This window comes from Lemur catta, chromosome 1 (assembly GCF_020740605.2).
Source record: "Lemur catta isolate mLemCat1 chromosome 1, mLemCat1.pri, whole genome shotgun sequence".
NCBI lineage: Eukaryota > Metazoa > Chordata > Mammalia > Primates > Lemuridae > Lemur > Lemur catta.
Genome location: NC_059128.1, coordinates 205,354,427 through 205,476,911, shown reverse-complemented (window position 1 = coordinate 205,476,911; position 122,485 = coordinate 205,354,427). Strand labels below are relative to the sequence as shown.

Here is a 122,485-nt window from a genome sequence, read left to right as displayed (position 1 = left end):
AACTTTGTGGCTTCAAAGTCTTTTCAGGAATCTTTCAAAATGGGATTTGGGAATCAGAATTGCTTCAAATCAAATGGAATCCAATTTGTATTACTGGCTAAAAGGTCCTTTTATTGACTCTCACTACATATGATTTTGCATGAGTCATCTGGAAATCAGGAATGCATTTTTAGATATACAACAAAACTTTAAAATATTCCTCCTTTGTTAATTTTTTGAAGACTAGGATATTATTTAACCTGAAATTGAATTTTGTGATTGTTTAGAATAAAAGTATTAAAATATAATTCAGTTTTAGGGTCTTTTTTGGTCAGCCAGTCAATAAATATTTGAGCCCCAACAATGTGCTGGCACTGTTCTCAGTGTGGGAAACAGTGGCAAGTGCATAAAATCAAACTTGCTCTTGAAGAACTCAGATGTCTGTGAGAGGAGACCTACAGATACTTCAACAAATAAGAAAGCCATGTGCTGTGAAGTGCTAGAACAAGGCATACAAGGCATTATGAGAGGGAGTGGGGGCTCCCTTAACTATAAGTAGTCAAGAAAGTTTTCTCTTATGTGACATTTGGACTGAGATTTAAACGACAAGTCAGCCAAGTGGAGTTGGGGACAAGATTCCTGGCAGAGCCAACAGCTAGTGCAAGGTGCCAAGACAGGAATAAACTTAGAGTGTGTGCAAGAAGAAAGGAGGCCAGGGTGGTGAGGACCGGGAGCAGGCCTTAGAAGACACCCTGGCAGGAGGAAGATCGTAGGAGGCCTTCCCAGTTCAGGGTCAAGGGCAGATTTCCTGCTAAGCAAAGAGGATCCAAGTTTCCATGCTTCCAAAATGTTTACAAAGTCCTTAAGTCAGTTTTGTGCTAAAAGGAACAGCAGGCTTTAAGGAGAGCTAGAGAGAGAGAGAGACTTGAGCATTCCTTTCTTGCTCTTTTGATCTGAAGCAGCACTTAGCCTCGGTGGAATTCCATTTTTTCCTTTATAAAATCAAACTGTACATAATTCTTTCCTACTTCACTGCTGTGCTATATAAGGTACAAATCCATCTATCTAGTGGTGAATTGAGCCTCTCTCCCCGCCTCCACTCCTTGGGTAACTCAAGCCTCTTTTACATGTTCTACCTCCACTTTTTAAACATAAATTATGTTAATTTCCTGAAATAGCTGCTTTTTTCCCCATGTGTACGTAAAACCAGCCCAAGGTTTGAAGAGTTCTTTATATTGCTTTACAAGACTCCTTAAAGTAACACCTTAATTACCCAGCACTTCAGGGCTCACAAAGAACTTACATTTTTGTTCTTACTTACATCTCGTAATAAATCATGCTGCCTGGTAATCGTCAATGTGCATCAGTTTTGAGAACTGATGGTTAATTTTAGTATTTTGCCCTGTGGAGCTAAAGTACTGGCCCTCAGTACTGCCCATGCTTGAGTTTCTGTACCTGAGTTAAGATGGGTAGAGACCAGGCAGTCCGGCCTTCTCAGCCCAAGTTCTTCGAAAGGGAAGTGGAAAGGAAGCTAACATTTACTGAAACCTACCACGTGCCAGATTCCCTAGGCTACACGTTTCTACTCCGCCATTTAACCCCAGTGGGCACTCTTGTCCCATACTTTTGCCCTGCTAATAATTTTATCCAGTCCATAATTAATATTACTGCAAATAATGAACATAAGAGCAAAAACCGTGCAAGGTGAAAAAAAAATCTCTTCTAAATTAAAAACTGACTAAAGATCGCATCTAATATTATTTATAAAAACTGCAAAAACTGATCCAGGAAAAAGTAGGCTTGAGGTAAATAACCAAGATGATAGCTAACATTGCTCACGGTAAAAACTTGCTATTGATTAAAAATTGACAAAAGAATAAACTCTTGTGTACAAAATTTAGATTTGCAAGACTGGACTCAGTGGAAATAATGGCTCTAAAAGGGAACTTGCAATAGGAAAAGTTTCAGTAGGGAAAATTTGATAAAAGCCAAAACTCACTGATGACTCAGACTGTCCTTATAAAATTTACAGAATTGATACCAATTAAACTAAAATAGAAAAAAATGTGAAAGCTTGGAAATGGTTGCAATGGATAACTATTTCACACCTTCTCTCTTCTCAAATCCTCAAACTCCCTCATCCTCGCTCCCAGCTGACGATCTTGCTTCCTACTTCACTGAGAAAATTAAAGCAGGCGGGAGAGAAGCCCCAGCCCACAGCTGCACTCCTGGTCTCGGCCTCCCGTTGCCATAGACGGTCTTTCCATGCCCCTGCCCAAATCAGCGCCTCACACTGGCACCAGATCCCATCCCCTCTTGCCTGCTCAACGACATCAGATCAGCAATTCTTCCATCTCTCTCCTACATCCTTAATATTTCATTTTCTATTTGACCATCTTATTTTAAATGTTATTCTAACATTTAAAACCCACGCTTTTAAAACTCTTTGCACAGAGATCACCCATGACCTCCTTAATCTCATGGCCAATTCTCAATCTTCACCTTACAACATAGCAAGATCCTGTCTCTAAGAAAAAATAGAAAAATTAGCCAGGCATGGTGGTCCTAGCTACTTGGGAGGCTGTAGGTAGAAGGGTCATCACTTGAGCCCAGGAGTTCTCAAGGCTACAGTGAGCAATGGTCGCACCACTGCATTCCAGCCTGGGCAACAGAGCAAAAGTCTTGTCTCTAAAAAAATAATAAATAAATAATTTGAAAAATCTTTTAGACTGAAACAAAGGGTCAAAACTTCCATAGGATCAAAATGCTATACGGGTTAAAATGACGATGTAAAAATGTATTCACCAAATTGTCAGATGCTTTACATAATTCATCTCAAGTATTATTATGCCCACTATACAGGTGAGAAGACTGAGTGTCAGGATATCAAGTGTGTACCAAAGCCACATAGCTAGTCTGTGTTGAAAACAGGATTTGACTTCAAGTCTATATGCCTCCACTGTGGTAATGATACCACCCTCCCTCCCTACCACACTGAAAAACTTTTCCTTGTTGATTTTTAAATGATCAATGCCATGAGGGATAAGAATAGCTCACTATTTCCAATTAAATTTTCCCACTACAACTGAAGTTTGTCACTGACTACATTTGAAAAACAGGACCAAAATTTCAACAGCACTGGTAAACTCCCCCATCAGGCACGATGGGACATAGCAAGTGAATGTGAGTAGGAGCTGGTTTGCATTGTCCTAAAAATTTACAATTTTCTGAATCATAAGTAATCCTTTACTATCCCAATCAGTTTCCTCCTCCTCTTCACCAAAACATATGGGAAAACACTGAAGTCAGTCATTTACTTGAATTTTTAAAAATATATAGGTTCATTCTTTTATAAACTTTGAGCATTAAATACATTTATTTTTTAGATGAAACTTACATTTATTGATTGAATTATTATTTGTTATCTGCTACATATCAGGCAAAAGGGACAGAAACAAATTGTCCAGAGATACTTTTAGCTCCTTCAGCAATGCCCTAGTCCTCATCATAAAAATCCATTCTGCTGAGTTATCATCCATTCATTCTTTGGTTAAACTTCATATATAGTTTTCTCAAATGTCCTTTCAAACACTGCATAATCCAGAGAAACCACCTGTTGTTCCAAAAAACTCCACTCTATATAATGTCATTTCTTTTCTAAGATATTCAAATTTTTTGCTGATTTCAATGACCATTGGTCTTCTGAGTTTTTAATCTCCTAGAAAAGTACTGGACTGATCATGCGTATATGCTGCTGTCTTGATGGCTGAGATACTGAGTTTTTGTTTCCTTACAGTTTTTCTCTCTCCTCATTCCGAAAACATTAAGGCTCTTTGTAGTTCTCCTTGGCCTAGCTCTTTAGGTGGGGAGGTGGAAAGAGTAGCTGCTTGTTGACAATTACTAACATCTCTGTCCTCCGCCTCTCATGAAAGCCTGAGCTCATTTTGGAGACTGTGTTGAGTGTCTGTGGGCGCTTCCCACCTCCCACCAGCACCACACCTGCATCCCCCAGGTCAGCCCTGGCCTCATGTCTGAGCACCACCATTTTGGCAGCTACAAATTGATATATCTTTAAGCAGCAATTAACATACCCTACGTGGTAGGCAAAATAATGCCCCCCACAAAGATGTCCACGTTTTACTCCCCAAAACCTGTGAATATGTTCCCTTATCTGGCAAAAGGGACTTTGCAGATGTGATTAAGTTAAGGATCTTGAGATGGGAAGTGCATTCTGGATTATCTGGGTGGGCCTAATGTAATCACAAGGGTCCTCCCATGAGGGTGGGGAGAGCCAGGCTGGGGAGATTGAGCTGGGAGCAGAGGCTGGAGTGAGGCCAGTGGAGGTCAGAGGCCATGAGCCCGGGAATGTGAGCAGCCTCTGGAAGATGGAAAAGGCAGGAAGGGATTTTCCCCTATAGCTGCCCTGCCGACACCTTGATTTTAGCCCTGCAAGACCCATTTTCAGACTTCTGACCTAATAAATGTATTGCTTTAAGCCACTGACTTTGTGGTAATTTGTCACAGCAGCAATAGGAAATTCATGCCCTAGAAACACAGTGTCATAGAAACATTGGAATCTCTTGATTTAACACCTCTCCATTTTGCTTTTGCCGTGTTAAGGGGGGCCACCAGCAAATGTAGAGCCTGGGAACCACAGAAAGTTCTCGATTAATTCCACTCTGTGACGTGACATCCAGCAGAGATGTCTAAGGCAGCAGACTCCTCCCTGCCCTGACCCCTCCCACCTACTCAGAGGTAGCAACGTGCCACCGCTGATGTCCCACTAGCGATGGGGATCATACAGCCACCAAGGCTGCCTGGCTACACCAAGAAACCCTAAAAAGAAATAAAATTAGTCACTGTCTAAAGTTACCTGTTCCACTGGTGGATAGGAACCATCAGAATCACTTTACTTGGCATTTTTTAAAAAAGGAGGGAAAAAGAGCCATAAAGGAACCTCAGATTGTGAGAATAGCTTTTAATTTAAAACAATTGAAGCAATAAATCATTCATCTCTCTTTTCATCACAGGCAAATACTCTCCCAAAACATTTGATATAGTTTAAACAACAACTGTGACTAGTGCAAAATAAAATAAATACAAACTCTTTCAGGAGCCAGCATCAAAACCTGCCAGGCAGGTGGGCACAGGCAACAGGCTCGGCCTCTGCCCAGGCCGAGAGAAGTGGCACATCGAGGGCAGGATTTGCACAGTATTTCAACACAGCCAGCTTTGAACAGACTTAAAAATACCCGGGGAGGGGAAACCACAAGAGAATGTTGCCTACAATGAAACAAATATGCCCAACACCCTCCTGTGGCTAATACCCTTGGCACCTGGAAGATGCTAGAAAAAGAGGAGCAAAGATAGCAGCTCCCAGGCAAAGCTGAAGGCAGACAGTTTGGGGCTCATGTGCTTTTGTTTTTTTAATTAGGATCATACATATGTATCTTGGTTTTTAGGCAGAAAAACCTGCTTCCTGGGAGGTGTTCTGTGCCTCACAGTGCTCCTGACTCCAGCAAAAACGTCTGTGCTGCGTCTCTTCGGATGCCTCTCAGAAGGACCTTTCCTACCTGTGAGATTTCACTGCCTACCCCACACCATGGAGGTCTAGGGCAGCACCGTCCAACACAAGTGCAACGTTCGCCACACATCTAATTTTAAATTCTTTAGTGGCCACATTAAAAAAAAAAAAAGATAAAAATAAGTGAAAACAACTTTAATAATATTTATTAAATTATTAATATTTTATTTAATATCCAAAATATTGTCATTTCGGCATGTCATCAATATAAAATATTGGCGAAATATTTTAAGTTCTTTTTTGGTACCACGCCTTCAAGATCTGGTGTGTATTTTATGTGTACGGCACAATCTCAACTTAGACCAACCAATTTTCAGGTGGTCATTTGCCACATGTGGCTGTTGACTATCACACCGAATAGCGCAGACCTAGAGCATCTGAGGCGAACTCTTTCAGGGTGATTTACTGAGCGGGAAATCTCCACGACACTGTGGAGGTGATCTTATACACCAATTTAAGAGTACAGAACCTTGTTCCGCAACCTGGGATTTTTAAGCAAAGGACAGGGGAGGATAGAATCCTTTAAAATAAAGGACAGAATCACATTTTTGTCTAACCCCACCCCCTGGTCCTGATGGGATTTAGCAACAGTGATGCCTACAAGATGAAACAGACATCCTGTCTGTGACAGACAACTTTGTCAGACTTATTTGGAGATCATAGCTATAACTGAATTAGAACTTTTTTCCCTGCCCTCCCCTAGAATTTTAAAATATTCTATAAATGTGACAGATTTAGCTGAATGCGTTTTGAGCCTTTTCTAGGAAGGTGTTTTAAATGGATTTTTTTTGTTGTTTTTGAGGGGGATGGAGGCAAAATACCTCATGGACTGGAAAGTTGTGAGTTTCAAGAGTGGAAAAAAAAATGGGATGAAGACCAAAGAAAATAAAGATAAGTAGAGCACGAATAGAAATGGGATTGGGACACTAAAAATGACACAGGCCCCCAACTGGGTGTAGAAGCTGTAACAATTCAAAAATATAAGGTCTAAACCTCTAGGTGATCCCTGCTTTAAAAATAGAAGAGCCTTTTAGAGGAGGAAGGGACTTCTGAGCTCATCTAGTCTGACCCACTCATTTTAAAGAAAAAAGCCCAGAGAGGTAAAGCGAGTTGGCCCCACACACTGACAGGTGGAGCCTCATACAGACCAGGCGTTCTCGCTATGAACTGTGGGTCAGGCTCTGGTTCAGGTCAAAGGAATAAACAATTCAGGGAGTGAAAGGTTCAAGCTATTCCCATTGGACTTCTGCAGCTCAAAGTGAGCAACTGGGAAATGGCAGGCACATTCTCTTGTAGGTGAGAGAGAGCAGCTTCATCAATTCCAAAATGTTGAAGCAACGTTGATATAAAATGTCATTAAAATATGATTCTTCCAAGAGTCATTTCTGCATACATTTTTTCCTTTAAAAGACAATCCCAATCTGAACCAAACTGGATTGCTGATTAGTTACATGGGCATTTAGACCAACTGACAAAACAAAAACTTTGATACATTACATTTTCCAAAGACACATTCATTGGGATCCTACACAAATATATATCAAAAGATATTTACAGAAAGAGAGCGCTGTCTTTCACACAGACACCCACATACAGTGAGAATTTCACAATGATGCCAACATGCCTCACACAGAGGAGTCTTAACAGGCTGATAATCAGTTGACACAATCCACATATTATTCCAGTTTTCAGTCACAAATAATCTTGTCTACACACATGTAAAATTAAGTGGTACATTCAGGACTTTCATAGAGAAACCTGCTTTGTATATATTAAGATGCACATATAAACACATTTTTAAGCAAGAAAGAAACCCATCATTTGCTCCAGTTTTTCCCAACTCTCAATCTGAAATGAAGAATAACACACATACAAAACTTTGCCTTGGAGAAATAGCCCTTTGCGTTGTGAGGCAGAAAAAAAAGGCAGCCATAGTATGCTTTCTTACAGTATGTTAGGCATCAAAAGGGCTAAATTTCTTTTTTGTTTAATGAAATTAAATAATTTATAGATTATAATCTCAAATACTGATTTTACACCATTAATTTTGCAAAGTTTTACTATAAAATTTTTATTTTGTTCAAAATACACATGCTGTCTTTGTCCACTTTTCAATCCAAACCCCCAATTCCCCCCCACTCCAAAAAAAAAGGCCTTTGCTAGGTAACATCGATGGAAACAAGCCATTTTTGATGCATGTTTGGAATCATTATTCTGTGACACTCAGCCCTAAGGGCACTGGAGTTTGTAAGGCAGCTTAGCATGGGGGTTTCCACAGGGGTCAGCGACTCGAGGAACAGAGCGGGACTGCTTTAGGATATCCAAGTCCACACTGGAAGGTAACACCAGCGGGCACACTTGAGTAGAGAATTACTGCACCATGAGCTCCCACCTTCTGCCAATCTCATCTATTCCCAAATTGAGGAAAACATCAGATGAGCGAAGGCAGGGAGCAAACTCTACTAGGACCCAGCACAGCACCCCGCCTTCTATTCTGTACAAGTTCATTGTGTCATATCCTCAAAGCATGACTGGAAAGAGATGGCAGGTGTCATTGCAACGCACCATTGTGCAGATGAGGACAGTGAGGCACAGGAAGGATAAGGGACTTGCCCACGGTCCACAGCCAGGTGGGGGCTGCACCCAGGTCTCCAGGCCCCAGGCCTCAGACACGGCCACCCTCGCTCACACAGGTGATCTGTGAGACAGACGCCCCTGTTGTAACCACAGTCCTGACTCACCACGTCCTAATCCAATGTCTGTGCTTGATTTCACCCAGTTGGTTCTGCTTTATTATCCTACAGTTTCTAAAAGATCCTTTCAGCCAAACAAATACATGTTAAGCAGACAGCAATAAATCCTTTTCCCTTTGACTGAATAATCAGAAATAGAAACTCCAGAGACTCTGGGATTTGGTGCAGAGCAGTAGGAAAATTACAGAACGCTATCACTCCACCTTTTATCCCATTCGAAACTCTAATCCCAGGTTGCAACTAAAATACCGAAAATAACCAATGTGAGAAGCATAGTCTTTCATAACGTCATAGAAACATTCTTTGCATCTAAAATCCCTAAAGTGTACAAGATCACACTGTGGGTCACATCAGATAAGCAATGAAGGCAAGTTAGGAGGTAACAAAACAAAACAGAGCAGAGACAAGACTCTGACCCCAGAAAACGTGGACATGGGGGCAGGGAAAGAGCTCAGAGACGGGAAAACTACAGACAAATCGGGAGCACCTTACACGATTCCAGGGAGCTACCATGTGGTATGGGAAAAAGAGATTACCTGTTTTAACTAAAAATAAACACTATGCCTTTGGGGGAAAGGGCTGCTGAGAAACTGAGAATTCACCTACCTTTGGCAAAGTACAATATTATGCTGCTGTGCGCATCTGGCATTACCCCACCACCGTCACAAACCCAAGTGAATTCTTGACAGCACTTAGAGGGATAACTCAGCCCTTTTTTACTCCTTCAAATCTAAGTGGAGAACTAATCTTTTTAAATGTTCCTGAGTTGTAATTTCACTAAATATTTACTTGCTTTTTTCAGTTATGCTTAATACCAAGTGTTCAGCCTTTAAAAACCAACTCATCACAGATTTCTAGTGGACTCACTTTTCTAGCAAAGGTCTCACACTCTCACTCACTCTTACACACACTCGCATAATCATCTTACGAATTTTGATATGATAAATTAAAAATATCTGTCACTGCAGATGCTATATTATACATGGATGGATAGGTCAGAAATTATTGTATGTAATGAAAAAAATTATGTCACAAATAAAGCTCCACCCGGTTGCTGATTTTCTATATGAAACAAAAGTGGGCTTTTCACTTATTGTGGGTAAGGCCACGCCACTGGCCACAATCGGTTTCTCTGGAGGCCACTACCACGGACCCCCAAAGCAAAACAGAGGGCTGGGGCACATCCCCATTCTTGACGTGCTGATGGTAGATCCCCCACCAGCAATATGAATACTTTTTTTTTAAATATCATCCTCTCCTTGAACATTTATAAAAACTATCTACAATAGTGTATCATCCCTAATAGAAATTTCTCCCCAGTTCTATTTCAGAAGGCGTCAAATGATCGTGCTCTTTAAATAAAACTATAAATACCCCATGTATTCCTCCATGTCTAGATGTCTCAACTTTTTTTTTTTTTTTTTTTTTTTTTTTGGCAAATTAAAAACATGTATGGCTTCTTTTCGCCGACTTGCAGGTTTGAGGTCTAGCTTGGTATCCTGCGGTAAAAGTACATGTATCCCAGATCTTTAGGGGGCCTTTCTGAGGCACAAACTTTGTGGTCATTGTAGATCACCCATCTGAAAACAAAAGACAGAAGCAGTTGATGGATTTAAGTCAGTTCCAGGAAACTGCACAAAGAAGTTACTGCATCACATGGAACACAGTATTTAAAATAACTATAAGATGTTTTAAGACAACCAAACTCAAGTTTGTTATATAAAAAAGGAACAGAATGCTGATGAGGAATCACAACAGCTTTTTGATTCTTGAGCTCAATCAAAAAGTTGTTACTAAAACATATCAAGAGCCTCCAAATATGTTAAACCTTTGACCCCACAGCTCCCTCTGTAGAAATCCATAGATAGCCTCAGAAATTGACTCAAAGTATTACATACAACATTTATTTCAGCCTTAGGTATAAAGCTAGCTAAAATTCAGAATTAAACATCCATGCAGTGAGCTATTACAGGATTATTAACATTTCAAAGGATATTTGGTGAAGTGAGAAAATAATCACAATATAATATGAAGTAGGTAAAAGCAAGTTACAAAATTGTATGTACTCTGCACCTACTTTAAGCTTTTAGAAAAGCTGTAAATACATATTTAACTTATATGTAATGTATGTGTATATAGATATATACACCTTCCTCCAATGAGATCAATAAAAGAACAATATATCATAACGTAGACAATTATGTTATCTTTAGGCTTCCAGGGTACATATTCTTTGTATGTTTCTATTTTATAAATTCTTTACAATGACTTTTAGTGCTTTTTAAATTATAAATAACCTATTTTTCTTTAAAAAAGTATTTTTAAAAGAGCTATCATGCTTGGTAATAAGAATTCCCTATAAATACAAGTCCTTACGCTCAACTATCTTTTTTTTTTTTTTTTTTTTTTTGAGACAGAGTCTCACTCTGTTGCCTGGGCTAGAGTGCCATGGCGTCAGCCTAGCTCGCAGCAACCTCAAACTCCTGGGCTCAAGCAATCCTTCTGCCTCAACCTCCCGAGTAGCTGGGACTACAGGCATGCGCCACCATGCCTGGCTAATTTTTTCTATATATATTTTTTTAGCTATCCATATAGTTTCTTTCTATTTTTAGTAGAGACGGGGGTCTCACTCTTGCTCAGGCTGGTCTCGAACTCCTGAGCTCAAACAATCCGCCCGCCTTGGCCTCCCAAGTGCTAGGATTACAGGCTTGAGCCACTGCGCCCGGCCTCAACTATCTTATTAATCAAGTTGAGAAGACAAAACCAGAGATATACCAAAAAAAGAACACAATCAAGCCCACGTGGGAAATGGCTACTCCTGAAGTGGGAGGCATGGAGCACGAGGCCAAGCTTACACATTTCCCCGGTGACCATGTGGCCTGAGCACTGCCCTCAAGCAGGAGCGCTAACCCACGAGCTGCTCAGTTCAGAGCTACACAGGAAGGGCACCATGCACACTGATCCCCCTGGTGGGTGGGGAGGATCCGGCTCAGGAAGAAGGTTGTAAAGAGAACAACAGTCTTCCACTCCTTAACTGTCTCGTTCCTGGTTTACCACACACCTAACAATTCTACTTAATAAGCCAAGAAGCCAACTGCAAGGCTGTAATTAGGCAAAGCAATGATGGTTTAGAGATGCCAGATAAAACACAATTCCCAGTTAAATTTGAGTATCAGGTAAGGAACAAATAATTTTAGCATAAGTATGTTGCATTTGTCCCATGCAATATTTGAGACATGCAATACTTGAAACACGTTTGTGCTAAAAAATTATTTGTTATTTATCTAAAATTCAAATTTAATAGGATATCCTGGTTTTCTTGTTTTGTTGACTAAATATGGTAATCCTATGGAGGTTCCAAATATGGCATACATTTTGCTGCAGCATGCATCTTTATTTTGGGAAGTCACCTTGGTATGATGGTTGAATGTGACTTTGAATACCAGATCTGATACAGCCATGAAGTACTTACTAACAAAGGTCAAGCTATTCAGCCTCCCTGAGCCTTACTGTATTGATGTGTAGAATGGCATTAAGAGCATATATTCCTCACAAGACCAATGTGAGAAGAGAACCAAACAAGATAATATGTGGTGCACCTAGTGGAGTGCCTGGCACATAGTAGGTGCTCAATAAATCACAGCTGTCATATACCTTCTTAAAAAGACTCACCTTCCTTCCTTTTTGATATGGCAAACGTAATGGCCACTCATTGTAGATGTTCCCATGTGACTGATGAATGCAAATAATTCATACACTGTGAAAGAGGAAACAACTCAGTTAGAAAGCAGCATTTCTAGAATCCAGAGCACTTCTGATCAGAATTTGAAACCAAAAATAGTATAATCCAGCAACTGCTTAGATTATAAAAGCAAAGTCTATTTATCTTGCTATGTTCACACACACACACACACACACACACACACACACACACAGACACACATCCCAGAGTGACACTAAATTCAACCTGCAAATGCATAACAAAAGCAGGACCTAAACTATCAAAGCACAGCTGATGTTAAATTCAAATCTAGAAGGGGATTAAAAATCCCACAGCCCAGTCTGGTGGCAAGCTCGTGGGTCTAAAACGCTAATCCTGGCTCTATCACTTCCACACAGCACGAGGGTGGACAAGTTGTTTCCTCTCCCTGAGCCTGTTCCTTCATGGAGATTAAAAAAAAAAATCCACCCACTTTACAGGGTGGTATGAGACTTAAATGAGCAATTCAGACTAAAATACCACACAAATGTCAGAATTACAAGGAAGGGAGCAGATAGCTGTTATCATTTATAGAAAGGGATAATGCTTCACACAAGATTTTTGACTTGCTCTTCGTTATAACCTATGTGGGACCAAACTCCAGGCTTGAAGCATTCTCAACGAGGAGATACATAGCCTTTTAGAGGACAAAATCAATCTTGATTCTCTAACAAGTATCTCCTGCCATCAAGCCCAGAACTCTGTATCAAATACATGTTGAATCAATCTCAGTTCATGTTCGTTTGGCTAATCCCAGACCCACACAACACAAAGTGGGTTCCATGAACTAGTACCAGTCCACTCAGCAAACTGTTACAGACTACAGTGACATAGTACAGACATTGAGCGCATTTACAAGCTTTTGTATTAATCAAGAGTAGTATTATGTCCTTTGAATTTAACAGAAAAAACTTTTTACTACATTTTCCAAAAAAGTATTAGTTCTGGACAGACCCTATCTTTCAACTCTCTTTCTCCCATTCTTTCTCTCTCTTGCTTTTCACGTATGCTCATTCACTGAGCTGTCAATCCCTGGTCCTCATCTTACTCACTCTTCCCAGCATCACACACTGTTGATCACCTTCTTCTTCCTCAAATACTTGCCCCCAGCACATGGCTCTCTTGGTGGTCCAGCTGCCTCACTGCTTGCTCCACATCTGTTTCCTTTGCAGGTTCCTCCTTGTCTCCCTGACCTCTGCATGTTGGTGACCTGGGACTCAGACCCACCCCCACCCCCATCTAGACTCTCTCTCTGAGTGTTCTCATCTAGTCTCATGGAAGTAAGTAATATTGTCTTCTTAATTTCATTTGCTGAATGTTCATTGCTAGTGTATAACAGTACAATTGAATTTTGTACATTGATCTTGTTTCCTGCAACCTTGCTGAACTCATTTATTAGTTTTAAGTTTTTTAGTGGATTCCTTAGGATTTTTTAAATACAAGATCATGTAACCTGCAAATAGAGCAATTTTTCTTCTTCCTTGATAATCTAGATGCCTTTTACTTCTTTTTCTTGACAAATTGCAATGGTAAGGACCACCCATACAAGGTTAAATAGAAGCGGGGGACATCCTTGTCTTCTTCCTGATCTTAGGAAGAAAGCATTTAGTTTTTCACATCACGTATGATATGAGCTGTGGGTTTTGTGTAGATACTCATTATCAAGTTGAGGAAGTTCCCTTCCATTTCTAGTTTGTTAGATGTTCTCCCCTCAGCCTTATCCATCTCAGTCAATGACAATTCTATTCTTCCAGTAACTCAGGGAAAAAATATCAACTTCTCTCTCACACTCTTTATACCCACTCAATCTACCAGCAAGTCTTGTCAGTATTTTCTTCAAAATATATCCAGAATCTAAACACTTCTTATCACCTCCACTAGTAACCCCTGATCCAAGTCACCATCTCTCTTGTCTGAATCATTACAATAGCCTCTTCACTGGGCTCCCTGCTTTTTCCCTTGCCCCCTACCTGCTATTCTTAGCATGGCTGCCAGAGCAGTCTTTTTTAAATGGAAGTCTACTGCGATCTGCCCAAAAGCCCTTGGCTTCCCCCACACCTCCTCTCCTTCTTCCTCTTACTCCACACTGTTCCTTCTCTCTGAAATTCTCTTTTTTCAGATGTTACATGACTCACCCCTCACTTCACTGAGGTCTTGGGTCAAATGTCACCTCATCAGAGAGGCCTTCCTGAGCCACCCTTAAAAATAACAACCCTCCCCTCCACATCCACCCTCAGTCCTGTTGCTCCAATTGTCCTTACCCTGCTTTCCTGTCCATAGAGCAGGATGGAACAACCACCAGGTCACATACTTACTTGGGCATTTATTTATCATCTATCTCCTTTTACCCCAGGCTAGAATACAGCTCCAAAGGGCCAGGGGATTTGTTTGTTTACTGGAAATATTCCAGGCACAGAAAACAATGCTTTGCATGTGGGAGGCACTTAATAAGTATTTGTTAGATGTGTAAATAAATGAGTGAGTGAAAGAATGACTCTTCACTCCATTTTCTCACTTGTTTTTATATCTTGTTATATTGTATATATCTTTATATACAAAGGGGTATCAACTAGTGAAATAATTACTTAATCAGAAACAAATCAGAGAAGATGGCCTTTCCCATCATTAACTAAGTTTCTGTTGCTAGCTATCAAATCCATTGACAAAAAAAAAATTCCAAATCTGAAATCAGAAGCCAGGCAAAAACTGTTGTGAATGACAATCACTTTGCCTGGTTCTTATTTTTTGAAACAGTGACCTTGCCCTTGCCCTTGTCTGCCCTCCTGTTGGCCTCCCACACTAAGAAGCCACCCCTACCTCACTCAGTAAGCAAGAAAGGATATGAGCTGAGACTTTTTCATGTTTCTTGGGCTCTGTTGGTGTTCAAGCCCTCCTGGAAGAATGCTATTAATATATCAAACTCCAAACCTTCAATTTAAGAGACACAGTGCTGCTCTGCCAAAATGCAGCTGCCCTCTGAGAATTTTCATAAAATATAGAAAGGACACTGTACCCCAATCAAAGCTTTTCTCCCAAGGAACTGTCCCCTCAAACAATGACTTCAGCAATTCAACAGAATATTTAACAAGCACTTCCTACCACAAGTCAGGGTCACATCAGTGAAACACTGCAGACAACAACACAGCCGATGGGTTGACGAGAACATTTAGACATAGAGAAAGGACAAATCCATACATCCCAATACTCCCAAACATAATATTAAGAACCCAAAAGTATTTTCTGCTCTTTGGTTCCAGGGGTGAGGAAGCTACGGCCTTCTGACTTCAAGATTGTTCTTTTTTAAGCACCAAAGGAATCAAGAAGGGTTTCATCTTTCTCTGCTGCACTCCTTTTAATAAAAGGATTTGTTCTGCAAACTTTGGATTCAGTCAAAGGCCGCACTTAAGGACCTGGAAGGCCACATTTCAAGACCACAGGTTTCCTAGAGGTTAGCATAAATTTTAGTCCTATAATTAAAAGTAATCATGTTTATCAATATAAGCAACTATTTCATGTATTATTCACCACCTCCTGCTAGGAATCAACAGCAAAGGAAACAATGCCTTTCAACACATTTGTAAAAACTAAACAGGTAATAAATTTCAATTTATATTTGTTTCCAAATAGAAAGTCAAGATGAATAAACCAGACAGAGAAGCTGCTACTGATTCTTCTCCAAGTTCCCAGAGACCTCCTTCCAAAGGAAAAAAGAATTTTGTACATATATATATATATATATATATGTATCACTCCAAAACAGTCCAAAATAACATTTACTCAAAAAAAAAAAAAATAGAAAGCCCTTCTTATGTAAATAGAAAAAGTAATTTGAAATAAGGTAAGCATTTCAAAATGTTGACTTTCAAAGTACCTAGAAGAGCTAGACAAAACTGACGAAATCACTATACCACTGTGTCCTACACCTTCTGGACAGTGTCCCTCTAAATGGCCAGAATTAAACAGTGTCTGCAACTAGCATTCTTCCTCCCTATAAAAATTGTCCTTTTTGAACTCTAGGAAAATCTTTCCAATCTTTCCAATGAAGATTTTTAATATTAAATTTTATCACTACTATCCCCACCCAACATTAATACCAATTGTACTCTTTTGATTTTTTTCTTTGAGGAAGCACTATCACAGAAATTATATGAAACGTGGAAGGTAGAAGAGGTAGCCAATGTGCACTTTCAATGTCATCCGGAAGAAAGGCCACCCAAAGATTGTATAGGAGAGGCATTGGCAAATACCCACTGGTGAAATCTGGCCCACAGTCTGTTTTTGTAACACCCAGGAGAAGAAACGGGAGAATATGACATAGCCATGTTTATGGCCCTAAAGCATTTACTATCTGCCCCTTTAGAGAAAAGGTTTGCTGGCTCCTGGTCTGTGGGGGATGAACTTAGTTCATCTCACCGCTTACCGCTTATTAAAGGCCCCATACTTAGTGAAGCTGCATGTTAACTTGTAGATTTTTGTCTGCTAAAGACAGAAAAAATTTGTCTAGTGCAACACATAACCTCAAGGATTTATGCTCCTGATAGATACAGACTAATTTTTAATCTAACCCACCAATCTCATCCTGACATTTCTTTGTTAACTTGTCTTTATATATCCTAGCTTTATAGATGTTTTAAACCAGTAATAACATCTGGCTGGTTCTCTCATTAATTAATGAGTTAAAGAAAATCTGTGATATGTGTTCATTTTATATTTACCTGAAAGTTAGGATTTTGCCTTTTGAAAATTATGCTTCAACAACACGTAATCACCAAAAGCAACCCTCTTAGATTCAGGAGTGCCTTTAAATGACTTTATTTTCATAAGCTATTATAGTATCTACATATATTTACAAAGCAGTGGTAAGTCATCAGGGCATGACACATTATTTAGTCAGTCTACAGAGAGTGCTTCACAGAGACATCAAAACATCCTTCAAATAACCATCAAGATCCCAGAGACTCCAGTCTGTTGGTTAAATAAACTGGGTTCTTATCTTCCTAACTTGAATAATTTGTATCATTATCTGCCCCTAACTCCTTCTGCACAAAGAGGTGGGGGGAGGGGAAAATGTCCCCAATTTACTTGTAAGCATCCTACATCTGCAAACAATTTCTACCGCCAACAGCCTGCCTTCCCTCATCCCTGCTCTGAGCAAAAACTCGGAGAGGGAAGGAGGGAAAACGACCTGAGCAAATAAATAACATCTTAAGCCAGCTGACAACATGGCATCTTAAAGGTTCTACAAACTGCCCCTCCCATCCCAGCCAGCTCAAAATTACCAGTCTCTCTGTAATAACGCCTAACACTCCAAATATAAAACGCTTCCCTCCCGGTTGAATAGTTCTCAATCATTCATACTTCAGTGTAAATTAGCTTACTCCACAGAGTGGCTTTCTCTAAACTTTCAATAGCACCACGGAAAAAACAGGAATTGCAACAAGCGCTAAGTGGGATGGGAATTGGAGCCCAGCGGCACCGCAGGAAGTAAGTTTATGTCACTTTCAAGCAGACCACTGGGGGTTAGCTCCCCAGAGGAGCTGTACCAACTATTCTCCAGACCCTCTTTTGGGCGACATTCCTTAGGGAGCCCAGCACATTAGGAGCCCCACCATTATGCAAATGAATGTCTCTCTGCTCCCTTGCTGGAAAATCTCAGCTGCTGCAGCAGATCTCTAAGCCATTACAGCCATGTGGCTGAAGGAGCCAGAGCAGGTTTTGAGCAATCACAGCCTAATCGCAAGTTAATTACATTGGCAATCAGTGAGGTTTTTTTAAAAAAAAAAATTAAACACTCTTTAAGTGCAACACAAAAACAGAAACGATTTTGCAAATAGCAGAATCCCAGACAGGTCAGAGTGAAGGCCTGATTTCCCACTGTTTGGAAATTTTTAAAAACTCAACAGAAAGTTAGGCGCTAGCCCTAAAATGTGCAGAATGTGGCAATAAAAAGAGCCTTTTGAAAAATAGACTCCCGCCTCCCCATTCCAATACAAAATGTGAAGGGAGATGATTCAATACAGGGTAAAGGAGAAAGTGCATGGGCTTCAAAATCGGATGGCCTTGAACTCCACCCAGTGCTCCTACCTCTAGCAAATCCCTTGTCACCATTTCCTCATCTGAACACCTACCTATAAATAGTGATGGAAAAGCAGTAGAGGAGGTGCCTGGCGCACAGTCAGCATTCTATAAATAAGTGACAGCCACTACTTCATCAAGTTGATAGCATTAACCTTTTTAAGCCAATCAGATCCATTTAAATAAAACAGTTTCATGCGGTAACATTACTTCCTCATTCAGAAAGATGGAAATAGTGATTTTTAATTAACATATTTCCTAAAGGAAGAATTTGATACAAGTGCTTCTTTAATCCCTGTCCTTGTAATAATCACTTTTGTCCAATTCAAACACCTACCTTATTATTTTCAGTGTTAACGAGGTGCGATGAGGTCCCAGTAGCCACTCCCCTCCTTACAGTAATAAGAACCCAATACTGCTTTTCAGGTGGTAGTTCTCAAACTTAAGCTTCATCTGAAACACCTGAAGGGCCTGTTAAGACAGCTTACTGGGCCTCCCCAGAGAGTTGCTAATTCAGCAGGCCTGGGGTGAGGCCCAATAAGGTGCAGGTCTAGCAAGTTCTCAGGCGAAGCTGATTCTGCTGGTCCAGCCACACCTGAACCAGTGCTTGGAGGAGGAGACCAGCCCTTCCCTTCCCGGCTCACGTGCTAGGGAAGACGTCTCCACTCTCAGGCTCCTCTGGGAGTAGGGCCATGACCCAGGCCTGAGTCAGTCTGCCTCAGTGACTGGTATAGGACTGGACACATACAAAGTCTCAAGTTCTCAGGACCTTTGCTGAGACTGTTTCTGCTAGATATTAACCTGGAAAGATGCAGTTGTGGGAGGCACTGGCAGCCGTCTTGTGGCCATTAGGAAGAGCCTGCCCAGGACTGGAACCAACTCCCAGGGGGCCCATCTGGATAAAAGGGTTGTTTTTTTTTTTTTTTTAATTTCAGCTTATTATGGGGGTACAAAAGTTCAGGTTATGTATATTGCCCATGCCCCCCCAATCCCCCTGAGTCAGAGCTTCAAACGTGTCCATTCCCCAGACAGTGCGCATCTCACTCACCATGTAGGTATACATCCATCCCCTCCCCCCACCCCCCACATCTGTCTGACACCCAATTACTGTTATTCCCAAATGTGCACTTAGGTGATGATCAGGGAAACCAATTTGCTGGTGAGTACATGTGGTGCTTATTTTTCCATCTTGGGATACTTCACTTAGTAGAATGGGTTCCAACCCTATCCAGGAGAACATAAGAGATTCTATATCACCGTTATTTCTTATAGCTGAGTAATACTCCATGGTATACATATACCATATTTTACTAATCCACTCATGGATAAAAGGGTTTGAGTCCTGAATCGAGGCCTGCCTGGAGTCAGGTCCCTCTGGGATCTGCCAGCTTTCATGAGACAATACTTCCCTTTTTGCTTAGAGAAGTTTGTCTCAGAGCTCCTGCCACTTATAACGGAACCCCCAAAACTGAGGTTGTTTTTGTTTGTTTGAGCTCCTAAATAGCAATTACTCTTACCATTTAAGTGTATTCAATACCCCCAAGTCAAATATCTCAACCAATTTACTAACCAAAAGAAGGTAAAAAGAAATAACTTGGGAATTTAAACAACCTACCTAAACAGAACACATATCTCCCCAGGTTAACCTACAAATTTAATGTACTTGCAATCAAACCCCTACAGAATGGCCAATTACAAGATCTGCAACTTTACAAAATTCAGCAGTAATAATTTAGAATATCCAATAGGGAAATTTTTTATTTATAAGTAACACAGAAAATGTGATTCTGAGGCATAACTAAACCAGAAAGGCACAGCATCATTATGAAGCAAACCATGTAGGTTTGCAGGGAGTGGGAGGGATGAAGCAAAGAGGCAGCAAAATATGTTTCTGGCTAGAAAAACTCAATTTTGTAAAACTACTGGGTATTCCCAGACTAATCTACAGTGTATAAAACGCTCATACAAATCAATAAAAAACAGCTGACAAGCTCAATAAAAATGGGAAAATGGCCAAAGGAAATGAGGAAGCCGTTAACAGAAGAAAAACAAGTAGATAATAAAAATACTAAAAATATGAAATGTGCTCAACCCGACAGCACAGCTGGGGAGGGCTGGGGAAATCGGAGGTACCAGTGTGGCCAGCATGTGCCCAGGAGGGTCAGGTGATGGTAATCTGCATTAAAAGCTTTAAAATATGCATTTTTCACTCAAAAACTTCACTTCCAGAAACTTACCCGACTAGGGCTCAAGACTGTTCATTACATTATTTCTAATAAAGCAAGGAAGGAAGGAAGGAGGGAATGATGGAGGGAGGGAGGGAAGAAAAGAAGGAGGGAAGATGTTTAAGTATTTATTATTGGGATAGGGATTAGAAATCAGGCATTTATTATACTTCTGTGAACTGAATTCATTCTTTAGGAAACAAATTATTTAAAAATCATTGCTGTCATCTTCTGAATGTGAAAATACCTTCGTTATTTGAAACTCTTCTTGTAATATTATAGTCATTTATTTAGAAGACACCTAACTGGCCTAAAATTAGGTATAAATTAGGTATACACATTTTGGAAATGTTTCTAATAGAATATGATTATATGATTAACATATGTTCAATGACATGCATTTACGTATAAGTACATCCAAAGGGGAAAAGCAGGTTACAAAATAGTATGTATAGAATAGAATGTTATAGTTCATAAATATATGTATTTATATTCATTTTTACATATTTATATTAAAAGGTCTAAAGAATATAAACAAAACTTTTTTGTGTTATTACTGGGTAGTAAGATTATAATTTCTAATTTCCTCTTTTCATTTATATTTTCTTAAGTTACTAAAATTAATATATATCCTTTTAATTATAAGAAAGATAAACAATATAAATGTTATTTTTTTACAAAGGAAAAAGTCAGCAATGACTGACTATGAGTTGAGGAGCTAATACAGCAAAGTACAGTGGGTCATCTTCTTCGTTTCCTTTGACTCATGCAATGCAACACGACCATGTACAGCCAATCCCTCTGTATGGCACTTAGTGGAAGCAGCAAAAACACGACCCCTGAGACTGCTACCTCCTGGCATTCATTTAATTCTTCATTCAATCAAGTTATCTGCTGATCCCCCACCATGGGCCAAGCACGGTGCTGGGGATGCTATATAAAAAAACATCTGTTCTTCAGACTATAAAACGAGACTCAAGATGCATTTGGTGAGTTAGAGTGGTTTCTGCTTTTGTTTTTTCATAATTAGATTTTTCACCTACGACTGCCTTCACACCCTGCATATCCTGTATGTGATTTCTGGTCGTGTGTCTCACAATGCTGCTTCCCCATCCTCACTCATAATCCCCGGAGTCTGACCCACAGTGCCATAGAGGGTGCTGGAAAGCATCATTATGGCGTCCTGGACACACCTCAAAACCCAGCAGTGCCAGGAATATCTGCAGATCGCCCTGGTGCGGTAAGCCCTGAGGAGATGACGTAGCTGCTCCTTATCTTTATTGACCATCTGCGAGAGAGTGGCTGGTGCCTTCAAGCTCCATCAGAAGGAAGGAAACCCTAAAGATCAGACCCTCCCTCCCGCCACAGCCAAATACCTCGGCAGCGTTTCAACAGCCCCATTTTGTGGTTTATTCCTTCTGCGAGAAGAACTCATCATCTCCAAAGAAAGGTCTATTACAGAAAATCAATGAAGAGTGAACCGACAGACATGTAACATGTAATAAATCCTGCTCATCAATTATTGAGTAACTTGTCCATTACAGCTTTTAATACTTTAGGCAAGCTAGTGATTTCTGAAAAGTAATATAAGACTCTTTAAGTGGATATGGAAGTTGGGAGAACTACATCTCATCCTTTTCTTATCCAGTTGAGATTAAAACAATTTCACTGATAAAATTCCTATTTTATATTTAAAAGAATAAGAAAGTCTCCCTCCCAGCCTCTCTCTCTAGTTCTGGATCAATACATATTTGTTGGGTCTGGTAAGAACATTAATGAGTAGATCTGCAACTATATGATTACAGGGATAAATGCTGCTAATGTAAATTTAGTTAAACCCAATTATTACATACTCAGTATTTTCTAAATACTAGACACCATGAACTTTATAAAAGTAAAATGGCCTCTGCCCTCCACTACCTCCCAGTCCAATGGTAAATATAGAAAATCTACATAAATAATTTTATTGCAAGATCAATTTGATGCCTCTAACAAAAGAATGATAACAATGCATTATAGTGGCTACAGGCACAGCTCTGGGGGCAGACTGCCTGCACTGGAATTCTGGCTCTACCCCTCACTAGCTATGTAACCTTGACAAGCTACTTAATCTTTCAGTTTCTTCACCTGTAAAATGAGGATAATAATGGTATCTACCTCATAAGGTTACTGTGAGGACTAAATAGGGCACAAATTATTAATAGTGGTAGAGTTACTACTGGCATATCAGGTAAGCATGGGCTGATTATGACAAGGATCTAGGAGTGCAGTCTAGAGAAATGGAATCAGTGGCCAAGTTTAAATAATGATAAGAATTTTAGTGTGCAGCGATGAGAAAGAAAGGCATTTCACAAATAGGGATTAACCTGAGCAGAGGCCTGCAGGAAAGCGAGAAGGGAGTTGGCAATGGCTGAGTAGGCTGGGGTGGCTACAGCACCAGGCATCCCAACTGTAGGTGTAGGGGGAGCAGAATAAGTAGCATGAGGTAGGCTGGGACCCGACTGCAGGAGGTGGTGAATGCCAGGCTGAAGAATCTGACATCATTCTACGGGTAATGACAGCCCAAGAAGAAGGGGACCACAGTGGTTACAAGCATGGATTCTGGATTTGAACACTGGCTCCACCTCTTAAGCACTGTGTGACCTTGGGCAAGGTACTTAATCTCTTTGTTCCTCTATATTCTCACCTGTAAAATCGGTCATGGGGAGGATCAAGTGAGTGTTGATGATCAAAGTGCTTAGAACAGTGCCTGACATGCAGTGACATACATAAGTGTTTGCTATTCAAAGGCAGAACAATGGCCTATGGTACCTCTTTCTGTCATCCTGAAACAGCCCTTCAGAAAGTTATTAGCAGGTGGTATTGGTAATAGCATGGTCAAGGACTTAAGGACATGAGACTGTTTTTCTGCTACTCAAAAAATACCACCATGAAAATGAATGCTCTCTTTTTGACAAAAGCTCCTATGGTTCACAAAGAATTTTACCTCCGAGGAATAGATGATGTCAAAGCTGACACTAAACCAAAGCACACATACTACGAAGCCCAAGACTTCAACAGATCACCGTGGCCTATGCAAAGTGGCAAAAGACACCATTTATGAGGAGATGGCATCGTGCTAACTTTTTGAATGATGGTTAAACTCTGGATATGTAGTGGTAGGAGGGAAAGACATGCGCTGAATGTATAGTTGTGACTGCTCAGACAACCTCCACGGCAAGAACTTACTTCCAGATCCATCCTTGACTCTAGGTCCTTCAGGCTTGGCCTCAGAAATAATGTTTGCGTTGGCGTTATTCTCCATCTCAATCACAAAGTCACTGTCCTCTTCAAACTCAGGGTGGCTAAAGATCCAATCCAGTGCTCTTTCCAGGTTATGATTCTAATAAAATAAAACATTTTTACAATGCATGTGGCCCTCAGGCCTCACTATATCCTGAACCAGATGTCAAGCAGATAGGGCAGGAGGCCTGAATTCATTAGTCCCAAGTGCCTCTGAGTAAGGAGCTCTGACTCTGCATATGAAATGCACATTCAGTTGGCATTCTGCAAGTCTCCCTGACTGAGGTCTGTAATTGGATACGCTGGAAAACAGTTCTGAGCAGCAGGTCAGCATTCCAAAGCCCACATCAGTCTTAGCTCAGCATTTCTGTAGGCGGATGCTGATAACGATGGGTGCAGAATGCCAAAGGGTATGAAGTGCAGCCCTTTCTAAAGTCACACCAATTGCACACACCACTACTTTCTCTACCAACCATATTTTCTGCAGCTAACTCTGCAAGATAGAGGGGTGCCAATGCGAGTATTATGTTAGAGCCTTTTCTCCCTGAATGTTGGTAGAATGGTTGGACTGCAGTAGAGACACGATTAATGCCTTGATTAATGATGACAACACTGGTTAGTTAAGCACAATTGTTTTAAACTGAACTCCACACAGTTCAAACTAATTGACCATAAATATATTTCCATCTTCCCCTGTTTGTGATAGCACTGGCAGGTTAAAGAATTTGTTTAGACATAGAAGCTCTAAGGAAACAGGAAAATAAAATAAGCAGGGCACAAAAAAGTACCCCAAGTAAAATAAATTCTGGCTGAGATATTTTGAACATTTTAAACGGAAACAGATCTTTCCAGCCACATTCCTGTGAGATAGGAGCCACTGTGACCTCAGCAACAGCTCCTAGCAGCACCCAGTCAGTTTGGCAAGAAGTAATCAGTTGCAGACACTCATTCAAAGATGGATTGTGGTGTGGCAAGGAAGAATAGGGTTTTTTAATTAAAAAAAAAAAAAGTACTTTCCCTCAGTATTAAACAAGTATCTGTACTGCAGGAGGAAGACTTCTATCTACCCTGTAGTTTCATGGTCCCTTCGCTCCTGATAATATCAGGAAGTTCACGACTACTATAAGAACCTTCTCTTTCTGCAGAGAGGAACAGCAGCAGAGAATTCCAAGGAGCCCTTCAGTCTTCTATGAGGACTTTCGAGAAACATTTCTCCAGGGTCTTGGTATCAGAAAAGCATTGTCTCTCTCAAAGAACTTTCTTACCGAACGTGGAATCTCATGCATCCCTCCTTGCTCTAAGGCCACAAGCAAGCTCCAAGGCAAATCTGTGACCCTCTGTTAACAAACATTCAAGATGTTACAAAGCTTCTTTCAGTTTGGACCTCTTACTTCAGCTTTATTATCTCCTTATTCTTAAATTCTCTGTATGATTTCCTTAATCATTTATTTTAGCTTTATATATACTATATGCAAATAAATCTTTATGGGCCACAGTGGGGTATAGAGTCAGACAAACATGATTCAAAATGATCAAAGGACACTGGAAAGTCTCAATTGCTATGAACAGAAATACAAACCTCCTCCAATAAGAGAAGGGCCTTCACACACAGCCTCTCATGCTTACCGTTGCTCGTAGTGCCTGAATGGCCTGATTTCGCTGGAATCCCATGGAGGTGATGATAGCTACAATTTCCTCTGGAGGCTGGTTATCCAATCCTGTAGCACCAAAAACAGAGGCTCCAGCAGAAGCCGCTCCTCCATAACCAGGCATGGTCAGTGGTTCAGCAAAATCTGAAAAAAATAATCACACTCAAGATTTTTTCTTTTCTTTGGTCTTGAAATAAACAACACTATGAAGGAAAATACCTGTAAAGTCACAATAATCAAGACAGTCCAGTACTGGCATAAGGAAAGACATGTAAATCAATTAAATAGAATTGAGATTCTAGAAATAAACTCATATATCTAAGGTTAATTGACTTTCAAAAAAACCATCAGTGAGGAAAGGATAGTCTTTTCAACAAAAGGTGCTGGGACAACTAGATAGCCACATACAAAAGAAATGAAGTCAGACCCCTACCTCACATCATAAACAAAATTAACTCAAAATGGATCACTGACCAAAATGTAAGAAATAAAACTATAATACTCTTAGAAGAAAAGATAGGAGTAAATCTTTGTGACGCTGGGTTCGGCAATGAATTTTTAGATACAATTCAAGAAGCATACGTGATAAAAGATTTTTAAAAAACAGATAAATTGAAGAAAGATGGTGGAGCAAGAGGAAAGGAAAAAAATCCCTTTGGTTCCAGAAAATCTACTGAAAAAGAGGAAGGCTTACCAAGCCCTCAAAGCCACCCAAGCAAAGCAAGCACTTTTGGCAAAGAAAGAGCAGAGGAAAGGAAAAGGACCCAGGTTTAAGCTACTGGAATCATTTCTACATGATTCCTGGCAGCAGCAACGTGACAGGGTGCATCTTAGGCGAGTAGAAGTGAAACCTCATGCCTTGGAATTGCCAGATAAACATTCCTTGGCCTTTGTTGTACGCATCCAAAGGATTAATGGGGTGAGTTCACTGGTGCAAAAGACCATCACAAGACTTCGCCTAAAGAAAATTTTCAGTGGCGTCTTTGTTAAAGTCACCCCGCAGAGCCTAAAATTGCTGCGTATGGTGGAACCTTATGTGACCTGGGGATTTCCAAATCTGAAGTCCGTCGGTGAACTCATCTTGAAACGTGGACAAGCCAAGGTCAAGAATAAGACCATCCCTCTGACAGATAACATAGTGATCGAAGAGCACCTGGGGAAGTTTGGTGTCATTTGCTTGGAAGACCTCATTCATGAAATTGCCTTCCCGGGGAAGCATTTCCAGGAGATCTCATGGTTCTTGCGTCCTTTCCAACTATCAGTGGCCCATCATGCTACCAAGAATAAAGTGGGCTTCCTCAAGGAGATGGGCTCACCTGGCTATCGAGGTGAACGCATCAATCAGCTCATCCGCCAGCTGAACTAGACCCAGAATATCTGAAAGCACAGTGCATTGGAGCATGTGTTTTTAGGTTTTGGAATTATCAAGTATCTTCAGAGAAGATTATTTTCTGCTCTATCTTCAAAAGCGAAGGGAAGGGTCAGGGAAAAGACAGTCGGTTATGCTCATGGCAGGAACATCTCATCACAGTCCAGTTCCAAGGAAAAATTCCAGTGTTTTCCACTTTGGCTGCTGCCACCTCTGAAATCACATGGCATGGAGAAAGGAGTCCTGCTTTGTCAGATCTTTTATCTTGAGGTTAAACGTTGGTGAATGAATGACTCAAACAAGTGTATGAGGATCCCTAAGACTCCTGCAACAGTGGACCAAGCCCAAGGGCATACTTGAATCTGGATATTCCCAGGGCTTTGTTTTGAAAAGACTTGAAATACAATTAGAAAGGAGAATGCAAAAACAAGTGCTCAGTTGTCTCTTTGAATCCATGTTCCAAGTTTTCAGTGATGGGTTTGAGAACTCTCAGACTTGGCTGGCTCTAAGTGCATCTGGTGGCTTTTGTATCCTAGTCTGCAACTGGTTTAGTCCCTTTCTCTAGTTCAGGATTTGAGGATGAAGGACCACTTTGACCAGTACATGCATATACTCAAAATTTTGCTTACAATTTTAGGATGTTCATAGACTCCTCCCCATGGACCTTTGCACTTCATGTGAGGAAGTCCTGCTTTTCCCAGGATTGGTCCCCCAAGCCCTGATCTTGCTAGTCTCTGGTTCCATTGTCTTGTGGAAGACCAAAGCTGACCAACATAGCTTTTCCCCTTCACAGTGGCAGACTGTGTTGCCCCTGCACCTTGAAGTCTGGGAAATGCCCACCGTTCCTCCCCCTCCCCCTAGGGTTTAGGATGGAATTTCCTGGTTTCTGTGATGATCTCTTAAAACCAAGATCAGGAAGGAATGAACCATTTTCTTGGTTTGGCATGGATGAGCTTAGAGCTATTTGGCTTTTTGGGCATCTGGCAGGTAGCTTAATTGACTTTTATCTTGCATATTTGGGACTCCAGAAGTATTGCCCTTTGTCCTGCTGGTAATGTAGACACCAGCAACAGGCTTTCTGAGGATGTTAACCTTAAAGAAGTCAGTCTGATACTCCTTGTGTTTTTTCATCTGTGTCCACTTCTAAGCGGGCCTTCACTTGATTACCTCAATTGGTGAGGATGTGCCAGGCCTAGGTTAAATTTGGAAATAGGCTTGACCATTGTGTTCCTGGTCCTTTCAGGTCAGCTTTGCTGCAATTTTGGCTCATGGGGCCCTCAAATATAGCTGTGAAATTGAGTTAGAGGTATAACAGTGCCTGAAATGTGCCAGGTTATGAGGTAATTAGGTTGGTGGCTCCAGAGTTAACCTGCCAGCAATAGATGTTATAGATGTTACTCTTATGTTTTAAAGCATTGTGAAATCAGATTACTTTAAAATGATGTATCACAAAGTCATGAGAAAAAAGCTGTTCTGAGAACGGAAACTCAGGGCTTAAATCCCAGCTGTCTTATATAAATATGGGAATGGTATTTCCATTCTTGCCTGTGAAATGGAGCTAATACCCTCTAGCGTGTGCCTCATGTGGTGGTTAAAAGGTTTGAGCAAAATAATAGTTTGTAATTTATAATTGTATATAAATAAAAGGTTATCACACACAAAAAAACAGATAAATTGAATTTCATCAAAATTAAAAACTTTTGTGCTCCAAAGGACACCATCAAGAAAGTGAAAACATGACAGAATGGAAGATAATATTTGCAAATCATGTATCTAAGAAATTTGTATCCACAATATAAAAAGAACACTTAGAACTCAACAATAAAAAGACAACCTCATTAGAATGAGCAAAGAATTTGAACAGACATTTCTCCAAAGAAGATATACGAATGGCCAATAAATATATAGAAAGATGCTCAACATCATTATTCATTAGGAAAATGCAAATCAAAACCACAAGATACCAATTCACACACCCTAGAATGGCTATGATAATAAAGAAAACGAAGTTTAGTGAGGATGTGTAGAAATTAGGACTCTCATTCATCACTGGTGGAAATGTAAAATGGTTGCCACTGTGTAAAACAGTTTGGTAGTTCCTCAAAAAGTTAAACATGGAGTTACCATATGACACAGTATTTCCACTCAAGAGGAATGAAAATAAATGTCTACAAAAAACCTTGTATACAAATGTTTGTAGTGGCATTATTCATAAAAGCCAAAAAGTGGAAACAACCCAAATGTCCATCAACTGATGAAAGAATAAAATGTAGTGTGTGCATACAATGGAATATTATTCAGCCATAAAAAGAAATGAAGTACTGATATATGCTACACATACACAAACCTTGAAAACATTATGCTAAGTGAGAGAAACCAGACACAAAAGACCTCATATGATTTCACTTACATAAAATGTCCAAAATAGGCAAATCCATACATCCAGAAAGCAGATTAGTGGTTGCCAGGAGCTGGGGTGAGCAAGGGAATGAGGAGTGCCAGCTAATGTGTATAGGATTTCTCTTGTGAGGTACAAAAGTGTTCTAAAATTACGTAGTGGTAACAGTTGCACACACCTGTGAATTTACTAAAAGCCACTGAAATGCACACTTTAAAAGGGTGACTATATGAATTATATGTTAATAAAGTAGATCTTTTTAAAAAGCCAACTAAATGGCCTCTATTTCTTCAAGCTCACGTTTCCTTTTTAAGTCCTCATCATCTCTTAGCTAAATTATATCCCACATCTTTCGAATGGTCTTTTTGCCATTGAATTACACACTTTAAAGGGGTGAATTATATCTTAATAAAGTTATTATTTAAAAAAAGAATAAGAAAGATGAATGTCATGATTTTGTCCCCCACTGCAGCACATGATGAGCTGAAAAGCCATTTCCCGGGAGCACGTCCACAGGGGAAATGGAGGGACCAAGGCTTAGCGCCACTGAGGACCACGTGGGATGCCAAAGCCACTGTATTTTCCCACCACCGACCTGGCTCTTCCATGTGAACAATGATCCAGTTGAAGGCCACCTCGGCACCCATATTTCCAGTGAAGTACACAGCCTTCCGACATGCCTCGAGGGGGAAGCCCATCTCGGCCAGCTGCATCACCGACGACTCGTCAATGTCGGACGCTGCGGAGCACACAGGAGAGTCCGGGATGAAAAAGTAAACTATTTCTTCTTGCCTCAGCTGCTCTTCACCCTCTCATCCACATTACCCAAAGAAAGTACTATTTGGTTGGGTGTGTAGACGTTTTTACTCTGTTTTGTTTTAAGCCATCCAAATATTAAGCTATGTGGGCTGAGTTTATATCTTTGACCTAAATAGGAACTATATTAATTACCTGGACAATCCAAGCACTGAAAAACAATTCTCTAATTTCATATGGGGGAGATTTAGTGTACTCCCAGAGCCATTTCAGCCTCTCAGATCATTCACAAGACCTCTACAGCAGCCTCTCCTATGACTGAAATTTGAAGAGAAAAGTATTATCTATAGGCCAAAAAGCCTGTTCCTTAATTCTCACAGAAAGTTACAGCAGGCCTTTAGATACATCCAGGAACCACAGGAAGTAATCAGCTCTGGGAAATTGAGAGCCCAAGTTAAGTATAGAAGAAAAGAATGCCTTTTTAAATTGTATATGTTTAAAATATTAAAAGAGAGGGCTTTACAAACCTAACTGGGGCTCAAACACAGAGAGTTTTATTTTCTTTTGTTAATAATATATAGATATAGGTAGGTGTGTGTGTGTACGTCTGTGTGGGCATATATGTATACATGTTTGTATGTTTATACATGTGTGTATATACATACATGTGTGTGTTAATACATAGCTATATCATATTATATACATATATGTATATGTGTGTGCATGCACACACATACACAGTATTCTCAAATTATACCAAAATGGGAGAAAAAACAGCAATGCAAAATACATCCCTTGTGTTTTCCATGTCCTGAGGACTCTATTGAAAATTCTGCCAATTTTCTGGCAATCAGTAGAAGAACTGAGGAATGGAGACATCTGTTCTACAAACATTATATTTAAAATGCATTTATCGTAGTTCCCTCTTACAAGGAAGATACACAGAACCCCCATCAAGGTCAAAGGTTAAAAACAAATGATGTGGGACAACAGTAGTTCCCAAATTGTGTTCTATGGCATCCTAGTTTTCTAAGAGAGATACAGTTGTTGACTCAAAAACAGGGGGTTTCTATGGTCAAAGAAGTTTTTAAAACCTACATATTCTATTCTGCCCTTAGAAATTCATAATGTGCCTTAGCATAGTGAAAATTCAAAAGTTCTGTAATAAAGAATCCTACTACAGTAAAGAAACTATGAAACTCTTTGTGTAGACCACCTTTCAACATCTTATAAGACTCTAGTGTTCCTCAGAGTGCAGTTTAATAAGGAGTATATATATACATATAACATTCGAGTGGACATGTATAATTCCATTTTTGTGAAAAATAAAGTGAGCCAGGCACAAGTAGAGAACAGCAGAGGGCTATAGCCCAAATGTTAATAGTGGTGATGGAACCATGAATGATTCTTCTTGCTAATCCATAGTTTCTAAATGTCTTTTTACTTTCATAATAAGAAAATTACCAAAGTTATTCTTTTTAAAAATCTGAGAAAGGTAGGATGCAAATGTCAATTAATCCCAGATAGTTCTAAGTTCTCGTGTTGATTATAAGCAATTGTTGATAAGACAGCATGCTTAGATCCAGGAGGAGCTACATGGCCAAACCAGTAATACTGGGAAATGGCCGTGTGCTCACGGTCAGAAGCAGACTCCTCTGGCACAGTCAGTTTCAACCACCCATCAGTTCCCTGGGGGTGAGATCCTGCAGGCCGGCTCTCTGCAGGATTAGGGGCAACCAGCAAACCTCTCACATCCTGGGAAAGTCTAGTGGCGGGAAAAGCACACTCACTTCTAGCCCTGGTTCTGGTCCCAGCCCTTGGGTCTCTGAACCTTCTCAGATCTCAGCTTTGTCATCTGTAAAAAAGTTACTTGCCTGCCAATCTTACTGTGATAATCAAATGAGATCTGAGACCTTGTATAAAGAGTAAAGTTACAGACTGTGGAAAGAATTTATGGAATAATAAATGCAATATGGCCGTGGTAAGCATTCAAAATTTTTATCAGCCATTATTACAATTAGATTATTCACAGTGGTGACGGTTTGTCCCAGACTCCCCTTGACCTTACTAGACCACATGTTAGGTCATAGCAGACTGTCCAACAGCCAGGACCCTTGCTGACTTTAACAGCTCTTCTGACAATCAGCAAATCATAACTGACCCAAGAAAGGAAACATGAAGGCCTAAGTAAGCTACATGATCAATCATTGCAATGTGTGACATTCAAACTCCTAAATTAACAACAGTGAGTCTCTTGAAAGATTTTGTAGACAAAAAGATTCCATTCAGAGTATTTAGTGTTAAACACTCCCTCTTCTTCCTATTTAATGCCTAAATATTCATTATAAGCAGGTTTTTTAAAATGTTCCTTTTGGAAAAGCAAGAGTATCAACTCCCATAGGATTAAGTAACAAAAAGGCTATAAAATTAACAAACAATCAAATCAAACTAATATCCTCAAGAGTATTAATTAATGCTACCGTGTCCTGTTCAGTTGTGTGTCTTCATTATGTGTCTGGCATCAGCGACTGCCCACTTTTCTAATGAGTGCACCTCACTGCAGAAACAGGCCTGCTCTGGTGGCCAAAGAGGGGAGGAATGGTGTCATCATCCCCCACTCACACATGAGGAAGCTCGAGGCTCGGGCAAGGTAAGTAAATTAATTATCCTAGTCACATGGTCATAAATGGCAGAGCCAAGATTCCAACCCAAGGCCGGTTGGCTCTCAGGCTAATGGTCACTGTCCTGAACCACACGGCCCACCTAATCAGCATGTCACTGGTTTACATTTGCCGCTTACTTGACTTGCAGACAAAGAATCGTTGCCACCCAGGGAAGGCGGCACAAACACACGTACAGGACAGTGCCTCTTTACTGCACTCTCACAGACAAATGTCAGACTAATAACAATGGTAGGACACTGAGAAACATTTTAAAAGATACATACGGTCTATCAACTGGTTCATCAGGCGATCTGGAAATTAAGGAAGAGGACAGAAAATGAGACCAAACCACGTCAGAGAGTTTTAGAGAAAGAAAAACGGTTGATCCAGGACATTTCCAACCCACCCTCCCCACAGCCCACAGAGGACCCCACACAGTCGTCAGCCCCTCAACCCACACACAGACCACCCAGCCCGCATAACATAAAGTCATTACAGCAACAAGAGCTAATAACACGTGTTAGACATTTAGATCAGATAAAACATGATGTTCTGATTATTATTTTAATGAACGAAAAATTTCTCTCCCTGTATCTCTAAGAACTCCATATAATTGCAAACTAAGGATTCTAATATGAACATCAGAGAGAGCCAGAGCAGTACTATTAAACCATCTTGTATTTCTCTGATGCTCATACTGTTCTCTTCCTTCTTTAACCCCTTTAATGAACTGCCTATACTACGGGGCCCAGCATATCCCTTCTCTACTCTCCATTTCTACAATTTAGCACTTGACTTCGCCAGAGAGCAACATAACACACATGCCTATCTGAATCCTATCTTGCTCCTCCCAGACTCACCTTACTCTTCTTTTGCACCTGGCCATGGTCACTAGCAACATATACTGCTCAACTGAAGGAAAACCTTTGATAGAGGGCCCTGGGTGCTGTATCGTTATGAGTTAATTTACCTAATGAACCCATTAGGAACATGAACAGTAAACAGGTGCACAAACAAAGCCAGAATAAAACAGATCTCATCAGAATAACTGAGCTAATAATTAAACCAAAATTTTTCTGACACTGTTTCTGAACACACAAAAGTGAGGTGATTATTTTTTGCACATCCTTTTCCTTTAAAAAGTTATGCATTGTCAACAAAGACCAATTTAGGGGTCACGGAGTAAAAGAGAAACTCAAACCTCTCCCTTGCTATGAAGCAGTGATCAGTTGCAGAGGTGAGATGTGGTCAAGATTTTTAAAAGCAACACGCACTGTTGAATTTTCCCTACTGGTTGTCCAAAGATACTCCCAAGAATGACTCAACTCCCCCAGACTAAGAACCTACTGAAAACACACTCCTTCTCTTCCCAACGGGGGTAAACACATTCCTTTTCTTCCCATTTGGGGAAAGTAGAGGATGGGAGGGAAGGAGTCAAAACCAGAGGCACCATAATCTAAAAACTGTCTATTTCAACTATTCGTAATGGGTCTGTGCCTCTTACAATGTCTATTTTAAGTTTGCAGTTGCAGCCATGCCTCCCTTCTGTGCGTCTGTGGTGGATTATAGCACAGGAAGGCAGCCAAGGGACCCCCTGATGGGTGGTGGTGGCAGCAATAGAGTGGTGGGAAAAAGTGACTCTTCCTATTGAGGAGGGTGGGCAGGTAGAGAACATCGTCCTGGCAGGAGATGGTACCTTTTGAGTCATCAGGAATGACTATGGGAGGGCTGATGTCTGGAAGTTCCTCCTCTCCTGGCTGTAACCCCCTGGCTCGGAGATGGTTGATATCAAGTAGGTCTGGCATATCAATAGAAACATCTGCAAAATGAGAGAGATTATATTCACTGGACACTCCTAAAACCCATAATCACCTTATTATAAAACCAGCACTACTAACTCTACATACTTGTGTCTAGGAAGAGCTAAAGGATGCTTTTCAGTTCCCTGTAATACAACAGTGAACCAGCAAATTCATCAAGACTGATTATATGTTAATTGAGAACTTGGGAAACATACAGCAGGTAGCAGGATTTCACACGGAACAAGAACAAATCAGTTAAGCCAGAAGAGGTCACAAACTGGCAGACCATAGGCCATTTGTGACCCAGACACATTCTGTTGGATGTTTCAAAAATGTTGGCAATAAGGCCGGGCACGGTGGCTCGTGCCTGTAATCCTAGCACTCTGGGAGGCCAAGGCAGGAGGATCACTTGAGCTTAGGAGTTCAAGACCAGCCTGAGCAACAGTTAGACTCTGTCTCTACAAAAAATAGAAAAACTAGCCAGGGATGGTGGCGTGTGCCTGTAGTCCAAGCTACTCTGGAGGCTGAGGCAGGAGGATTGCTTGAGCCCAGGAGTTTGAGGTTGCAGTGAGCTACGATGATGAGGCCCCTGCACTCTAGCCAGCGGGATGCGCGAGACATCGTCTCAAAAAAAAAAAAAAAATGTTGGCAACAAGTTCCAATTTTTAAATCAGAAGATTTCATTTAAAAATCTAGATGTCCATCTTATTTTGAACAACATAAAGCTATAGCATATTCTCTTACGGTAACAACCCTAGAGCTGGTCTTCAGCTTCTACTCTGGACAGTGGTGCCCTCTATAACGGTGTGACACAGATCCCACTGCTCCCTTTCACATCCATGACCTGAGCGTCACGTTTGTGCTATTCTGATCTCATAGTAACGTTTTTCTAATCCATGTCTTTATCCAAAGCGGGAATACCCAAGCAGGACCCAGATAGCTAGCTACATGTTTCTTACGCCCAGCCCACGCCTTTCATTTAGGTTGTTACCCTGTCCTTGTGAGGCATTTGAGTGTGCAACCCCTAGCTTACACTTCTTCTCAGGTCATGACAGGCACTGTGGATATTCTAACTAAGGTATTAAATAGAGAATGAAGTCTTAAAGAAATTAATTGAATCTCAAGTGTATTAGTCTTCGGAGTACATTTTTTAACTTCTTGGCTCAGTTGTTATTGTGTTGATTTACTCAAATACAAAATTTATCAGTCTTATAATAGCCTGTCAAGATTTAGTACTACACACATATTCAGATGAAACAATAAAAAATGGGTTCAAATGTTGGTACAGGATATGTCATTTGGGCTAGCAAACAAAACCTGAAAATACTGTCCCCAAAATCAGTTATGATGTCAGGTATGTATATCCTATCTTAAAACAACCACCTAAAGAACAAAGCTTAGTTTAAAAAAATTAAATTTCAGGGGGGCCAGCAAAACCAAAGAAAAAATCTGACCAACAAAATCAATACTATTGTTCCTCAAGAGAAAAATTCAGGTTCATTAAAGAAAACTTTGAGGCTCCTTTAAATTCAGCAAATCAATGACACCCGATTCAATTTTTGGTCTTTTACAGAAATTCCAAGGGCAAAAAAAAATAAGAAAACTGTTTCCAAAGCAGTTCAAAGCCTTTAAGAACAAGTCAGTTTTCTCTCTCAGGTACATTCCAGGTCCATGGAAGAAAAGCCAGTGATCAACATCCTGACCTCTGCCTCCCCTCTGCTCACAAAACTATTCTACAAGGAAACGCAAGGGTCTCCCACAGAGTCAGTGACAGCCCAGCACAACTTCACATGGCAAGCAGGTGCCATGGAACTATTAGTGCTGGGGCTTTCTAGGGTCTTCTGTACATTCTTCCACACCCCTGAGGACAACCTAATAACATCCTTCATATTAGATCATAGTAGTAGAGAAAGGGTTTTTATGCATTGTCTGGAAAATTAGCTTCTAACAATGGTCAAGGGCCTTTAAAATTAGCGAGAAGAAAGGCCAAATAAGACAAAAATCACACTCCTTTTTTGACTGTTTAATGCAACTGACTACTTCTATTTTATCACTGATAAAATTTATATGATTTAAGTGCATGTCATTAGCCACACCTGCCTGCCTCGGAGGCAGAGGAGAGATGCTCAGAGAAGAGTATGTCTTCAACTACCTGCTACTCAAAGTTTGCCTTTGGACCAGCGGCACCAGCATCACCACACGGGAGCTTGTTAGAAACACAGAACCTCAGGCCCATCTCAGACCTGCTGAATCAGCATCTGCATTTTACCAAGATCCCAGGTAATTTAGATGCACGTTAAAGTCTGAGAGAGTGCTGTTTATTTGACAATGTAAGGATTCTGTTGTAACTCTCAGAATCCAGTCATTTCAGAACCCATTACTGAAGGGGTGGGTTAGCAGGTGGCAGTTTTTATTGTTGGTGCTTATCATATACTCTGATTCAAAAGAGTATATGATGGGAAAGGTGAGAATGGTGGGAAAAAGAGTGAAATGGAACTGTTTGTGGCAGCCAACTACATGGGGTCTTTCACATGCCATGTTTTTTAAATGGCTAGTTTGATGTTTTAAGCAAAAGCATGCAAAAGATACCTACCAAATTTTTTGGGAACCCAGTCAAGACCAAAAGTGAACTTCTTTATCTGCACTACCAAGTATTCAGGGAATGAGGCAAAGCGAGATGTTCTGGGAAACACAAGGGGATATATCAATGAAACAAGCAATAAGAATTGTGAATACAGTTCATGAAGCATCAAAAGCTTTGTCTGAGGCACACCTGGCTGTTCCGGTGACTGAACTGAGGAGGAACACTCGAACACACACATATACGTGGACACACACTCACTCACTCCTGCCCATTTGTCCTGGCTTCTTCACAAGAAGAAAATGTTTAACGTAGGAGAACGTTGTGCCTTGAGAATGATTTGGGAGCCATTTCAAAATTAGTACTTGTACTTTGCTGTGACATTTTACATTTCTGAAAGTGCTTTTCAACCATTTATGTTTCCAAAATCCTTGCTAGAATTTAGTATATATATTTGTAAGTGTTTATGGGCATGCATGCATTATGCGTCCATATGTGGGGTTTGGAAAAGCTCCCCAAGTGATCCTGAAACACCCCCACCTCCTCTCCCACACAGAACCTCTACCATGAAAATACTACTGTACCTACATCCATGGTCACCTGGATCCTAGCGGAAGACACTAGATATTTTGGATGCTTACCGCATAATCTACGGAGAGTGTGTGTGTGTGTGTGTGTGTGTGTGTGTGTGTGTGTGTGTGTATGTATGTGTATATATAGTAAGTATATAAAATATCTAAATCTGGGCCTTAAAGTTTAAAATTAATACTTATGAGCGATATCTTGAGTTCTCTTAAAACTTACAGAAAGGCTTAATTGCCTGGACTTGGATTTGACAATTTTATGAACAGACTGTTCAACTTGTACACCAAATTCATGCCTCCATTCCAGCTCATTCACTCGGCATTTATCATTTTATTTTTAACAACCATTTCTATTTGATTGTCAATGTGGGTATGGTAGATACACATAAAAAAGAAAGCAAGCTGTTGACAAGTATCACAGGTATCTTTTAAAATAAAGGATTCTAGAACACCCTCCCCTAGACCCCACTTTTCAAATCTAAGTCACTGCCTTCTATTTGGCATCGCAGCGTCTCAGAATTCAGAAAACAAATGCAAGTGCATTGCTGCCCCCTAGTGTAGAAGAGAAGCCATTGTACGGAGCACTGGACCAAAAAAAGAGTCAAAGGGTCTCGGCTATGTCGCTTCATTCACTCCAAATCTGGGCAAATCACTGACCCTCTCAGAGGCTCCGTTTTCACATGTACAATATGGATTTACCAATAATATCTACTTCCAGGGATGTGTAATGCTCATGAAATGATGTGAAACCATTTGGCACACTAGAAAGTAGTGCATTACATATACCTAAGGAATTAGGAACACTATTTCATCAGGAAAGAGCTAGAATCCATGGACCCTTGGACACTGAACTGGTCTGTCACTGACCTGTATTCTTCCCTCAGGCAAGTTATTTAAACTCTCTGTATCTTAAATTCTTCGGCACAAGGTTGGTAGAAAGGTAAAGTCAGTAACTTAAAGGAGCTGTTCCGAAAACAGGAGCTTTATCATTCTATCAAATAGCAGCCTCATCAGCCTATTACTGTCCTGCCTCACTCTCCAGAAATTATATTTTATCCCTAATTAGGTTTTCCTATCTTCTGAGAAGCAGTAATAAACATCATTCTTATCTAAATGTCGCCAAGTCCTCAACTGCACCAAAAATCAACAAACTCCATCTGGTATTATGATATTTTCAACTAATGTAAAATGTTACCTTTCTACCCTCCTCTTCTTAGCACATTAACTTAAAGTCTGGAAAACACATAACAGTGAAATCAACCAAAAGTCATCAGTAAATCAATAATTTCCAAAATATGATTCGGGAGCCCTGAGACTCCCGAGACTCCCCTGAGACTCTCGGAGCTGCTCCGTGGTCAGTACCTGGGCGAGATTCCAGCTAGTGATACCACGGGAGGGGCAGTGGAGGAACTCAAGGCTGGGTCAGGGATAACAACACATCACTCTGTTAGGGGTAGCTACCCACCTAAGAGTACTAGAAAGCAGGTTTAGATGGTGTCAACATTCTTTATTCATCTTTGTAACCTCTATAGAGTCTCAAGTAGAATCACACATGTAGTAACTGCTCAATATATATCTGTTCAAATCAATCTCAAAAGTAATACTCTTCATTTATTGCAGTTTGGGAACATCAAGTTTGTTACTTAAATCCAGCAAAGTTATAAATTATGGTCTGCTTACTCTTTCATTCCTAAAAATTAACCCCAGAATTAAAATTTTTCTTGGAAAGCTATACATTTTTAATAAAGACCATTAGAATGTTAATCATTCAAAAAGGTCTAGATAGGCTCATAGCAAATTTACTTCAAAGAGTTGTTGTGGGAATTAAATGAGTTAAGACATACAAAGTGCTTAGAATAGGTCTTGACAGAATTACTGTGTTGTCTGTGACAATCTATTAACATTATTTAAAATATATCAATTGTTCACTAACTATAATTAAGGCAAAAGAACCCTGAAGACTTAAGAAAAAATACATAAACTATACCTCTCCCTGACATTAATATTGTCTATTGTATTGAAAATTTGGCAAATAAAAAAAGACAATTTTACCCTTTCCACTAAATATGTCAAAAATATGATATAATAATTAATCAACCACACTCAAGGCCAAAGAAAGGAGGAAAGATAAAGATAATAGTAATAACAATTGCATCATCTTATATATACCCTGTGCCAGGCACTGTGCGAAGCACTTTACGTGGCTTATCTTGCTTAATCCTTACCTCAACCCTATAAAGGAAGTAGTATTATTATTCCCCATCTACAGATAAGGAAACGGGGGCTTATAGAGGTAAGATCACTTGGGCAAGGTCACATACCAGTAAGCTCTACACTGGGTGTTCAAACACTGCCCACCTACCTAGAGTCTGTGCTCTGGAACCACACACCATGCTTCTCTCTTAATAAATAACAGTTCAGTAAAAATCTCCCCCCGCAACCCTTAATCTGTGAGCTGAGCGAGGGCAGGAATTAGGTCCTGTTCCACCCATTGCCTACAATATGCTGGGTGAGCAGTAACATTTGCTGGGTGAATGAACTTTTGAAACACTAATATTCTTCCCAGACACAGTCTGCTCAGGATCATTTAGGGCATGGGCCTTTATGTCTGGCCCATACACACCTAAGATCCACCAAGATCTTTAGGGCACCTTTTGCCTCCTCCTGGTCTATCAGGCTCCAGTTCTAACAAAAGAAAAGTTCAAGGCCCCAAATTAACAAAATGTAGGCTGAGTCATGGCCTACATTACGGGAAATAAAAATGAGAGATCTTTTAGAAATTCACTGAACTGGTTTCTGCAAAGGTGATATTTGAAACGTGATAAAGCTTAATAAGGAATGAGCCAAGCTCCCGGGTGCAAGGATGAGCAAGCACGGCAGGAGTGTCGGCTCCCATACAACCGGCACTAGGAGTTCACACTTGGAACCCAATCAGACCTGAACGAATCCCACGTCTGCCACTTACTGGCCAATCACTTCTTTTATTTCCTCATCTGTAAAATGAGAAAATAATGGTAACTGCCTCATACTACTAAGAAGATAAATATGACAACTGATGGAAGTGCTTAAATACATGGCAATAATAAATGTGCAATAAATGATAGTTGCTTTATTACCTTTAATATTGTTTTTTCTTTCCAAATATTGTTTTTTTCTATCCCACAAGGACCAGTTTCAATTACTTACAATTGTGATACACCCAATACTAATTCTTTTCACGTTTATAAAAGGCACATACAAGAGCATGCATATACAGAGAAAAAGGAAAACAAACACGTTTAATATCTCCTTTGAAGGACTAAGGAAAACAGAAATCCCTCCTCAAGGAGTCCAGATAGCTATGGTAGCACTGCCTACAACTAAATATTTTGTAGCATCTGAGGAGAAATTCAGGTCAGCAAGCATCACTCCTCCATTACAGACAGAAGGATGGTAGGTGGTGACTTTGCCCCAGGACAGAAGATAAAGTGGGACGTGGACACGGGAGAAGAATCCAGATCTGACCACTAGTCCTGGGCTCAGAGAATCTGTCTGTGGAAAGTTAATGCCTCCCAGCTCCATCTCAAAGATGGGCCTTTTCCAAATGTTGAGAGGCTCCTCCCGGGCAGGGCACAGGCAGAGAGAGGCAGGCCCAGAGAGTACGTCACAGCCTGCACTTCTAAGAAATCAGGCCACTTTTCTGAAGAGCAGAAAGGGGCAGCCACGGGAAGGGTAGATGAAGCCCACCCCCACTCTGCGGCTCGCACTTGGCGCTGGGGGCTTCCTAGGCTTCCAGGCCCCAGAATCACCTTCCACCTCCCAAAGATAATCAGAACAAAAGCACAAACAGAAAATGATAAATGTTTACGGAATCTTCAACCCATTGTCATTGATTAAAGAAATTGCTCCCACCACTATCAGAGTGTGTAGATTTCTAACTGCCCAAAGACGTCTCCAAGTGGCAATGAAGTGTATTGCTCACATTTATTAATAACACTTCAACTCACCAACTGTTATCTGCAAAGACACACACACACACACACGTGCACACATGAACATACACACACATGCAAACACACAACACATACAAACACCCATGCACCACAGCTGAGCAGTCCTAGCATGAAAACTTATCCAAAAATGAACAACTGATAACTGAACGAACTACTATTAATCATTCTTTGGATATAGAGCTTTTTAAAACTTATTTTAAGAAAATATGGCTTTTTTTAAGTGTTTGAAATAAATTGGTTTTGCTTTACCATTTTTAACAAATGAAGTCTATAATCTTCAACAAAGCAGAAGTCTAAAGGATGGATTTCACAGAGAATAAATGATTTAGGTTTGACTGATATTTGATGTTGTAGTGAAAACAGCCAGCTATTTCATCCTTTACTCACCTTTACCACTGACCAAGAGCTCCACCTTAGCCTTGAAGAAAAGTGGCCAAAGAATATCTAAAAGTAGTGAAAATTCCCAGAGCCAAACTTTCAGACCTCCATTCATTTTATGCCACTATAAGCACTTTTTTCCCAATTAAGTACAGCAATATAAAGTGTGTTGACAAGGACTCAACTGTATCAAATGAACTAAGGTAGTAAAGAAAAAAAAAATTGTATATACCCGACAACCAGCCTCACAGTGTGAAAACAGGACATCTCCTGACCAAACCCTGAGCAGCTCATTTGAGCCACACTCAGGAGCCCTTATGTCCACTTTGAGATGCCCCAAGACTCCTAGTCTCAAATAGGAACAGAGTCAACCAAGTTCTAGACCAAATCTTTAATTATGAAATTAAAATATATCACAATGGGGTTTAAATACTGAAGCCTGCCTTAAGTATTTTTGTAATTTCTTCATTAATAACATTCTTGGTATTTGGGGGTAGGGGGTGTTTCTTGGCTGTACCCTGTTGGTAAAGAAGAGAGAGAGACAGAGAAAGAGAGAAAAGCAAATTCCTTGCAGAAGATAAACCACGACCTTGTATTTTAAAAGAAGACACCCTCCCTAGCACATAATATAAATCACAAGCCTGTTTTATTAGACAGGTCTCACAAGTGAAGTCAATGACCATTAGGGTGTAGGAAGCATAATCCCATCCCACACACATGAGCAAGCACACACAGACTCATACAACACCCGGCCACCTCTCCCCGACCCCTGTCCCCACCTCTGCAAGCCCCTCCTCACCTCACTGCCACCACACCACACACACACACTTACTTCACACCCGCAGACTTCGCTTGTAGGGCGCTGCTCCAGAAATCATCAACATTTTCTGGTTCAGAAAAGGCCTGAAGGCAGGCACTAAATGGTATCTTGGCACGAACCAACTCAGGAAGGGGTCTTCTGTTTGCTTCTGCTTCCCTTCTCGTCAATTCATACGCAATCAGTTCATCTGAGTGAAAGAGTAAATGAATGACCTCGTGACCGCTCTTATCTTCTAGAAACGAAAAACACCCTCTTTGGACAGTCCTCCCTGAAGGCTTCTGGTCTGGGCCAGGTTTGCTCACTTGTTTCCCTTCACAGGGTCAGAGAAGGCCTGAAAGGCTGTTCTCGGGCTGTCTTCAGAGCTGCACTGACAGGCGACACGGAGCCAGTCACATCTTTTTGCCTGTTCCCCTCTGAGACTGGCAGGAGGCCCTGTGAGTGCGGGTGAGAGGTTCAGACCATGCGCCAACATAAATGCACATGAACTTGGTCTTTCATTCGTCCAAAGGTCAAGCCTGGGATTATTCAAACACCATCCTCCAAATACAAAGCCTTCACATCAGAGAATTTTATAGCTGAAAGAGATCCGAGGGTTCACCTCTTCCCAGGCCCTTCACTGCCTTGCTGAGTGAACTGAGGCCCAAGGTCAAAATCAGTCAATCACTGACAAAGCTGGACTTAAAACCCTAACCAGCACTCCCTCTGCTACCCTACAGATGAGGCCAGAAAGGGATGCTAAGGAGTGTCAAGAGATCAAGTTTTCCCAATGATGAGACATACACACACACACACACACACACACACACACACATACACAAAAGTAACAAAAACATTCCTGTTAACTTTAAGCTGTTTTAAAATAAAACGATCAAGGGGGGAAAAAAACAGATAAAAGCAAAAAGAACTACCACTGTGCTCCCTGTCAGGAACAGACCCAGTGTTATACATTTTCTGATTCTGTTCCACCAGCAGCTATGATTAGAGGTCATAGGTCCCACAGAGTGTGGGGCCAAGGAGGAGGATAAATATAGGACTGTAGTTATCCACCATTACACATCCCAAGATACCAACCACCACTGCTGAGACCCCAGATATCAGGGCTACCCACCTCAAAGGCCTCTCTGTACTATCCCTACTCAGATGATTAAATACTAAGGGAAAAAGAAATGAACAGGCCATGAACCTGCCAAAAGTCAGCAGATCTGCTCCTGGAAACCTATAGTCAAAATTTTGTATGGATTTTGAATGGCCTTTCTGGTCATTTCTTTTTGTATTTCACACACCCCACCCCAGCCAATCACTCCGGATTTATTAATGTATAAGTACTCTTATGCAATATGTGTTTTCCTGAACATACCTGAATATGCTTTTAAAATTCATTCCCCAGTCCACAGTTTATGATGTACTTATATATAGGGTGCTAACATTAGGTGTTCCCACCAATCGATTTCCAGAGACTACATTATAAATCTCCTTTCTGGAAAAAATAGTCACCACTCATAAATTATAAATAGCAAGTGAGAGAAGATCTTAGAACTGAGCACAACATGTAAGTCGGTATCCCTGAGGTGGGAAACGAAAGCAATTAAGCCTACTTCTAAAAAGGAAACAAACCACAGACCCCCACTCCCTTATTTCTGCCGTGTATAATAGATAAGAATTTGAAAACTGGTCAAAAGCCACATGAGCTTATAGAAAATGGAAATCATTTCATCTTAACATCATCATAATCATCACTTTCCAACTGGCATAATAAACTGATCGATTCCCCCCAGAAAAAGAGGAAAAAAGGCCACCCAGGGAGTTGTTGAACTCTATAAAAATGACCAGTTCACAGGCGACAAGCAATCTAGCCTTTTCTGCTTCTAAGATGTTAATTCAAAGAAATGCCATTTGTCCAGTTTGCCTGGGAAGAACTAGATTAGTCTGATGGAAGGAGAAAGAACCTTCCCCTGAGAACCCAGCATTGCTGCCACATCTCTGTCTCCTTCTCTCTTCTCAAGTCCACAGGCCCTTCTCAGGGGCTTTGCGCCTACAAAGAGCCCTGCCACAGTTTATCACCCAGGAGAGGCATCTTAAATACTCAGTTGCCAAAGCTGGACGATTTCAAGAGACCTCTGCTCAAATGTCTAACTTCAAAAAATGCAGTTCTGGCCATTTCCCTAGGACTTATATAGCACAACTTATGAATGATGCTGTTAAACAATCTTCTATATATATCATTACCAATAATTGCCCCAAAATTATGCTGACTCCAAAACAACTAGTTGGTCAAGCTTATAGGCAGTGAAGTAGGTTCCTTCCATAAAAACCTCCATAAAACCTGTGATGCATTTGATTCTTCTCAAGAGAAAGTCAATGGGGACTAAGGAAAGATGAAAACAGATGCGGAAACCAGACAGCATCTTGGCTGGGTCTACTCCTGATACAACTTCTCAGTGACTAAACCGTATTATCTCCGATTAGAGGGTTTTCCCACATGAAGACACACATTGCTAATTTCCCACTTTGAAATTGTTACCCTTGTTGGTTGCTGCCTCCATGGCCACAGGTAACTGCATCAGGTAATCCACCCTCTCTGTGTAGCGAACTTTTCTGGTCTGACAGCACTGAATACGTTCTTCCACCAAAAAACGAAAAACGTCACTTGGGTTTTCTGAGCCGATGCGGTTCCTCTGAAGATTGGATTACATCAAGTTAGTAAATGTATGAATACTAGGCCATTAAAAATTAGCATAAAATCAACTATAAATCTGGTGTAAAGATCCGACTTTACTAAACATTTCCTCTGGGCATGCCAGTTCACCAGAGTACTTTAATAGCAAAACACTGGAATTCATCTAAAGTCCAAATAAAATATAATTCATCATGTGAATTAACATTACAATATTATTAAATTAAAAATTGGCTGGGCACGGTGGCTCACACCTGTAATCCTAGCACTCTGGGAGGCCGAGGCGGGTGGATCACTTGAGGTCGGGAGTTCGAGACCAGCCTGAGCAAGAGCAAGACCCCGTCTCTACTAAAAATAGAAAGAAATTATCTGGCCAACTAAAAATATATATAGAAAAAATTAGCCGGGCATGGTGGCGCATGCCTGTAGTGCCAGCTACTCAGGAAGCTGAGGCAGTAGGATCGCTTAAGCCCAGGAGTTTGAGGTTGCTGTGAGCTAGGCTGATGCCACGGCACTCACTCTAGCCCGGGCAACAGAACGAGATTCTGTCTCAAAAAAAAAAAAAATCATGGGAGAGGGACTGACATAGATGGAATAAGGAGAAAGGAGAAGGAAATAATTCAAGAGAAAGGGGATAAAATAAAGGAATGCCCTGGAAAAACAAAGGCATGTATGATATGATTCTATAAATCAGTTCATGTGAATTAAATACAAATAAAAAAGAAATCATGCTATATTAGCATACGTAATGATGCAGCAAAACACAACAGGGTAAGCGCAAGCACTGCTTACAAAACAGCACACAGGGAATGACCGTGACCTGGGCAGTGACTGGCGGGACAGAGGCAGCAAGTGCACACTGGTTGTGGGAGTTGGTATTATGAGGGATTTTGATTTTCTCCTTTGCATTTTCTATATTTTCCACGAAGAACACTGTTGTATCAGGAAAAAAAAGTTTTTAAGGGGAAAAAAAGCCTTTATTCAGGAATTCTCAGTGGCTTTTAAAAACCACAGCATTTAATACGATTTGATTCTGCTGTGAGCAGAGTGACCATCTCTGAGCAGTGGCAGGAGGACACCAAATACCACACAGGGCTCTCAAGCAGCTTTGTCACAGAGACCAGAATAAAAAAAGGTGAGTGAAATAACTGACAACCTCTCCTGTAATGTGTACAGATTAAAAGGGCACAGAAAGATGCACATGTGTCTGGAAAGCAGGGCGTGAGGAGTGGTCACAGCAAGTGGGCTGAGCAGAGAAAGCCTCCAAGAAACCGATTCTGAACCCGCTTCAATGGGGAGAAACTGAGGTGAGAAGCCAGTGGCGGGGGGCGTTCTGGTCAAGCCACTGTGGACGGCACCTCGCGGCTGGGCACACTCCTTCCAGCCCCTCTGAGCACTTGTGAAAACCGACTTACTCACCTCTACTAGATTCACCAGGTGCAAGAAGAACTCCTGTGCATCTTGCTGTCTATTGGAGGAGAATTCCGGGTGGCTCTTGCTTACAAAGGCCTTAAACATGCGTGGAGAGATCCCATTTTGTTGAGGCTAAATTATAAAAATAAAATCGATTTACAATACTTTCATACATATTAACAGCCCTAAGTGGCAAGCAGAGCAGGGCTTACCATAAACCCCATTTTTCAGATGACACATTTGAAGCCCAAAGAGGGTAAATAATGATAACGGCAGACAGTCACTGGACATTTAAGTGTGTACCAGGCCCTGCACTATGAAACTTACAAAGAACAGGATGGGACTCTTCTGGTGACTCAAGACTAAGGACAATGGGTGATAAACACCCCACTTTCTAAAGACAGGCTCTTAACCCATCCTCACAGGACTTGCTACATGGTGGCCAAATGTCACAGCCCATTTCAGAGCAGGCTAGAGACTCATTAGGGAGGAAGGGCCCTCTGAAGGAAGTTACAGGGGAGAAGAGCTCCATAGCATCTCCCTGTCCCTCCCCTGAGGGTATAGGTGAGAACCGCTCCTAAAGCACAGAGTGCTGGCAAGTACTCACAAGAAAGGGCAATGGCATTCCCGGGCCCAGGGAACCACTGCTGAGCTGCTCGAGCTCATGGAACCCACCCTGCGCTGCTTCTGGACCAGAGCACAGGGAGTTCCCAGGAGCTGTGGGGAGTGGGGGCTGCCCCACACCTGGAGATGCAGAAGGAGGCTGGCTGCAGCTGCCAGGAGGGCAGTGTGGGAACAGCAGGCAGCAGGGACAACTCTGGCAGGACGAGGATGTTGGATTTTCCCAAGGCCTGAAAGGATAGCTCAGAAGGACCCTGCAGAAGGAGGTGGGCTGTCCGCCAGCTGACGATGCTCAGGTTGGGGAGCAGGTAGAGGTTACAGAGGTCAGCTGGACATGGCATCAGGGAAAGGTCCTGTAAGGTCCCCGAGGCTGGGGTGATGGTGGGGGGGGTGGGGGCAGCTCTCAAGAACTGCTAATGCGCAGCCATGACAGAGAACACGCAGCAGCCAACAGGGAGCCAAAAGGCGCCGGTTAAGTGAAGATTCTGCCCGCTTCTCTCATCTCCCCATCCCCTGGGCTTTGGCGGGAGGAGCCAGAAGAAGGTGGGAGGAGACCAAGAGGTGGAGCAAGGATTAAAAAAAAAAACCAGGACACGGGCGCTAGCCCTTCACACTCCTGTTTTCTCAGACTCCTGAGCTTGGAAGAAGAGAGAAGCAGTAAACTGGCCCTGATGTGAACTGGCCTTTTTCATACTGGTAATCTAAAGGAAATCACTGGAAATCTAGGAGATCTGTCTACGATGCTCTGAAAAGGCAGGGCGGGAAGATTCCACGTCACGAACATGGAGGGGAGCACCTGGTAAAGCTGCTTCCTGAGGGCTCCCTCCCAGTGCACCCCAGCTGACGCCCTCATTAACACTCACAATAACCTAGGAAGTAGGCACCGCTCTTATCCCACCTGGGGGAACTGAGACTGGCAGAGAAGTGCCAGATAGGTCTTTCAACTCAAAGTGGTCTTAAGGACCCAACTGTCCTGCAGCTAACACAGCAGAACCAGAACGGACTCCAGGTTCGGCTCAGAACTCGAGTTCCTTTGCAGCAAAAACAAAAAAGTAGGCCCTGAGGTACACACCGGCGCTCAGCAAAACAAACCTCACCTGGTCAGCCAGCCAAAGAAGTAATTCATGAAATCCTCTCTGCAAATGCTGTGGCTGCTACCCACTCACTTTTCCATAAAGCCTCCCCTTGCTCAGCTTCCAGGCCACATTCTTCTCCTCTGAAGTCCAGAGCACAGACTGCCTTCTAATACTTTGACCTCCAGGCTGCTTCCCGCGCATCTCCACAGCCTCAGCAGGTAGAGGCCATGTCTCACACCTCTGAGTTCTCACGGACATCCAGGTCAATGCCTATGGCCTGGGGGCCATGACAGGTTTGCAGAATCGCATAGTCGGATGCAGCAGGTATGACAAAATTCTTTTATCTGACTCCCTAGGCCAAGTGGCAGCTCTCTATGTAACATCTCTCCAATGCACATGTTCTAAGCAATGTTTTCTAATAAAAATCCAATGAATTTTCCTGTCTTGCTGAAAACATATCTGGTCTAGTCATCTAGTATTTACTGACTGCCTACTTCATGCAGAGCACTATTCTGCCCTCCAGGAGCTTACAGACAACAGAGGAGATGAGAGACACATGCATCCATAACAAATGTTAGGGAACTACAGAGGGCCCGAATCAGTGCTGGTAGCTCATGAGGAATTCCCCCAGGTGGCAGCATTTGGGCATCTGAGGACTCGGAACCTATAGACAGATGACCAGCTTACACACATACACGGCTTTAGTTGTGCTGCCACTGCTAGGTGAAGAGCAATTTATACCTGACAATTAATTTTACTACCTGTATATACACCTCCTAAAAACTATGTAGAAGTTGTAACTTTCCTCACTCACAATGCTGATGTGTGTCCACATAGGATCAGCTGACACAGCATGCGATCACGATGCCTTAGCTTCGTATCATGGGTCACATTTATGCATTTATTCAACAGATATTTACTGAGTGCTGTAAAATGTCAGGCACAATTCCAGGTGCTTGGATGAATACTTCCTAGGTGCCAGGAACCATTCTGAACATTTTATATGTGTATTTTGCTTAACTCACCCAACCCCATGAGGTGACGATGATTATTATGTTCACTTGACAGATGAGGAAAGTGAGGCACAGAGGTGTTAAGTAACTGGTACAGGGTCAAATAGCTAGCAAAGTCTCTCTGCTCCCTCCCCCTAGTGGCCTAATGCTGTTTCTGGTACACAAGTGCCTACACATCATCTCTGATGTCCCTGAGTCCATCCTACTAGTTGCCAAAAAGAGAAGACAACATGTCTCAGCGTTTGGGTTAGCCTTCTTACCCGCACACCTCTAGGGACAACATTACGGGCCAGTCCAGCAATTAAGTCTCCACTCTCCACAGTATGGAGGCACCACTTGCAATTAGTCTTTTCACATTTGTGCATTTTTGTTTAGGCATTCACGTAAGCACGTGTTCACCACCTGCTGCCAATGGTGTTATTTCTTACAAGCTGTCGGGTGGCTTGGTGTGGTTGTCAGTCCCCAGCACACACCACAGAAAGAAGCTGCTTTGGAAAGTTTATCAAGTCAGTAGGTTCTAAAATGCTTGCTGCTGCTTTGTGTCATCGTATGGTCATATAACTGGGAGGAGAAGTTTCAACAGAGACTACAACAAACACCACAAACTCAGCCTGCCTGCGCCTGGACTGTGGCCCTGTCTCATTCATTCGCCTCCAACACCTCTTCCCGTTTTGTATCCATTTCATGTCTTTGTTTTCCTTCAACTGACTTTACTTAATCCTTTGTTCGAAAGTCAAACCATTGCTTGAGAATTGTTGATCACTGAGAAGTTATTTGAAAAAGCTTCCTAACGGGAGAGATGCTATCTCTTCCTCTCACCTCACACTGCAGACTTGAGGTTCACAGCTGGGTTGGAGCATTTTAGCTCAAACTCAGCTACTCCATGCTTAATGCCTTGATCACCAGCTGGCTCCCTCTGCCTACCCATGCCATTCTATCTTTGATTTCGGAGGGAAGGTCTTACTCATTCCTGTGCTCAACTATTACTACAATCACCTCTCATCTAGGCATTAAAATCAGGCTCTAAAAAAGTTAATTCTGAATCTAATCAAGCCTCCAGATCTACCACTACCTTATACAAAACAGAAGTCAAACAATATCTCAAGGAAGCAATCTTTAGAGCAATCTTAGGTCAAATGATCCGGCTCCTTCAATAAATCAATAGCTTTCAGAAAGAAAAGGAAGGGGACTTTAGAAAGATATCTTTGATACCATAGGGAAAAATATGAATAGGGACTGAGTATTAGATTATAGTAAGGAATGACTGTTAATTTTGCTGCTGTGCTTTTAACACTTTAAATAACTTTTAACACAATATTTATGTTAAATGAAAAAAGAAGGTATTAGTTACAGATGCATAACTAAATATTTACAGGTGAAAGGAGGATGTTTGGATTTTGTGTTAAAATATTGCAGGGAAGGAAAGGAGCAGAAGGGCAGCAAAGGGAAAGAGAAGACAGAAGGACAGAAGGGGAAGGGAAGAGTTGGGTTTAGGGGGGTGATGGAACCAGACTGGCAGAATGGTCATTACTGAAGCTGCACAGTAGGTGCATGGAGATTCATTACACTTTGCTACTTTTACATACACATGCAAATTTAAATAATTTTTCCTTAAGAATAATAAGTCAGGCTCTGGATAAGGCTGTTCCCTTAAAAAAAATTTCAAAACAAGAACCAAAGAATTGAATTAAAGGAAGCATGTTTCCTCCTTAGCAATGAGTCAGGGATATCACCTGAGTATCCTATAGGGGCCTAACACAAGAGGCAGAAACCCAAATCAACCAGAAGTCAGGCCTGCCCTCAGGGAGCATGCATGCTCACTTGACAGCTGGCTCTTGGACACCTGAAGCAATGGCTAGTCCTGACCACTAACTTTATAATAGGGAGGCCCAGAGAGTCTCCAAAATAGCAACCACCTAAGGAACCTGTCATATTAATAGGATACTGTACTTACTTTCTCCATCAGCAATTGTGAAACAGATCAGCTAAAATTAGAGAGAGGACTTCAGTGTTCAGAATCTCTCCCAAATGCTTACGCAGGACTCTCTGTTTAACACAGTGCACCACGCAGACAGCCAGACACTGTCCACTTGTATTTCTCTGATCCTAATGCTTTAATTAATAAGCAATCAGCAAGATTGAGGCTTTTTATCACATTAGAGCAATGCTTGCATAGGTAATTAGAAGACCACAGGAATAAAAGGAAGATAGATACATCTCTGTCTGTCCCTAAAACAGGTGTATGGAGTTTGTTAATTTCAACTTTTAGCCTTAAACCAAAAACCTTGGACTAATAGTTGCTAACCCAGCCCCAAACCCCAAATCTCCTAAGCTAGGAGGAGAGTGGGCACTCCCAAGCTATTCAAAAAGGTGAATTACAAATGTTACATTTGCCCAACCTAGGAAAACAAAGCTCTTATGTTCAAAGCTAAAACTAATCACCTCAAAGCAGAACACTGGTTATCTTATGTTGATAAAAAGTTGAAACTAGCAATTATGCATCAAGGATTATTTAGATGGGAAATCAAGTAAATTGTTACTTAAGAAACACTGTGTGTTTGGAATACAGAGCTATTTAAAACATGTTATCTTTGGAAGGAGAAATAAGTTACAGAGTATTCAGCTTTAAAACATTTGAAAGCACTGCCTTAGAATGCATAAAGATCAGGAATATATTTTTTGAAGAAAAAAGTACCCTTTTATAGTTAAGTATTACCCATTGCACAAGCAATTTAATCTTAAAAATGAATTCAACAAATTTAAGTAAAAATGGCAGTGCCTCAAACAAATACTGCAAGTCTTTTTTTTATAGATGACAATGTTTATTAAGCATGCATATATTAAAAACTAGATTTCACTTAGTCTACAGCAGACCAATTTAATATCAGGGAGTATATATCCTAGAAATGTCCCAAGATGTAAGACACAGGTGAGAAACCCACATTACTAGGCTACCCAGTGATTCTGCAAACTTCAAACGTCCCCTATGTCTGCCGTCCCCATCCCTAGGCCCCCGCCCAGTACTGGTCCATGGCCTGTTAGGAACCAGACTGTGCATCACCACCTGAGCCACACCTCCCTGCGCCCCCCGTCCGTGGAAAAATTGTCTTCCGTGAAATCGGTGCCTAGTGCCAAAAAGGTTGGGGACGGCTGCCCTATGTCATCCTCCTGCCACCATCCACACACTGAGGCACCGGGAGCCTGCAACAAGTCCTGGAACAACTGTTAGGGACGTAGGACAGACAGTGCAGTGGTCAGAAGCACAGACTCGGGAGCCAAAGTGTCTGTGTAATTCCCAGCTCTGCCACTCACTGACCATCAGCGAACGTACAGGAAGAACCTGGCCCTTTGCAAGCAGGTTATGTGATGCGAGTCACTCGCATCACTGGTGGCAGGGTGGCCCTGCAAAAACACATTTCTGCCACATGGCTCAGCTCCATCCTTCATGCTCTCTCCTCCCCACCACACATTCCTCTCATAACCTGTCCCCTTCTCTGCTTCAGTGCATCGTCTTTCCTCCCCTGGGGCACTTCAGCCTCATCTACAAGCCACAAACACCAGAGGCCTGGGACAGGACCATCTGACCAAAGGTATCCTGATACCTGAGAGAAGGAAGATTCTCACAAATTGGTTCCTTTGAAACCAACTGCCAGTGAAAATCCTGATGCCTCAGAAATTAATTCCCTCCACTGCCAAGGGGAGTGGAGGTTTTTGCTATGAATTGTTTTCTGTTTGAGTAACAGCTTGAAACAGATACCTCCAGGGCCACAAAGAAAATCACGGTCAATTCAAGCTCTGTTTGAGTGTTAAAGGAATGTTACTGACACTTGAATGAAAGACCCACTCGTTTCCCACCTAGCTGGACGGGCCCGGCCCACCACTGCCAGGGTGCTCATTGTACACTGATCATGATCAGGATTCTCTCTTCAAGACCACTAGATCATGGCACCTCAGAGCTGGAAAGGCTTTTACAAGTCATCTAGATCAAAGGTCACAAACCCAAATACCCAGAGTCCCAGTCAGGTCACGAGTCACAAAGAAACTAGAGCCAGCTGGGGACTGTGTGTCCCGTAAAGGGAGGGCTACCTCAAGCTGCCATCGTGGGCCTGGGACTGCCAGAGGTTCCGAGTGACTAAGAGAAGCTGAAAATTCAGATATTATGTGTAGATCAAGCAAAACACACTTGCAGGCCAGGTATGGCCCAAGTGCTGCCAGGTTACACACCTCGATCCAGACAGAACAGTGGTTCCCACCTCCAAGCCTCAGACCCGTGGAGATCTAGGCTACTGCACAACGGCCACTGAATCCAATGGAGAGGAGGCGAGACAAGGGCTCCAAGCAGTCACTATCCGTAGACTGAATAAATAGCGTGCCTTGCTCATATAAGAATTACTTTTGTTCTAACATAAAAGGACATTATAATGTTAACAAAACCAAATTTTGTTTCTAAACATCACTAAATTGATGATTTTTCATTTCACATTTTCTCAAAGGAGGAGACCCTTAGAGCACAACAATCATGTAACATACACAGATGTTATTTATGTTAGAGAGGAGACTCCCATGCTTGAAATATTCACAACCACACCTAGACCCATCCTGCCATTGACTGCAGGGATTGGAAGGTGATGTGACCTGCCACGGTCACACAGCTCCTTGCAGAGGCAGGAGAGGAAGCCAGGCTCCTGAGTCCCAGTCCCGTCTCCTTCGCCTCTACCAGAGAGGGGTGCTCTGCCCCTGGAGAGCTACCCAAGGGGTGACACAGCCTGGATGAAAACCCAGGACAAACAGGATCAAAGCAAAATTTTGGACCAAGTTTTTTTTTCCACAATCACCTGTCCAAAGTTTCACAGGTGCTCAAAGATTGGAGAAGCCTGGATAAGCCCACACTCCAGCCCTACACCCAGTCCCCTCCTAAACTGCATCCCACGTGAGAGTCTTCCAGTCTCTAGTGGATAAGGACCTTGGGATCTTACAATGACGGAGAGCAACCCAACTTGAGGATGAAGTTCTTCCTGCCCCCACGCCACGCTGGTCTGGGCTCACCAGTCAAACATCTTTCTCTCTCCACCCTCTTCACAACCTACTTCCTCCCCCGGCTCCAGACCCTGCCTCTGTGTGTTCCCTTCAGCACTCCCTCCTCTTGTTTGCTCCATTTCCACAACCAATTGGCTTCATTACGAACAAGAAGGTATTCGCTTTTGATTCTTGCTCAGTCTACAGGTATGAGGAACAGTTAAGGAGGACTGACTTAAGGTGCGAGGCGAGAATAGAGGTCAAACACTTGAGACACAGAATTGAATGAGCCTGCCCAGTAGGTCAAGACAGGGTACTCTAAAGAGAGAGCAGGTGGTGGGGAAGCAGGGCTTGTGTTCCATTAGGGGCATTTGTGGTGACAGGAGCCCAGGGTGCCAAATGCAGCCATGTACACTGTGCACTGCAGAATTCCACGAGCACCATTCAAAAAAGAAGAAGTTACAAGTAGCGCCCCCTAGAGTTGTGCAACAGAGCAGCCTAGGGAGGGGCCAGTAGCCCATCATGCAGGCCCATGGAAATGCAGGTCTGGCTATTAGGAGACCAAGCCCATCTTTCAATCATTCTATCAGTTAATAGTGACTGGCCAACTGAGTTTCTCCTACGTGAGCGTGCTTAAAAACCACCCAGCAGCTTACCAAGAATGAGGCCTGCCCAGTTCTCCCCAGAAATTCTGAATCCTCAGCTCTAGGGAGGGGCTGAGGAATTTGTGTGTTGTTTGTTAATAACCAGCCTCTTGAGAAACAAACAAAGTGAGACTTAGGAGAAGAAAGACACTGTAAGGACCAAAATTGTGTTACCGAGGGGAAAATGTGTATATTTTTATAAGATTTATTCCTTCTATCTCAGCTCTATTGTATGAAGAATGCTGTTTCTGAGGACTGTTAATGTGGCACACACATATAATCCACGAAGCAACTCTCACTAGAAACCCTACCCTGGCTACTCCGTATCACAATGAAATGAAAGTTGCTATTCTGACAACTTGCTAAATTTACAGCTACCATTTGCCAAAGCACAGGAAATCCACATCCTAGCTGGTAAAGGTCCCTCCTACCTACGTATCAACACAGCAAACACTCAGACACATACCTTGTGTTCCTCCTTCATCACCTGTTCAATGAGCTCAGATTTCACTGGAGGCTTTGAATACTGGCCTGAGAGAAGGCCATGTCCTAACTTAGTCCTGGCCAGGACAGAGAAACAAAAACAAAAGGTCATTGTTGTTTTCCCATAGAGATATTAAAATTATCTAGGAATTTCAATAAGTACAGCTGCTTTTAGGCGGAGCATTTTATCTAGATTACTCACAAATAACTTACTTATTTGATTCTGCTTGGTACTGATTCCATGTTCAAATTTTACTTTATAGATAACTTTATTTATCTCTTTCTTCTTATAAAAGTAATGCATGCTAATTTTAGAACATTTTTTTAAAAATACAGAAAATAAAGAATTGCCTTTAATTCTGCAACCCAGATATAACCACTATGATCACTTTGTTGAATGTTATAAAAAAAAAAAATCTGGCACTTACATCTGTGTGTTGAAGTCTTGTGTTGGATCTAAAGGTGAGTAGTCAAATATTCTCGGAAGGTTTCCTACATAGCTAGAAAACGAGAAGCAACAGTTAAAACATAGCAACTGAACGGAGGAACAGAACCAAAGAAGCCATAATTCTTGCTCAGATTTTCTTGCCCTTTTGTCAAAATTAAACCATCCACCCGAAGATCTCTTTTCCTGAGATCCCACCTCTACTGCCCACAAAACTTCCCGAAATGATTATGCTTCTATCAGTGGGTCTGAACCCTGGCTGCAAGTTAGAATCACCCAAAGAGTTTCTTTAAAAAATACCAAAGCCAGAGCCGCCCCCAGATGTTCTGAGGCCTGGGACTGGGAATTCTTTTAAAAGTTCCCCAAGTGCTTCCAACATGTAGCCAGAGTCAAGAACCCCTGGTTTATGCCATCACAATCGCCACGTCAAAAACAAATGGTTTAGTTAGTGACAAGACTCTCTACTTTGGCCAAAATTTTAATCAGGCTCCTCCAAGTCCTCTGCTTGACTGGGCCCAGGCATGGGCTTCCCTCTCTGTCCTTGTGGAATCCAGTTTGAGTAACAATCTTGCTAAGTCGGTTGAGTGAAAATCCAGCCTTGGTATGTGACCACCCTAGCCTGCCCCCAGCAATAATCCTATCAAGTCGGAGTGGTCAGAAACCCCTTATCCCCAATGCTTCCTCTCAGTGATTTCCATCCACAGCCCACCCCCCGCTCCTTGGTTGTAAACCTCGACTTGTCCTTGCTGGAGTCGGGGTCAAGTCCAATGTCTTCCCCACTGTAAGGCCCCATGGCAGTGGTCCCTATACCTATCGCCATGGCCCTCCGTGAATAAAGTCTGCCTTACCATCTTTAACAAGTGTTTGGATAATCTTTTTTCTTTGATGTTAGGAATTGTTCCAATAATCTAAAATTGAATGGCAAAAGCAGTGACAACTACCATTTCCTGGGGGCTTCCTGTATTAGCTAGTTGGGTCTTCGCGACAACCCTATGAGGAAGGGATTGTTGTTATCTTTATCCCCATTTGAGAGATGAGAGATGGGGATGAAAATTCATTGGGCAGCTTCCAAAGTCTCCCAGGGCGGGAGTGACAACGCCCAGAAAGGACCCAGCAGTCTGGCTCCACAGCTGTGCTCTGAGCCACTCTGCTGGCCGCACCAGCCACCACTGCCCTGAGCAGCCACGATCCCTCCTCCTGGCCAGTTTATCCTGACAGGGCCATGCTAACTTAGACGCTGATCTCTAATCATAATGCACAATTTCTCCTTTCTCATCTTAACCTCATTTCCTATTTCACACCCTCTACTTTGTGCTGTTCTTCTTTCTCCTTTCAGGCTTTAACTTTCTGGGCCTTACAGATCTAAGAAGAAGAATCCAAAAGCAGACCCCTTTCTCTGGCCCTTCATGTGCCCCACTCTGCTCACTTCTCTAACTTCATCTGCCACCACTCTTCCCCAGCCCACAAAGCCGGCCACTTGCCCCTCTTGCTGCCCCAGGGCCTGCCAAGCTCACACCTGCTGCAAAGTCATGCCTTCTGCTATCTCTTTCCTGGGACGCTTTCCCCACAGACCTTGCTTGGCTCCTTCTCAGATCTATTGAAAAGTCACCTCCCCAGATGTTTAGCCAAAACAAGAGCAGCCACTCCCCACCCTTCCTTACTCCCTAACACCTGCTTCTGGCTTTCTTCTTAGCATGCAATACTATTTGAAATTGCACAATTTATTTATTTGCCTGTTTAGTGTCTGTATTTCTAGAGATTACATACTAGAATGTAATCTCCATGAAGGCAGAGACTTTATCTATTTAAATCACTGCATCTCTAGCACTGGAAAAGCATCTGACATGTAAAAGGCACTCAGTAAATATTTGTTGAATGAATACATTCACATCATGTAATCACATAACCAATTTTCCATAGCTGACCATCAATAACTGACAGAATGACAGAAAAGGCATTATTGCAATGAAGCCCTAGCAGAGAAACATGACTGCAAGTTAGAATCACCCAAAGAGTTTCTTTAAAAAATACCAAAGCCAGAGCCACCCCCAGATGTTCTGAGGCCTGGGACTGGGAATTTTTTTAAAAGCTCCCCAGGTGATTCCAACTGTAGCCAGAGTCTACCATAGACTCCAGTGGTAGCCATAGTGGTAGCCATTGCTACCACTTAGCAATGACCTCTAGTTGGATCCCCCAACTGCTAGGAACTTCTAGACACCTCCTGTCCACAAACTCAGAATTTATAGCCCAGATCGTATACCCACATCAAAATTAACAGAGCATGCTTCTCTGGGCCCGTCCCATTCAAACGGTTTTGGATGTACCACTAGGGCAAAAATTTCATTTAGAAAATTTCAAAAGACCAAGAGCCAAATAAGAGATAAACCAAACTTTGGAGCTAAACTATATAGATATAGAGGTTGAACTGAAGAATTCCTAATAATACACAACATGAGAAACTCATTAGCTCTCTTATGATCCAGTTTTTATCACATCTCAAAACCTAACAAGACAAAAAACTGACTGAGAAGATGAACATTAGTGAAAACGCTTATGCTTTAAGGCAAGATTGGAAAAGAAGAGCATCATTAAAGGGAGTAAATATTTGACATCAGGGAAGTCCATCCAGTTTGCCAGCACTGGAGGCCAGGAGAAAATAAAGAAAGGTCCATTTGCAAACAAGTTATATTCATTTTCTAATTGATGAGGAATATGCACCATTATAACAAACTAAATTAAAATGCAGAAGTAATACTAGATAATCTTTAAAGTACATATGGGACCTTCAGTTTGTAATCTAGTGAGTCTCCAAAAGATGGTTTTACTACCTGTCAATCCATCTTAGTTGTCATTCAATTTGCACGCAAGCTTATTTAGATTTGATCTTCATCAAGAATTATCTTAAAATGTCCACTAGGTTCCAGTGGCAGACAGAGCATCAAGTCATCAGGCTAATGTGCCCAAATTACACCATGGCTGTTCATAAGTCATTTAATCTTTCTATGAGTCACTCTTTCTACTTTCAGAATGAAGACACTGCTGGATCTAACTCCACTGAGTGAGGACTGCTGGGGAAAAAGAGGTCTGAAGAGCAAGCATTTCAGTTCAGTGACATCTGGTCAAACAATGAAAAAACTGAAGATGGAGATGAAGAGTAGGTTGCTCATGTTCTAATACACACAGTAAATGTTTAGAAATTAGAATATAGAACATTAGACATTATAATGTAAAATTCTAAAACTTTTTTTTTTTTTTTGACAGAGTCTCACTCTGTCACCCCAGGTAGAGTGCAGTAGCATCATCATAGCTCACTGCAACCTCAAACTCCTGGGCTCAAGTGATCCTCCTGCCTCAGCCTCCCGAGTAGCTGGGACTACAGGTGTGTGCCATGACACCCGGCTAGTCTAAAACTCTTGAAACAAGACTAGGGAGAGATTTAAATTTTAAATTCAAAACACAGACTTGACACTTTTTCATTAAAGAAAAAAATCCAGGGCCGGGCGAGGTGGCTCACGCCTGTAATCCTAGTCCTCTGGGAGGCCGAGGCGGGTGGATTGCTTGAGGTCAGGAGTTCGAGACCAGCCTCAGCAAGAGCAAGACCCCGTCTCTACTAAAAATAGAAATAAATTATCTGGACAACTAAAAATATATATAGAAAAAATTAGCTGGGCATGGTGACTCATGCCTGTAGTCCCAGCTACTCAGGAGGCTGAGGGAGGAGGATCACTTCAGCCCAGGAGTTTGAGGTTGCTGTGAGCTAGGCTGATGCCACGGCACTCACTCTAGCCCGGGCAACAAAGTGAGAGTCTGTCTCAAAAAAAAAAAAAAATCCAGAAAGTTAATTTTTCATCAAACTTTGGAATATAGAAAGAATTAAAATTGTAGACTGTAAAAGCACTAAAAATGTTGTTGGGCTTTATAACAAAAAGTACACCAAGTTTTTTTCCATTCTAGTTTAAAAGAAATAATAGATTAATTCTTTCTCTCCCTCTCTCTCTCCCACTTTCCTGAAAAAAAAAAATAATAATAATTATACAACACCTAACAGAAGGACATTCCTTCAACATTTTCAAAGAAAAAGACCTTGGAGCATGAGTCATATAAGATGAAGCTACATTGCTCCCCCAATCAAATGATAATAATACAAGTATGAGGCATGGGTAAGAATTTATAAAAATAACACCATGCATGATATGCACTACGGAAAAGCGTTTCCTATCTCAGAGCTTCAAATCCGCCATGCTCTCTGGCCGAGCCCTTTGCCTCCACTGCTCCCGCACATCTGTCAGTGTTTCCCCTCTTCAAAGGCTCTCTTTGACCACCTCCTTCCCTTCTCCTTCACAATATGCACCATGTTTACAAGCATGCAGTTGTTCTTATGATTATTTACTCCACACCAATTTCTGTGAGTGGCTGTGAGTTCCCTCGGGGTGGGCACCATGTCCTCCGTTCACCACGGACCCGCACACACACTCAGCACGCTGCTGAGCAGAACAGAACTCATTCTTTAATGGCTAGATGTAAAATTGACATGGAAAACTAACCATAGATTTTCAAAGTCGGAAAACAGCAAGAAGAGATAAGTCTTCAAACATGGAGAAAGGAAAGAAAAGTTTATTTGGCATACTTTTGATTGAGCACTATTAAAACCATTAGGATTTCAGCTCCGTGTGGGTCAAGTCCCGCCCTGAGCTGGTGCACATGTGTCCTCTTCCACCTGAGCCAAGGTGGAAACTGACCCACTCTGGAACACACTAGATTATTCTCTAAACTTAGGCAGTGGCTGCCCGTGAGTGCACCAGCTCCTGGGCTCTGGGGGTCCCTGTCCTCAGCACAAGCTAAGGAAGGAAATGGCCACAGACCAAGCTGCTCTGCCCAGGTGTGGGAGGAGGAAGGCAGCCTGTCCCAGGTAGGAAGTGCCCTCAATCAGTGCCTCCCAAATTATCTGTGGTGAAGGGCTAGCTTTTCTGTTTATGTCAACTCATACAGATGATACCTTTAGAAAAGAGAATCAAGAGAAATTATTAGAAAAATGAAATGTCAGTTGTACGACAGGGCAGTGTCAAATTGCTACAGAAATTCCATAACACTCATTCTCAAGTTCCATACTCATCTCGTCACAGACCCATACCAGCATCCACGGACTAGCACCCGTCTGCAAACCACACTTTGAGTAGTAAAAAACAAAGACCCTAAATCTTCAAAGAAACTCCACTCCACCAAAAGGGAGACATTGACCAAACAAATCACTGAATCTCTCCTGGTGCATCTGTAGGGGAGATTTGGCAGGTCTGCAGTGAAGATTAATGATTAATACATGCCTGGCACATAGGGGTTTAGTCTAAAAGTGGAAGCCATTGTTAACAAACCCCCAGGGTGTTTTTCGGTTACCAATCTCTCCTTCTCTCACCTGACCCCCATAACACTTGGCAAGTGTTCCCATGCAGCCTCAGTACGAGATCAGGCCACGGATGAGGTGGCCACGCGCCCTGCTGTGATGAAGTGGGGTCCCAGCACACCGGAGTGGGCCGGGCCTGCGGGGCACTTACGCTCTCTGGAACTCGGGGATGCTGAAGATGGCCTGCATGACGGAGCTGAGGTAGCAGCTGTTGCCCAGGTTCTTCAGACCCGTGTACCCGGGGCCGTACATGGGCTTCAGCTTCGTCCCCGACTCCTGGATCACTTCCCACTCACTGACCCTCGGCTTCATGTCATTGTCCCGGAGCCCGTTCTCTGTCTGAGGCAAAGTCATTGAAGAAGAACAACTTTCATGTGATTCCCATTCAAAGACCATGTCCCATGAGTTATTTCTAATATCATGGATGTTTCTGCCATTTCCCCCCAATTACATAGAAAAATAAACAATCTAATTAAAAGAGACTGAGAGGTAGTAATGGTTGCACAACGATGTAATTAATGCCAGAGAATTGTACACTTAAAAATGGTTAAAATGGTAGACTTTAGGTTATGTATATTTTGTCACCATCTATTGAAAAAAACACACATGAAAAAGATTTTTAAAAGAAAGAGAGAGAGATAGAAGGAGATGGGAGGAGGATGAAAGACAAATAGGAATCCAAAAACAGGGCAAGTGGACTAAATTCAAGGGGAGACCCAATGCAACGCAGCAAACAGAAAGCAGGGCAGGAGAGGGGGTACAGGATGAAACCACAGGCACTGGGAGTGCCTCGAAAGAGGAAGGAGGCTTAAAGAAGAGTAGAGAAAACTGAATGAAAAGGAGGAAATGAGTGACAATGGGAAGACAGAATAGGAACGTGAGAGGGAGGCGACTTGGGAGCAAAGGGCTGAAACAAAATGCACATTTAAATAGTTCCTCAGAGGGAAAAATGTTATATAGGCATGACATCAACTTGCAAACACAATATTAAATGAAGCAAAGCTTTTCAATCAACAGTAATGTGTTGGCTTATTCGTTCTGCCCCCTAGGAACTCTGCTTCCATTCCTGAAATTAATTAAAGTGATGTTGGTCACAGATCATTTTAAAGATCTTCGCCTGGTACCTTCTCCCTTTAGTGAGCAAAGAGTGGTTCATGCAACTGCCCACCAAAGGAGACAGAAATTTTGCAAGTAAACTCCAACTAAACCAAAGTAGTACTTGATGAGGTGCCATTTTTATTACAACATAAAAAAATCTAAGCTGCTAACCAAAGGAAAACACACATTGATTAAATTCAAGAAGTAAATGCAATAATTAAAAGATGAAACCTATAAAACGATCTATGTTAGAGGAATCATATATTAAATAAACCAAACAGTGCCCTCTCCCTCCACCCCCCACCCCCATCTCCAACTCTGTAACCTCCGACCCCCCACAAGGCAGGAACAGAAACAAAAGTAGACCTTCTCACCCCATGCATGTGAAGCATATCAATTCCAAAATGCGCCAAGTGCTTGGCCAAATGAGGATCCAAAACAGGTTCCTCTTCTTGAAAAGAATAAACATCTAGAGGGTGAAGAGAAAATAAGCACTGAGATCTGTAATCAAGTCACTAAACATTCAACATGGATTTTTGGAGCTCCTACTGTACACCAGGCTTGGGATATATGATTGAACAAAATGAAAACTTCATAACATCTGATGGGGGAAAGACAGATGACAACCAACAAACAATATATAGGTATATTTTGTAAATATACCCATATCATCAATAATTCTTTTGACACTGTAGAAACTTCTATAAAAAAGTTTTCTAGAACAAAAAAAGAAAAAAAAGAATAGTATCTAAAGTTAAAATAAATTTAAATTATCCAAATATAAATGTCTAACACTTGATTTGTCTAACCAAAACCACAGTGGCAAGACTCTAAGCTTGGGAAGAGGGAAGGGTGAAGGAGGAGGGTGACAGCCGTCCACCCATGGCAGAGGGAACACAGAGAACACACAGGCCCTCGGGAGCAGCTGAATGGCTGGTCAGGGTGTTAGTGCAGGACAAAACAAAACTCTGCTTGTGGAAATCTCTATACTCTCAGATCCACCACCTCACCAGCCTGCACCTCCCAGAACCAGTGAGAGATCTGTGAAGACTGTAGCATTTCCCAAATGGGTTCACCTGGTAGCACACATAGAAAACTAGGATATGCTTAGTACTCCAGGGGAACTCAGAAAGCTCTAGCTCTGTGCTCTCCTCAGGATAATAATAATCCCACCTGACAACATAATGCTTTAGATGCAACCTGGCTTCTCAACGTGGGGTGTATGGACTCGAAGCATCACCTGGGAGCTCATCAGAAATGCAGAATTGTGGGCCCCATCCCAGGCCTACCCAATGAGAATCTGCATTTTAACAAGACCCTCGAGTGCACAGTAAAGTTTGAGAACGGTTTAGAGTTTTCCGAAACTATCCGATCCACTACCCTGTCCTCACACAGCACCGCAATGAGAGACACAGAATAGACATTTTCAAGCCCATCTTGCAAATAAGCAAAAGATGCTCATAAAGGGTAAATTATTTTGCCTCAAATCCCACAGGTGGCCCAGAACCCAGGTAGTCTGACTCCTGGCCCAATCCTCTTCCCTCTACACCAGAGTATTTCTTAAGACACATCAGGATACCAACAGACTCTGTGAAGCACCATTCTAGGCCCTTAACAGGAATGAAGACTCAAAAACCATAATTTCTTCATTCCTAAATTAGAAGGACAAAAATGTATGACAAGGAAAACAGATATAACGATAACACTCTTTAGGACAGTAAAATTTAGACTGTCCAAGGAATAGGAACATCACCAGGAAAAAAAAGTAATGCACATTAGCTATGGTGACCTTCTGACCCACCACTGCTGTCCACAGGAAATCAGTCCTTCTATTATTAACAGATTAAACATTGTATAAGTTTCTTTTCTACTCCTCTTCCCCTAGAGGCCCAATATAACTTGTGGTAGCAGCCCTCATTTATAGTTTTTTAAATAAAATACAGTATTCTCAAAAGCAAAAGAAAAAAATCCCAAACCAATTTTTTAAATTTCCAAAAAGTTTAAATACAAAAAAACCCCTAAAAATCTATTGAACTGTAACTTTTTTTTTTTTTTTGGAGACAGAGTCTCACTCTGTTGCCCAGGCTAGAGTGCCGTGACATCAGCCTAGCTCACAGCAACCTCAAACTCCTGGGCTTAAGCAATCCTTATGCTTCAGCCTCCCGAGTAGCTGGGACTACAGGCATGCGCCACCATGCCTGGCTAATTTCTTCTATATATTTTTAGTTGTCAGGCTAATTTCTTTCTATTTTTAGTAGAGACGAGGGTCTTGCTCTTGCTCAAGCTGGTCTTGAACTCCTGACCTTGAGCCATCCGCCCGCCTCAGACTCCCAGAGTGCTAGGATTACAGGCGTAAGCCACCACTCCTGGCCCTGAACCGTAACTTGAAATAAATACATCAACAGTATTTTTAATCTATGACAAGTGACCAAAAAATATCACTCAAATACTAGTTGGAAGGTGAAAATGGCATTCCCTAGGCACTTTAGCTTTAGTTATTATTAATTAGTGAGATAGTTTGAAGACTTGAGATTGTAAGCCTCTAATTAACAGAGCTCTGCTAGAAAATAATAAAATTGCTAGAATTGCACCATTGGCATTGGCCGAGGATTTTGAAATAAGTGAAAATCACACATCCATCTATTGTTCTTAACTCACTAGGCTCTTGCCATATTAAGAAAATAACATTTCGTACCCTCCCATCACTAATTGCTCCAAAGATACCACATGATTCAGTCAAACACTATAGTTATGTACTATCCCAATGACAAAAACAATTTAGTGAATAACGTACAAGAAACCTAAAAATGAACTGTGATCCCACTTGGCACACATGAAGAATTTATAAATACATAGTAATAGAAAAAATTTTAAGTGGACACAGTGGCTGCAAATGCTACTTTATGTGTTTTTCACTGGGAAACTCATTTTGTCTCCAACTCCAACTTAGCAACGTCTGGTCTTGGCTCAGACACTATGGCAGCAAATAAGCAATGTCTGACAAGCATTACCCTTCACGCTCAACAACTCGGCCTGAAACTTGGAGTTAAGAAACACAGTTAGGAAGTTCACAGAGGGATCCTCCCACGAATAGCCAAGCCGTGAGTAACCACGTTCATTTTAGAAGTAAACCAGTCATTGTTTCATTTCAAGTTAAATGACAAACTAAATCACAGAGAACATGAGGCAGCCATCCCCAGAAAAGATAAATGAAAAATTTTAGAACATGAATACCTGATTTGTGTGATCAGCATATTAGAAAATAGTATGTGCAGTAAATTCAAAGATTAAGGGAAAAGAGAGTAGAGACTGAGACTGAAACGGGAACTAAGACTGAGAATCTATAAGGAATCATTTCAAAGTAGTAATAGTCATTTGCAATCTGTGAATAGGAAGATTTCTTTTTTCTTTTCTGCTTTTTTCTAAATTTATTTTAATATTTTGATTAGAAAAATGTTTTATAAGTAATTCTCAAAGCTCAAAATGACTCTACTGGATGGTATGCTATTAGGACCAGCCTGCCTGCCACTGGCCATCCTTGTTTAGCACACAGAATAACTCACTCTCTCATCGTATTCACCATATATTTACTGAACACCAAACATATACAGACACTAAAGATGTAATGCTAAATAAGATAAGCAGAGTCCCTGCCCTCATAAATTTAAAGTTTAATAATTTCAAATAATCTTAGAAGAAATGCCACTTTGTTGTGAAGAACCTCAACAGACGTCTTCTTGGCTATGGTGTAGTCATGTGACTTTCCTTTCCCGAGCCCCAGAAAATGGCAGAAGTCTAAATCCTCCCTCAGATTCCCACACAGGAAAGCAGAAGGGACAAAGAGGTGAAGATGGACCTCCACAAGTTCTTGTGTTAAAAAAGAGAAGCAAAACCAGGGAAGCCAGCGTGGCTGCCTGCTCACAGCTGGAGCGGAGGGAAAGCAAGGCTCCTCCTGGTCAAACACGAGTAGTAAGTCAGAGGAGAGGAGAGGAAAGGTTCTCCACAGAGGAAGTGCTGATCTGCCCACCCACGCTGCATCTCTCCAGCACGAGCTTACCTTTTTGTGCATATAAGCCATCTGCCACAGACTGGAAAAGACAAGAAATGAGAGAATACTCCAGCAACTACACTAGAAAAATACACGCAAAATGAATGAGGTTGGCACGTAGGATCACTTTAAAGTGACAATAGAACTCCCAGGCCAGACAAAACCTAGATTGTAGTCAGGAAAGGAAAACAGGTAAGAGTAAAAAGACACCAATAAAATAGAAAAAAAGAAAGAAACAAGGTGAATCAGAGGAGCAGATTTTGTTGGTGTGTCTTCCTCCATTTGTTTATTCCACAGTATTTCCTGAACACCTACTACAGGTGAGGGGCTATGCTAGATGCTAGAGCTGTAGCAGTGCACAAAAATGTGGCACTCAGGCCCTGCTGCCCCAGGTGACCACACCAAACAATTACAGGGTCTTGGGAAAAGTGCCACGATGGAGCAGCATGAGGTGCCACAGGCACACAGGAGGGGCACAAGACAGGTCAAAACCAAAATGAAACAGCCCATGCCTGGATTCCAAATCCTCAGGCTGTGAGAAACTCAGGGGAGCTTATGTCCAGGTCAGGCGGTAAAGATGACCAAAGAAGAAAGACCAACTTGAGATGCTATTGAGCTGGTGCAGCCAGTAAGACAGGCAATTTCACAGCTGCCTTGGGCATCTCTAGAAGACTCCTGCAATCACCCAAGGCACTGAAGCACCTTCTTAGGTAAATTAGTTTCCATAATGGAAGAAAAATGCACATGCTCTGGCCCCCATCCCACCCTACTCTCTTTCTACCAAGAACCTCATCCGTGCTTCGCCAAAACAATGCCTCCTCCCGTAGAGGAAGCTTTCTGTTTGTTTGTGTATGTGGTGATCTGTTTCTTGGTTTGTTTGTTGCTGTACCCATGGGGACCCAGAGTGGAATCTGATATGGGGCCCATTTTTACTACGCCTGCTACCACACTGGCCTGGCCTGGGGGATCAGGGCTTCTTTGAAGGACTAAAATCTAAGTTAAGATCTCAAGGATGCGTAGAAACTTCTTACCGAACAGATATATCCTTATTGGGGGAAAGGAAACCAGGATGATCGGATCATGTTACCATTAAATATTTGAGTCCACAACCTTCTTGGATTCCATATTCACCAAGCAATCTTCTAAATATAATTCAGCTTCCCAGAGGGAAGGAATGTACTGGTCAAGCCGACATAAACATCCCACGTACTGGCAGTTGTGGTTCTCATTCTGAACTAAAAAACAAATGCCCTGACTTTGAAACTTTGTCTCTTGTGAGTTGAGTCACCCTGAGTTAGCCTAGCGAGTGTGGAAGACCAGACCCTCAGCAGCGGTACCTTCGCCAGGAGGTGGCTACCCCAGATAGACGGCACCCTGACCTCCTGGGCCTCAGTCTCCACAAGGCTCGTCATTAGACATTTAAGGAAACTTCATGCATGTTTTTATTAATTTCTTTGGCTTTTAAATAAACAGTAAGTTATAGCTAGCAATCTATTAAACAGATTTAAGGGAAACCAAAATAGAATTGATACATCCCATAAACTAATATAAAATGATAATTAGACAGAAAATAATTTTTATTAAAACCAATTCTGCACAATATACACAGGAATCAAAGGCTGATCTTTTTCAAAAAGTTAACGTTGTATCAGCTAAATGAATTCAAGAACCCTCATCACAAAGTGTATGATCTGCATTGTTGTTGCCCAATGTTTTATGTTTTCTATGATTGAAATAGGATTATATACTCAAATATTCTCAATTAGATAAGAAAAACCTTAAAAGTTCTCCCTCCTTCACCCTCCCCCCTAAAAGACCTTAACAACTATAGCAGATATTGGGTTAATATTCTTAATAGCCAAGGAGTTCTTAAAAACCAATAAGAAAGACACCTACACATACACCTACTAGAAAATCTGCCTATGAAATTCACAGAAAGAACTATAAATGGCCAAGAATAATAAGAAAAATGTTCAGCCTCACTAGTAAAGTAAATCAAAACAAGATACCAGATTAACAAAGGTTTTTTAAAGTCTTCATACAAAAAGTTGTCAAGGATTTGTTGATATGTGTACTCTCATACACTGCTGGTGGGAATGTAAATTACTACACCTGTTTAAAAGAGAATCTCAGCAACTGAAAATTTTGAAGATTCAGCCTTTTTTCCACAGGAATTTATCCTAAAGAAATAATTAGACAAACACTCAAAGATTTGCATACATAAAAGGATGTTCATCAGAATAGCAAAAAATTATAAAAACTCACAGGGGAATAGTGAAATGATTTGTGGAACCATCATGAAATGTTGAGGAATATTAAATAACATGGAAAAATATCATGTCATGTTAAATAGAGAAAAATAAGGAATAAAACTTTATGGCATGTGATTGAATTTTTTGGGCTAAAGTGTATATTTTCAAGGTGCAAAGCATAAAAGTAGAGCTTTTGAGAATGACATTGGACATTTCAGACAGCTTCAAGACAATAAATGAATTGATTCCCAAGTAGTGACTTCAATTCAAATAATATTCCTATAAAATTACAACATTCACCAAGTTAAATTATTACCTAAAGGCTGTAAAAAGCCACTTTGGATACACTACAAAGGGATTCAGTGACAAAACTTCTATATAAGAACAGTACACTCACTTATTTTTTCTTTTCTTTTCTTTCCTTTTTTATTTTGTTTTATTTTATTTTTGAGACAGAGTCTCGCTCTGTCACCCAGGCTGGAGAGCAGTGGCTTGATCACAGCTCACCTCACTGCAGACTTGAACTCCTGGCCTCAAGCCATCCTCCCACCTCAGCCTCCTAAAGCACTGCGACTACAGGTGTGAGCCACCACAGCCGGCCAGCCACTCATTTTTTACCAGATTTTTTTCCTCCTTGAGTTCACATCCACCAATTCTGTTAATTTTGTAATATATGTTACCTTAAAATATTTCACAGCACACTCAAATTGTATGATTCTCAGGACACTTGTACTTTGGCTTCCAACAGCCCACTGGACACAACATGACCATGACTACTTATATGAGCACTCGTATGCCTAGGGCATCTGCTCCAAGATATGCTGCTAAAAGTTCAGTACAGCAAATGAGTAACTGCATGAAGTCTTCAGCCAAAGTCTCCATACTTGAACAGCACACCTTCTCAAAGGCAGAAATGTCTCTGAGAAAGAATGAACTTGATTCTTAAAGAAGCAGCATATGTCATAGAATTTCTAGGATCCAAAAAGCCCCGCTAGGACAGGGCTGATGTCTTCACAAATGGCATAAAAATGGGCAAAAAATCCATCTGGAATCTTCATTTGTTGCCTTTTCTGTTTCAGCACCAACCAACAACTTGAAGCCACAGTGGTTTCTTTGAAGGAAGAGTTTAGCCAGTGATTATTTACCACCTTCTGTATGGATGTGGGTGGATCATCTAAATTTTCTAAGGAATCCATTAATATAAAATCCAGATCATAAAAATTTAGATTTTTTTTCACCCTTCTAGCAGCAAATTCCATTTCAGTACTTTGCCAGAGATCAGTCTGCTCTAAAATATATTTATTAATGGATCATTTTATCAAAACCATCTTCAAACTTTTTGGATTCTTTCATGCTTTCACAAGTAAAGCTGATAAAAAAATTTCCTTTCATTCTCAGTAAGGAATATTCTGTTGGCCATTTCTGAAAGATTTACCTGAAACGCCTGTCAAATACAGTGAAGTTTGGCAAGAAAACACTGTCTCTTAGCCACATCAACATTTCAGTTCTCAGTACTCTTGAGTAACTTTTTCCTTCTTCAACTAAATGCTTGGCTTCTTCATAACAAGGGCAGTGACAGAGACTCCAGGCTGTAGATGTGCCGTTCTCTGTTCTGCAAACTCCGCTGCTGAAGCAAAGGAGTCAGCTGCTGCGATACTCACAGTGTCTCCCCGGCCAGAGTCATCCACACTCCCCCTCATGGTGACAGCTGTATCTTTATCAATATCATTAACAAGGGAATTAGGATCAGAAGGCCCAAGGTTAGCTTCAAAATTCTGTTGGAGACAATATGCTCTTTGTAGCAGAACTTCAAGTTTATGAATAAATGCAATACTAATAATGTCATCTACACTTTCTTCAGCAATGGCATCTCCTGCACTCAGTTTAATGGAACTGCAGGCTTCATCTTCAGCCTGCCTCTTACGAAAGGTTAGAGCTCATTCCAATTGATGCAATGCCTCTGAAACAATGCCATACCCATGAAATATATGTTCTGAGGAGTGGTCACAGGAATATTAACAAGTTTAGTAACATCTTCATCTGCTTTGCCCTGGGAATTAGAACACAAGTATAAGCTATGATAAGACATGACACTCTGAACGGAGCCCAAACTCTGTGCAGAACCTGAGTATTTAGGACTGAAAAGTCCTCCATTAGCATAGTTACATGACTGAGATTCTTTGTCTTTGCTGGAACTTAAGATAATGTCAAATTCTGTCCACTACTAGAACAACTTGAACCTTTGTCTGCTGCTGTTCTTTTAGTGTATTCAAGCCTGAGGTGCTCTGGTTCCCATGGTAATATTTTTTCTTTCTTCTTTCCACATTTTCTTTTAAAGCAATGGACCAGAAAAATTACAGATATAGCACTCACTGCGATAATCACTGATAACTTTTTAGCTACCAGTGAAAATTTGATCATATGATCCAGCAATTCCACTTCTGGGTATACACCCCAAAGAATCAAAAGCAGGGTCTTGAAGAGATATTTGTATATCCGTGTTCATAGCAGCATTATTATTCACGTTAGCAAAAACATGGAAGCAACCCAATGTCCATCGGCAAACACACACATAAGAAAAATGTGGTATATGCACACAGGAGAACATCATCCCACTTGGGAAAGAGAATAGTACCAAGAGAGAGGAAGATCAAACACTCCTAGTGCTGCTGTCTTCAAGGAAAACTGTGACTGACTTACTGTTTCTTCTGACATGACTCCGCTTCTAATTGGGAGCTCGGCTGGCCTGCCCATGCCTGCTTTACACCCGGCACTGAGCAGCCTGGCAGGAGGCATTGTCCTTCTATGGTTAGGAATGGGAAGATCTGTGATCCAATTCTTGTAAAAATGTGGGGGGGGGGGGTGTGTAAGAATTGATTAAGCCCTTAAAAAAAGAAAAAGACTCACAGGAAATATCTAAATTATTAACAGTGATTAGTCTGGAGGGTGGTATTACCAGGGATTTTTATTTGTTTGTCTAAACTTTTCTCTCTATTTTCTCTATATTTACACTGAACACCTGTCTCTTATCTAATCAAGGAGAAAATATAAAACTTCCCTTTCTCATATTAAAAGAAAAGAAACTTTACACTTAAACTACACTATAGATTCCAAGTAAGTTTCCCATTAGAAAAAAAGCCTCTGGAAAATTAAAGATGCATAGAGAATAGAATTAACCCTTGCGTTTATTATTAGCACACATTTAACTAGAATCTAATTACAGTCGTGGTCATGCACTGAATAACAACGTTTCTTCAATCAATGATGGGCCACATATATATGATAGTGGTCCCATAAGATTACAACAAAGTTGAAAACTTCCTATTGCCTAGTGATGTCATGGCTGTAATAACATTGAAGTGTAATGCATTACTCATGTGTTTCTGGTGATGCTGATATAAACAAAACTACTGCACTGCCAGCTGTATAAAAATCTAGCACATATTGTTAGATACAGTACATAATACTTGCTAATGATAATAAACAACTGTTACTTGTTTATGTGTTTACTACATTATATTTTTATTGTTATTCTAGAGTGTATTCTTTTTACTTATTAAAAAAAAAAAAGTCAACTGTAAAACAGTCTCAGGCAGGTCCTTCAGGAGGTATTCCAGAAGAAGGTATTGTTAGCATAGGTGACAGCTCCATGCGTGTTATTGCCCTTGAAGACCTTCCAGGGAAACAAGATGTGGAGGTGGAAGACAATGATATTGGTGATCCTGAACTTGTATAGGTCTAGGCTAATGTGTGTGTGTTTGTGTCTTAGTTTTTAACAAAAAAGTTTAAAAAGTAAAAAAAAAAAAAAAAAAAATTTAAATAGAAATTAGCTTATAGGATAAGGATATAAAGGAAAAGATATTTTTGTGCAATTGTACAATGTGTTTTAAGCTAAGTGTTATTACAAAAGAGTCAAAAGGTTAAAAAATGTTAAAGTTTATAAAGTGAAAAAGTTACAGTTCATTTATTATTGAATACAGGAAAATATTTTTTATAAATTTAGTATAGCCTAAGTGTACACTATTTATAAAGTCTACAGTAGTGTATGATAATATCCTAGGGCTTCACATTCACTCACTACAAACTCACTGACTCACCCAGAGCAACTTCCTGTCCTGCAAGCTCCATTCATGGTAGGTACCCTATGCAGGTGTATCACTTTTTATCTTTTACACTGAATTTTTACTGTAGTTTTTCTATGTTTAGATACACAAATACCATTGTGTTACGATCACCTACAGTATTAAGCATAGTAACATGCTGAACAGGTTTGTAGCCTGGGAGCAATAGGCTGTACCATAGAGCCTAGGTGTGTAGAAGGCTATACCATTTAGGTTTGTGTACACTCCATGATGTTTGCACAATGACAAAATCGCCTAATGACACATTTCTCAGAACATGCCCCATCTTTAAGTGACACATGACTGTATTTAAATATTTATATAACACTTGGTTCATTTACTAAAAGTATTTGTGCCTAATGTGTGTAAGATTTTGTATGGAACCCAAAGATGAGCAAGACATAGCCGTGCCTTCAAACAACTGAAAATTTAGAAGAACTAAGACACATTTACAAAGAGTTATACTCACGGACAAGTAGTTTTGAGAACTGGGTTTCTAGTAACTGGTCCTATAAAAGCACTACATAAGATAGCATAGAAAGAAGGAAAATCTGAATTATTATCCCCTGCCAATTTTACCCCAAAGAAGTAGTACATTGCAAACCTTTCTCTCTATAACCCCCTATAAGGAGAAGGTCTTACACAACAGCCATTTAACACCCACTCAGTGAATGGCCTCTAAGCATCATGCTGTAACCCGGAATACAATGCATGTCCTGTGTTTCCTCTTTAAATCCTAGAAGATTTAGGATGAAACCTGGCTTGTGTATAGGGTCATTCATTTTGGGGGAAAATGTTTGGTACCACCTGGGACTCCTGCAGTTACTTTTCTTTAATGAGTTAAGATAATTCCTTAAGATTTGGAAGCAGGAAAATTCTCCAAAATGTGAAACAAAAGAATCCTGACATAATCTTACTGCCAGCCCTCAATTATAAAATGAATGAGGCCGGGCGCAGTGGCTCACGCCTGTAATCCTAGCACTCTGGAAGGCTGAGGCAGGAGGATTGTTTGAGCTCAGGAGTTCAAGACCAGCTTGAGCAAGAGTGAGACCCCCTCTCTACTAAAAATAGAAAGAAATTAGCTGAACAACTAAAAATACATAGAAAAAATTAGCTGGGCATGGTGGCGCATGCCTGTGGTCCCAGCTACTTGGGAGGCTGAGGCAGGAGGATCGCTTGAGCCCAGGAGTTTGAGGTTGCTGTGAGCTAGGCTGATGCCATGGCACTCTAGCCTGGGCAACAGAGTGAGACTCTGTCTCAAAAAAAAAAAAAATAGAATAAAATAAAATAAAATAAATGAGAAATTAAACCAGTTCAATAGAAAAGCAATGATGGGTGAGAAGTGTCCCTTTATTTAGCAAAAAGATCTTGGCCAATTAACTCTGAGGCAGGCTAATTCAGTCATAGAAAAATAACAAAGAAGAGAAAACATGACGATAGATTTTATAATTTTCCTAAAAACAACATCTTACCTTAAAGCAAAGAAAAAATAGAGACTAAACAAATCCCAGAAATATGGAGACAAGTGGCCTGGGTGTGAGTCCAGATCTGTGTCTAATAAATGTTTCCAGTGATGATTAGATGATGGGTTCTTACAGCCACTACTCAATATTTAAGTTTCTCATTACTGACTCTAATATTCTTTGCCTTTTCTCTCACAAAATGGTAGAAGGTATTAACGGTACAAACATGGCCAGAAGCTAATGTTTCAGAGCACATTGTGTGAGCACAAACAGAAACAGACCTGACTCTGAAGCTGATAGCACAAGGAGGAAACAATTCTAATCCTCTGAAGAACGTGAACATCCTCACTGCTAGGTGATTTCAGGGACTCTCTTAACACACCATATCCTGTAAAACTCATCTTCTCCATAATGAATCCATTTGTTCCTAAAATGATACTAATCTCCATAAGTGGATTCCGAAGCTTCCTCCTGCTGTTCTCATAGTGGATTTGATTATGCACACTTACTTCACAAACCCTGTTTTCTGCTTCTGTCTTCTTAGCCAAGAGATACACAGCAGATAACAGCAATAGCTGCTAACTTTCATTAAGACCTTACTATGTGCACTAGGCTAAATGCTTTATGCACATTAACAAACAGATGAGGGAGGTACCATTGTTATCCTCATGATGAGGTATCTGAAACTCAGGAGGATTAGAAAACTTGCCCAAGAACTCACTGCTAATAAGAGGAAGAATCAGGACTCAAACTTGGGCTGTTTGAGCCCAGAGCCTACACTCTCCAACTATAGGGATTAAGAGATTGGTTAAATCTAAGGGAAAGCCACTGCATGTTCCCAAATTCAGTAAAGGCACACTCACCTGCCCCGTCAGGAGTAATGGTTCCCAGTTTCACGGCCAGAGGGTAGCCCATGTCTCTGTAATGCTCCAGCGCATGCCCGTTGCCCCCAGAGCTGTCGAAGAACCACTTTCCACACAGGACAGAGCCATCGGTCAGATTCAACCAGAGGTTTTCCCGCAGGTCACATCTGGCACACTTCCAACCACTGGAAAGCCATTGGAGAACCGTCAGAACAACCAGAGCATAAGAAAACAATTAACATCTTGTTAGGTTTATTCCAGGTGGGAACCCGAAAAGTATGTATGGGACAGAATGTGGTTAATGCAAAACTTAGGCTTGTGAAACAATAGCCACAGGAGTCTGAGGAGTCCCTGGACTTTGCAGAACTAACAGACAGCTGCAGCCAGCATTCCTTCCCCCTCCCTCCCTGATGGAGACCAAGGCCATCCCTCCCTAGCTCTCCTGATAAGGACTACGCCAGAACAGAAGAGTGGATGCTACCGGGGCAAAGGGGTCGTAGGAGTCGGTTGTTTGAAGAAGAATTTACTACCAACAGCTATTCTGCCCACCGTCCTCTGCTGCACATAGCAGGAAGCAATACTTCACCTGCCAGTTTGGCCCAGAAACAAAGAACTGAACAGGGCAGGTGGGAGGGGTCGGCTATCCCCATCTATAAAAACCCTCACTAAACCCCCTTCTGTGCTGACTCTCTTTTTGGACTCAGCCCACTCGCACCCGGGTGAATAAACTGGCATGTTGCCCTGTTGAGCCTAAGAATACTGAGTTATAGAAATGCCCCCTGTATTTCTGGAGACAAGATTTGATTTCAGAAGTCAAATAAGGCTTTGCCTTAAAGAAAAAATAAATGTGTTAGTTCAAAAGCTGCCTCACCTCAGGAGGGCGACTCAGTTGGTCAGTAACAGCTGCACTTCAAAGAGACAGTTGTAAACTGGGCCTATGGTTCTCACCTGTTTTGAAAGACAAGACAGGCTTCGCCTAAGACTCCCCCCCCCCCAGATGAGAGCTGATCAAATAGATATGCTAATGCCCAAGCCGGGCCCAGACGGAACCATGCGGTTAAAGTAATTAACACAATGCACAGCTCATGTTGACTTCTGAGATCATCTCTGTCTCCAAGAACACAATCACCAGAGCCAAGATGTCTCTGTTTTTGCTAAAGTAATAGCCTTATCATAAAACTCAGAAGTTTGCCCCAAGAAGATTTTGTAACTCATTGTTTCCCTAGATAGAGTTAATTAAAGGATCTGTAGTAGCCTTTTAGGAGACTTTGACCCTAAACCAAACTGCCTGTTAGTATGTAAATCCCGTTGCCAAAACCTACCCTACATAATACCTGTGTGGAGTTTCAGTCTTTGATATATTTTTGGCGGGAAGAAATACATCCATCCGGACACCCTCCTTATACCTATTTTCATAAACCTTTACTTTATAAACTATATCTTTGGCTCTGTGTATTATTACCATTATTTTATTTTTATTTCTGTTTCCTACTATTTTTCCATCCTTTGCGATGATCCCTGCCTGAGAGATCTGACCGGAAAGAGAAAAACCTCTTTGCGGGGAGCGTAGCTAACTCCCGGCATTGCCCTCACATAGCAGGTGTGTGAAATGTGTCCTTTGGGTCATTCACCCTTTCACATCTAAGAAAACAGAGCATCTCACGCAGGAAGGTCACAACAAACACAGTGGAATAAGGGACTGGCGCTTCCCCATGTCCTCCTCTCAGAACATTATCTCTACCCCTCCCAGAGTAGCAGGACTACTCAGCACCCTGCCTGCCTCCCAGATGTGGACAAGGTCCTCCAGCATCTCTGAGATGATTCTTTTACTTTAGGAAACTGACACACAACATGGGGGCAGGAGAAGAGGTCATTTTCTTGAATTTCCCACATGAGAGACAATGGAACTTGAACAAATTTAAGATATTAAGGAGTCCATGTGTATACGTATTTGAAGTTCTAAAGCATTAATCACACATGGTAAAACCAGTCTAAATAAAACCCTACTAGACTGTAAGTCTACATTAATTAGAAAGGAAACCAACTTAAGGGAATGTTAAATGTGCCAGGTACCTTACAGAAGTCTCATCATTTAATTCTAATAAACAGCATTAGTATTACCCTCCCCATTTTCACAAAGGGAGAAACTGAGGCCCAAAAGTTAACACTTCTTTCCTAAGAGCACACAGACATGAACACAGTACAACAGTCAGGGTTCAACCAAATCAGAGACATTCCTCATCCATCTGCTTTTTCTTTCCAGTAGCTGCCTCTGTAAACCCAGTGGCACGTAATAAAAGGAGATGCTAATGTAGTACAAAGAGCATTCCAGCCAAGATGAGACAGACAATGACTGTTTTAAGTTGGGTTCCCCCAGAACAGAGTCTGAGATAAAGATGTGAATGTAAATGGCTTCTTTGGGAGGTGAACCTAGGGGAGTCGGGAAGAGAGATAAGAAAGGGCAGGAAGTGGGTACAGGGTACATCAGTGAGCAAATGATCACTGTGGGCCACCGAGGCTCGGGCAGCCGGGGGACTGCTAGAGACAAATGGCCCACCTGGAGGGGCAGGGAGCTGGGGTATTTATCCTCCCATTCCACCTACAGTCACTGGTTGAGGGCTGTTCCCGGAGGAGAGGAGGGAGCTTTACTCTGTAGCGTTTCTGACTGCCCCATGCATCGGCCTAGCTGGCTCCAGCAAGCAGAGAAAGCCCTCAGGGAAAGAGCTGCAAGTGCTCGCACCTGGCAGCTTTAGTGCAGGGAAGGGCTTAGGGGTATGGGCTGGACACATTCAGCATCTGCTACAAAGGCACAGATAATTTTGGAGAGATGTTTTAAGCTTATTATTTTAATAAAAGACGTCTGGTAAGAAAAATATGTAACTGCTAATTCAGAGAAGAGGTAGAAAAACAAACAATCCTTTGGCCAGTTTTAGGGGATAAAGTTCCATTTTGCTATCTCACTCTCACCTGGGAGGAATCCTGACTCCATTGTCCAACTGCGTGAGGTTATTGGCATATTTCGATACTGGCAATTCATTTTCCCATGTGTCTGGGTCCTGCTTTCTGTACGGAGACTTTGAGCTGAGAACCGCATCACAAGCAATTGTTACCTACGAGACAAACCCAGATATAATATACAAAAACAGTTTGAGAGACTGGCAACTTCTTGAACGTGAATTTAAAAGCTTATTAATAAGTACAGTTTAACTGAAGACAATTCAAACCGCACAGTTTACCACAATAGAAAAACCCTGCTTTCCTGCACTTTGCCCTGGATCTAGCTAGGCTTTGTCCCTGACCTAGAGTTTGTAGTATGGACAATGACACAGATAGCAAGGAACTAAATTCAGTTTGTAAGCGCAAGCTTAGGGGTCAGATTTAACAATTCCTGCCACTTAGCAAGCCTGGCGAAAAGTATGAGGTGAACAATTCACAAGGGTGAAATTGGAGACAGGAATGCCCAGGATTTACCCAAGTGGTGTGTTTTCCTCCTAACAAATGTGTACCCAGATATCCAATATCCTCAACTCATCACATAATGGCATGTGGTCAAGGGCACTTGAATGGAATGTAAGCAGCATGGCTCCATTTCTTAATCTAGTGCAAATGTGACCCTGGATAGGGACATACCTTGGTGTCTCCATGCCAGATTAGTCCACATCATGAGCAAATCTGTGACGTCCTGCTTAGCACCAACTGACCACAGGGGATCTCTTCCTGCTCCCAAGCCCTATTGATTCTGGCCTAGGCCTGTTACCAAAGTTGCTATTTGCTTAATGCTATAAGCTATTTCTAGTTGTTTTTAAAACTTACATTCTGATGGCATAGTAAAATGGGACAGCCACACTGGAAAACTGTTTGGCGGTTACCATATGAGCCGGCAATTCCACTACTAGGTACATACCCAAGAGAAATGAAAATATGTGTCCACACAAAAACTTGTACACCAACGTTCACAGAAGCATTATTTATAATAATCAAAACATAGAAACAACTCAAAAGGTTATCAATGCTAAACAATGTAACATAAAATGTTGCATGTTCATACAATGAAATGTTATTTGGTGTTAAAAAGGAATGAATTACTGATACCAGTGACAACATGGATAAACCTTGAAAATATACGCTAAGTGAAAAAAAGCCAGTCACAAAGAATAACATATTGTATGATTCCATTTACATGAAATGTCCAGAATAGGCAAATCTATAAAGACAGAAAGTAGATTAGTGATTGCCAGAGGCTGAGGGGACGTAGGGTTGGAGGGTGATAGCTAAGGAATGTGAGTTTTTTTTGTGGGGCAAGAGAAATATTTGAAAATTAGATAGTGGTGATAGATACCCAACTCTGAATATAATAAAAGCCATTGAATTGTAAAAAAAATGTTTAAACAGAGCTGGGCACAGTAGCACATGCCTATAGTCCCAGCTACTCAGGAGGATCACTTAAGGCCAGGAGTTCGAAGCTGTAGTGCACCATGATCACACCTGCAAATAGCTACTGCACTCCAGCCTGGGCAACATAGCAAGGCCCTATTCCTTAAAAAAAAAAAAAAAAAAAAACACAATTTTTTTTAAAAATTGTATTCTACGTCACCAACATCCTGCACAACGAACGGACTGTTTCCCCTGAGTCTCACTAATGACTGATCCTAGAACCAAGTAAGAAACAACAGAGGAAGTTCCTTCAGCTGCCATCCCACCCCCACCCAGCTCACTCCCAGGAGCCCTGGGACCAAAATACATTTGGAATCTACATCTTGTCCGTTTTACCCACCCTCCTAGTCCCAGCCACTGTCAGGACCCCTGACAGCTACACAATAGTCTCCATACAGTTGTCTTTCCTCCACTCCTGCCCCTCGTCTCTGCACCACAGCCAGCGTGATCCATCCTATCCTTCCCCAGCTTAAAACTCTCGAGGTTACACCGAACACTACACCAACTCATGACACTGGGCTACACGTCAGGAATAAGGAAGAGGTCCCTACCCTCAAAAAGCTTATAATCCATTAAGATCAGTCATTCATAAATATTAATACATTTAAACTTTTCCAAAGAAATCCTCCCATTCATCCCTCACCACAAGCCCTTTTGTATAATCAGCCTTTCCTCTCAGTCGGCAAACTTCATCACCCACCCCTTGCCCGGGATGCCCATGGGAAACAGGGGCATCAGAGTTCACCATAAGCCCCTTCTAGATTTTACTGCTTTGGGACATGCCACCTTAGCACTTCTGCCTACAGCATCCTGATCTCTCTAGTCTGGCCTGTTATAACTTGTTTGTTTGTTTCACCATCTACCTGATCATTTCTTTATCCTCCTCAGGATTTTCTCCACCCTCATTAGATTTTTTTAAGTGTTCTGGTTTGCAATGCACAATGATTTTGAACAAGACTCAGACAAAATCTCCTCTTTTTTCTTTGAAAAACTTTTCCTGGTGACACCCAATATCAACTAAAATCACTTAAAGGCCATTTTTATGGGTCATAGCTGAAGGTCAGGATCCATCATCCTAGGATTACATCATCCAGTGTAATCCTAATTACATTGTGAATTATTTGTCCTTGGACTTGTTTTCTGGAGTGAAGTGAAAAGACCTTGGTACTAGTCCTGGCTGCATCCAAGTCTCCGTAGGCCTGGGGTTCAGTGGTGCACTGGAACTGGCTCGAACTGGCTCCTAAGAATTCATCATTAAATTTTAAGAAATTTTGCAAGATGGTTGCTAAACACAGTCATTACTAAAAATCAAATTGTATAAACTTACAATTAAATGTTTTTTAAAAGGCGACATATATTCAAAAACTCTTCACTTCCTAATTGTTTTCCTATATCTCACTATTGTCTCTGTGTTCTTGGGATTATTTATGTCTATGTTAGCTGAATGGTGGGGATTCTATAATGATCTGCACATCTCTTTCCAACAATGCATGCAGTGATGTCACGTTGTTAGCCTGAAATCAGCTCCCGTGCTGGGAGTATGCACACCACAGAATCAGCAGACACTACAAAATAGGGCTTTTCCCGCAGGGAGCCTGTTGTTAAACATTTGCAAGCACACCACTGCTCTAGTTCTGATGTCGAAAATGAAGGCCTTGGAATTCAGCCTCCACGACCTCTGCTGGGCCCACAATGCTATGTCTCTGCGACCCCTGCATCACTAGTCATTCCAATGTGGCTTAACTCTCTGGAGAACCTATAAAGTGACTCTTCAAAATGGAAATTGTTCTATGCTGAGATGTTCTAGAGATGAAAAAGGAGTCATCTGGTTAGGTGTTTTTGAGCTCAGTAATCTTTGTTGTTTAAAAAGAGAATCATCAAACACCAAGAGTGTAGCAAAGGCACTAAAAGAAATATAGTAACTAGCACCTTTTATGCAGATAAATCCTATTGGTTACCATCACATAAATATGGGCTTTTCCTTCAATCTGCCCACCCCTATCTTCCAAATAACTCTGTCTCTCTCTTTTTTCATTCTTAAAGTATTTCTTAATTCTAAAAGATTGCTATTAAAAATTATAATATATCTTGCTGGATTCATATTTCTATGGCATTTCCCTTTTAAATAAGAGTATTCACACTTCAAATTATACTCTCAATACAAAAATAATAAAAGGCTTTTTTATTAACTTTTCTCACATAAAGACTTCTTCATGAGAGAATGAGAGGAAAATAATTTCTCATAACATTATTCACAATATGCTACTTTTCTTCTTTTCTGACAGCAGAAATAAGAGTTATATTAAACAAGGGCAGCAAGAACTCTCAGTATTATAGAGATATAAGCATTAGTATATAATTTCAGGTAATAGGATGAGGTAACGCCATTTCGTCCACTAATATATTCTATCCTTGGTAACGGCCACATGAGTCAACACAGGGAATTGGAGACAGCAAAGGTAATTTAATTCTGCATGCCTTACTGAACACTGTGCACTTGGGACTGAAAAGGATGTGTTACATTTAATAATTAGAATTATAATAAATAAGTACACAAAAATTCTTATTTTTATGGTCTTACATTTAGATAAAAAGTAGATCAGAAACAAAAGAGGTTGAATGGTGGGAACCCAGTCACTAATGACATGGAAACCCCAAGCACAAATGTCCCCTCCTGGCAGGGGCAAGTGAGCAGATGGCTGCAGATACAGTCACGCAACGTCCAGGAGACTTGGGGACCTAAAGGCCTGGCTTTGGTTCTGGCAGAGTTTGAGAAGGGAAAAAATGAGCTGGCATGTCTAAACCCAACCAACCCGGACCCTGCTGCCATCTGCAGCCAGGCTCTAGGTGTGCACAGAGTAGAAAAGAGGAAAAGAAAAGGAAGAGAAAAAAGAAAAAAGGACAGAGTGGTGGCGGCAATACAGGAAATGAGGAAAGTAGGAAAAACAGTTATTGTCCCCGCAGTAACTCTGTGCCCATTTACAGCACGTGAGGGTCAAAGGAAAACAAAACCTGGCTTCCCCACAGCACCACCAACAGCCCCAGCTTCAAGCCATTCAGACAATTAAGGTCCCTCCACAAACTGAACCAAGAAAGAAAGGAAAAGGAAGAAAGGAGAGGGAGCGGGGGAGCTTACCACTAAAAATATCTAAAACCTAGAAAGTAGTCTTAGCCCTTGGGGGGAGCAAAACTGAAAAGAAGGTTCACTTAATCCCGGAGCTCCTGCAGATCTGTGATGTGTAAATGTTTGGTTCTTTTTATAACTGTGTTGCTGTTGTAGCTGTGAAGCACTTTTATTTCTTTCAAACAAAATCTTACATGGAAAGCCAATATAATAAACATGATAAAAATACTGGCATCCCTCTGATCAGACGACAGTCCCCCTCCAGCACTCCCTGCATGGCTGGGGTGCCCAGTGTGAAAATCTAAGCAACAGACTGCGATTCAGGGGGCAAGAAGCCAGCCCACCCTGAAGGAGACCAGCCTAACGAGCTACAGAGACCAAACAGCACTGGAAGGAAGAGGCAGCAAAGGGTACCTATGCCCCAACGCTCTTGAAATGTAACCCTGCAAGACCCTTGTCACGAAAGAGAAGAGGTATGCTCATGTTCATGCTCATTCTTATGCTCATCTCACATTCAACCCGCCGTCCCCGCCCGCCACACACACCACACACACCCCCCGCACACGCACACACACCTGACACAGAGAGTCACGCGCATCTAGCTAGCGGCCGTGCACACTCACTGACCAGGGCTGGTAACTCCTCAATATTTGGTAGTGCTATTTCATAGTGGTCTGGGAATATAACAAGTTTGGCTTCATCTTCATATTCATAATCGTCGCTATTTAAATCGTCATCAGTATCTAGATCTGAGGAGAAAACAAAAACAAAGAAGAATAAGTGAGGAAAGTAACATCCCACAGGCAGCACTCACTGGGAAAGCCAGAAATCCCCAGGGAAGACATCCCAAGGGCGTGACATTTACAACTTCCTCCTCTGACAGGACCATCCATCTGCCCCAAACTAGGAATTATGGACCTTTCCGTCTTTCCTAAATTAGGAATACTTATTTATCAGCGACTGATGTATAAAGAAGGCTGTGTCATATCATAAAGCCTTACAGTTAAAATAGATAGATGTGCTAGGTACTCAATTCTTGGAGACTTTTAAAGAAAGAGACTAGTAATTGTGATTTGTCAGGTACCTGGCTCCTGATTTCACAAGAATGGGCTGGAACGTTTTCCACAACACTGTCGTATGGACAAAAGCCCATGCGTTTGACAGCAGATAAACTTCAGTTCAATTCTGGCCCTAAAAATCTAATGTTACTTTGGGCAAGTCACAAACTCTCTCAGCCTTAGTTTCGCCATTTGTAGCATGAAGATCATAGCACTTCTCTCACACATTTATACAGGAGATAAATAAGAACTTGTAGACAAGAGACCTGGCATAAAGGAGGCAGTCAATAAATGGTAGCTATTATTTAAAAATAAAATCTCTCTCTTGCTCTCTCTATATCTCTGTCTCTCCGTCTCTCTAAGCATTGTTAGATTTTGCACAGTAAACCAGAGATGGAAGCCCAGCACAGTGAGTGGTCCTGCTGTCCCCCAGCGGCCAAGAAAGATGAGTTCCTCCAGCCTGTTAACCTATCCAGTCGTCACCTCTTTGCTTGGCTAAGCTCTGGTAAAGGTTAAGTGAAGGTGCAAGGAAATGTCTTGTCACAATATTTACATGGACATTTCAGCTTCACATTCATGGGGATGCCAGCATCCCAAATCACATTTGTATATTGGTATGTTCAGAACTATGGTGACAAAGAGTTATTGAGCTATATTCTACTCCCATACACAAACACACATGTAGAAATATGGGCTCTGGAGATAAAAGAAAGTTATTTTACTAGATGAAGCAGCCGCCGGAGAACAAAAGGATCTAGATTCCATTATCACCTGATGTATGCCTTCCACCAAAACCTAGTATATATCTGTGTGCTGCTCTACTCTTTAATTCTCAAACGTAGGGCAGTTTTAAGTAAAAAATAAGATACAGTTAAAATGCAGTCCAGGTATTTTAATAAAAGATTCTAAATAAGAGACTCATTCTAATCAGAAATACCAAAATAAAGAAACAAACAACGTTGTTAGATAGCCAGGGAAGTTAATTTGACAAAAAGCAATTTTAAAGACGATTCTACAAGTTTAAGAAGTAACTAAAGGTATTTATTTAAAGGAAATAATTCAAAGAAAGACATTCTACCGAATGACTCAATATCTATAATTTTTTAAAAATTGGAACCTAAATGTTCAATGAGAATGTTATTCAACTCAGAATATTATTTAAATGATAGTTATTTAGACTATGCAGAAACATGAAAATGTTTATGCTATGTTAATGTTAAAAGTAAAAAATTCATTATCATTATAAAGACAACCTTGTACTATGCTCATGAACAAAAATTGGAAAGAAACCTGAACAAATGAAAATAATGAGTTGGGTGAACTTTTCTCTCTATTCTTAAAAGTTTCTTTATTATTATTGTATGTATAACAAATTTAAGTAACCAAAGCACAAATCTTTTGGGTTTTTTGTATAGATTTGGTTCACACAAGATACTATCTCTCTTCTACAGAAAACATATTCATTTAATGCCAATTCAAATCTTACATGGCATAAAAAAACAAAGTCCACTCTGACATTTACTAGCTATGTAACCCTGGGAAAATTCTTTCCAAGTTCAATCTCCTCATGGGTGAGTCATGGATAGTATTATCTACTCCACAAGTTTATTAAGAGGATTAAATAAGATAAGATTTTAAGGCACCTAGTATAGGATCTGGTAGGTACTGGAGACTCCACAAACAAAAGCCACTGTCACCATCATCATCATCACCTTCTCTACGTTCCTGACAACTAATGTTATTAAAATCAAAAGTGCTTTCCCTTCCCTTTGGCTGCCCCAGCTCCAAAACAATCCCGAAGTAAGTTTCAGGAAGACCACGGTATCACGTATGGATCTTCTATGTGATCTGAGTGTAGGGAAATTATGACCTTCAAATGCTAGAAGACTGCAAGACTGTCAGCTCAGAGAGTGGGAAACAGGCCTTACCCACCTCCCCTATCCCTAGCCCTGCACAGTGCCCTGCACACACCACACACTCAGGTAGTGTGTGAAAGGGGACTTCAGAAGTCAACAACACCAACATGCTAAGGACAACTGCAAAGCAAGAATATCAAAAGATTTGCTGCGTTGGGTTTTTTTTGTTTGTTTGTTTGTTTGTTTTTGGTTTCAAAGTTCTATTATTTTTATTTTTATTTTTTTTTATTTCAGCTTATTAAGGGGGTACAAAAGCTCAGGTTATATATATTGCACATGTCCCATCCATCCCCATGAGTCAGAGCCTCAAGAGTGTCCATTCCCCAGACAGTGCGCCTGGCACTCACCATGTAGTCATACCTCCGTCCCCTCCCCCCACCCCCTACCTCCCCGAGTCAGCACCTTCAAACATGACCATTCCCCAGATGGTGTGCAATGCCATCATGTAGGCATGCACCCATCCCCTCCCCCACCCCACCCCCGCCTCAGTCTGATATCCAGTTGGTATCATTCCCCAATGTTGTTGTTTTTAATTAGCAACTGATACGTGTTTAAAAAGAAGCAAGAATGCTGTCATGTATTTTAATAGCTGAACTTTGTTGTGCTTCTTTACACTTAGTTTATAGCTTACTTTTATTTTAATTTTCATTTTTAATTTAATGGAATGGAAAGGGGTCCTATCTTCCCCAAACATCTTAATCTAAATTAGGGAAAAGTCCGGCAGAGGTAACACACATTCTGATCTTAAGGGACAAATCCAAGCTTTCTCCTGAACGTATATGACCCTACAGCCCTAAGTATAATCTAAATTAATTTCCACATGTCTTTAAGTCATGTCTCACCACCCTAAAAATATCCAGTTGAGGAACCCACAGAGTAACCATACCCTAGGGCCAGTGGGACTGAGACCCCCAACTTCCCGGCTGGTACTTTCCACTGTTGCTCAACTGGCAATATCCAGAAGAGCTCTTTGTAAGTTAAAAAACAAAAAAACAAAAACTTATTCCCCAACTCTCCCTCAATGATCCTCCCAGATCCCTGGGAGAAGTGGCTGGGACAACACCCATTTCTCCTAAACAAAACCAGGGCTCTGATTCCCAGGTCAGAGTTCTCTCAGCCTGACCGTATTAACTTTAATTATTTGCTGTTGGAGGCAAACAATCTGTGTGTCCCAGGGCTGCAAAATCTGACCAACCACTTCAAAAGAAGGTACCGGGGAAAGGCCCTGAGCACAGATCGTGTTATTTGGCCGCTTCAGAAGGAAATAGCACTATGGAGCTTATTTGAACCTTCTGGTCATCAGAGGCTCAGATGAGTTTTATGAACAGTCCCATTCCTGAAACTTTTCACACATTTTCTGTTTTCAACCTGTTTCTCATTGAGTATGAATGCCTGGGCTAAGCCAAAAGAGTGGAATTCAAGCTCTCCCAGGTTAAGCAATAGCTCTTTGATGTTCCACTCTTCAGACACAAAGGAACTTAATTCATTTACTCCTATTTGTGAAAATTGGAGGGGGGGGAAGGGCCTCAATAAAAATGTGAAAACTTCACACTGTTTTTAGACATACCAAAGATATGGTATATTTCTTAAATGAAATGCATTAGCAGTTATTAATACATCTGGACACATTTGTATCTTTATCGTAAAATATATACATATATATATATATATATATATATATATATGCACAATTAGGCCAGAATCACATTGTGAACCCTAGGGTATTTCTTTCAGGATCATAGATTCCCTTATCTCCCTCCTTCCCTCCTCGTGTCTCAAAAAATGCTAAGTTTTATATCAGCTTATTCCCAAAATTCACAAACTTTCATGTTTTTGCAAGTTATCTTTCTAAAAGTCAACCAATAGTGTCTCTTTCTAGCTTAAAAATGTTCATGCATATAGCAAACAAGAGGATGACAAAAAGAAAAAAAATAAAAATAAATGTTCATGCAGCAATACCCAGACTTGCTCAGGTGACAGCACCCCTCAGCATCCCAGCACGGTTTTCACAACAGCCCTAAGCCAAAGGAAATGCCCAGTCGTTCTCTTCAGTAGTTAGGTCCAAACAACTTGGTAAGTATTTATGTTCTAACAATTTAGTAACCATTTGAAAAAAAATAATCCACATCAGTTGAAACAAAAAATGTTTTACTTCATTCTGAAATAGACAGTTCCTTACTAACGGGATGTGTGCACCTGTTGGGCACCACACAACTTCTCTTGAAATCAGATCAGCCAGGGCTACCTTTATTTCCTGTTCCATGTTGATTTCACCTAGTACTTGCCTTTTACAATAGAAACCACCAAACAACCAGCTTCCTTAGGAATACAGGATAAACTAATATTAAAACTACATCGAGCTTAGTTCATGCAATGTTCAAACATCATTATGTTCCCTCAAGGATTTAAAATATCCCTCGGTTCACTGGTGAGTTCACTGCAGCACCCCAGGATGCCTCCAAGCACAGTTTGGGAAAAAAAGGGTTAATGGCTTCCCAGTGCCCACAAGAAAAAAATTCTAAAAGCATGGTGTAGACTATCACTGGAGACATACAAAATCAAGTGCAGAAAATAACTACTTGTCTCTGGGGAGAGTAACCAAGTGGCTGAGAGACAGGGAAGGGAGGGAGAAAAGCTTACTTTTTACTGCCCAGCCCTTTATAACTTCTCAAATTTAAGCTTTGTTCATGTGGTACATATTCAAAAAATAAATCTGAAATACAAAAAAAATTAAGAATTTAAATGACTTAAAAATTACCAAAAATTGTACTTGTTGGTTTAAAAAAAAATACCAACAAAAGCTAGAGCTGAGGTCATTTCACTTAAATGAACATCAGCGTGATGGGGAGGAAGAGTGACTTGACCGTTCGCTGAGGGGCAGGCGCCGCTCAGGAGACTTGGGCAAGCCATTCAGCACCAGCTAATGGCTTCAGCTTCTCTTATAAAATCAATACTGAAGGTTATAACCGAATGATTCAATGGTTTCAATGTCATGTTAAGCCAACGGAAAAGAAATGTTTCACAAAGTCTTCAACTGAATGGGAAAAAAAGCCTCTGTCTGAGATAAAGCATTGGTCATCTACATCAGCTTCATGACAGGGGTGGGGGAAAAGGGTATCATAACATTTCAGTACCAGCAAATAGTACTTTCTAGTCAAAGAAACAGAAAAACTGCAAGAGAGTTCAGAGTTCTCTTCCTCTCCATGAAGAGACAACCCCACTGTCCCGTTTAGGGAAGGAGTCTGTGGCAGAAGCTACAGGGGCTATCCATTGTTCCCTTCTTCCTTAGTAAGAGACCTCCAACTGTACTCAGTGAAGCCAGTTAGGAGACTTTACTTCCCAATCTCCTATGCAGCAAGGTGCAGGCCACGTGACCAAGTTCTGACAGAGAGGTATAAACCGATTGGGAATCTACGAGAAGGCTGACAAAAGGAAGGTGACTCTGCTGGGAGATTTGACTATTTTGTCTTTCCCCTTCCTCTTTCCTGCTTTCCAGAATGTGGATGTGATAGCTGAAGTTCCAACAGCCGTTTTGGACCATGAGGTGACCATGAGGTTGGAAGTCACAGGCCAGGATAGAGGGTGAAGCAGAAATATGGAAAGAGTCTCAATTCCTGATGAACATGAGGCCATCATGTTATCCTGTACCTACTGCTTCCCAACATCCTCTACATGAGAGAGAGATATGAGTCTATCTTGTTTAAAGTTACCAATATTTTAAGTTTTCTGTTACATAAGCCAGATGTAATCCCAATACAGTCCCTCCCTGAAATTGATTTGCTGGCAACATCAACTTGAACACAGAGCTGAGATCTCTGTGACAAGAGAAAAGTGCCAACTCCTGGGAGCTAAGAAGCTCCAGCTGAGGGGACTTTAAATCAGGGCTTGTACAACCAAATTCTTACTGAAATGAATGAACTAATTTAAATTGAGTAGTACCCCCAGGGAACAATGGAAGGGGTTCACACGACATGAAGCACAAAACTTCAGTGCTGACTTGTGAATTAACTTTTAAAAGTTCCTTGACAAGATCCTCTACCACCAAAACCATCACTAGAAAAATCAAACTTCAAGGCCTTTTGAGGAAAATACACAAAGGCTAAAAGGCCAAGAGGTCAGCTAATTTCTTCATTCAACCAAAGAAAATAATTATAATAAAAAATAACAATGGGTAAGTCAAGATGTTTAGTTATTTCCATCCTCAAGAAGGTCATGCGGATGTCATTCAATTCGAAAGAAATCTGATTACCCATATTAGTGGAAGGGAGCCAGCAGGCTAGTAACCAAAGTACCAGAACACATTCAATCATTCAGCTTTGAGGTTCATGCTAGGCTGGTTTGGGTTCGGTTGGTTGATTTGGGTTGTGGTCCAAAGGCATGTTGCGAAGTCGGGAAGATTGGCCAGGGTAGAAAAACCAACTGCAGGTTAGCCTCATACAGAAAACCATAAGCTGAGAAGCAGGAGAAAACAGCAAGATCAGGCCCAGCACAGAGTAACAGAGAATCTAACCAGGAAGGAAACTCAGCTCCTTGACTGTTTTCAAATAATTAATGTGTCTTTTCATTACAACAACATACAATTGTTAAAGAAAAATTTTAAATACAGATGAGCAAAAAGAAGAAAATCAGAATCACTTCCATCCTATTCCTGGGAAAGAGCTACTATTAACAATTTAGAGTGTATTCTTCCAGGCTCTTCCAGTCTCCCAGTTATATAGGAATACATGTGTGTGTACACATATAGATATACACACATACATATACACACATGTATATATACATATATAAACATGCATGCATATATACATACATACACACATACATATATGTATATGTGTATATAGATGTTTTTAACCAAAATAAAATCATACTATGGAAACAACCTTGAAATTCCTTTCAAAGATAATCCCAGACATTTAGGAATATAAATTTTCTTGGTCAAATATTATCAAACCACTTTTTCCCCCTGAGAAAACCATACCAGAAGCTCAAAAGGAAATACGACCATAATTATATAAGATAGAAATCAGCAGTCATTTGCATAAATAAAATTAGCTCTTTTGAATTAGGGAAATGTAAAAGTCACCATTAGGCAAACACCATAGTAATAATTGCTGCATGCGATATCCACTGATAGATGCTAAAATGAGTAGGCAAAACTTTGAGGAGAAACAGGATATGAGCACAGTATCAAAGTTATCACTCCCAAGATATTTATTATTAATAATTACACTATAACTTTACAGTGGAGAAGCCCAGCAGACGCTACCTTAACAAGCAGTAAAGTTCCACATCACCAGTATGAAGACACGTCAACAGCATGTATTCCCAGTATCACGCACTTAGAAGGGCGGATTAACTCTGTGGTATTCTTGCCAGAAATGTATAACTTCAGATTTTTCATGAGAAAACATCACACACACCCTAACTGGGGTACATTCTACAAAATAACTGACCAGTACTCTCTTCAAAAGTGCCACAAATATTAAAGACGAAGAAACACGGAAGGTCTATCACACACTGGAAAGGATTAAAGAAACATGACACCTAAATACAAATTGAGATCCTGGATTGGATCCTGTAACAAAAATAAGGACATCAGTGGAAAAAATGGTGAAATCTGAATAAGTCTGTAGTTTGGATAATTTTTTAAAAAAAGAAAAACTGGCTCGTTAAAGCCAGCCTAAAACAGACCAGAAGCAGAATCACAATTACTCTCTAGTCACTCTTAAGTATAATTGCCTCAAAGCACTAAACCCAACTAAGAGTGCTAAAAGCATCCTTCAGTAGTAGGCAAATGCAAAATGGAGTCAGAGCCTCTCAAGTTAAATTTGTGCTTCTTGTCCCTAAATTGTAGAGCAATAAACAACCCATTGCTCCAAATCAGTCTTGCACATGAGCATACAAACACACACACACACACACACACACACACACACACACGCACGCACAGAAAATCTGGGCACACTATTGATAACTATTTACATTACCTAAAAAAATCTTGGAATTCCTCCTTTTTGGTAAAGCTCCACCAGATGCTCCTCTTACCTTCTGAAACGAAAATAAGAAATCATTAAAATGCATCCCATAGAATAAACCATTTTGAGGGGTGGGGAAAGTACAACTCAGAGGTTCCCAGTTTTTATAAAAGGCCAAGAGGAAATATTCAACCTGGACTATCAACTCCAGGATAAACGTGAACCTGACCCAGGTCAATGCAAGTAGGTGAAGAGTAATGCTATTGTCCCACCTGATTATTTTTACCAAGTTATAAGGAAAGCACTTTTGGAAAGGGAAGTAGAAACCAGGGATCAAGGTGAAGTAGATGCCTAAACTTCAAATCAGCACATGCTCCCAAGAGGGTTAGAGTCCAAGCATGACGATGAGAGACTCAGGAAAGACGGTGGTGGCTCCAGGAGGTCAGGATCTTCTTCCTCTGCTTACCCAGTGGGCCCCCAGTGCTTGGTTCTTTCAACTATTGTTGAAAGATTTAATAAATATCGATATATAGTCACTGATATTCCGGTCATATTAAACCTCAATCTAACCTCCCTACACATTTTTGGAGCACCAACAGGTGGTTATGTTTCCCATCCTAAGCTACATGTACTTTCTACATATGCTGGAATCCTCAGCGGCAATGAAATAAACACCCGTCAAGCGGTTATACAAAAGAGATCATTCATCTGATGCTCACACAAAACATTTCACTTTCAAATAGATTATAGTAATTTTTGTTTCAAATGGCCAAAACCACAGTTCCATATTGTGTGTTTTTTCAGTTACTGGAAAAAAGCACATTTCCAACAGACCACAGTGTACGAGTCTACCCCGCACTTTTCCAGCAACCGCATGTGTCAAGGCCTTGCCTCACATTGGCTGCTTCTTTAGTTTGTCCTCTCATCAGTCCTAAGGCTTCTCTGCCACACTGTATTATTTGACTTTGAAGGCTGACTCATCTTTGTGATTCTCACATGAATTTTTACAGCTTCTGCTGTAGGTTTACAGTTCACATCTCAGGAATCTGGAAATTATAAAACACTTCAGCTCAAAAACTTATCCCTCCAAATACTGATGTCAAATGCATGACTCCTCTCCCAAAATCCCTCTCCTCATCATCTTAGAGCCTCTGTCCTTCCCTTCCACTTACCCACCTCAAAAAGGGATACAATAAAACCTGTTCCAAAGGCACATTTAACAGTCTTGGAGATCACTTGAAATCTCTCTATGGAAGTTTATGGTGTCCTTTCAGTTGTTCCAATCTCCCTGCCCCCTCCCTCCCTGCACAATGGTGGAGGGCAAATGGGGGCAGGGGCTCCAGGAAAACTTGCTAGAACATAAGGCTGTCCCCAATTGCAGGGTTCACACCTCAGACTTGCACTAGATCCACCTCCTTTCAGATTAAAAAAAAAAAAAGTAGGACTTCCTTCTAAAGACCATCACCTCTGCTCCTACACAGTCAACAACAGAAACCAACAGCGTTTAAAAAACTAAAACTTATTGGTCAGCAAATACGACTGTGCTTGTACTTCAGGTTCTGGGCTAGAGCTCAGGTTGCAAACTGAATGACGGCACATTTCATCTTCTGAGGAACTCACCAGCACATGAAGGGAACATACTCATAAACAAACAGCACAACAGATTCTAGTGAGTGCTAAGAGACATTCAAGAAAAGCTAAAATCATATTACAAGAAAAAAAAATGATCAGTTCATCTAGGGGTGAGGGTGGGGGCAGGGCTGGTCAGATAAGAAGTGCAGCAGTCTTAGCATGTAGCAGCTACTCGGTAAATGTATGTTGGATGGAGGGGTAGGTGAGTGGATAGATGGATGGGTGGATGGATGGATGGATGGATGGATGGATGGATGGATGGATGGATGGGTGGATAGACGGATGGATGGATGGGTAGATGGATAGATGGATGAATGATGATAGGTGGATGGGTTGTGAGTAGATAGATGGGTGAATGGATGAATGGATGCGTTGGTGGATAGGTAGGTGAGTGGACAGATGGGTGGATGGATGGATGGATGGATGGATGGATGGATATCCTGACCACAGGGAGTACAAAAGGTAAAAGAGGAGTGAGGGTAGAAGTAAGGTATCTCTGGAGAGATATTAATTTGGAAGTCATCAGCTTAGAGAGAGTGGTTAAACAAAGATGACACTGATAAGGAAGAGCATCTTCCTGAGGAAGAAGGCAGGATGGGCAAATGACATCCTAGGAAATGCTGGTAAGTAAGGAGTAAACAAAGGAAGAGATGTTAGTTAAAGAAATTGAGAAAGGGCAGGAGGAAAGCCAAGAAAGAATGGTGCCAAAGAAAGCAGGGGAGGAATAGTTCCAAAGGAAAAGAAGCTCAAATATTCAAAAGTCAAGAAACAGCAAGGCCGCAAAACATGTCCACCAAGTGCAGCAACTAAGAAGTCACTGATGACCTGGGCAGTTTTAGTGGGTTAACAAGATCGATCCAACTGCAAAGTTTTGCCTTAACAGGGAGACGCAGTAGAGACACTGAGAATAGAAAATTTTTAAGGAAGCTTTAACGGAAGGATGCAATGACTAAAGGAGGACACAAAGTAGAGGCATAGTTTTGTGGTGTGTTCTTTCTGAAGGTGGATAGTCTTGCTGTCGACTTTGTGACCCCGAGCAAGTTAATTCAGTTTCTTTTCTTTTTTTCTTTTTTTTTTTTGTGAGTTTCTTGTAATTTTCTCACTTTACACTAAGACATATGGAACAAAGCAGACTTCGTAAGAATTATTATGGACTACATGCAGGAGTAGTAAGTGTAAATCATATAATATTGGGCCAAAATTAAATTATTTTAAAGCTAAGCATTGACTTTATGGTTTATCTGACCTGCTGGCCTTTCTTCCTCCTTTTTCTCCTACTTCCCCCACTGTCCAATTTTGGGATCTTTTCTTTGTTAGGAACTTAAACAGAAAATATATTAGGTAGGCTGGGATGAGGGATTAGATGAAATTCAAATCAGCATTGACGACTGAGAAGATCCAAAACAGTCTACAACTGTTAGGACTAAAGTAAAAGTTGAACAGCATTACTAAATACAAAGTTGACACTTGAAAATTCCTAACATCTCCAAACACTGTCAATAACCAAGTAAATACATAAAAAATAAACGATAGCAGTAACATTAGTAACAAAAATTATAGGGAATATAGGGTACTGGAAAAAATCTAACAAAATATAAGTTCTTTTACAGAAAATTACAAAATATTATTGAATGACATAAAAGCGATCTGAATAAATAAAGAGGTACGCCATGTTAAATAGTCATTCAATAAATATTTATGAAGCACCTACTATTACTACATATGCCAGTCACTGTTAAGTGCTAAGGACACAGCAGTGAACAAAACAGACTTCAGATTTTGACCTGAGCATCTACAAGGTTGAGGCTGCATTAACTGAGATGGGGAAGACCATAGGAGAAGGTGGTTTGAAATAATTTAAAATAGATCCTAGTCCAGGTCCATAGATAAGGGATGTATAAGATGAATGCACAGTGAATCCAATCATGGTTTAGCTTTTTTTTTTACTAAAGACAATACTTTTGAAAAAAAATTCAAAAAAAAAACCAAACAGACAAAAGTCCTTATCCTCAGGGAGCTTACACAATAATGTAGTTTACAGATTAATCTATAAATTCAATGTGATTGTGATCAAAATCTCAACAAGATTTTTTTAACTAAATAAATTGATTCTACAGTCCACAGAGAAAAATAAATGTCTAAAAATACCCAGGAAAGCTCTGGGAAAAAATGAACATGGAAGAAGTATTTGCACTACCAAACAGCAAGGTTTGCCATACCTAAGCAGAGACAGACAAGTATGATCAACAGAACACAACTGAGAAACCCAAAAAAGACCCAAGTGTGAATGTCAAGTTAATATATAAAAAGGGTGGCACCATAAAGCACTGGCAAAGCTTGTATTATTCTGTTAATATTGGAACAACTGGTTGTCAATATAAAAAAATATATTCCCACTCCTCAAATACAAAAAAAATTATAGATGGATTAAAAACCTGAAACATTAAAACATACCCACATACACATATGCACACTAACTTAATTTAAAAAAAAAAAACTAGAAGAAATATCTTTATGACCTTGAGTTGGGAAACAATTTCTTAGACAAGATACAAAAAGCACAACTCATGAGAGAAAAAGTTTAATAAATCTAACTATATCAAAATTTAAAATTTCTGGGCCAGGTACGATGGCTCATGCCTATAATTCCAGCCACTCGGGAGGCTGAGGCAGGAGGATCACTTGAGCCCAGGATTGAGCTAGTATTATACCACTGCACTCCAGCCTGGGCAACAAACCACGACACTATCTCTTTACAAAAAAATTAGGGCCACGCGCGGTGGCTCACGCTTGTAATCCTAGCCCTCTGGGAGGCCGAGGCGGGTGGATCTTTTAAGACCAGCCTGAGCGAGACCCCATCTCTACTGAAGATAGAGGGAAATTGTCTGGCCAACTAAAAATATATATAGAAAAAAAAGGCCGGGCGCGGTGGCTCACGCCTGTAATCCTAGCTCTGGGAGGCTGAGGCGGGTGGATCGCTCGAGGTCAGGAGTTCGAGACCAGCCTGAGCAAGAGTGAGACCCCGTCTCTACTAAAAATAGAAAGAAATTATCTGGCCAACTAAAAATATATATACAAAAAAATTAGCCGGGCATGGTGGCTCATGCCTGTAGTCCCAGCTACTCGGGAGGCTGAGGCAGTAGGATCGCTTAAGCCCAGGAGTCTGAGGTTGCTGTGAGCTAGGCTGACGCCACGGCACTCTAGCCCGGGCAACAAAGTGAGACTCTGTCTCAAAAAAAAAAAAAAAAAAAAAAAGAAAAAAAAGAAAAAAAAAATTAGCCGGGCATGGTGGCGCATGCCTGTAGTCCCAGCTACTGGGGAGGCTGAGGCAGGAGGATCGCTTGAGCCCAGGAGTTTGAGGTTGCTGTGAGCTAGGCTGATGCCACGGCACTCACTCTAGCCCGGGCAACAGAGCGAGACTGTCTCAAAAAAAAAAAATTAGAACTTCTATTCTACAAAATAATTCATAAACAAAGTAAAAGAAAATTTAGTATATAACAGACAAAGGTTTGGTATCTCAAATGTAAAAAGAACTCATCAAACTTACAAGAAAAAGATAAACCCATAGAGAAACAGGAAAAAAACGTAAGTAGGCAAATCAGAAAAGAGAATGGAAAATAAACATAAAAAGATGTTCAACCTCCAAAGAAGAAAATGCCAAATATTTAGATACCACTTCATAACCATTAGATTGGCAAAAATTAGAGCTCTGACAAAGGGTTGGTGAGGCTGTGGGAAAACAGGAATTCATAATCACTGCAGATAGAAGTGTAAATTGGTACAATCACCCTGGGGAGAGATTTGGCAATATCCAGTAAAAATGAAGATAAGCACATTCATGAGCCAGCAAGACTACTTCTATTATAGATGTATTTCCTAAAGAAATCTTGTATATGTACTCCCAAGAGAAGTGTACAAAAACATTAATTGTTGCATTGTTTAGAGTAGCAAAAAAATAGAAACAATCTAAATGTTCATCAATAGGAGACTAAATAGATAGAGCAGCAAAAATAGAATAAATAAAACAGAGTAGCAAAAAATAGAAACAATCTAAATGTTCATCAATAGGAGAACAGAATAAATTGCAAAGTATTCATAAAATGAAATACCAAACCACAACTAAAATGAATTAAATACATCCAGATGTATCTCAACATGGGATAGATTCCAAAAACATCACTGAGAGGGAAAACTCTTTGCAGAATTGTAACTAACAATATAATAGCATCTCTCTACATCTTTAAAATATATAAATTCATACTATATACTCTTCATGAATACACATTTGTTAATAAAATATAATGACATGCATGAAAATAAGAAACAAATTCACAGCAGTAGTTACTTCTAAGGAGGAAGGGGAACAAAAGGAACTTGAACTTTTAGGGAAACTCTATTTTCTCTCACTTAAAAAAAAAAAATCTGAAGAAAAAAACATCCAAATGCTTTTTATTTCTGATTTTTGGATCCCTAAGTGTCACTGGCTTTATTTTCTGTATTTTTTAACTTTAATTTTTTTTCTCAATCAGTCAACACATGTCTTAAAAACTCCAATCAGAGGGCTAGAGGAAGAAGAATAAAACTGGTTAATATAAGGTTTGGGGAATCTGAATTTCTGCAAACAGTGCCGCTTTTGTTTCCCATCATCCAAGAAAATCAGAAGTTACGTGGACATAGTAAAATCTCCCCGTGATAAAACACACCAAGACAATGTTACAGGAAAGACAGCAAGGCCAGTTCTACAAAAGTGCATATCTCACCTCTCGCACGTGTCTTTTCAGGTGCATGTATACGCTCTGTCCAGTTTTTCGAAAATGTCTTTCAACATGTTCCCTTCCAAAGGCCAAAAATGTATTCATGCATACATAGAGTCCACCTTCAGAATTCTAGAAGGAAGAGACAGAGTACAACATTAGCCAAGTAGTCTAGATATAGAAAAAGGAAGGGGAAGGAAGGCAAATGATGAAGACAAAGCCTGGCAAAGGGCCACCACTGCTCCTGCAGTCACCATCAGTGACCCTCCAACAGCTCCACAAACACCTGCAGTGGCAGCTTCCACCCCAGCCCTGAGGTCCAGATGCTCCTAGACAGCTGAGCACTCCGTGTACCAAGTGCTGGCTACGTTCAGTCCGGTGAGATCCTCAGAGGCCCTCGGAAATAAACATGCTTGTCTGAATCTCTAATATGGGCTAGGAGAAGAGGGCTGGAAGAAGGTTGACAGTGATCCAATATAACCATCACTCTAATATTTTATTATCATTCTTCCTCAGTCATCAGTTCAAGTCTCCAGGAACATAAAGTTTTAGGTCTTTTTAGTAGGACAGGGTTCTTCAAAGATATTGTTCCCTACCTTTGGTGACACATAGTGTTTTAGGGAATCCATTAATAAATCATAACAATTTAATAAATAAATACACGTTGAGTATCCCTAATCTAAAAATCCTAAATCAGAAACACTCCAGTGAGCATTTCCTTTGAACATCATGTCAGTGCTCAAAAAGTTTCAGATTTTAGAACATTTTGAAATTATATTTGTAATTTAATAATTAAGTATAATGCAAATATTCCAAAATCCAAAAAAATCCAAAACCCAAAACACTTCTGGGACCAGACATTTTGGATATGGGATACTCAGCCTGCAATAAAAATAAGTAAATAATAAAGATGGAGTCCTATAATAATCATAGTTACATATTAATATTATTGCATGTCTGATATGTGCCAGGTACTTTACATGTACTATTTCTAATGCCTGCAAGCTGCTTATTATTATTTCCATTGTACGGTTTTAAAAAAAACTAAGGATAAGTCACTTGCCCAAGTTCACACAGCTTGGAAGTGTCAGACTTAGATTTGAACCTATTTTTCTTTTTATTCCTCTAGGCCACATTTCAAAGCACATAATATTAATTAAAGACACGCTCCTAAAATGAACAGTCAAAGATACTGTTTACATTTTAGATACCTGATTTTCTGTCCAACTTTCATCTCTCCTTTTTTCTCACTCTGCTTAACCTGCCTCTCTGTAAACATAGGCTATAAAATTAGCCATCTTTTCCTCCATGGAAATAGATTTTATTAAGCTACAGTTAGTCTCACTCCTCCAAATAATGAAAAACCTAACTTTGAAATCCCTGTCAAAATTGCCAACAAACGCATTACAATTTCCTTACACCACTTTTTTTTTTTTTTTTTTTTTTGAGGCAGGGTCTCTCTCTGTCACCCAAACTAGAGTGCAGCGCCATCATCATATCTCACAGCAACCTCAAACTCCCGGGCTCAAGTGATCCTCCCGCCTCAGCTTCCCAAATAGCTGGGACTACAGGTGTGCGCTACCACACCTGGCTAATTTTTCTATTTTTTATAGAGATGAGGTCTCACTTTATTGCTCAGCCTGGTCTCCAGTGATCCTCCCACCTCCACCTCCCAAAGTGCTAGATTTGCAGACATAAGCCACCATGCCTAGCTCCTTACACTGCATTTCAATAGAGTACAAATTATAATAACAAAAGACATTGATGCTCATTACAAATATACAAAAAAATAATTGCTTAAAGTTCCAATAACTAAAGATCTAGTAACTAAATTTTTTAAAATTTCTGACAACACAATTCTTTAACATTGTATCTATGGTTTATAAGCCAAGATATAAAGAAGTCCTGTCCCAGTGAAAACATTTAACAGCATTAACTCAAATATGTGCCTCTTGCTGTAGTATATACATTGCAAAATAAAGCTAAATAAATAAACAAATAATAGATATTAATATCATATTAAGATCACAAAGAAAAAAGTAAAATGGTTTCTATTTGTTAACAACAATATAGTCTATATGGAAAATACTAAGGAATCTATAAACTAGTGAAAATAACAACTAGTAATACTAATAAGTGAATTTAGCAAGGTCATAGGCTAGAGATTAATAGACAAAAGTCAATTGCAATTTTGTATACTAGCAACACATACCTGCAAATGAAACTTTTAACATGTGACTACAAAATAGCATCCAAAAACCCATAATTATAATACATAACTTGTGCTTGTGGATAACTTTTTCCCTTTAAATGAGATCATTTGAATAAAATTAGAAAATTCCTTTAACTAGAGAAAACACATTACATTCATTTGATTAATAGATTAGTTATTTTCAAAAGATTTTTTTTTAAATAAACATGTTCTTTGGCATGGAACCCTTAAGAAAAAAAATATTGCATCAGTACACGATCAATTATTCATTAAGCCCATTAAATTAAGTATCATATATTGTGATCCAAAAAAATAACAGTTTCATTCTCCTTCAATAAAATATAATTTGACCAAAGAATTCAAACCAGAAGATACACCATGGAAAATATGGGATTTGTAACAGAGGTCTGCACTGTCACCAACTATCTCTGTGGCCTGAGGCAGGTTGTCATCCCCGGCTCTGGGCTCCAGTGTTCTCCTCCTTAAACAAAGTGGTAGCAATAATTCTCACCTCAGAGGGAGCATGAAGTTTAAAGTAAACGAAACACATTAAAGTGCTTTCTGTACTGCAAGGCATTACGTAAACATTGGTCATTATTTATTATGGGCTAATCATCATCACCCTGTTATCTCAATCATTTTATAATTGGACAAAACAAGCAGAAGGAATAATAAGCAAGTGTGACAGCCACACAGGCCAGGGATAACAAATATTAATCTGTAAGAAAAAAAAATTAGGCAACTAGTGGAAGAACCAAGAAATTAGCAAGCAAAAATGAAGAAACATATTCAAGGGCATGATTTTTCTTAAGAAAAATACAGAATTGCTCTATAATGCAAGAGTTTATGTAGTAGTTTCTAGGATAATCATAAAGTCTTTGCTAATTTCATTATCAAGAGTTTGACTTATTAGGGAATTTGATAGAAACTTAATATGCCAAACATTCATTCTCAGTTTTTGGAGTCGCTTAATATAGTCATAAAGTCCACCATCAAAGAGAAAAATTCTTGGCTAAGTGTGGTGGCTCATGCCTGTAATCCCAGCACTTTAGGAGGCTGAGGCAAGAGGATCTGTTGAGGCCAGGAATTCAAGACCAGCCTGGGCAACATAGTGAGACCCTTTCTCAAAATCAAAAATTTAGGCTGGGCGAGGTGGCTCACGCCTGTAATCCTAGCACTGTGGGAGGCTGAAGCGGGAGGATCGCTTTAGTTCAGGAGTTCGAGATTAGCCAGAGCAAGAGCAAGACCCAGTCTCTACTAAAAATAGAAAAATTAGCCGGGCCTGGTGGCACATGCCTGTAGTCCCAGTTACTCAGGAGGCTGAGGCAGGAGAATCGCTTGAACCCAGGAGTCTGAGGTTGCTGTGAGCTAGGCTGAGGCCATGGTACTCTAGCCCAGGGAACAGAGGGAAACTCTGTCTCAAAAAAAAAATAATTTTAGGCCGGGCGCGGTGGCTCATGCCTGTAATCCTAGCCCTCTGTCTGGGAGGCCGAGGCGGGCGGATCGCTCGAGGTCAGGAGTGCGAGACCAGCCTGAGCAAGAGCGAGACCCTGTCTCTACTAAAAATAGAAAAAAATTATCTGGCCAGCTAAAAATATATATATATAAAAAAAAAATTGGCCGGGCATGGTGGCACATGCCTGTAGTCCCAGCTACTCGGGAGGCTGAGGCAAGAGGATTGCTTGAGCCCAGGAGTTTGAGATTGCTGTGAGCTAGGCTGACGCCACGGCACTCACTCTAGCCCAGGCAACAGAGCGAGACTCTGTTTCAAAAAAAAAAAAAAAAAAATTTTAAAAGAAGAGAAAAATGTTTTGACACCCAGAAAGGAATGGCCACAGAGGGAAGGTATCTATTATGAACATCCACAAGCATCTTCCTTCCATCAGACGCACACTGTCCTCCGAGGCAGCACATGCCCCTCCTCACTGGCAGTGCTGGGACGGAGGGACTGCCCAACAGACTGGCCTGCAGCTCTAAAACTTCAGGACACATTAAGACAGAAAACTCTTTCAAAGCTACCACATATAGAAAACACATCCCAATCTAACAAGCTATGCTTTCTTCTCTCTTGCCCTATTAACGTCTAAACATTGGTCCTGTACTATACTTTTTTTCACAAAGTCAATATCCATGGCATGTGCTCTGAATAACTTCTTTCAATCCTGATGACAAGTCTATGTTGATAAATCTCTCCCAATTCCCTTATGACCAAAGCACAGGCACTGGCGTATAGCCCGGGATCAAAGCTAAGCTAACTGACTCAGAGTTTCAAACCGTCAACTCATCTTCTCATTAACCAGCCCCAGTCACACTCCCACTAAGATCACTACCCCAGAAAGCATGGTAAAGCACTTGCCCCCATGTGGCCCAAAGTGCAGCCAAGAAATCAGGCAGGTTAGAGAACTACACCAGTTGACAGTAAAACGCAACTGGGAGAATCAGGGGAAAGAATACAAAATAATACTTTTTCAGAGTAATGGTGATAGAAGTGCACTATTATATTAAAATAGATTACAAATGAAATTCACATAGTATTAAGTTTTTTAAAATGGTAGCATAAGAATGGACATTCCAGAAATATATTCATTCTATGACAATTACTTAATAAATGTCAAAACATAAGAAACACAAAAATGGGGAAAAGAATTACTAATAAAAGTTACTGGGATAATTACATCAGTATAGAAGAAAATTAGCCTAGATCCTCATCTTATACCAAACACTGTAATAAGGTCCAGGCAGATCCAAGAAATAAGCTGTTAAAAAACCAGAAAAGAGCAGAATAACATATTTATCCCATTTGTGAAAGGGAAAATAATTTGTGGTCAAGAAAATAAAGGATATCATCAGAGATGATTTGGTTGAGTATAAAAATGTAAACACTGGTGAACACGTTTTGCACCACACAATGTAATGAAACAAGTAGAAAAACAGCAGAATGTTAAAGATGTAAAGTATAATGAATAAAACCTTATATGCAAACTATGTAAAAACTGATAAAATTATAAGATGTCAACATTCAGGTTCAACTTAGTAAAAAAATATTTTTGTGTTGTTTTGTTTTTAATTTTATTTTGATGTAAAAGACCATTGGGTTTTAAATGTGAGAAAGTATTCAAAATCAAATCATCACATCCTCACAACTTCCTGAAGTAAGCATATTAAAACGATCTTGAGACATGAGTATATATATACCTTGTAAACCAGGAAAAACTATTAAAATCAGGCACAGCCTGAAGCCACAAAGAAAACCTGTATATCCCCTCCTACAATATAAATTGATTCAGTCATTCTAGACAGCAATAAAACCATGACCCTTTGACACGGTATTTCCCCTTTAGGTATAGACTTCAGGAACCAAAAAAAAACCCCTAATTTTTGTACAAAAATATTCACAGATACACTATTTATAACAGGAAAATGAAGCAATGGCCCTACATAGAGGAGTTAAGAAACTGTGGCATGTAAACACAATGAAATACTGTAACATTATTTAAAATGTTAAATTTATGAATTGTGTGTATGTATATGGAGAATATGTACAGAATGGTGTATAATGTGCATATAAATCTGTATAGAAAAATAACGTTAATGAACAAAGAACACATGCTGATGACGAGTCGGGGAGGGGAAGAGGGGACGGGAAGTTGGCGCGTTGACAAAGGTCTGAAATGAAACTGGAATGGGATAAACAATTTTATATTTATTTAAGTTCTTGATTTCCATTCCTGCCCACACCCTCACCTCCCACTGCATTCTTGCTTGCTCTAGGGTGGTGCTTCTCCAACTGGGGTCATGAAGAGGCTGTTTTGCTTTGGGTTTTGTTTAGTTTCATTTGTACCCATTAAGGAAGAATGCGTGGTCTCACCGCAGGTGACTAGTTCACAGCTCCTGCCAGATGCGGATGTATTCACATACATGTTATAAGTTCCACAAAACCCAAATGGGTCTATATCCTGGGCAAACCAATTCTCAGGTCATGTACTGGGATGTGGCTGCAATGTCAAGTTGCTATAGAAATCTCTAAACACTACTCTCGATGTTGGCATTTATCTCTTGGCACCAGTCAGCTGACACGCTTTGGGTAGCACTGGTCTAGGATTAGGTGAACTCTCCCCAAGTCAAAGAGTGTCACCAGAAAGTGTCACCTTAAGGACCTTCAGGACACAGGTCAGGGCTCCAGCCTTCGGTCGGAGCAGCCCACATCAACACCGGCTACACAAGACTGCAGCTGCTCCCCAGATCCCACACCCTGCCAGTCTCTGCTCATGAATGATTCCCACATCTCCCTGCTCAGCTTCTGTTCTGATGGTCCTTGACCCCAAATCCACTATCACTTCACAATTGTTAGCGTCATGCTCATTGAAACCTGTGGCTGCGAGAAACCCAAGCTTCCTTCATTTGGGGCCAGTACATTCAGAAGCTGAACCACACATTTACTTCTTGAGGGTAGGATAACTGTGTCATATTCATTACTGAATCCTAAAAACAGTACCCAGTACAGGGCAGGACTGAACAAACATTTGTGGAAATGAATGACAATTTTGTATCATTATTTCTCATTCTCTCTCAAATCGTTCGTTCTTCAATGCCCCTGAATTTAATATATTTCACAGTACAGGTTCTATTTAAAGCATTTGGCAAAACTAAACAACGGAGATTATCGAAATCAAACTGATGGTCATGGATAGAAAAACAGCCTGGGGCACCAGCAGGAACACTAGCTTTTCAGGTTTGTTTGGCTAATGTCACTCTTAGCAGCTTGGACTCTTGAACCCCATTGCCCCAGCTCTCCTACAGGCTGTAACCAGGCCAGCCCCACGTGTTTCTTCAGGATGGCAGCTGCCATTTCCACACCCCCATCCACCCTGGACGCTATCCGGCTCCCACTCTCAGAAAGCATCCAGCCCAGAATGACCAATAAACAGTTCTCTGCATACTCTAAGCTAAATAGGATTCTAAGGATCATTTTCATGATGTACTAAAGAGAAACTTGACCAAGATGCAAGAATATTTCGACACCTGCAATCACCAGGAAGGCAACAAATACCACACAGGGCTCTATAATGACTCCTTTTGACAGCTTCTCCCACCCCACGATCAAACCACAAAAGAAAGAAGCAGCATCAGAAGCCCATGTGTTGTTAAACCCACGCTTCAATGCATTTCAATATATATAAATTCATTTATTATTTTACATTGTGTTACCCTACATTCTATTCAGAAGTAACATCAAGGACAAAATTACTCCTTTTATTAATATATTGCCTGCCATTTAAAAGAATTTTAAAACAGTGGCCAGAATAAAGGTCAAGGTTACAACATGTTTCAGAGTAGCAAGTGAACAGTCATTTTAAATAAAAATACACTACACACTGGCAATCAGCTGGTTTGCAGAGAACTGTTTACGATGGTGTTTTCTTGGAGACCAGCTTCCCCGCTGGAAGACAGGAAGGGAGAGTGAGCGTGTGTGAGCAATGCACTCAGGAAACAGGGTAGCTGCGTAACACTTGTTTTTATAACTACAGAACAGTGTCTCCTGTGGAAAACAAGCGGTCATTGCCGCAAAGAGAAACATGATGTAGGTAGATGGAGTCACAACAAATCCACGTCCAGGACAAATTACATACTAACACCACGGGAAGACTGTGACTCACACGCCCTTGCTAAAGAAAGATGAAGAAGACAAGAACACAATATTTTGCAAAACATTGACTGTTTAAAAAAGAAAAAAAGAAATTAACTAAATTAACTGCTTATAATCATGAAAAGGAAGTAACCCCAACAACCAAGAACAGATTTGCTTAATAATTTAGGGTACATCCAGGAAATGTAACATTCTTTAGCCATTCAAAATTGACTTGTGGATGAGTATTTATGGATAGGAAAAGATGTACATGGTATTTTGAGTAAGAGAGCAGGTAAGAAAACAATATGGACAATGTTATATCCAGTGTGTACACCTGCCTGGTATATGATGTTGTCTAGGCATGGGGAGATAATGTGGGATTTTTTTTCCTTCCTGCTGTCTTTTGGAATTTTCTAATTTTTCTTCAGGAACATGGATTCATTTTTTAATTAAAAAATAAATAAAATTTTTCTTAACTGAATGTATTTAGAACCCAAATGTACTTGTACGGAATATAACAGTCTTTCAAGTGTGCCCTTTTCTTAAACTTGGCTTCCATTAGGCTTCAGCGACCCAACTGCACAGCCTTACCCTTGCTACTCAGAGTAAAGTGTGGTGGCAATAATTAAGAGATTATATTGAGATTTGTAGCTGAGGAAATTTGGGAACACACAAGTAAAATAGAGGTGATGAAGAGTGTAGTCTCAGGGAGGCAAATGAGACTGTGATTACAACTGAGAAAAATGAAACTACTCAGGGACACTGCACCCCAGCTGGCCGCCACCCACGTTTACAGAAGCGAGTGGGAGTGGTCGGTGTAGAGAATGGAAAAGAAGCCCTGCGAGAGAATGAGGCTAAGATGTCTTCTCCAGGGGGCAAGGGAAGGAGATGGGGGAGTGGGGCAGGACGACAGCAGAGACACTAGCAAGGCTGGTGCCCTAATGACATGTACATGCTAGGAAAGCAAGACAAAAATAAGGAGGAGTGGTAGAAGATAATTTCCAGCAGTGATCAGAGGAGCCTGAGAGCTTGGGGTCTTTATACAGCCAGGTGAGGAGGACTCTCTGGGAGGCTGAGATCTCAAGGATGAATGACCAGGCAAGCAAAGTGCACCTAGGCAGACAAAACAGCAGGCACAAAGGCCACAACCCCAGAAAAAGCTTGGCTACTCCTTCAAAGAACAGAAAGCAAGCCGGGATGCTGGAGTAGCACGAGAGAGAGGAGGGGGCAGGAGAGGAGGAGGAGAGGGCTGCAAAGAGCAGCTCGAGGAGACATCACAGGCATGGGGAGAGCTGGGCAGCTCCTGAGCAGGCAAAGCCACTGGGGGGGGCTCTAAAAATGAGAAGTGCCACGATACCAGCTACATTTTTCAAAGATCACTCTGGCTACTGCGGAAGAATTATGGGGAGGATTAAGGAGTACATGCAGTTAAGAGGCTATCACTGGCCAGGCTTGGCAGCTCCCGCCTGTAATCTCAGCACTTTGGAGGCTGAGTTTGTGCAACAGAGTGAGACCTTGCCTCAAAAAAAAAAAAAAAAAAAAAGCTATTATATATTCCAGACCCGTATATCTAATACAGTAGCCACTAGCCACATGAGGATATTACATTTTAAAAGTTAAATTAAGGGCCGGGAGCGGTGGCTCACGCCTATAATCCTAGCACTCTGGGAGGCCAAGGCAGGCGGATCGTTTGAGCTCAGGAGTTCGAGACCAGCCTGAGCAAGAGCGAGACCCCGTCTCTACTAAAAATAGAAAGAAATTAGCCAAACAACTAAAATATATACAAAAAAAAAATTAGCCGGGCATGGTGGTGCATGCCTATAGTCTCAGCTACTCGGGAGGCTGAGGCAAAAGGATCACCTGAGCCCAGGAGTTTGAGGTTGCTGTGAGCTAGGCTGATGCCATGGCACTCACTCTAGCCCAGGGAACAGATTGAGACTCTGTCTAAAAAAAAAAAAAAAAAAAGTTAAATTAAAAACTCAGTTCCTTAATTGCACTGACTACATTTCAAGTGCTCAGTAGCCAAATGTGGCTAGTGGCTACCCTCCCCCACCAGACAGCACAGACACAAAACAAATCCATCATTCACAGAAGGTTTTTCTAGACAGCCTTTGCCTAAACAAGGCCAGATGGTGGCTTAGCCTAGCGGCGGTGGCAGGAAAAAGAGAAGAGGGGGTCACAGCAGAGATGGGAACTCTTGGGCAGACTCAGGATACAATGTTAGGATAGAGCCCAGCTAGCACAGAAGATGGATTAGACGTAGAGAAGCGTGGAAAAGGGTGGAACCAAGGACAACTCCAAACAGTTTGACTTATGACTCCATGAGACCATCCCCTCTCCCTGCTCAACTCACTTTCATGGAACAACCATCTACCTATTAATTCAACCTCTCAGGTACTTCCATATCTGAATGGCAGACATGACTATTCCAGTAACCACAGCACAGATCCCCAAGACCTTCTGGCTTTTAGAGCAAACCAGACAAGAGTTGTAAAATGCAAAAATTAAGTATATGCAGATGAGAAGCAAATGTGCAGTAAGAAAGTAAAACAAAGTTGCCGACCAAGCGCAGCAGGCATCCAACACACAGAAAAGGGACATATAACGGAGACAAAGCACTGTGAGAAAACAGGCTGGATAGCAGGGAATAACGCAAACAGGCCACCAGTGAAACAAAATTACCAATACAATAGTTGCAAGATCTAACACCCTGGTTTCGATAGCAAATCTAGCCAAGTAAATTTGTCCACATAAACTAAGTAGACAAAACAAATGCGTATAATGCCAAGGGAGTGTAGCCTCTCTGATAAACACTGATAAATCATGCTTGTGGCCATGAAATGTTAAGAAAAAATAGAAATGTTGATGCAATGATTCTTCCAGCTTGCTCCGACTTCCAAAGTACTCCTCTCTGCAGAGGACTCCTACGCCTTAGGACTGCACAGCCTGGTCCCAAACAGCTAATGGCAGAGTCCGAACAACTAGGTTTTGACTCTACTATAAATTTACCGTTCCACCGAGGCATCATCTATTATAGTAACTTTTTTCCTAAGCATAAAACCGAATCCGTCCTCTTGAGTGATGAGGACGCTGTCGCCCGCCACAGCTGGGGAAGGGCTGAGGCAGCCACAACGAGGCTCACAGGACAAATGGGCAATAGGAAAACCAATGGCGGATGACGACTCTGAGCTGAGCACCTTCAAGTTTCCCACTTATACCCAGAGAAATAAAATGTGAAACCACCTTGTCAACAGTGCAACCTTTTATAGTCTTTTCTTATTTTTATTTTATTTTTAAAAAGAGATGGTTTTCTTCAGGATGTAATTCCCCTGATAAACTGTGTTAAACCTGAGGATTGGGTTTCCAGGCTCGCCCATAAAAGCCCATCTCTCTGAGCTGAATTTGAGTAGGAATAAGAGTCCTGAGCACAGTTCCCCACAAAGAGGCTGGCAAATACCCATGCCCATGGCTTCACTGTAGGGCCCAGCCCCTGCAGAATTACCAAGCAAAAGATGTCTTTCTTTGGCAGCCCTAAGACCCCATAAATGCCACGTCACCTTCTTCTCAGAGGGATCCCCCCACCACACCCCAAAGAAAATGGCAAGCACCTTCTGCCACAGATCCCCTGGCTAGAAAGTGAGAGCCAGAGAGAGGAGGGCTCCAGGGAGAACAGCAATAAGGAATGCTTAAGACGCAGCCATGACTACAGCAACCCTGTAAGGTAGGTACTACAGAGGGGAAAACCAAGGCTCGGAGACATTCAGTGCAATTACAGCATTTGCTGAAGTTATGTGACTACTAAGTAGTAAGAGGGGGTGGATTTGAACCCAGACCAGTCTGGCCCCCCACATGCTGCCTGGTGCAACTGAGAAGCAGACGTCATTTTGGTGGCAGGAGCCAGGTGGGCAGATGTCGGCAAGCACACACTGTCGTGGGGGCTTGAGGAAAAGAGCAGTTCCTTCTTTTTTTTCAAGGCTGTTTCATTCAAGGAAAACAGGAGGGACAGGCCAAGGAGAGCCACCCCACCCAAGTAAGTAACCTGTGCCAAGCGCCCTGCCAGGCTTTCCTGCAGGGGAGGTGAGAGGATTTGGCAGCCCCCCTCTACCCCCACCACCACTGCTCCACTCCCCAAACGCGAAAGGACAGCTAGAGTCCCTGGGAGGTGGCCACTCCAGGCTGACAGCTCCCTGACGAAAACTGGCAAGGCCCAAGGCCCTGGCTCCAAGACACTGGCGAAGTAGCTATAAGATTCAGAAGCCCCCACAGTCCACCCACCCTAGTCAACTTGTGTCTAGCAACAAAACTGGGGACCTGGAGAGAGAACCCACACCAACTGAGGCTCCTTCCAAAGCTCAGGCTGGAGAGTCCATGGCGGGACCTGCCCAAATGGCACAGCCAAAGGACCGATTCAGCAGTTTTACACAAAGGATACAATACATAAATTCCTTTCTCCTCTGCTGCCTGTAGCCTCCTGTTTCTCATTCCACTTCCAGGACAGCACCGTTAAATGACCACCACCTTCATACTGTTCACTTGCTCCTAACCTTATGAAAACCAACCTCCTTTACCACCCACAGAGCACTCAACCTTGTTGAGGTCTCCCAGGATCCCTCTCTTCCATAAGACAGTCTACTCCCTCACATACATGCCAAGCTTGGTTCCACCTCCTCCAAAATGCCACCTATTTAGATCCCATCTAGTTGTCCAGGCCAGTAACTCTTCTAGATTTTACCAACCATTCCTAGGCCTGAAATCTCCATTCATACATTTTAAGCACCACATTGTTTAAAACAAATATTCTGTAAGTACTGGGCCAGAGCGGTGGCTCACACCTGTAATCCTAGCACTCTGGAAGGCTGAGGCAGGTGGATCATTTGAGCTCAGGAGTTCGAGACCAGCCTGAGCAAGAGCGAGACCCCGTCTCTACTAAAAATAGAAAGAAATTATAGGGACAACTAAAAATACATATACATATAAAATTAGCCAGGCATGGTGGTGCATGCCTGTAGTCCCAGCTACTCGGGAGGCTGAGGCAGGAGGATTGCTTGAGCCCAGGAGTTTGAGGTTGCTGTGAACTAGGCTGACGCCATGGCACTCTAGCCTGGGCAACAGAGTGAGACTCTGTCTCAAAAAAAAAAAAAAATATTCTGCAAGTGCTGCAAGGTCTAACCTCCTGACACATTAGGGTTTAAATCCCATCACTGTCATGCACTAGTCTTTGAACAAGTCCTTGAACAAATTACCTAACCCCTCTGACTCTCAGTCCTCATCTGAAAAACAGGGGCAACAATAGTCGCTATAATTTATAAGCCAATGACTATCATAATGAAATGAGATTATGTATATAAAAGTACCTAGTCCAATGTTTGATTCATAACAGACTCTTGAAATCAGTGCACACTCGGTTATGATAGGGATCCGTGTCCCACTCTTCTCTCCTGCGGTCCTCTGCTTCCCTCCCAGTTACTCACACCCTCTCTGTCCCCTCTAGCACCTACCACAGTGCTGGGTGCATAGTTGACTCTAAATAAGCACTAATACTTGCTAATTAACACAAAACAAAATGTTTCATTTTTAATCTTATCACAGGAAGCTCATATTTATTTTCACCTCAAGCAACATCTCTAGTCCACAGACACGTCCAGATTCATTAAATTCCGGTCATTGTTGCATTTCCCTGATGTTCTAGCCCTAAAAATAGGTGCTCCTGTTCACATTTTCCCTGTGTGTGGGGACAAGGGGAGTCCTCATCTGATCACAAGACTGAACTGAGCAGCAGCCCAGAGGGAGGCCTGGGAGACAAGCAGAGAGACCAGCCCTCTTGTCCTCTCCCTCAGGGGCCCAGTGTGGGATCTGCTACCAACCCCCCCCCACCCCGGGGGCATCTAGAACCACAACACATAAAACACTCTGCAAGTACCGAAGATACCTTGCCCTGGGTTTTCAAGGGTCAAACCTATGACTTTTCAGATAGTATGATAAAATAAAAATACCATATTGGCTATTAATAACACTTTTTATTCCACAAGATATGCTCGTGATCTTTAAAAAAAAAAAAAGCAGAAAAGATACAGGCTTAATAGCACAGGTTCACGAATGGCACAGTTTTCAGTGCTCTGTTCTTTTTAATTCTCTAAGACCTCAGCTATTCCATATCTTCAACAATCCATATCCCACCTACGACAGAGATGTCCAAAGTGCTGTGAAAACAAAGGAAAGTAAGTATCTACCTCAGCTAGGGGGACCAGGGCGGGGGCAGGAGTCCTCAGAGAGAACACCTGAGCTGGCTTTAGAGGATCCACGGGGTTTCCCCAGCGGGGCTCGGGTCTGGAGAAGGCATGCCAGGCCAGCGGAAGGCCATGAGCAAACCCACGCAGGGCTGAGAGCACAGAGCACCTACAGGACGGAACGTTCTCCGGGCCAGAGAGAACGTAAGGGGAGGGCAGGAAAGCTGGGTCAACAAGGTAAACTGATTTGATGTGCTGTGTTAGGAAGATCGAAATGGTGCCATTGAGGATTTTTAGGCCGGGAAATGACATGATCGGACCCATGTTTTAAAAAATATATGAGAGTGCAGCATGACAGACTAGTAGGGAAAGCAAGGTGATTAGTTAGGAGGCTTCTGCAAGAGTCCAGGCAAGAAATGATCAGAGCCTGAGCCTCACAGTGCATGCCAGGGGTCGGGGGGAGGGATCCTCTACCCGAATCTGGGGACTAATGGGATATGATGTTAAAAGAAAGAGAGGTGACACCCATGGTCATAGCAGCACTATTCACAGTAGCCAAAAGGTGGAAATAACCCAGTGTCCATCAAGGGATGAATGGATAAATAAAATGTGATATGTACATATTAATACAATGGAATATATTCAGTCTTAAAAAGGAAGGAAATTCTGGCACATGCTACCACATGGATGGACCTTGAGGATGTTATGCCAAGTGAAATAAGCCAGTCACAAAAGGACAGATGATGTATGATTCCACTTACATGAGTACTTCAAATCATAGGGACAAAAAGTAGAATGGTGGTTGCCAGGGGCGGAGGGAAGAAGAGAATGGGGGGTTACTGTTTAATGGGTACAGAGCTCCAGTTTTGCAAGACAAAAAGAGTTCTGAAGACAGATGGTGGTGATAACTGCAAAAACAATGTGAATGTACTCTATGCCACTAAGCTGTACACTTATAAATGGTTAAGATGGTAAATTTTATGTTATGTGTATTTTTACCACAATTTAAGAAAAATAAAATAAAAAGAGAGAGAGAGGGAGGGAGAGTGGACAACATTGCACATCTCCCAACCTGGGCATTGAAACGCTCTGCAGCACTTTTAAGCGAGCTCTGGTCCAGGAGAGGGAAGGAATCAGACTTGCACGGGTACCCAGTGAGCAGGGAACACTAACTTCCCCCAAAAGCCTTCCTGACAGGATCAGCACTGTCTCTCACTTTCCAAAACTCCAAAAATTGTTCAACTTTAAAGGTAATTAACTGCTGTCAAAAAGAGACAGCAAGTGACTTCCTGATTATTATTAATATTTTGGAAAAGCAGGTACCTTAGGGTACAGGGCAGTTGGCACTGAAACATCTGTCTCACTCCTTTCTGAAACCCCATTAACAGGACAGTAAAGGGATCTTTTCAAAACAGAATCTGTAGCAATAAAGTTTGGAAAGCTGGACTGCAGATGGGTAAGTGCTAAAAGACTAAGGACCAGCTGACAGAGCTGAATCCTGGGCCAGCAGCAGAGAAAGCCAAGATCCAACCTGATTTATACCGCAGAATTTCCAAAAGACTCCAGGATGGGCAGCTCCAGATAACTCTATAAGGAGGGTGAAACAGGGGCGAAAATAAGTAGAAAGGGTTGAAAATCTATCTAAGTAGCAGTCAGAGCCCCAGATCCCTTCTCCACTCCAAGCAGCCCCTCCCCCACCTGGCAAACTACTGGAGATTTATTCTCTAAAGCAGGTAAAAACAAAGGTCTCCGGACTGTGGGAGAATGGGCTCCATTAAGAATAGCGGAACTATCCCGAATACACAGGGACTAACAGAATGTATGTGTAACAGTCCAGATTTGGTCAGAAAATAGACTATTCTAGGTATTTCAGGCAGGAAGGCATTTAATACAGAAAATTAAAAGCTTACAACATCATGGGAAGGGCTGTGAAAGCCAAGGTCAGAGAAATCACTGCTCATGTTCAGGAAATCAGGATGTACAAGCATCACAAGAAACTGCACAGATGATCTCAGGCCCCCATCACTGAGGTGGCTCTGAGTCCCAGGAGAACACCTAGAAGCTGCTAGGAAAACCTCACGTCTGCCATGTGCCACAGTTGCAATAGCAATAGTGGCTTCTCCTTCTCTTTTGTCCTCCAAATCTCTTACTGGCAGAATCAATATCAGAATCGGCCATCAGAGGATTGTGGGAAGTGCAATGTCCAGTCCCCAGCCCCTGCAATAATGGGAAAAGGCTTAGAGAGCAGGGACACAGTTGAGAACCAATGGGCAAAATCCAGTCAGGATCCAATATCCAGATGTTGAGACACTTATTCTCTCTTCCCACTCAGCACTCTCAGTACTGGCAGATAGGCCTTCACAAGAGATTAGAAAAGGCAAGAGATTAGAAAAATCTCCTAACCAGTAGCCACAGGAAAAAAAAATTAAGATACTAACATTTAGGGTTCCCCAAAGAAAAGCCCAGCCAGACCACCCTACATTGAAACTCACAGTCAACAGAATAAAGAGTTCTTATTTCTGAGACAGCCAACAATTCCCAAATCAAGTAGTTCCAATTATTTCAAAAGGTATCAATCAAATTCTCTAAATTTTAATTTGCTTCAAAAAGAATGTGCATGCAACATATGACATCTATGGCTGAGCTAAGATTAAGATAACAACTTAATATAAACCCATAAAAGCCACACTTCAGGTGAGGTACATGACTGGAGTAAGTGGTTGCACTTTTCTCTCCTAAACTCTAGAACTTTGGTTTTCAAAGTACGGCCTGGGAACCCTGTGACACACCAGAGACCCTTAAAGCCATTTGTGAGGTCAAAACTATTTTCATGACATTTAGTTATCTGTATTTTTCACCCTCACTCTCTCATAGAATACAGTGGCATTTTTCAGAGGCTACATGACATCTGATGACATCATCACCTCAACAGCTAATAGAACGCAATTGTTCAAATTACTTTAAATTTTTCTCAGTTTTAATTTCTAATACGGTAAATATCAAGAGAAACCACATAAAAGCTCTCTGGGGTTCTCAAAAATATTTAAGAGTATAAAGAGACCAAAATGCTTGAGAATCATTGCTCTAGAACAATCTTTCAGCTGGCTGCTTCTGGAAGAAAACTTTTGACATGTGAAACTAATTAGATTTACTTTAAGTTTACATCTTCAAAGTGAAAAAAGAAGTCTGTAAGCTCCTCAATTTTGCTTTACTCTGTAATCCCAGCACTCTGGGAGGCCAAGGTTGGAGGATAGATCAAGGTCAGGAGTTGAAGACCAGCATGAGCAAGAGCCAGACCCTGTCTCTACAAAACATAGAAGAAGTAGCTGGGCATGGTGGCACATGCCTGTAGTCCCAGCTACTCAGGAGGCTGAGACAGGACGATTGCTTGAGCCCAGGAGTTGGAGGTTGCAGTGAGCTATGATGACACCACTGCACTCTAGCCCGGGCAACAGAGCAAGACTGTCTCAAAAAAAGGAAGGAAATTTTGCTACATGCTACAACATGAATGAACCTTCAAAACATTATTCTAAGTAAAACGAGCCAAACACAAAAAGACAAATATTATGTGATTCCATTTATATTAGGTACCTAGAATAAGCAAATTCATAGGCATAGAAAGGAAAATGGTAGTTATGAGCGGCCAGATGGAGGATGAAATAGGAAGTTATTATCTAATGGGTACAGAGTTTCAGTTTGGAATGATGAAAAACTTCTGGAGGTGGATAGTAATGATGGTTGCAATGATATGAATGTACTTAACGACACTGAATTGTGTAATTAAAAATGGTTAAAATGGGGCCAGGCACGCTGGCTTATGCCTGTCATCCTAGCATTTTGGGAGACCAGGGTGGAAGGATCCCTTGAATCCAGGAGTTCGAGGTGAGCCTAGGCAATATAGCAAGACCCCCTCTCTCCAAAAATTTTAAAAAATTAGTCAGGCATGCCGGCATGTACCTGTGTTCCCAGCTACTTGGGAGGCTGAATCAAGAGGATCGCTTGAGCCCAGGAGCTGGAGGTTGCAGTGAGCTGTGATGGTGCTACTGCACTCCAGTCTGGGCAAGCGAGCAAGACCCAGTCTCAAAAAAAAAAAAAAAAAAAAAATCGTGTGTGTGTGTGTGTGTGTGTGTGTGTGTGTGTGTGTATTTATGCTTAAAATGCTTAGAATGATGCTTGGCACTTAGTAAGTACCCTATCACTGGGTTTCAATCTGTGCCATACATCAGAATCACCTGGAGAGCTTATTAAAACACAGATTGCTGGGCTCACACCCCTAGATTTTCTGTTTTGGAAGGTCTGGGATGAGACCCAAGAATTATCATTTCTAGCAGTCCCCAAGGCGTACTGGTGCTGTTGGTCCAGAGAATACATTTTGAGAACCACTGCTTCATATACATCAGCTGTCATTAGTATTACCGGCAATGCCTGAGACAGTACCAGCATATCAATAAATGCTTGCAGAAGGAAGGACAGAAAGACAGAAGGATTTACTGGCCCCCTAACAAGAAGTGTTCCCACAGTAGATGGAGATCTCAGAGTCTTTCCTGGTAGATATCTAAGCCAGCCACTGTTATACTACCAGGCCCCCGTCCATCAGAGATTTGCAAAGATGCCCAGGAAGACAGAGAACCAACCATGACGTCTCCACATCACCAAGCCATCTCAGAACTTTGGAGAATGGGGGCGGGGGGGGGGGGGAGCTCCTTCTAACAAAATAGTCCTGATGCTGGGGAGGCACAGTTTATGCTGAGGCTCTTATCCCCTCAGGCCACCTTTTTGGTTCAGCCACTGTGTGCAGCTGACTGTCACAGCAGGTGTGGCCCAACGGTTCTAGCCTCAGCTTCATGGAGGATCTCCTGCTTCTCAGCTGCTGCTAGTTGTGCCTGGGCGCCTGCTCAACCCTTCATGCACAAATATCCTCCTGGAAGAGTGAGAGTGTTTCCACCTCTGGAGTAACCCTTGACCAATGAGGGTGGGAGCCAGTGGATAAATACTCTACTCCTCTCCACCATGTCTCAAGTGGACAATTCTGAGGCACATTCTACAGTTCCCCAGAGAGTGCCCAGAGGGATTTAGCACCAGCTGCCCACTGTGGAAGTCAGCTCAGTAACTCGCTCTTAGATTGGCTTTCCTTCCTTCCCTTTGTCACTATTCCCTTGGTCATCTGCTCCCTGCTCCAAAATAAACTGCCTGTTCCAAAGCCTTGTCTAAGCCTCCATATATTCAGTTGAGCCAAGCTAAGACGAGGTATAAACAACTGCTCCACTCACAACACGGGTGAGGAGGGGACATAATTAGCACAAGATAGCAAACTATGGAGGACAGACTGCTGTGTTGCATGCCACAGTAATGTAGGCAGTCAGAGGAAAGGATGAAATCTGAAACAGAAGGGGAAGTTTGAAAAAGAGCCCTGAAAAATGATCACAAGAGGAAGTTGGTCTTAGAAAAGCAAAAGCCAGAAACCAGTCTTAGTGGAGCTGCCAACCTGGAAACTGAACAGGTGGGACAAAGTACACCTACATAAAAAAAAAGCTCAACAATCAAGGAGACAGGAGATGTCCATGGTGATCCAGGAAGGCTTGTGAGCACGAGCGTGAACCAAGATAATTCCTCCACTTAACCACACGAAACTTTCTACATAACACCAGACAACCAAACTTGGGCTTACAACTTGTGATTGACTTTTTCATCTTTCCTTCTTTCTTCCTTTCTTTCTTGTTTCTTTCTTCCTTTTTTCTAAAGCAAATACATATAGCCAGACACATTTTACATATTAATTTATTTAATCCACAAAACAGAGATGTTTTGAGATAGGTTGTTACTGTCTCCATTTTACAGATGGTGAAACTGAAGCACAGAGAAGCTACCTAGCCAGGTGACAGACCTAGGATTCAAACCCTGCCAATCTCACTCTCTTTCATGTTTATTCCCCCACAATCAATGAAGTCATCACATTCTACATGATAATCCCCTGTGATTCTCAATTCTCACATCCCACAAAGGTAAAGAATGGCAAAGGTCTTCAGACTGTGCCTTAGACATGCTAGGTACCTATTAAAAATTTGTTGATTCACAGTCTTTCTGTAACACATTACTTATAGTAGCTTTCCATAACTGACTATATAAAATAGAGATCAAATATTTTCCAGGATTCAGGCCCTGATCATATACTTTCTGCTTAGTCCTGACCTCATTCGTGTTACTTGCCAAATCAATTTTTTTCTTACAAATACACTACAGGCAAATTAGTAGAAAATATTCACACTTTGTGTTTGCACATGGAAATTCCCTTGCCTGGAATGTTGGTCTCCTTTATTTTGTGTCTATCTTTGTCTGTGACCTTCTTCAAAAGTATACAATGCAAGGATGATTTTTTTTTCATTCAACTGGTTTTGGTCTTTTCTCTAACACAGTCCCACAGCACTTGTGGACTGAAGTTTCTAGTGTGTTAGCACCAATGGATTTTGCTCTCTATGGCTCTTACAGCCGTGCATGTATGAGTTGGCACACAGGAAGTGCCTCAAGAAACCCTTATTGGATTCATAATGAAGTGTTAAGTATTTAATACCATAGACTTTCCATTGTCAGGCACCATACTTTGAGATAACCTGTTATGTAGCCTTCTCTTCCTGCCCTGAAACACAGATAATGAAATATACTAATTAATCAGCCTTGTAAATAATCCCAGTCTCCCCAAACAAACTACTGTGATACGAATGAAATCGTCAGCTTACACTGGACAAGATGTTTCTAAAATAGTGTTTGGCACACAATAAGCTCCCAATAACTACTTGCAGAAGTGAATTAAAAAGATCAGCTTTTTTTTTTCACAACTGCCATACCCTGTATCAACATGGCAAAGATTTCCAATAGCCAAGTTTATAAGCAGAACTTGAAGAGCAGCCCAAATCAAACATGGAGAAAGCTGTTTGACCCATTTTACATGCTGTGCTCTCCTAAAAGACTTAGGCCATTTTCTTCTTCCTAGAGTTCTCAATCTGTCAATCGCTTAAAGTTAGTTAGGACTATCATCCCTCTCCACCCTTAGGAGGTGTTAGTGGGAACCTGGCCAACACTGGCCAATCTGAAAATGGCATTTTCGAATACTTAGTGGATAACAGGATCTAAAGACACTACTGACAGTCACACTCCACTCTGTGGATCTTTCTGAAAGAAAAAAAAATAAGTAATCAACAAATAAGTTAGACTTTATCCTGAAATGATCTGGAATTAGCATAAAAGAAAAACTGAATGTCACAATTAGAGAGTATACTAATTCTAGTACTCCAATGTATACCAAACAAAAATGTTTTGAAACCAGCCAAAATCAACCCACAGATAATAAAGGAAAGTTTGGGAAATTCACTGTTCATTTAGATTTTTTTTTTTTTTGCCTCCGACAACAGTTTACATACTATGAATAAAATGTGTCAGACTATTGTTGTAAGACCTGCCACTGTCCCTCTGACCCATGCACCTCCCGATGCATTGAGATCTGCCGGGTGACATATGAGATCTAAAGTGGGTGGATAAAAATAACCTGGTCCTCAAAAAGACATGATAAACGCCAGACAGCTGAGTCACTTTGAAGCCCATTTTGACTCTTGTGAGGGACATTCCCCCTGCTTCTGCTTCTCACACATTCACATACAACCAGGTGAAAACCACCGGCAACCGCCCTGGGTGGGAGGTGGTGATCCATCCTAACTTCTCCCTCCACTCTCTGAGGTCACGACTCAGGATTGAACTTTTAATAATTTATACTAGTGCATGTCAGCCTAAGCGACTCATTTAGAAGGCGAAGTGGGAAAGGCTTAAGAAAACCATCATAATCCAATAGTAGATCCCCTATTTCTGCTGCGCGAGTGGAGGCTCCTGAAGGTTTCTTCTGACATGCTAATGGCAAGAAAAGGAGTGGCGAGAAATGAGAAGTGGAAGAAGAAAAGCTCAAAGAGGAAATCAGAAATGCCCAGGGGTGGGGATCCCTGGGCAAAGCCCGCGGTCCCAGAGAGAGACGCGCTGTGCGTCCGGGGCTGCGTGGAGGTTCAATCCCATCCACCTACCCGCCCTCCGCTCTCGCCCCGGGGAAGACGCAAACAATCTGCACGGTGCAGCTCAGAATGGGGAACTCTTATCTTTCAAACGGTGGCGGGGCTGGGGACAGGCTGCTGGGAGTCAGGCCCGTTCAGCCTAGGGGGGCCGGTGGAGCAAACCACCCTGGCGACCCGGGCTTCCGCGGCAGCAGCCCTGGGGCGCTCACTAAGTGTGTGCCGAACTGCAGTGCCCCCGCGCCAACTCCACTGGGAGGAGGAGGTCCCCGGCTGCCACTGCGCATCTTCTCCCCCAGCTTCACGTGCCGCCCAGTTCCGCGGCTCGCGGCCGCCCCAGGCCGCCGGCGCCGCGACCCTCCCTCGAGGCGCCGCACTTACTGGAGAGTCGTAGGAGAAGGCGCACTCGTTCTTGTAGACCCTGTCCCCGGACCTGGGCACGCGGATCGTGGGCATGTGGGGCACCAGCAGCTCGCCGATGTCTCCTGCAGCCATCTTCCTGCTGCCGCTGCCGCCCGGCATGCCGAACAGGGCGCCCCGGCGCTGCATGGCCGCGGCGCGCGCTGGGCTGAGCGGAGCCGAGCCGAGCCGGAGCCGGAGCGCGGGGTCTGCCGGCGGCGGCGGCGCCAGCGGGCGGGCGGGCTGGCGGGCTGCGCGGGTGGCTGGAGCCGGCCGGGCCGGGGCGGGTGGGGAGAGCGGGCCGCGGGGCGGGAGCGGGCACCCGGGGCCTGGGGCGGGCGGGCGACGCTGCTATTTTTAATCCAATGGCGAGTCGCCGGCCCAGCTGCAGCGTCAGGCGGGGCGCTGGGGAGCACCAGCCGCAGCGCGCCGGGGAGGGGGCGCCGGAGGGGGGCCGCGCGCCCGGGCCGGGCTGGGCGGCGGGGGCGGAGGGCGAGCCCGGGGCGGGGGCGCGGGAGCCCCGAGCGCGCGGGGAGCGCGACTCTCGGCGGGGATGGGGCCTCGCCCGCGCCGGCCGCTGCCGCGGGCGCCACCGCGGGGCTGGCTCTCCTGGTTCGGTAGCTTGTGAGGGGGCAGTTCGGAGAAGGCCAACACAAAGAGCAGGACTGGGGGTTTAAAAACCGCTTGCTTTTAAAACAACGGAAGACAAGAGCGGTGACGTCCCCGGTTGGGCAGGGGTGGGACTCGATGTGCAAATCTGGAATCGAACGTGAGGCTCAAGTCTGAATTTGCGCCATACGCTTCGGTGTTACCTCACTAAGCCTTGTTCCTCACTTTTTTAACGTCCAAAGCTCAATGAAACAGACTAGAATAGAACAGAACACAGTGAGGATAGAGGCGGTTTTTTGTTTGTTTTTGTTGTTTTGCTTTGTTTGCAATAATACAGGTTTTTCTTACATATTGGGAGAGGTGGGAGGTGGTTAGGATTTTTTTCAGGGCGTCGGGAGGCTTTATGTTTTCCTCTACCTTTGGAATACCTTCTGTTTTGATTCAAGGTCCATGTCGAACGTTGAGTGGCTTGATTTGAGGGTCTTATGTGCAGGCATACATATTCCTGTCTTGCTCATCAGTTCCTCAAAATCAGTAATGAATGGGGTTGAGTCGGGGGATGGATAATTTGCGAACAGAGCATGTCTCACAACATACTCTCATTTTCTCCAAGAAACTCTCACAAGACGGGTTCAATGCCAATAATGTTCCCCAACTACACCCAACATACTTTTAAGGCAGGGATGCCTGCCAGTTAATGAAATGCAGAAATAGCAATAAATAGGGAACTGAAACACTGATTTCTGTAAGCCTCTCCCAGATCAAATAGTCCTTAAATTCTTTTTTTCTCACATTATTTCCCTGTTACTGGGAATTAATGGTTCTGCAGACGTATCTCCAGATTTCCATGCCCTCAGCGAGGCTCAGGCACACCACACATTCTTTTAACTCCCAAATGCTACCTGTTTCCAAATGGAAACGGAGAAGGGGAGGTGGCACAGAGCAAAAATTGAAACACTATTGCTATCCTCATCTTTGGCAGTGCTCCCAACCAGCTTTTGCTTTGAATTTGTTCTCATCAGCTTATCACCTTCTAGTAGTATCTGTGCCTGTTTCAGATTCATGGATGACTTTTTCTGTAATTACAGAGAAAAACTTGGTTCAAAATGTTCAAAACAAAATTTAATCTTATATTAAATGCAAATCAAGTCAGTGAGACACCATTTTTTATCCTTCAAGCTGATAAA

At 41.5% G+C, this 122,485-nt stretch overlaps 2 protein-coding genes and 1 pseudogene across 2 annotated transcripts; 1 reads left to right on the top strand and 2 right to left on the bottom strand.

Annotated features, from left to right (window-relative positions):
• Positions 1 to 5,839: 5,839 nt before the first annotated feature.
• USP13 (ubiquitin specific peptidase 13) lies at positions 5,840 to 121,012 on the bottom strand. Its single transcript, XM_045539726.1, has 21 exons — positions 120,672 to 121,012; positions 98,181 to 98,306; positions 91,801 to 91,861; positions 83,464 to 83,585; positions 78,246 to 78,388; positions 75,279 to 75,463; positions 62,906 to 63,000; positions 61,585 to 61,772; positions 56,019 to 56,090; positions 55,574 to 55,667; positions 46,744 to 46,869; positions 45,172 to 45,325; positions 42,663 to 42,837; positions 36,889 to 36,977; positions 34,190 to 34,312; positions 32,778 to 32,804; positions 29,670 to 29,813; positions 25,285 to 25,451; positions 23,605 to 23,758; positions 11,989 to 12,073; positions 5,840 to 9,896 (listed from the first exon to the last, which is right to left on the bottom strand). Exons 1-21 carry the CDS (start codon positions 120,837 to 120,839, stop codon positions 9,803 to 9,805), a joined length of 2,592 nt encoding a protein of 863 aa, XP_045395682.1. The 5' UTR covers positions 120,840 to 121,012; the 3' UTR covers positions 5,840 to 9,802.
• On the top strand, positions 25,930 to 26,698 carry LOC123630291 (60S ribosomal protein L7-like 1). Its single transcript, XM_045539728.1, has one exon. It carries the CDS (start codon positions 25,930 to 25,932, stop codon positions 26,671 to 26,673), a length of 744 nt encoding a protein of 247 aa, XP_045395684.1. The 3' UTR covers positions 26,674 to 26,698.
• LOC123630290 lies at positions 69,779 to 71,557 on the bottom strand (annotated as a pseudogene).
• Positions 121,013 to 122,485: the final 1,473 nt, after the last annotated feature.

Coding starts and splice junctions, on each gene's coding strand:
- USP13 (XM_045539726.1), bottom strand. CDS start 120,839: ATGCAGCGCCGGGGCGCCCTGTTCGGCATGCCGGGCGGCAGCGGCAGC. Junction 63,001..75,278: donor CATTACTCCTGACGGGGCAG/GTGAGTGTGCCT, acceptor TTCACCCTCTAG/ATGTTTATTCTTTTCAAGAA. Junction 56,091..61,584: donor ATCCCCGAGTTCCAGAGAGC/GTAAGTGCCCCG, acceptor CTCGTTTTCTAG/CTATGTAGGAAACCTTCCGA.
- LOC123630291 (XM_045539728.1), top strand. CDS start 25,930: ATGGTGGAGCAAGAGGAAAGGAAAAAAATCCCTTTGGTTCCAGAAAAT.